Below are 112,705 nucleotides of genomic sequence, written 5' to 3' on the forward strand. Positions count from 1 at the left end.
GAAATGCCTGTCCAGATTCGCGTTTCCTCCCACGCACGCTGTGCGAGCCTTCGGTTCTTTCCACTTCCTCTGCAGTTTTTATCAGACATCGCCGAGTCTCTTCAATGGTTTCATGACAGACATTAGAGTGTAAACTGCCCTCCCTGTTTACCACAGGATCCCTTGGTCCTATGGAAGTAAATATTTACTGTGTAGATAACCCTAGAGCTCTAGTAGAACCTGAGGCCAAGATAAAACGAAGATCTATAGTCTCATCCCCCACCCCTCGAAGAAAGGAAAGGAAACGAAATCTAATGTAGACATTTTGCCTCTCTCCACCGACATTCCCGGACGGCAGCTCTCACCAAGCATCCTCACCAACTACTCTCTTATAACCAGATGTCAGAAATAGACAAAAGTTCAAAACCCCATGAATATGTAAACATTAAGCAACGTGCCCCTAAAGAACCAAACATTTAAAAATGTTTTAAAATCTAAGATAAATGATAATGAAAAGGCTAAAGCTCCCGGGGTGTGGCAAACTCGGTGCTAAGCGGGAAGTTTCTAGAGATGAATATCTACATCTAGAGAGAAAGATGGCCGTGCACACCTGTCATCCCCAAACCTGGGGTCCAGTGGTGTGCCAAATGTTCCCGTTTCTCTTCTAAGTGAGCCAAAAACGCAAAGCCATCTGAACATAATACACACAAAGAAGGCTGACAGATCTGTGAGATACCTTTTACCGGTGTTTGTGACTTTGCTGTTTTTTAATATCTGTACCTGTGGTACGCTCACGCTCCTTATAAGCAGGCTAAAGACCTACCTATACAAAAATCAGGATGGGCAAACAAATCATAAGGAAAGGTGGCAAATACCTTCAAGGGCTCTTTTCCCATTTAAAAAAAAAAAGGAGAATGTTTGAACTAATAGAAAACTTTATATTTGTATGCATCGAGTCTCCTGCTGGGTGAGAAACTATAAAGAAAAACCCAGCGATATTATTTTATAAGACTCTCACATGAACTCAAATGACAAAAGGAGGTTAAAGGGTGAAAATAGCAAAGCTACAGCAGGAAGATACCACACAAGGGAAGCAGGGGGGACACAAAGCCCGTTGACCAAAATAAACAAACACATAAAAAACCAAACAAACAAATAAAATCAATTCTAAAAGGGGAATATGTTAATAAAGGGTAATCACTCAGAAGCTCATAACTTCTGATGCACTTTTACATATAACAGAGCTGTAAATTATAGAAAATGAAAATTACTAGAAACATACACGCACGTACACACACACACACACACACACACACACACACACACTGCTAATCCTCACTTACTCTAACGGCTGTTAATGCACATATTTCTAAACAGTGAAAGCGGAAAGCAATAATAAAGGAGACAAAGACGATGTGAATTCATCAGGAGCCATATTGGCAGGAAACAGCAGTCAGTGAGAGCCTCCTGCCCACTATGTACAAGGTCATGGGTTTGATTCCTAGCTCTGGGAAGAAAAGAAGGGCTTACCCAATCTTCCTATCCGTTTAACCAGCTACAACTACTTTGAGAGCACCAGGTCAACCAGGGGCAATCAAAAATAGAGGAAGACCATACATTGAGGAGAGGTCTAGGAAACATGGTTATCAAAGAGACCAAACCGCCAATCAAGCGTAAAACCCTTTAGCTTTTTGCTCGAGATTCAGGAGCAACATTCTGGGCTTTCGAAAATGAGTCTGCCTTGGGATCTCAGTTCTTGACAGGTTCTTGACAACAAGGACTGAAAAACACGGCCCCAGGAGACATGGCGTGCCAAGGAGGGCTCTTAGGAATCACACAGAAGACCAGTTGTCTGAGCAGAGACAAGTTGAAGAGAGACTGGCCACAAGCATAACCTGCTGCTGAACTATAATCCATGGAATTAGAGGCTAATTAATTCCATCCCTTCTTCCTTCTTCCATTTATTCTTGAGTCCAAGGAAATGTTCACTGAACTTCTAGTAAGAGCTAGTCCTTGTGCTGGATGCCAAGAAAACGGTGAATGAAACAGACAGCAGTGCATCTGAGTACTTCCGGGGGGTCAGCCCCCCTACACATCGGAGTCACTTGGGGGCCTTTTAGAGCATTGCACACCTAAGATCCAGAGCCAGACACTTGGAGACAATGGGTCATCGATGAAACCAAGGACCTCTCTTTTTCTCTTTGAAAGTTCATTAGGTTGTTCTGACGTGTGGGTAGGGCTGAGAAAACCTGTTCAAAGGATGTGGGCTGTAGCAGGCCAAGCAAGGGCTGGGTAACGGTGTAAATAAACCCAGGCACAGGCAACAGGCTCACCACCACCCGAGACACTGAGGACACGTCACTCCTCAGGTCTTCAATTATCCTCTCTTCCCCTCCACGTGTAGATCCCTGGGATGCTCTCCCATTTTCTTTTAGCACTTAGCTCAAATTATCTTTCTAATCCAACCTTTCACGATCTTTCATACACAACTTACACGGTACTGTTGATAACTCTCCCAGAACCTTGGCTACCTTGGTCTCCACAACTCCACAACATTCACTTCCAATCCCCAGCTGCTGAACAGATGGTGTGAATCCAATACCAATCCTTTCAAACACTGCTCCAGACTCCCAGCAAGCTTGGGGCTGAGTGAAGGACCCTCTCCCGCCCACAAATGGGAAGTCGATGCTTGACATCCCAACCTGACAGTCTCAATAAACTGTCTACTGAGACTGTTACATACTATCTAGTACATTATAGGTTCCGCCCCCAGGGAAACTGGCCTTGAAGAATGCCACTTTTGCAGAATAAAAATATCCTGAGCTCAAAGCAGGTAACTTAGGAGTGAACTTTTGAAAAACAACAACAACAACAAAACAACCCACTCTCGTCTTTGACAGTGTCTGTATCTCACATCCTGGCCAGTCCTTGCAAGAGTAGCTGCACCACTTACAAAAGGCAGAGTCGGAAGACAGACACAGTAAGTTCTAGGCTACATTTAAAAAGTCACAAATTAAAGGCCTTCAGCTTGGAAGCATGTTCGTGGTAGCTTTATTTAACTAACATTGGTTTCTGAAGAATACACACTGTCATCGATCAGCTGCTCCCTTTCTGGGGAAAGAGCCAGTTCCTCCTTCCCTTCAACGACACTGGGCTTCAGCCGTTGGTTTTAATATTCCGCAAAGCTACCATGAGAAAAGCCATGCGACACCGAGGGAGCCCACCATCTTTTGACTTGTGAAGGTCACGATCCGGTTTCCAGCTGGTCTCTTTCTTCTTTAAGGCTTCCGAGTGTCAGTCTTGGTGACTTCCTCCTTCTGCTCCCACGACATTCACATAAGGCAATGTTCCTGCCTTTGTTCACTTGATGGGAAGCCCGTAGTGCAAACCATATTTCTTTCCTTTACATTACGAACTCCTGTATTTCTCGAGACAGTAGCCCGTGGAATGACTAGAACATTCTGAAAGTCATTGGGTGGAGATCTTCTGCCAGGAGCAGAGGTGGTGGACACAGGGATCCAGAAAGGTTAGGTATAATGATTGTCTTTTCCCTGTTTATAAATGTGTGGGATGCTTTTGCACAGTACACTAGAATATAGAATATTACAAGAAGCTCTAAGATCACCTGGATGTGATCTTACGTCACTGTAGTAACTACCATTAATATTTGCTGTACTCTTTTTTTTTAAATTCTATAGAAAATATGGTGCCCTGCCCTTAATATAGAGATTTGGAATATTTAGTCTCTTTCCTCTCTTCCCCCTCTCTCTCCACTCATTTCCTTTTTCTTTCCTTTCCTTTTCTTTCTTCCTGTGATCCTGAGTATTTTCTGAATACTCTTCCACATTTGCCTTTGACTTTTCCCTATAAAGTTTCTGAAATTAGAATTTGATAAGCAATCATCAAGTTCCTTTTCAGAAAAATAAAAAAGTCATCAAAATTCTGATGCATTACTAACTTAGTCTAACTACACTCTTGAAGCCCTAATTTATATTTCTATGATTCCCAATTTGGTTAAACTTTGGAAATGTTTATTGGTCTCTGAAAAATCATTAAATTCTCTTGTATCTTTTTTTTAGGCTGTTCCCGTGAGTAAGGTAAAGCTCACAATACTATACTTAAAACTTTATGTTCAGTGGACAAAGGAATTTGTCAGAAGTAAATGAGGCTGAAAGAGTTATGTTTGGGGTTCCCCACACACACATTCGAAACATAGAAAGGAAGGAAGGAAGGAGGAAAAACTAACTTCCCTCAACTGGATTGAATAGCCACTACACATTGCACGTCAGTAAACAATGCTAAAGGGAAGCTTTCCGATACCTGTCAGCAATCAGCAGGCTTTCACAGAAATGCTCTGCCGGGAGGTGTAAGAGACACCAAGAACCAGACAACGTAAGGTCGGCAGAGCACACCCGGCAGAAAACCACATCCACGCTTTAAAGGGATCTAATATCAGTTTGCAACAGAGTTTGGCTTGATTTGCAACAGAGTTTGGCTTGATTTGCAACATAGTTTGGCTTTGGCCTTACCCTGTCTCTTCCTTCCAGCAAACAACCTCCTATCGCTCCCCTCTCAAAGCCAGGCTGATGTTGCCTGCTTAAGATGAATGGTTATCTTTAGACAAAGCAGACTTCCTTCCATTTGCCCACTTTATGTAGTATTTACACATAACCTTAGTGAAGGAGAAAAATGAGGGATTAGGAAAGGCTTCCTCTAGGTAAATATGACAGAGAATGAATACACATCGTTATCTGGGGATTAAAAAGGCAGAGCTGACAGAGTCCATGGGCAAATGTCCAACGTTCAGAGCTACACTTGTGCCACCTATTTAACTACAAGTGACACTTTCTGAGATGCTCTGTTTTCCAAATGATGAGGATATGCCTAGCTATAAAGATAACATTTTAAAATTACACACTAATTGAAAAGCAATAATCTTAGGTCCTTTATGCTAAGCCTAGTAAATTTTAACACTTTAATGAATATATTAAAGATATCACAAAAGCTAGATTTGAGTTGAAATTCATTCTTAATTTATGTCTTTTGACTAGAAACCAGGCCCATTTTGATAAGGTTAAACAACTTCAAGTGGATTATGATTGATGCATTTTTCTCATAATAATTTTACTAGCTGTAAATTTCAGGGCGGAAACAAGATAGTGGTCATTAAAAAGAGAATGTGAAAATATTTTAATCTTCTTCAGTCATTAATCACGTCAACTTTACTAGATCACCCCACTAAGCTATCTGAAACAGATTAAGACATTTTCTAAACCATAGCTTTTCTGGTTTGGATCATTCTATACAAAGCCATCCCACGACTCGCTGGCAAATTCAGATAAAAGATAAATATAGAACCCTTCCGTGTTTTGTTCCACAGACACATGACTCAAATTGTGATATGTCACACGTCATCTAAATCAGAAAAACATAATTAAGAAGAATAATTCTTGAAGAGGAAAATCATAAATCTAGCAGTAAGAAAAGTAAAGTGGAAAAGTGGCTACCAATCGATTTCATGCATGATTCTACTAAATGCTACTAAAGCAAGTCACAAAGTATAACGCATTTAAACAGATCCCTATAGAAATGGCTGGTGCTGGTGTGCACCCCCTAATCCCAGCATGAAGGGCTGAAGCAGGCAGATCTCTGTGAATTCAACGCAGCCTGGTCTACAGAGTGAGTTCCAGGATAGTCAGGCCTACACAGAGAAACCCTGAAACCCTCTAAAAATATACAGATTCCTATAAAAAGAAATCTGAATGGCTACATTTGAATGAAATATTGATGTAACTTTCACATACAGATTTTTCTATTTAAACAACACTAGAAAAAATTAATGCTAAGGAAATGTTATTATAGAAGTAAACTGAAATCTAAAATGTGAGGGGAAAAGCTCTAGACTCCATTTTTTAGTTACCTGCAGAGCCTCAGGTATATTCTTACTGCTATAGCATAAAAGTCAAATCTTTGTATAGATGCTCTGAGCTAGGAAACTCTGCCACTAAGCACCTCTACTGTCACTAAACTCCGCCACTAAGTACCTCTACTGTCACTAAACTCCACCACTAAGCACCTCTACTGCTAGTAAACTCCGCCACTAAGTACCACTACTATTACTAAACTCTGACACTAAACACCTCTACTGTTACTGAGTTTCTGGTTATTGACACTTTTTATCTCCCACCAATCATCCTTCCATTCATAACATGATTTGGATACGAAGTAATTTATAGATACATTGTTTCTTTAAAAAATACTACTTTTGTTAATAATGGTGAATATTCAACATTACTTTGAAAATGGCATAACAGGCTTTATAAAACTCAACACCATTTCAAACCTGACTTCCATCCACTCAACAAACATTACACAGGCCATATTGTGTGAAGATATAATGTGAGTTAATTGTTTACTATATAGTAATTAAATGTTTTCAAATCAATAATAAGATGTTATATGTGTGTGTGTGTGTGTGTGTGTGTGTGTGTGTGTGTCTGTGAAAATTTACAAGATTGGTGATCATCAAGCAAAAATATTGCTCAAAATTCATTCATATTTAGTTCCTACCATCAGAAATTGGGAAATGAATTAAAAAATGAAATATTTTTATAAAAGACTTATTTGTGTCATTTTAAGTTATGTGTCGGGATATGTGTATATGAGTGTGGGTACCCACAGAAGCCAGAATTGGCTATCAGATCCCCTGGAGCTGGTGTTGCGGGCAGTTGCGAGCCTTGGGTGCTGGGAACTGGACTTGGGTTCTCTGTAAGAACAGTAAGCATGAGTAATCATTGAGCCATTTCTCAGCCCCAGAAGAACCTCCTCTAAAATGTTCTTTTCTGTAGTGTAATTGCATAATACAAGAGAAAAGAAGCTATCTATACATAAGACAAGTTTTAAAAGTCTAGCTGAATTGAAAGTTTGGTAACAGAACATTTGCCTGGCATATGCAGGGCCCTCAGAACTCCAGCACAGGGAAGCAAACATCTGTCAGTACAACTGTGTGCCCACACTTGGGAGGCTGAGGCAAGAAGATGGCCAGCTCTAGGCCTTCCTGAGCTGGGGTGAAATCCTGTCTAAAACAAAACAGTATTTTTAAAACACGTATAAGAGTGTTTTTAATATGATAGACAAAAATAATACATAGTGTCATTGATTTACATTTGTTCTTTAATGAGCAGAATCTTTTCATACTAGAACAAGCTGACAGACTCTTAATCCTGGGACCAAGAGACCTGTCCCATCAGAATTTCTAGGTACCGTTGGATGATCTCGCTTATTTCTGCCCAGGAATGAGCAAGATGTGTCAAGGAGAGAAATGGTCCAAGAACATCCTGTGGTGACATATAATGTTGGCATATAAAGTCAACATTACCAAATGATACTGTTATCTACAGGGTTACCCCCAAACTCTTTATGTTCTATACCCCAGAATCTGTAATAAGATCTCAACACCCCTGGACCTTTTCAACAAATTTCTCTAGTTCTGGTGGGTCAGTTTCCTTATTCATCCCCAAAGATACTTACCACTGTTATCTCTGAATCTGGCCCCAGATGGCTATTTAAAATGGTCTCTCTCCTTATTTATATCTACCCCGATTCTTGAAGACCTACCACACCCTAGGTAGTTCCCTTTCTAAAGATTCCCCTTGGATTACATTGTGAGAATCAACCATGTTGATGAATCTATAGACCTCATTAGTTCAACGAGATTACAAGGTCAATGAAAGTAAGAAGTGCTGTATGTCCTCCTTTATGTCTTACATGTGTAAGCAGAAGTTGAAGTAAAAATATCTGCATACTAGTCCAGTGCTTTGGTGGTAGTATTCTGGGTTAGAGTATTGGAAACTAACATGTTAGTAAGTATAACCATGTCGCTGGTAGCAGTAGTTGGGCTTATACTATTCAGCCCTGTTCAGCCATAACTACTAGGACCTACGAATGTCTGCGTGGTCTTAAGGAAGCTGCATAACTTTCTGGGGCCCACTCCCTTCACTGATGAGTATGGCCTAGCAGAACTTATAAAACTTTTTTGTGAGGCTCAAACTTGGTAAGATTTATGAAAATGGTTTGTAATGGTAAAGCGCTATGCAAATATTTTCATGATTATTTACCACAAACGGCACGGCTGGAGTTCGGTTTCCAAATCATGAGAAATAAGAAAAGAACTGACTCCATTTCAAAAAAAGTATGATCGCTCTAACTCAGGACACGTTTTGATAAGGTTTTATAAGGTTGAGCACAGCATGCTCTAATACAGTGGGTAAGTTACAGACTCTGAGCCATCTCCGTTCCTGTACGTGCTCTGCACCTCACCAGAGAAAAGAAAGGGCAATTGCTAGCAGTGAGAGCATTTTCACAAGCATTAACAAGCCCAAGGAAAGAACAAAACTGAAGGTTTTTAAAAAGACTATATAAAACCGTCCAGGACTCGGCTATACCATCAAGGGAAGAAATTCATAGCTTTAAAGGATTTAACTCCAAAAAGGGGGAGGAAAAAGAAAAAATGTGTGATCTAGTAGCAAACATAAAAGCCAAAAAAAAAAAAAAAAAAAAAAAAAAGCAGTTTACATGTTTACATGAGGGCTAGCCTTGGCACTCAGTCCACTCTCTGCTGCCTCCTGCTTACTTCCAGTTGGTTTGTGGAAGACAACCGACTGTGTGCTTGCTTCTCTACAACCTGTAAGGTTGTTAGAGAGGAGACCTGACTTCTCATGCCAGCCTTGAAGAGGGCAAGTCAAGAGACAAGTGCAAACAGCAGCATTTATAAGGATGCACCCCTGTTATGTTCTCAGAGACCTCTCCCGGCAGCCTACAGTGGTGCCACAGCACTCCTTCCTGAGATGCTGGCACCAATGGACTAGCCTTGTAAAGGCTGAGTGGGAATCCCTTATGGGTTGAGCAATGTAAAGAGAAGTGTATTTGTGTAAACTTAAAACACATTGGCTGGTGCTTGAACAGCAAGAGCTTCTTAAACTCACCGTCCGGATGTAAGGTGAGCCTTTGTTAGTCCTACTTTGCTAAACACAGAGAAATCAATGGAAATTCATATAATGAACCAAGTTCTGTAAGAAGCAATCGTGTCTAGTGGTGTTCCCAGCTATGAACTCAACATCTGGCATACAGCACGCCCAATAAATACACGTTGAATGAAAGAACTGTTCAATGGCCAGTGTCTTTCTTATTTCTATTGAATGGTGTCCAGGTATGGATGGCCACACTCTCATGGAGAGAATCGTACGCTCTCTCTTTTCTTCCCTTGTCGTCATTAAAATAAGAAATTTAAATCACAAAATGGTAAGGCTAAACTGTATTGTCAGTCTAGAGAAGCGAGGGTGGGAAATATTTTCCTCATGGGCGTTTCTTGAGAAGGGCAAGCTGCCTTGTTTGTGAGAAGTTTAAAACCCCAGCCCTGCTCTGCTCTGACTCTCCATCTTGTTTGGCTTATTACCTCTCATAACACTCTACCCTGCACCTCCGTGCCTTTCGGCATCAACAGAGTCTGTCCTTTGATTTCCTCACCACAGCGCGGAGATCCCTTTCAACTAAAGAGCCTAACGGCGACACTAGATGCTTTTTATTCCTTGGATTTTTCTCTCTCCACCCTCTGGGATAATTCTATTCTGCCGTGCCTCTTTACATGGTGTTGTTTAGGACCTCCTAACCTTCTCCGCTCGGGCTTTATTTAAGAGCGCAAGTGCTCCCGCCTCTACTCTCCGCACCAGCCCTTGCTCATTAGGTCTCTTAATCCCCCATAATTTGCTTTCATGAAATCCTATACCTTTGAGATGCTGTGTTCTGTGAGCCCGTTTCCTTAGGAGAGCTACTCCAAGCATTGCAGAAGCAATGCGCTTCCTGTAGAAAACTTTGAGTGTTTGTGGGCCATGGAACTATACCTTTCAGCTTGGTTTTTTCACTTTTCGCTCAAACATTGCCTGAGATGTTTCAAGCGACAGCGTACAGCTACAGGCAGTCTTATACAGATAGTTATTAACTTGTAACCATCGGAATATTAGAAAAATCACAATATCCTATTGCATTATTGACTAGTAAGTTCAAACTACGTCTTTGCATTACACCTAGAATTTAGAAGAGAATAAGACCCACACTTTTTTTTTTTTTTTTTTTTTATTCCACAAGGACGTGAACGGCACGCCAAGTGTTCTTCAACCTCACTGAAGACCTGGGTCTTTTCAACTCCTCCTCAACCTAGTTTTCCCCCGTTCTATTCATTGGCACTTCTGCTAAGGAGCATATTCAGAACAGACAAAAGAGCACATGTTTTCCATTCCATTTCTAGCTTTCTAGAAGCCTTTGTTAAAAATTGTTTTGGTTTGTGGGCTGAAAGAGTTAATGAATTTTCCAAAGGTGCCACGCTTTTCTCCAGCAAAGTTCACACTCCCAGCTCTGTGCACGCTAGCATGGGACCCCCGTCCGGATGACAGAGAGCAAAGCCAGAGTTCCTTATTTAACTGGTCTGCATCCACGCCCTGACCTCCAGGGCTCTGTTTATATAGTTTATCATGCAATAGACTCCACAGCTCTCCGCCTTCAAAAGCGCGTCTCTCCTGAGATTTGATATACAGCTTTCATGTTTGATCACCGCATCAAACCCGACGCTCTGCTTCCTCCAGCATCAACTGGCTTCCTGCTTGGGTGGTGGGCTGAAGAGCACGGCCTCTTGCTAATGCTGAACATGAAAGGAAGTCTGTTTTGCTCCCTTAATAAAGTCACTGACTCCACGAGCTCTTAGGCAAGAAGAAACACGCACTAGGACCTCACGCTAACACAGAAACTTTCAAGTTTCTGTAGAAAGAAGGCCAGCTCATCTGTTCTTGTCTGACAAAGCCAAACCTCAGGTTGCACGAATCAATGGAACACATATGTAAATGTGGAATTCAAGGCAGAACTCAGTACACAGAAATCACAGAGAAACAGGAGCTCGGGGCCCATCCACAGTCATCATGTGGGTGGGGCGTTTCCGTGATTCTTAGGTCAGAGTGGACGCAGTGCCTCCGCCTTGGCTGCAGGATTTCCTAAGTGGATGACTTTTCAAGTGTGAACACAGAAGTATCACAATCCTCCAACTCATAGTCTGTGTGTGCCCTAAACTTTTACGACAGGTAAAAACCCTGAAAACTTAATTGGCCCTGATTCGGTAGGTCAGAACAATCCGTAATTGTCAGGTTTTAAGTAAACCACATAAAATGTAAAATATTATGAGAAAAAGGCAAGACTTTGACACAGCGTTAATAAGAGTAAATTTTAATTGATAGTGATGTAGCGCTCACTGATAGCTACTCTCCCTACATTTAAAGTATGATTGAAATTTTCTGCATAAAAGTCTTAATTTCAGGGGCTGAAGAAACAGCTCAGTGGTTAAGAGCGCTCGCTGCTCTTGTGAAGAACCCGGGTTTGGTTCCTCCCACCTATGTAGCAGCTCTCAACCCCCTGTAACTCAAGTTCTAGATCCAACACCCTCTTCTGACCTCCGTGGGCACTGCACACATATGCTCTACACAAACTCATGCAGGCACCCATGCACATAACACATTCTCATTCTTTAATTTTAAAAACTTGAGGAGATCTAAGAAGATGGCTCCATCAGTAGAGTGCTTGTCTTGCAAACGTGAAGACTTGATTTTGATCCCCAGAACCCACATGTTAAAAAAAAGAAAAAGGCGGGACATCATGCTGTAATCATACCACAGGAGTCCAGGGACAAAGAGAGTAGGTCCCTTGAACTGCTGGTCATCAATCTGGCCTACTTAGCCAGCTCTCTGCCAGAGAAATAGAGTCAGACATGATGGTACACGCCTTTAGTCCAGCAAAGATTATCCCCTGGCCACCATACTCACATATATGTGTATATCACACACACACACACACACACACACACACACACACACACACTTAAAATATAGCAGAAGATTGTCTGTTGGCTTCTGTTTATTAAAAAAAAAAGTAATAATCAAGCCTTTATGTTATTTTCTTGGTTGATAATTTAGGGTGTACTCAACAACTGATTTTCTTTTTAAACTATGTGATGGTAGTGAAAGCCTTCCTTCTACCTCAGCCTGAAACTCATCTGTACAAACTACAAATGTTGTTCATAAACTGGTTACTTCCCTTAACAAACCCATGCACGCACACACACACACACACACACACACACACACACACACACACACACACACATATATATATGCAAGCACATACACACACATAGAAAAATGTCACAATCCTGGGCTTTGCTAGTCATTGATCATCATTTTAATATGGTGCCAGTCTTCAGACAAAGACCTGGCTTTGCCAATCCGTGTGCGGCCCCAAACAGAGCTGTACTTCATGAGCAGTAAAGAAACTGAACCTAGTAGAGTCAGACATTTAATTGTCCCAGTGTCACCTCGTTCATAGCCAAAATCTGCCTGATAGAAAACACCAAAGAACAAATGCTGTTTCCTTCCTCTGAGTCCTCATCAATGATAAGCTTAGAGCTCAGAGCTCAGAAGGGGAAAAAGTGACTTACTTCTTAATTTTAAAACATCTAAATTTTCTCCATAGTTCGATGCAAAGATCAAAGTACAGATAAACTTTTAACTTTTATTTCCCATAAGACTCTAGACATCTCTAATTGTAGTTTTCAAAGATAAGTGGATGTTGTCTAACAGACATTCGAAAAACCGAAATTGAAGAAAAGAGGTGTGGGCAAAAATCTTAGGCCAAAGGAGCGAAAAGCAAGCCTATAGAGACATTGTAACTATTTCCCCAATAAACACTAGCCTCTGTACACGACTTTAGCAGCACACTTTAATTTGGATTAAAAATCGCAACGTAAATTATTTGACTTTGACAGTAGCAGCCTCACATTTCAGTTTTGTGCTTTATTCACAGCTTTCTTTCAAACTGACCTACTGGGCGTGCTTATTTTTTTAAAGCCTCATTCCAGGTCGTGGACCTCAAAACCAACTTCTCATCTGATTTTTAAAGAACAGAATTATATAATCAATAAACAACAGTTGTTACCTTATTATTTGGTGATGGGCAGGTTTTCTAAAGCATGTAGTCTTGCTGTAATTTTAATCTCCATCAATTTACTTATTACTGTGCTTAGAGATTTCAACTATTAAAGGTGTATTCTGGTGCGGTTTCATGGGGCCAGTGGTCAATCAGTAGCTTCAATGTCATTTCATCTTTAGATGTCTATTGCTAACACTTTGTGTCTGACTTCTGTTTATCTTGCTGCAACAGTGGCACACTCGTGACTTAGGAGTCCCAGAACATTCTGACTAGAAAGGGTCAGCCCAGCGTTTAAATTAGGTGAACTTATTAGGTCGAATCTATAGACTTCGCTGGCTAAGACTAGTCCCTCTAAACTAGAGAAACTCGTACAACTGTAGTGCACAAGGGCGATCAGGCTCATGAGAAGGAAAGCAAGGGAGCTCAGTGATGCCACTCTGGAAAGGAAGTTACAGCCACTCTGCAAGCTAAGGCACTTTAGGCAAAGATATAGTGAAACACATGACTCTAAGTGTGACTCTTAAATCCAACAAGGCATGTACTTTCCACCTGCAAATTATTACCCATTAGGATTGAAAACTAATGTCGATGTATCAAAATCCATCAAAGGGCCACAGCTCCTTGGCTCCCAACATGAGGCAAAATAGTAAACGGCACTGGGAACTCTGCTGTGCCCAGATCTCAGCAGGAGGTGAAGGACACAGGACCACATCCATGCTTAATGACAAGAGAGCATCCAACATGACTGAGAGTACTGCCGTGTATCTGTCTGTCTCCGTAGATACAAAGCAACAGCTTGAGGTGATTGTAATTTTCTATTATTCCCCCAATAAAACATTGAAACATCTATGCCATAGATGAATTTCCAACTCTACAATAGGAAACCCTTTGTTCTTTGCTGGATTAAAATGTGTCTCCCCACCCCAAATCACTTGCAAACGCTCTTCAAACATTCAAATATTTAAGGTGCTTTGTCTATCTACAAAGTAGTGTTCCGTTGTGAGCAGTGACGGTGTGCAGCAGACACACCTGCTTTAAAGGGACTCAGAGGGCAATTAGCACTTGTTTCAAAAATATTAAAGGTCCCAAAATGAACATCTCCAATTATGGTCTGAAGCATCCTGAGGTGGGGCTCATATTTCAAGAAGAGAGTGCTCAGTCTGTTTTAAATCAAAATGGTTCTGGATGTCCTAAATTACTTTCCAAAGCATCATGTAAAATATATGTATGTACTCAGAATAACATTATTAGTGTAAACATACCTGAACCAGAGTCAAACTTTGTTTCTGACCTGTAAAACAATAAAAAAAGAAAAATTAATATAAAAATTACAAAAAAAATCTGGGGTGGGAGGTACAGTAATTATATATATATATTATATATAAAAAAGGACAAAAAAGGACATCATTTCCTTAAATGTAAACATATATTTTCTTTTCAACCATTTCGATTGAATGCACATAGTAATTCGGGTCACACCATAAGAAAAAAAATAATAATTTCTCGAAATTTGCTTTCCATAGAAGAGATTTTTGCTTTCCAAAATCTCCAACCTTTCTTTACAGATAAACTTACTTCAATTGTATTATAGAGCAATAAACAAATCCAGTCCATCGTTATTATCAAAGATTTTCAGTTACTTAGCACCAAGCAATTTCCCGGCAGGTTCTTAGCACACAGCGCGTGAACTTAGTCACCCCATAGGCTTAATAAGGAGGAAGAGAGAGGATTCCTTGTGGGAACACTGCGTCTCAGATACAGGGTAATGCTGGCTGTAAACGCAGAAGTCTTTGAAGCCTGTGGTCCGGCTGTGGGAAACTGCTGTTGGGTAATTACTCTCAAGATGCTGCTGAGTGCTTTCAAGCAGAATTAACCCTGTGACTGGGCCTATCCACACAGGCCGCTATGAGACAGCATTGTCTGTATCGAGCTCTCGACCCAATTAGTGGGCATGCTCAGTCGGATTTATATCGCACATTCACAGGCCACCGTATGTATGTTCACAGCTGCCACAGCAAGATACAAGAACGGAGCAGCAGGAGTCCTGTTAGGGACGTCCTGCTGGCAGAGAGGACTTTCCCCTCTGTGGAAGTGCAGTTAACTAACTGGGGAAAGGAGATCTCTTTGAAACTATGCCAGAGGACTGAAGCGCACTGGACGTGGTGGCTCTCCTCACCCAAATTAGCTTAGAGAGAACTCATCAAAGTACAAATGAGAAAAGTTAAGGGTTTTCTGTGGTCACAAAAATCTGTTTTCTCAAGCATCCTCAAAGCTCACCTTATCTTTGAACAATATCAACATTTTTTTCATTTACATACTATATGTAACTATCTACATAGTTATATCTGCATACATAGAAGTATGTAGGTATTGACCACTGGTTTCGTTTTGCAGGGGTTTTCTCTGTGTTATGCTTGGAATTGAACCTAGGGGCTCACACATGCTAGGCAGGCACTCGGCCCTTCAGCTCTGCCTCCGTTCCAACCAATCAGTTTGCAGCACCTACTTCTGTAACGCAGACCCCACATCCTCCCCAAATCAGTCCTCATGTCTGTCCTTCTCGCCTATGCCCTTCCCACTTCCAGTGCAAATTCGTTTCACCCTACAAGATCTGTGATTCTGTAACGCCTTGCTTCAGGACTAACTACACCATCCTGATGACAACTCAGGGCCTCTTATGGGTTACCCGATTGGCTTTCCTACCTACGTCCTCCCTAGACCTCAGCCATGCCTCAGTAACCTTTGCAGCCACAGCATCTAACCACGCCTGGGGCGTGTGCTCCGACGCCTGCCAAGGGAAACCACAGGGACAGAGGTCTTAATAAAATATATATTTTGAGATATGAGAAATGAAGTCAAGAGAACCTTACATGGTCCTGAGACACCTGGCCAGGGTGTAATGTACCCACAAAATGAACACAAGATCACAAACAAATCGGTGCCCCCCCTCCGCCCCGGGGCATCAATTAAAAAGTAGAAAACATTTCCAGAATCCTCAGACATAGTATTTAACATTTTTTAAAAAAGAATACATTGCTCATCATGAAAACATGATCGTAAAATTAATGCAGTCCGATGCGCAGTTAGGGGAACCTGGTCCTATGACCTAAGTGCGTTGAATTTTCTGTGGTATCAGACACACTCGCATAAGCAAAGACACCAAGTCCGCTGTGTCATGGTGCGGCACAGTGTCTGTCGTGACAACCTCCGTTCATGAATGCTCTTTGAGGAAGTGAGTAAAACCTGGGCGAGAATGGGTGGGAACGCAGACGAGTGTGGTAGAAGGTCACGGGCATCCCATCCATTCCGAGGGTACCCCTGGCAAGCTTAGCTCTCCTGGTTGCTCTAGGAGCTGCCGGGATAGGAGAAGGCACAAGGGAGGCCACGGAATGGTTAAGTTCGGAATATCCCCTATACGATATACTCATGCATTGGAGGGCAGAATTATTCAATGGGCTCCTTTGGTAATCACCAAGAGGAATCATTTGGCTATAACTGCTATTCCGACATACCTTAATCCCTTTTTATTTTTTCAAAGTTTTAAGGAGGCACGGAGCTGCACAGGTGAGATAATGTGTCTGCACTGTTTAGCACCTCTCTTGTGGCTCGTTGTGACCATGTGACCTAATTATCTTGCACCAGGCCCCACCTCTTAAAGATCCAGCACCTGAACACCGTCGCACTGGGGACCCATGTCCCAGCTCGTGAACTTTGGAAAGTCACGCTGTATCCACGGCCAAATCTCAGACAGGCTCACACTAAAACTCACTAATGCCTCGATGTGGAAACAAAGGGCTTATGCACTTTTAACCAGAATTGGTCGACACTAGGAAACCCAACGATCATTCACATTATCAAAATAATTTAAGACTGCGACATACACATTTTTTTTTCTTTTTTTTCGGAGCTGGGGACCGAACCCAGGGCCTTGCGCTTGCTAGGCAAGCACTCTACCACTGAGCCAAATCCCCAACCTGACATACACATTCTTTTTTTTTTTTTTTAATTTTTTTTTTTATTAACTTGAGTATTTCTTATTTACATAGTGAAGTGGAAGGTTCTCGGGAGAAGGCAGATTTAGTCACTGGTTAGAGTTGCGCACCCCTGGAGAAAATGAAAGGAACTTCCGTTTTCTATTTCCGCCAAACATTCCACATATGTCAAAGTAAAAAGACTTGAGGCTGAGGATGTAGCCTGGCTGCTAGCGTCCCTGCCTGGCGTGCAGTAAGGCCTGGATTGATTCCTAACAGTTTTTGAGACGGTTGTGGTGGCACGGAACCTGGGAGGTTGAAGCAAGAGGGTCAGGAAAGGAAAGCCTTCCTCAGCCACATAGTAAGTTCTAGGCCACCCTGAGCTGCTCGGAACTCTGACAGTGCAGAGTAACAGGAGTGGGGAAGGGCAGAGGCAGGGAAGGGGAAGGAAATTATCAGGAGTTATAATATTCCAGGGCAAAAATTATAACATTTGAGGGCCACACTAACTAGTCTCAGAATTTCTTTCTACCCCCCAGGCAAAGGTCTTTCTCTCAGACAGAACAGTAAATAAGAGTAGTGGACATTCACATGTCTTCTCCGGGACCATAATAAGTACAGTGTGCCTCTCTCCTTGGGATGCTCCCAACCTCTCTGCCACCTACCCTCAGGAATGTCCTGCACGTATCAGCTTCATAGTCTTCTGAAGAAAAATGACCAGGCTTGGCTAACTCACTGCTCCAGACCATTGGGCACCTTCCTGTGGAATGCTCATCAGAGTTGTAATTCTGTAACATACTTGTTTCTGTGAGGTTTTCTTCTATTGTCTCTTGGTGGTTTTATTAGATACGTATTAATTACATGTTAATTGTGTGTAACTAGTATGCTTCCCTGGGACGTTCTCACACGTGTGCACACCGTTATGTGCTGAGACCTAGAGTTCAACAGTGGTGGCACCCACGATTTGTTGCCTACCTGACAACTAGTCTCTCGGTCCCTCAGGAGCAGAACTGCAGTTTCTGGAAAGTGCCGAGACATGCCCACTTGAGCAATGACTTTTGTGCGTGCATTGAAAACCGGTTCAAGGCTAAGCCCTTGGCCTGGCTGAGTCCTATGAGGTAAAACCTGTTGATGACTGTTCTGGGAAAGGTTGGCAGAGGGAAGACCTTTCTCAGACTATGCTTCCCTGCATTCAAAGTCTCCATATGAAGATGCTGGCTCAGGGCTGCCACAGTAGCTTGTGACCCCAAGGAACAGAGACATGCATAACCTGTCCAGGGCTGCTTTGCTACCCATAGAATGGGGGGTGGGGAGGTAAGAAGCTGACTTTTAAGAGCTTTTAATGTAGGTTGAAAAGACCCCAAAAGAGCCTGGGTCAGGTCTTGGTATTTATTAAAAACCAAGTAAAAGTTTCTAAGTAATACTGACAAGGAGCTCAATCAGCAATGTTTCAGCTAAATAAGAACAGTGTTGTATTATTTAAAAAAAAAAAAAAGAACTATTGATCTGGCTAAGATCTTACACGTGTGAGGTGTGAAATGGCACAGGAGAAACAAACAAACAAAAGAACAGCAATGAAAACAACTGGAAAAAATGGAGCTTTAAGCAGATAGAAAGAATGACTCCCTGTTGTCTGGTTTTCTTGTTTCTAACCAGTACTTGACAGAGGCATCCCTAGGGAGGAAATGGTTACTTCCGCTCACTCTTTGGGAGATAAGTCCATAAAGGAGGCTGGGACCACGTTTCCCGTATCAGTGGGAGCTTTTGATAGGACTCTTCACATCTTAGCAGATCAGGAAGATAATTAGAGCTGAAAACCGGTGTTAGCCTATCCCCAGCAGCCTACAGGAGTCACCTAGGTCCTACCTCTCAAAGCCCCACAAGGTCCTCAAACAACACTGTCAACTGAAGACCAAGAGCTCAAACATGGGAGCCCACGAAGGACATTTTATATTTAAATTAGAACATTCTGCTCCAATCCCTGGAGGCCATCTCATAATGTAAAATGTATCTAGTACAACTTTTCTACCTTTAACAGTCCAAACACTCTTTAGGGCCCCAAAGTCTGTTGTCTGTTCTGAAACTACAGGCCAAGAGCTGAGAGTCCCTGTAAAATGATAAGATTTAAAGTTACATATTTCTAATACCCAGTGGCACATTCCCACCCCTAAACAGAAGACTTTGGTATGGTGAGGAACACTGGGCCATACAGAGAGTGAAACTCAGAAGGACAAAAACTAAACTCTGTAGTTCCAGGCTCAGCACCCAGGGTGATGTCATTTGGGCGCTAGTAGGTTAGGGTAGCCTTGGCTCTTCAGCTCTGCCATTTGCAACACACATGGCCTGTCTGGTGAGCCTGGGGCTTTCCTTGGCAAATTCTGTGTGTTCTTGGCATCTCCAGCATCCTGGGATCTCCAATGCAACTTTACAGCATCACCAAACCAGCTCAGGTGCCCCACAGAGAGAATTCAACCTTGCTTCACACTGTGTGGACGCAGAGTTTCTGTAATCCTTATGACAAGGTCCCAGGAACCTGACAATGCTGTATTCTAAATGCCTGCAAAGCCAGTGCCCTGTAGGTGACACCAGGTCCTGCTGCCAGCTCAATGTAATGGCGCTCTTGACCCCACTGCTGCAGCGATCTCTGAGTGTCTATGTGGCTGAACCTGGGGAAACACTCCGAGCTGGCTCTGTAGAAGCTGAGCACCCTGGTTCTCTCTTTCCAAATAAAACGTCTCCCTCAGGCTGGCCTGAAGAGCATTCTCCTTATTGGTGGTTGTTCTGGGAGTGAAAGGAAGAGATGGAATGTTTCTCCACCATCCTTCTAAGACGCAGGCTAGCACTGCACCAAAGGTTCCAAAGGCCTGCATCCGTGGTCCCGAAGACATAAGGTTCTCCAGGTCATATCAAGCCTTCGAAAAGCAGACAGAGTTGAGAAAACGCCTGCTTTTAAGTTCTCTTAGCCTGAGCTCTTGTAACTGAGCTGGCATTCCTCTAACATGGAAAAAACCTCTCCCATTAACCATTGCAAAGCTGCTCACCTCTCTCCATATTCCAACTTGTTTATATTACTCACTTTCAAAGTAACATTTTGCCCAATCAGAAAATAAAGAAGATTCCCCTCGAACTATATGAAATTTCGCCTGGAAAATATTTTTTCCATATCACTGTAATAAAGTTATCTTTCTGGGAAATACTGAAATAAACAATAAGCAAGTAGAAATCTGTTGGAAAAGACCTAGTCCCTGGGGATGGAGATATATACATATATATATATATATATATATATATATATATATATATATATATGTATATATATCTCCACTGAAAACCAGATAATATATTTATATGCATACATAATTTATATATATCAAGTTATATAGAGAGAAGATACATATCCTTGTGAACATATTAAAACTATGGTTTAATTGTATAGCTAAAGCAAACCACTGAACTGAGAACAGGACCCCCGTTGAAGGAATCAGAGAAAGGACTGAAAGAGCTTGAAGGGGTTCGAGACCCCATATGAACAACAATGCCAACCAACCAGAGCTTCCAGGGACTAAGCCACTACCCAAAGACTATACATGGACTGACCCTGGGCCAACCTCATAGGTAGCAATGAATATCCTAGTAAGAGCACCAGTGGAAGGGGGAAGCCCTTGGTCCTGCCAAGACTGAACCCCAGTGAACGTAATTGTTGGGGGGGGCGGTAATGGGGGGAGGATGGGGAGGAACACCCATATAGAAGGGAGGGAGGGCTTGGGGATGTTGGCCTGGAAACCGGAAAGAAAATAACACTTTTCAAAATGTAAATAAAAATACTCAAGTTAATAAAAAAAAGTCTCTGAGACTATGAGTCACACAATATCGCGTCAGAGTGCAAAGATCTGGACTGGTGAGCAAACCACCTAGAATGACTTATCACTAGAAAGGCAAGTCTCATGAAGTCAATAAAATTATACTCCATCAAAGTCCCAAGCAAAACACATATGAAAGATACCATTCCAGAAGACTTCCCGCCAATCTGGAAACCGGACAGAGAAGTTCATGGGGAGGTCAAAACACACATTAAGTCGTCGTTGAGAGCATTTATGGAGTGCTTACTATGTACAAAGCACTCTGTTTGAAAGAGGAGGTCTTCTATAAAGTCGCCATAATTCAACCCGTAAAAGCCCTTTATAGTTTAAGATCAATAGCTTGAACCTCCTTGAAGAGCAAACGGGTAGCTGGTACTGAAGGAGACAGGTGTAATTGGTCAGTCAGCGGCATGTGATGTCTCAACTGAAGAAGTCTTTGCAATCTACACAAATTCCACATTCTGGGTGGTCTTTCGGAACATTCTCAAGGCACACCAGAGGTAGCCGAGTTAATTTATGGTTATGTGGAGTACGAATCATGGGACTGCCATTAACACTATACACTTAACTACATGCGTGGAAGTGAAACCTGCAAATTCCTAGCGGTGTAATACCAATTTTCCTGACGGCAGAAAACCTTGCAACTAGATGCCACTGAAAACCAAATCCATCTATGAATTTTGAAAAGTGTATTTTGTTTCTGGTATGGTGTAAGCAAGTTAAGATACTAGCAGCATAAGGAACAAGCCCCTTTCCAGCTCCTTCATGATCATGAAATACGAGGCTGATGAAGCAGACAGCAACCTGGCTTGATGTTGCGGTCTATTCCTTCTCTGGTGTATGAAGCAGCCGACACAATGGCAACATAGTAAGAGCTGCCCTGTACCAAGTGCTACTTTAGGGCAACATTTCTATACAGCGCGGAAACTAGACAATAGAGAAAAAACTAAAGCAACTTGAAGCTCAGCTTGGGGGTGGACAACTATTCACCTAAGAAGATGCTACTCCCAGAAGAAAAACCAATCTTCATTCCTAAAGCGTGTCCTGCTGTCTTCCGGCCTCGGTGTATCTCTCTGTAAGGCGTTCCCTTGAACCTGCCTTCCCCGCCACTGTGAGGGATGGGTCTTGCCTTCCTATCTTTACCCTCTTGACCCAGTCATGACTGTTGCGTCTTCTGAGCTAATCCTTCACAATATCTCCACTTAATGTGTATGGCTTGAAACTTGGATCATTCCCCAATCTCTTTGCCACCCACTTCTAAAGCCCCTTCTGAAGTATTTTCCTAATACTGACAAACCAAGTAACTGGTGCCTATTCTTCTGCATCTCCACAGTGTTTCCGAACTTTCTTTTGTACCCATACCTCTAGCACTAACCTTTGTTGTAAACCTACACATCCTTGTCTACTCTGGCATCTCATGGTTCACAATACCAAAATATGCCAGCCTCAAAATATGGTTTTCAAATATCAGACTGATTCAGTGGCTACAAGATGTTTGAAAACAATAGTCACTGTATTCTACTCTGAACACTATTAGTTCAGTAAGCAATTTATCCCTAAATACAAAGCACATTTTTTTTCTTTTGCACAGAACACAATATTTCATCAGCCTAGAACTGTGCAAAAATATTCACAAATATCTAAGAGAACACATTTTTGCAGGAACCCTGATATGAATTAATGTATATGTATTTGTATATATATACACGTGTGTATATACATGTGTGTATATATGTGTATATACATGTATGTATATATGTGTATATATACATGCATGTATGTTTATATGTACATATATACATATACATACACATTTTTGGTTATAACTTCAAGTTTATCAGACTTTCAAAACTGCATTCATTATCTTCCCTCTCATTCAAGGTGTTAAAAATCAAATTAATCATTAATAAGACCTTTTGCTCCAATTTCACAAGCAGCTGATAGCCAGTCTCCTCTCTCCATGAGTGCTTTGGCAGCATGTGTTAAATTGCTATTGATGCCATTCAAATCAGATCTCCTCAGAACTCATTCACACCGATGGACGAGCACACTCAGAAAACAGAGAGTAACTTTTTAGAGCACAGAGCAGGCTCTGGGGTCTACAACCACTTCAGTAAGTAAGAGCTCTGCCAGGGTAAGATACAGAATCTGTAGCTCTCTAGGGCATCTATATTTGCAAGTTGCTGTATGAAGCTTGGCATAGGGGCCATGACTACCCTCCTCAAGTTCCCCATCTCTCTCACTACCCTCTATCACTTCTTCAGTGTGGTGTGGTTTGAAGTGTCCTAGTGATCAGTTGGGCTCTTTCTGAACTAGCCGCTGTGCCCACTAACTTTCAAATGAATGTCTTGTACCAAACCATAGATACCTCAGATATAGGTTAGCCAGTTTCTGAAAGAGCACACTTTATTACTTCCTGGGTTTACCTAGACTCTCTTGGTTTTGGACAAGCAAACCCACCTCCCTATCACTTATCCCCTACAGCAAATGACTACCTCTTCATCACCAACCTGACTATGAAATTAGCCTCTCAATGAACAGAGAAAGCTTCCCACAATTCTTAAGCAGCATTTGACTCCGCCCCAGCCTTTGCTCCAAGCACAGTGCCTCCCCTTTCACCAAGGCACACTGTGACAGCTAATCCTTCAAGTACTTAATGTGAACATTTCATGATCATAGTGATCTTTTTCTACTCCTTAGATATTGTTTACTTCATCTCTAAAGTCCTTGTAAGGTGGGCGGCATCCTTTCCTCACAAACAGGAAAGTGCTAGCTGTGAGAGGTTACAACATGTCAGTCAGCTACCTCAGTAGTGTGGGGGAAGTTGTGGATTTCACCTCACTCCTTTACACCTTAATCACAGCTTTCTTTGCCTTAACATCCAAATATAGCTACTTGGCCATCATCAGAAAATTAGCACCAATTAACGCTGTTGCCAGAACGGCCAGATGGTGACTTGCCAAGTAAAAAGGCTAATCAGTCAAAATGTAGGGCAGCATTGTATTATAGGAGGGCAGGAGAAAGGGCCTGGGAGCTGTTGGACCCAAGCGTGGTCCTAACTCTCAATGTTTCCTGAACTACACAGTCTGTGTGGCTTTTGGGTTTTGTTATTAAAGAATAGGGTATTTTTGTTAAGTTATTAGTATACAGTTTATCACATAGTAACTTCCTAACTTGTTTTAAAATCTAGTCTATTCGAGCATGATAAACAGTTTATAAAATCAGTCTTTTAAAAAAAATGAATATAAATCTTCTCGCTATGGTGCTTCCTCAAACAATTTCCCCTGGGTTTCTCAGAACAGGACTCAGGAATGCCATGAGGAGATGGAAATGTCCCAAGGAAAGAGGACCTTTTGAAATAGTAACTAAAATAGAGGCCAAGAGAAGAGAAGTCAGACTAAAGTCTAAGTAGTTTAACTTCCTCCTGGCCATTGACAGGAGAGGCATAAGAAAAGAAGCACCATGTACAAAGCTTAAGTTCAAGCGGATCAAGGACCTCCACATCAAACAGATACACTCAAACTAATAGAAGAAAAAGTGGGGAAGAGTCTCAAACACATGGGTACTGGGGAAATTTTCCTGAACAAAACACCAATGGCTTATGCTCTAAGATCAAGAATCGACAAATGGGATCTCATAAAACTACAAAGCTTCTGTAAGGCAAAAGACACTGTCATTAGGACAAAATGGTAACCAACAGATTGGGAAAAGATCTTACCAACCCTACATCTGACAGAGGGCTAATATACAAAATATACAAAGAACTCGAGACGTTAGACTCCAGAGAGCCAAATAACCATATTGAAAATAGGGTACAGAGCTAAACAAAACATTCTTAGCTGAGAATTATCGAGTGGCCAAAAAGCACCTAAAGAAATGTTCAACATCCTTTGTCATCAGAGAAATGCAAATCAAAACAACCCCGAGATTCTACCTCACACCAGTCAGAATGGCTAAGATAAAAAAAAACTCAGGTGACAGCAGATGCTGGCGAGGATGCGGAGAAAGAGGAACACTCCTCCATTGTTGGTAGGATTGCAAACTGGTACAACTTCTCTGGAAAACAGTCTGGAGGTTCCTCAGAAAATTGGACATTCCACTACCTGAGGACCCAGCTATACCTCTCTTGGGCATATACCCAAAAGATGCTCCAACATACAACAAAGACACATGCTCTACTATGTTCATAGCAGCCTTATTTATAATAGCCAGAAGCTGGAAAGAACCCAGATGCCCTTCAACAGAGGAATGAATACAGAAAATGTGGTACATCTACACAATGGAGTACTACTCAGTTATCAAAAACAACTTTGTGAAATTCATAGGCAAATGGAATGAACTAGAAAATATCCTGAGTGAGGTTACTCAATAACAGAAAAACACACTTGGTATTCACTCATTGTTAAGTGGATATTAGCCGAAAAGCTCGAATTACCCAAGATACAATCCACAGACCACAGGAAGCTCACAAAGAAGGATGACCAAAATGTGGATGCTCCCATTCCTTCTTAAAAGGGGAAAAAAATATCCATAGGAGAGGATATGGAGGCAAAGTTTAGAGCAGCGACTCAAGGAATGGCCATTCAGAGCCTGATCCACATGTGGCCCATATATATACAGCCACCAAAACTAGGTAATATTGATGAAGCTAAAAAATGCATGCTGAAAGGGACCGGATATTGACCTTTCCTGGGAGACACATCCAGAGCATGTCCAATACAGAGGTCAATACTAACAGCAAACCACCCAACTGAGAACAGGACCCCCTTGGGGGGAATCAGAGGAAGCATTGAAAGAGGTGAAGGAGCTTGCAACCCCATAAAAACAACAATGCCAACCAACCAGAGCTTCCAGGGACTAAACCACTACCGAAAGACTATACATGGACTGACCCAGGGCTCCAACTGCATATGTAGCAGAGAATAGACTTGCTGGGGCACCAGGGGAAGGGGAAGCCATTGGTCCTGCCAAGGTTGGACTCCCAGTGCAGGGGAATATGGGGCATGGGGAGGCAATAAAGGGGATGCATGGGGAATACCTGTATGGGGAGGGGGGAAGGGGAGGAATGGGGACTTATGGACAGGAAACCGGAAAGGGGAATAACGTTTGAACTGTAAGTAAAGAAATATATTTAATAAAAGATTTTAAGAAAAGAAAAGAAGCACTGTGCCTTTAAAGGGATGCAGCTCTGCAGGAACAGACGCCAAAGGACAAGAAATCCATTTGATGCCAGAGAAGAATTAAAATAATGACCATAAGGAAGCTCAGCAAGACACTCAAAACATCATGGGACAGTTCAGCAAACAATTCATGATATGAATAGGAGTAAGAAATTCAGCCAGGAGATGATTTTAAAAACACAAACAAACAAACAACAAGGGCTAGAGAGATGGCTCAGTCAGTAATGTATCTGCCCTGCAAGTGCAGGGTCTGAGTTTGTTCCCTAGAGCCCACATAAATTAGCTGGGCGTGGTGCTGCGTACTCGTAAGGGAAGCACTAGGGAAGCAGAGACAGGCGGATCTCTTGGGCCTGCTGGCCAGCAAGCATAGTGTGAGATGGGTGACCCCAAGCCGGTCCCTGTCTCATAAAATAAGGTACCTGAAGAATGACACCTGAAGTTAACCTCTGGCCTACACACACACACACACACACACACACACACACACACACACACACACACACACACACACACACACACACACACACACACACACACACACACACACACACACACACACACACACACACACACACACACACATAGAGGGGGGGGGGGAGAGGGAAGGAGAAAGAGAGCTAAAGGGAAGGAACACACAGGAAATGGGGGACACCTTGGAAAAAACAAACTTTCAAGCCATAGGCATATATGACAAAGAAGAAACCAAAGTCAATGGCACACATCAAATATCTAACAAGATCAAAGAAGAAAACTTCCCCAAACTAAGGAAAGATACATTCACATAGAACACAAAGAATACCAGATAGACAAGACCAGAAAAGAAAATCCCCATGGCACCATGGCATTTAATAGTTAAAACAATAAGTATACATCACGAAGAAAGTATATTGAAAGCTGTAGGAGGAAAAATATTATATATATGTGTGTGTGTGTGTGTGTGTGTGTGTGTGTGTGTGTATTCAAAATAACAGCTGACTTCTAAATGGAAATGTTGAATGCTAGAGCCTGGAGCAATATATTCCAAGCCCTAAAGGACTATGACAGCAAGCTTGGATAATATACCCAGCAAAACTACCTGCAATAATTGAAGGAGAAAGAAAAACTTTCTATATTATAAACAATGTAAAAAAAATTATATCCAGCAAACAAACCTAAAGAAAATACAGGAAGCGATATCTCAGGGCTGAGTAGAGGACTGCATATCAGAGACCATGGAAGGGAATAGGAAGTCATCATTGAACACAGACAACACCAAAGATCAGCAAAGCAATGACTACATTTCAATAAAGCCTTTAAATATCAGAGGCCTCAACTTCCCATTCAAAAAACACAGGCTGGTGGAACAGATAAAGAAAATCCAGGGGTTGGGGGTTTAGCTCAGCGGTAGAGCGCTTGCCTAGCGAGCGCAAGGCCCTGAGTTCGGTCCCCAGCTCCGAAAAAAAGAAAAAAGAAAAAAAAAAAAAAAAGAAAATCCATCCACCTTATCTGGGTAAGAAACAGACCTGAGTTTTAGAGATGGGCACTGCCTTCTAGTGAACAGGTGACAAAAATGTTCCAGTCTAATGGAACATGAGACCAGGAAGAAGACGAGTATCACTATTCTAATGTCTCACAAAATGGACTTCAAACTAAAACTAATCAGAAGAGATTAGAGAGACACTTCATTGGAATGGAGGGAACAGTTAACCATTCTCTCTATATATGTATCATATACATATATGTGTGTGTATATATATATGTGTGTGTCCATATATACACATACATATATGTATATATGCATGTGTGTGCATATATACACATACACATGAATGTTATATTCAGCAAACAAATCTAAAGAATATATATGTGTGTATATGTACATATATATACACACAGGCACACGTATAGGTACCAAACTGAAGGCACTAAATTTCAAGAAATGATGTCCTATTGATCAACATCAATAGACAGGTCATCTGGTTAAAAAACAGCAATAGAAACAAGTGACATCGTAAATCAAATGAACTTAACAGACACCAACAGACTGTTCTACTGAGACACCAAAGAATATGCCGTCTACTCAGGAGCACACGAGAGCTTTTCTAAGAAAAAGACTACACCCCTGGACACAAGACAAATCTTTACATGAACTTTAAAAGATTAAACAGCTCCTTGTGTCCAGTCTGACCACAATGCCGTAAAACTTAAAATCAACAACAAACAAATCCCGAGATGAAACGGCGCATTACTGCATGATGAAGGGGTCAAAGGAGAAGTCAAGGAAGAAAAATTTCCCAAAAGTAAATTGCAATGAAAACACAACGACGGCTTGTCTGGTACACACTGAAAGCATCCCCTGTGGGGAGATGGGCAGCTCTGAGCACCGCGCCCTCTCCGCACCAGTCTCGGCACCCGCGTGGAGAGCTGTTTCTCACAGGATGGTTGGAAAGACCACTTGACCAGTTACAAGGTGGCTGTTCCAGAAAGGAATTGTTACTATCTTTTAGACAAAAGGTACTAAGTGGGTGATCCCTGATGCATCTTAAAAATTTTCTATTTTGTGACAGTTTGTATAGCTCTCTTTGTATGTGACAGTCATCTATACCTTTTCCTTGTATCTGGCAGCAAAGCCTACAATAAATATTCAAACAATCCAGACTGGATCAAGAAAAAAAAAAAAGGAAAGAAAAAACCAGCACAAGTAAATGACTTAATGATGCAGTTTAAAAATTTGGGAAAAAAATAGGAACAAACTAAATACAGACCCAGTCAACGGCAAGAAATAATAAAAATCAAGGCAGAAATCAATTAAATAGAAACACAAAACAATACAAAGAACCAATGAATCTAATAGCTGGCTCTTTGAGAAGATTAACCAGACTAACAGCCTGCTGGCCCAATTAACCAAAAGGAAGAAAAGGAAGACCCAGAGGAAGAGACTTAGCAATGAGCATAGAAATATTCCAACAGACCCTGAAGAAATGCAGGATATTTTAAGAGGATACTAAAGAACAAATTTGCATTCCATTAAGCTGGAAACCCAATAGCAATGGCTGAATTTCTAAATCCAAACTGCCAACGTTGAACCAAGAGGTCAAAAAACAAAACAAACACACAATAGATGAAGAGGTCAAAATAGTAATTAAAACCCTCCCAACTGAAGAGTCCAGGACTCGATGGATTCACAACAGAATTCTACCAGACTTCCATAGAACGTCTATAGTCAATCCCTCTTGAACTATTCAGACAGTTAGAAACAGAAAGAACACTGAAACTATTTCCACAAAGCTGCTGCCTCTCTAAAACCAAAACTAGGAGAAGATACAAGAGGAGGGGGGAGGGGGAGAGGGGAGGAAAAGGGGGAGGAAAAGGGCACAAGTAAGCAGGCTATGGGGCCAATATCCCTGGTGATTGTAAACTCCAAAACGCTCAATAAAACATTTGCAAACAGAATACATACATCAAAAAGAATTTCCACTGTGACCAAGCTTGCTTAGTCCCTGAAAGTGCAGAGATGGTCTCAGGGTTTCTATAGCTGGTATCAACACCATGACCAAAAAGCAAGTTGGAAAGAAAGGGGTTTATCTGGCTTACACTTCCACACTGTAGTCCATCACTGAAGGAAGTCAGGACAGGAACTCACACAGGGCAGGAACCTGGAGGCAGGAGCTGATGCAGAGGCCATGGAGGGATGTTACTTACTGGTTTGCTTTCCCAGGGCTTGCTCAGCTTGCTTTCTTATAGAACCCAGGCCTACTGGCCCAGGGATGAATCCACCCACAATGGTCTGGGCCCCTCCCCAATCAATCACTAATTAAGAAAACTCCTTTCAGCTGGAGTTTATGGAGGCATTTTCTCACTTGAGGTTCCCTCCTTCCAAACAACCCTAGTTTGTTTGCTTTTTTTGTTTTCTTTGTCTTCTTTTTTAACTCTAGTTTGTTTTAAGTTGACATAGAACCAGCCAGTATGTGGTTCAACATCCATAAGTCAATAAATGTATTAAACCACATAAATGGCTATGATCAACGCAACAGATGAAGAAAGAAAAAGCCTTTCATGAACCCCAACTTGTATTGATGATAAAAGTCCCAGAGACCGTAAGGCTAGAGGGAACATACCTTAAATGTGATAAAAGCTATATATGAGAAACCCATAGCCAACGTCATGCTAAATGACAACAGGCTTTTATTAGTCCCATTAAAGTTGGGAACACGACAGGGATGAACACTGTCACCTATGCTTTTAAATACTGTGCTCTGAGCACTAGCTGGAGCAATAAGTCGAGAGAAAGAAATTAAAGGGATTCAAATAGTGAAAGAAGTCAAGCTATCCGCATTGCAGATAACAAAATACTACGCATTCAATATCCCAAACATTCTACTAGAATGTCTAGAGGTGATGAACAAACTTAACCCTTTGTTTATCAGGAGGATATAGAATCAACTTGCACAAATCAATAGCCCTTCTACACCACCACCAAACATACAGGGTGGTATCTCACAGACACTGTATGACAGCCTCAAAGGGGAAAAATATACCTGAAATAAACCTAACTGAGGAAATAAAGGACCTTTACAATTAAAACTTTAAACCTCTGAAAAGGAGAAGAAAAAAAAAAGACACTAGAAATTAGAAAGACAATCCATAATCACTGATCAAATCAATATTGTGAAAATGACTGCTTTATCAAAAGCCCATTAACAAATTCAGTGTAACCCCAATCACAATATCTATCTTATCCTTAACAGAAATAGAAAAGAAACTATAGTAAAATCCATCCCATAAGCAACCACAAAGGGCTGCAGATAGCTGAAATAATCCTGAACAAAATAACAATGATGGCAGAACTGCTCTTCCAGATCTAACTCCATGTTACAGAGCCATAGACACATAGGACAAAACAGCGACCAACAGACTGGGAAAAGTACTACTCAGCTATTAAAAACAATGACTACAAGAAATTCTTAGGCAAATGGATGGAACTAGAAAATATCATCCTGAGTGAGGTAACCCAATCGCAAAAGAACACAAATGGTATGCACTCACTGATAAGTGGATATTATCCCAAAAGCTTGGAATACCTAAGAAAAATTCACAGATCATATGAAGCCCAAGAAAAAGGAAGACCAAAATGTGGATGCTTCATTCCTTCTTAGAACAGAGAACAAAATACTCATGGGAGGAAATACAGAGACAAAGAATAGAGCAGAGACTGAAGAAAAGGTCATCCAGAGACTGCCCCACCTGGGGATCCATTCCATATGCAGCAACCAAACAAAGTCACTACTGCTGATGTCAAGAAGTGCTTGCTGACAGGAACCTGATTTGAATGTCTCCTGAGAGGCTCTGCCAGAGCCCTACTGATACAGATGAGGATGACTGCATCTAACTATCGGACTAAAAAAAGGGACCCCAAATGGAGGATCTGAAAGGGTTTGCAACACTCTAGGAAGATCAATAATATCAACCAACCAGACCCCACCAGAGCTCCCAGAAGCTAAAACCACCAACCAATGAGCACAATGGCATGGAGGGACCCATGTCACAAATGTAGCAGAAGATGGCCTTGTCCAGCATCAATAGGAGGAAAATCCCTTGGTCCTGTGAAGGGACCAATGTAGGGTAATGCCATGTGTTGAGGTTGGAGTGGGTGGGTAGGAGTGAGTGGGAGCATCTTCATAGAAGCAGGGGGAGAGGGAGTGGGTATGGGAGAGGAGGAAAGGGGATAACATTGGAAATGTAAATATATAAATTATCCAAGAAAAATTAAAAAAAAAACTAAGCTAGATAAAGTTACTATGTAACAAATTCTATTTTTAAAGGTAACACAACTCAGCAAACCACTGAACTGAGAATAGGACCTCCGTTGAAGGAATCAGAGAAAGAACTGGAAGAGCTTGAAGGGGCTTGAGACCCCATATGTACAACAATGCCAAGCAACCAGAGCTTCCAGGGACTAAGCCACTACCTAAAGACTATACATGGACTGACCTTGGACTCTGACCTCATAGGTAGCAATGAATATCCTAGTAAGAGCACCAGTGGAAGGGGAAGCCCTGGGTCCTGCTAATACTGAACCCCCAGTCAACTAGACTGTCGGGGAGGGCGGCAATGGGGGAGGTGGGGAGGGAACACCCATAAGGAAGGGGGGGGGAAGGGATGTTTGCCCGAAACCGGAAAGGAATAACACTCGAAAATGTATATAAGAAATATTCAAGTTAATAAAAAAAAAAAAAAAAAAAAAAGGTAACACAACTCATCATTTCCCAAGTATTTAATTAGACATAACTTACTTATGTTTGTTATTTGCAACATATATAGAAATGCTGTAGCAGAAACATGACTTAGATGTGAGATGGCTAATCTTGCCTGCCAAACTGATTACCTCTGAACCTAACTAGAACCCAGCAGCAGGAACCGCCTGTGAGGGAGTTGTCTTGGTTGGGTTATGGGAGGTTGGAGACTCACTCCAAATCCAGATCCTGTGAGGTCAGAAAGCTAGACCTTCTGGTAGAGTCCACATAAGAGGATGTGGAAGAAGGAAGCTTTTGCTCTTTGTCTGCTTGTCCTCACTCTTGCTAGCAAGTCCATCTACCCCTCGCTTGCATTAGAACCTCCTCCTTTCTGGACTCCAGCATGGACTGAAACCCTGATGGTCTCTAGGACCTCCGTGGAACTACTGCCACATCCATCTCCTGGACTGACCAACTGCTAAGTCCTTGGACTACTTGGACCACAGCCTGTTAGCCACCCTCATAAACCCCTGTGTGTGTGTGTTTGTGTGTGTGCGTGTGCGTGTGCACATGTGAGTGTGCGTGTGTGTGTGCGTGCATGTGTGTGTGTGTTAAGATGGGGGGTGCCCTGACTACTAACATGGTGTTACTACATCTCTCTTTCCACTTCCCATCTCCACACTCAGTGGTGTCACATTTGTGCTTGAAACAGCCCATGCTGGGAACATGTCCACTATAAAAATTACTGAACAGGACACAGTCAAGCTCAAAGCTATTGTTTTGTTGATTGATCAGATCAGCCGTTTTCAACTGGAGATAATTTTGCCCTTGATGGGAAAGACTGTTGCTGGTTGTAAGAGGGGAGATGCAGTGGCCATCTAACATGACGTAAAGGCTGCTTTTACCTGCCCCACTGCACATGTAAGATATGCAGCTCAAACCCTTGTCTTTTGAGACATCTTCCTGGGTGGCCCTGTAGGGACTGTCCACTGTCTTCGCCACTCCTCCATGTGACTAGAAACATCAAGTGCCTTGCAGAAGGCCAGCATTTTATCTCCATGTGGTTTGCTGTAGTCCTCTTGTGATTTGGTTTTTGCTGTTTTCGTTGTTTAGCATATTGATCTCAATATGCATTACGGTTATTATCTTTTTTAAGTAAAAACTGGTTTTTACATTTCTTTTAATAGAGCTCTAAATGTCTGGTCCTTGTCTGTGACTTTCTGCTCCATTCAATGCTTTCCTGTAAGAACGTGCCAAGCTCCACCACTGTCATCTTCCCCTCTGTGGTAGGAGTTCACTTTTGCGGGTGTCAATGGAGCTGTGTACACAGTAAGCGTCTACTAAAAGTAAGTTCTGTGTGACCTACCTTTCCAAAATTCACTTTGGGAAACGTGGTAAGGGAGAATAACTGAGAATGTTTGCAACCAAGAATTTGCAAGCAAGAACTGCATGTCTCTCCTCTTGGTGTCTGATTGAAGCACCTAATTCTGTTTAATTAAATATGCAAAACCCCAATGCCTTTCACCTGCAGGCCCAGGAATTACAAAGCTCCTAGATCATAGCCTACTCTCAAGAAGTTGATGGACTTGTTAGGAAGAGAGATTTAAAAATAACCAAAGCCTTGTACAGTTATTTCTTTAAAAACATGACTCAAGAAATTTAGAATCCACACTAATTTTTATGTCTCTCATAAGAGACAAAGTATTTCGGATGAGCTGAGTCATCGGGTCAAATACTATACCATGAAACACCAAGTCATTGCACAGTCCTGCTGACCTGACTGTGGCAGCGAGAGAAAGAGAAAAAAAAAGAACACAGACACACAAAAAGCTGTGGTCGGGAGGTCTACGCTCTTAGATGGGAAACCTTGGCACCCTGGAAGCTCAATGTCTTTACTATACAGAGTTGAATGAACAGCAAGGCAGGGCTCCTGCATCAACCAAGAAAGATCAAAGTTACTATACACACAGAGAAAAAGGAAATAGAGTCATTATACACAGATAACAAGGAGGCAAGGGTTGTGGTGTACAGTGGGATCAAGGAAACCGGGGTAGCTCATCTGGGTAGGAGCAGTCTCTAGGGGAATGGTCTTTAGGCCATCACCATCCAGGTGGGTTCTGTGGTAAACAGTTTCTGCACACACTATCAACATCCACACTTGGACCAGGAAGAAAGATTTTGTTATTTCCCTAACCAACACTAGGCCTGCCAAACTGACTACCTCTTTCCCATGGGTCTGAGGCTATCGAGTTCTTGGCATGACTGTGTTCACATCAACAACACACATTCAATACTCAGGACTGCACTCGGGGCTTCCTACAAGAAAACATGCAGTTTTAGTGCTGATAACGGAATAAAAAACAAATGGTCTGACTTAATTTTGAGAGCTCCAGATTTGCCTGCTGCTCACTGTTTGTCATATAAAGTTGAAGTTGCATTTTTACAAACCCCACTGTGTTTAACAACATGTCTGTGTAATTCCTGCATTTGACACATGATGTTAGAGAGAGAAAAACTGTTGCTGTCCAACCATTTCATAGATGGAGAAGATGAGAGGGCTGTTTCCTTGTTAGTGGCTTTGCAGCCGATCTGTACTGGGACAATACAAGGCTGAGTCCAGCTGGTGCTAGTCAGGACCTCCCGGGACTGTGTCACCTCACAGGTCACTCACCCAAGTAGAAGTCACCCTAGGCATGTACCTGGATGAGACTTTCTGCAGTTCTTGCTACCTACTCTCTGATAATTTTATATAAAAATAGAACTGTTCATTTCAAGAACAGTGGCTTTGTGGATCACCTCACAAGTACTTGCTTAAGCCTGTACACTGTCTTCATGAACTCTCTGATTTCAACCCCATGCCAAAGCGGAGTCCTAAGTATTAACTGCCTGGTGCCTGCTTATCTGAGGTAGACCTACGTTTGCATTGTTTCCCAGTTTATCCTAAACACTGTAGTTTGCTGAGGCAAATAAAAGCCCCTCCCACCTACATGCAGAAATCCATATTATGATTTTGTTGATCATACAAGGGAAAATGGCTTTCTCCACATCTCTCTTTCTGCATGCACATGGGCACACAGTGCAGTATCTTGGCGTTTCGTGCATACTGTTGTTTCAAGACTTTTTTGTATGTATATGGACATAACTTCTAAAAAGAAAACTATACTAACATTTATGTCACCGCACCTTCAATTACGTCTCACTACATAGTTTTGTGAAACAGTTTTACCATGCAGTAGGAATTATACGCTACCTTTCACCTCCTGAATGCTGTGCTCTCCCTGCGGGAAATGGTTTAGATGTATCGTATCAGTGGCGGATTTTCCTCCTTATCCCTCCTAATAGCCTAAGAAAGTCATTTTTCTCCCAGACCATCTACGGTCTTATCCTAAGCTTTTTTTTTTTTTTTTTTTTTTTTCTCGGAGCTGGGGACTGAACCCAGGGCCTTGCGCTTGCTAGGCAAGCGCTCTACCACTGAGCTAAATCCCCAACCCCTATCCTAAGCTTTCTAATTAGGCAAAGATTAAATAATTCCTACTACAAACACCTCTCCTGCAGGCACAGTGTGTGAGGAGACAAGAAAGGGTGGAGAGATTCAGGAAGTCAAATCTACATTCTCTTCAAAAACACACAACCGGTTCAGTTCAACAAAAGTTTATGTAAAGCCACCACTCAGAAACTGCTTCATCTCAGAGCAGTCTCACTATGCCGCAGAGCTTTATGGGATTTAGATCACGGCAATGGGCGAGGTAATTACTAAAACTTCAAAGTTAAACGCTCTTCAGGAACGATTAGCGCCTTTCTGAAATTAGAACCATTTCCAGCAGAATCCCCTGAAGAAGTAATCCTGAAGATAAGTCACATTGCCCCGGAATTCTACTGTAGCTTCAGGAATAGTGCTAACGGTGTCGGGGAAGCGAGATCTCATAGAGAACAACGGGCAACTCCATCTTCCCACTCACCCCATCTTCCCTGCCACACAGGCACTCCGCTGTGTCGGAGGGCAAAGGGTTCATGTTGAAAGTTTCCTGTAACGCTGAATGGAAGAACGTGAGGGAGCAGCGGAGGTGAGTAAGCTGTGTGTGGCATTGGACTGGAATTCTCTTAATGAAAGAGCTTATGTTCTCAAAGAGCTGAAAAACAGCTCCAATTTTCTGGTGGCCTAGAATAAAATAGCAAGGGGTTGGGGGGGGGAGGGTCACATGAAATATAGAGTGTGCGCACAACTCTGCAGCATGGGGGAGGAGGTGCTCGCCTGAACTATGGCGCATGCGCAGCAGAGTTCGACTTGACCGGCGCAGCACAGTTTGAAGCAGTAATTCAGTCACACCAGCATCTACTCTTAACAGACAGACCCGCCCGGACAAGCTCTGCTTGGTCACATTTCACAGTCCTTTCTAGACAGTTGTGATAGTGTATGTCCCCAAACTTGCTCAAGCCACCTATTTAGCATTGTTTTAATGACCAGCATACCTTTGATGCATCTGTGCATTTAGTTTTTACCCTGTTTTGACTTTGCTTTTTCTAGTTCGCAGAGAACGAATCTGGGCTCTCATACTTGGGCTGGCATTCTACATGTCCTGTGGGCTGCTTTTGGCCAGTCCCTGTCTGGCGACTCGATGAAGGTGGGGATACAGAGAAGACGTTTAGAATTGCTCATGTCCATTGATGTCAGTCTTCTCAGAAATACGGCAAGAAATTTTGAAAGAACTGATAAACATGTAATATACTTGAGATAAAGTGAGACCAGAAATCGGTATGGAAATCACGTGCTTCAATTGCTGCGGTCCTATCTAGTAAGTCCAGCTTTGCTCCTAGGGACTGATGGCTTCCGGGCTCCTGCAAGTTTATTACATCATACTGGGATGGGTCCAAGTGTCTTTCGAGCTGAGTCATTCTAGCAATCGGCCACAACAGAGCCAGCCTTTTCCTGAACAGAAACGATCTCCAATTGTCTATTCAAGTCTGCACATACCGAAACAAGCAGACCACAGAGAATTGACACACGTGTGTGTTCCCTTAGTTCTAGTGATGCTGATTGAAATAGCCATGCCTGATTGGCCGGAATAAAGTAGAAAGCACCAGACCGTAGAACTCCTTTTAAATTAAGCATTACTGTTTAACATAGGCTCACATGCTGGCCGAGATTCTAAGAGGTTTTCCTCACATGCTCTTCTTATATGAAAGGCATATAATTCTTATGCAAGCATTAGCTATCATTTAATAGTAATGTTGTTCTTGCTAATAATGAGTCTAGTCTACAATATGAACTATTCCATGGAAGGTTACTATGCACAAAGCAGTGGGTATTGGGTGTGGGTCTTCAGAGCCACAGACAGATGACTTCACATAGATAGATAATGGTGCAATTCATCAGTGAGACTGCGCATGACTTCCCAATGACTCTATCACTAGCCTGTAGCCCTTTTACTCCCAGAAATCCATTTTATAAATTGTTATGACTGACTTCCCACATTTCTCATGCTAGTCCTTTCCTCAAATCTTCTCCAGAATCTGCACAACTCTAATGAGACATGCATGTGACATAAACATTTGATTATTACATGTCTGGTGCTAAGAGAAAAATATCACTAGAGCATGTTCTTTTCACTGTGAAACTCACTTAGTAGAAGGAAGGCACACACATGCATACACATGCACACACATGTGCACACATATACACATACACATGCACACATGCACATATATACACATATATATGCACACATGTACACACACCTGCACACATATATACACACACATACACACATGCATACACATGCACACACATGTGCACACATATACACATACACACACGCACACATACACATATACACATACACATGCACACATGTACACACACCTACACACATATATACACATACATACACACATACACATGCACACATGTACACACACATGCACACATATATACACATACATACATACATGCACACATGCACACATATATACACATACATACACACATGCACACATACACACATACATACACACATGCACACATATACACACATACATACATACATGCACACACACATACACACATGCACACATATGCACATAGATACACACATATACACACATGCACACATATACACACATACATACATGCACACACACATACACACATGCACACATATGCACATAGATACACACATATACACACATGCACACATATATACACATGCATACACACACACCACACATATGTACACAAGCATGAACAATCCAGAACTAAGTAGAAACTGCAGTGATGGAAGGAACATGCTAAGGAACAGAGATAGAAGGACCATGTTTACTCTGGAAGGAACAAAGAATCTGATGGAGAAAAGATTCTGGGGCTTACATGATGTAAGTAAGGTAAAAGCCTTTTCTTCACTACATCCTACAATGTTCCAGATAGATCTCTCATTGTTCTCAACACAACCAAACTCTCTATTCCTACTGGACCAGTCTCCCATTGTCTTGTCTTAAAAAAACACACCTTTGATCTTATTGACAATGTCTTTTTTCAGAAGACATTCCATCAGGATCCTCCAACAGGGAAAAACCAAACTTGTTCCTTTTCTCTTTCCCATCCCCCTCCCTTCCTTACTCTTCATCCTTCCCTCCTCTACCTCCTCGCCCTCCTCCTCCTCCTCATTCCCACCTAGTAAACAGTGCCCTCAGTCCCATGAACCCTTGCCAACTTGGCACAGCCATATCCTCTAATCACATATGAAAGCGTTTCATCCAGGAGCATAGTGAGTTTATAATTGTCATTTTCTCACATCGTGCCAACCAAACCATAGCTACTTGGAAAAAAAGTATTTTGTAACATTATTTTATTTGGTCCATAGCACTAGCACTGTATCAGCCATAACACAATATAAATGGTCAAAAGAACTTTCTGAAAGGAATTGTTTTACCGATTCTCCCTCTGGTTTATGTGATGTGGAATAAATTTACAAAACTTTAGAAGTTCAAATAACTAGAGGTGAGAACGTTCTTGCTTCCATCGGCAAATTTGCTAACTAGAAGTCAGGAGTACCATAAGAACGATAAACTAGCTGGGTAAACGCTGAATGTGGAAAAACCATGAGCTGTGGGGTAGCTTACACGTCTGGTTTGTAAGAAGGCCGTGAATGAGGTTCTCGTACCTGGGCATCTGTAGGAGGAGCAATGTATTGTTGAAAGAAGGAAAGAGTTTACAAGTTTAGAAATAAAATGGGAGTGATTAAGTAGGCATTTCTGTGAGGAACTGTAGTATTTGTGTGTCAGTCAAGTAAAAGAGGGTTATGGGAAGGGGACAATCTCAGTGGGTACAGGGCTACACAAGTATGAGGACTTTAGAGTCAGATTCCCAGGATCCATGTAAAAGCCAGATGCTGTAGTGCAATGTCTGTGCTCCTGAGAAAAAGGAGGCAGACATAGGAGAGTTCAGGAACTTGTAAGCCACCTAGTCTGGCATACATAGCAGCAAAGAACTAGACTCCTCTCTCTACTGAGATGGAAGATGAGGACCAATACTCAAGGCTGAAGCTGTTCTCCAACCCCCACACGCAAGTAATGGCACGTGCTCTCATTCATATACATCACATACACATACACATACATGTACATGCACACGCACACACATATGTACACACACATGCACATGAATATGCACACACATACACACATACATGAACATGCACACACATGCACAATGTTTTAAAGAGAAGCTTATGCATACACATGCATGTACATGCTGTGCATGCACCAGGTAATGGAACTGAAGGTTTGGTGAGCATTTAGACACGTCCAGGTCCAGTAACTCACCAGTCTCCCTACGACTTTCCTCAGAACATTCCTAGTTAGTCTGTTCTGCTTCTCATCTCTCACCCCCTTCATTCTAACAAAACCACAAACACACATTCACTCACACAACACTATACTCGTATTCAAAACAGGAAGTGAATGGCCTCCAGAGAATCATCCATACTGGTGAGAGGGAATCCCTAGAAAGAATGAAGAGGAAGATACAGATTCATTCATTCCATTTGGTGCCTCTCACTTTAAATCGACATTTCTTGTTTGTGCCAATGAGTTCTTTGAACATTTTTCCTGGTCAGCTAGCACCATGTCATGTTTGCCAGTGGATGACACAGGAGGAAGGCTCAGAAGGAAGATGGCTCCTTTACTGGAGCTCTATGAACGTCTTCTGCTCCAGAAGTTTCCCCAGCTTCTGACACTCCGATCATACAACTCCCTTTCTAGTTCTTGCAACATGGGCAGCTGCTCCAGTGCCAGGCCTTGGATATAGCTTCCCTGTGCCAAGCTCCTTCAGTAGTCAGAGCTTCTCTATTACCTGATTCCTCTAGAGGAAACAGCATCTCCTCACAAGTCTCTCCAGCAAACTCATGTTCCAAGAACTCAGCTGATGCAGAAAGGGTACCTCGTGGGGTGCCCGGCTCCCACAATGCCAGCTGTGTTCAGAGTGCTGTGAGCAGCGGTACTGAGCGGCGGCAGCTTCCCTGACATGCCTCTCGGGTAACTTTGCAGTCAACACCCCCTTTCTGCCAATGGCTTTCCCCAACACTGAAAAGAGTGGCTTTCCAGTAAACTCCAAAGGGCAACTGTCCAGTACATTACAGCACTGTGCACAGCCATGAGTTCTGTGCCACGCAGGAGCTGCAAACACGCCTCTTCCTTCTCTACCCCAGAGAAAGAGCAGGAGCACGACTGAGAAGGAGAAGGAGAACCTTTCTGCCTCTGCCCTAGAGGCCATGACCACCACTCCTGCTGTGGGTACACATGACCAGTCCTGCTGTGTGTGTACACATGACCACTCCTGCTGTGTGTATACACATGACCAGTCCTACTGTGTGTATACACATGACCAGTCCTACTGTGTGTGTACACATGACCACTCCTGCTGTGCGTATACGCATGACCAGTCCTACTGTGTGTGTACACAGGACCACTCCTGCTGTGTATGTACACATGACCAATCCTGCTATGTGTATATACATGACCAGTCCTACTGTGTGTGTACACATGACCGCTCCTGCTGTGTGTATATACATGACCAGTCCTGCTGTGTGTACACAGGACCACTCCTGCTGTGTGTGTACTCATGACCACTTCTGCTGTGTGTGTACATATGGCCAGTCCTACTGTGTGTGTATACATGACCACTGCTGTTGTGTATGTACACATGACCACTCCTGCTGTGTGTACACATGACCACTCCTGCTGTGTGTGTATATGTGACTACTCCTGCTGTGTGTGTACACATGACCACTCCTGCTGTGTGTATACACATGACCAGTCCTACTGTGTGTGTACACAGGACCACTCCTGCTGTGTATGTACACATGACCAATCCTGCTATGTGTATACACATGACCAGTCCTACTGTGTGTGTACACATGACCGCTCCTGCTGTGTGTATATACATGACCAGTCCTGCTGTGTGTACACAGGACCACTCCTGCTGTGTGTGTACTCATGACCACTTCTGCTGTGTGTGTACATATGGCCAGTCCTACTGTGTGTGTATACATGACCACTGCTGTTGTGTATGTACACATGACCACTCCTGCTATGTGTACACATGATCACTCCTGCTGTGTGTACACATGACCAATCCTGCTGTGTGTGTATACATGACCACTGCTGTTGTGTATGTACACATGACCACTCCTGCTATGTGTACACAAGACCACTTCTGCTGTGTGTACACATGACCATTCCTGCTGTGTGTATACACATGACCACTCCTGCTGTGTGTGTACACATGACCACTCCTGCTGTGTGTGTACACATGACCACTCCTGCTGTGTGTGTACACATGACCACTCCTGCTGTGTGTGTACACATGACCACTCCTGCTGTGTGTGTACACATGAACACTTCTGCTGTGTGTACACATGACCATTCCTGCTGTGTGTGTACACATGACCACTCCTGCTGTGTGTGTACACATGACCACTCCTGCTGTATGTGTACTCATGACCACTCCTTCTGTGTGTGTACACATGACCACTCCTGCTGTGTGTACACATGACCATTCCTGCTGTGTGTATACACATGACCAGTACACATGACCACTCCTTCTGTGTGTATACACATGACCACTCCTGCTGTGTGTATACACATGACCAGTCCTACTGTGTGTGTATACATGACTACTCCTGCTGTGTCTGTACACATGACCACTCCTGCTATCTGTACACATGACCACTCCTGCTGTGTGTGTGTGTACACATGACCACTCCTGCTGTCTGTACACATGACCACTCCTGCTGTGTGTATACATATGACCAGTCCTACTGTGTGTATACATGACCACTCCTGCTGTGTATGTATACATGACCACTCCTGCTGTGTGTGTATACATGACTACTCCTGCTGTGTGTGTACACATGACCACCCCTGCTGTGTCTGTATTCTTTCTAACTTCCTTTCACTTCTTACTAGCAAACCTTTTCTTATCCTAACCTTCTCCTATAATTTGAAAACTTTTAAACTTTCTTGTTCAAACAACTATGTGGATTCTAAACTTGTACCTGCTGATTGATAACTTCCCCCTTGTGTGCTTTTAAAACTTATCAGAAATGTAAATAACTGAGTTGTTTCGTATTCTGCATACCTGCTTAAAGTGCCTGTGTCCAGCCCTCAGGCTTCCATATTTCCATCACTCATATGTAGAAAAGTCATCCCATGCTCTTATTTGCAAACTCAGTCTTCATCAATATCAATCAAATCTTGTTTTCCCCCAAAACAACTATGAAACCCCAGAAACTTTCATTTTCTATGATTTGCATAAACTTGCTGATGCGTGTTTTCACGGCAACCCATTTAAGTCCCTGGTTGGAAAGCAGGTACACAGACAGCGAAAGGTCTTCAAAATTAATACATCCTTGAACTATCACTTTGCTTGTCCCTGAAGACGGTAACTAGGGACCATAAACCAACAATATCTGGGACAGATGAAAGGCATACCACACCCCAAGTGAAGAGAGAGGAAAACCACAGGAGAGGTTGGATGGAAGGAGCCACCGACCACTGACCCCTGAGAATGCATAGTTTTGGCAAAACGTGCACAAAGAAAGAAAGGATGGGGAAAACCCGAGTCTCTCAAAACTGCGCATGCCCTGTGGCCCCTGCATCTCCATGGGCACCCAGGTTCACATTTTGAACAGGAAGACAACCATACAAGGCCAATAAAGTACTCCATCTCCAGCAGCGGAAGGAGCAGGGGTGCTTTCCACCAAAGTAGATGAGAAATCAAGAGAGAGTGGTGAACGATGAAAACCAGCAAAAGTATGAGTGAAAAATTAAATCCTATTTCTCAGAAGTTTAGAAAATGGAGGCTGACAGGAACGCTGGGGGGATGACACAAAGTCACTGTGAGTATCACCCGGAAGGTCACCACAAAGGAGAAAACGACTCTCACAAGCATGCGAGTTAGTCTAAGAGTCTTGCTTTCAGGGTTTGTGATTCAAAGCTCACAAGGGTTAAGTTCTCCATTCACAGTTGGCTCTGTTTCTTATTTAAAACAGTAAGGTTTTCTTCAGTGAAATCACATGATTGGGAAAGAGGTGGGGCGTCTCAAACAAAAAGCCTAGGGATGTGGGCAGCTTTGACCGTTTGGGGCATTAAGCAGTTTAGCATGGCTCAGCAGCTACCTTAAGTGTTATGTCAACTATTATGACATAAGCTAAAGGTGTTGAAATATGAGGATGTGTGTTTTCTGACAGGGAACGGGTGACAATTTGAAGGGTCGGTTTTTTAACATGGAAAAAAAATAAGTAAGAATTCAGAACAGATTGTCAACCAACAGGAACGTGCAAAAGGGTTTAAGTAATTGGGGAAAAGTTGGAACTCTTAAAAAATTTTTAAGGAAACTACCATTTTCCTGTTGTTTCAGAAATATCTGTAATGCTAGTATCTTAAAGGAGAAACGTGAGGCAAACTAAAGTGTGTTTTCCATTCTTCTTTTGCTATTTGTCTCTGACACTTCCTAATCCTGTCTCAGATAAAGGACGCTCGCTCCTGAGTAAGGTCTCTGCTTTCACTCCCCCAGGGCAGCAACTCTACAGGACAGAACAGGGATCCCGAGATTTTACACACCCAGATAAAATGTCTTTGGTAAAGGTTGTCCTTCCTTGCTAAGATTATCCTATCCAGACCAAGAATTATCTGTCTTGGTCAAAAAGTCTGTGTGGTGCCTGCATTACTGTGAACTGTTGGGATCTTTTTAAAAAGAGGATTTTAGGCCAATATAAAAATAATGTTAACCTCAGATATACGATATTGTTACATGCTTACTTTGTGTATATCCCTTCATTGTAGAAGTAAAGACTTCTCGATGGATGCATTTTAATCTGAGGGATGTGCATGAATGCTTTGCAAAATGGCCCATAAATGGATTTCAGGGCATCGCTTGAAGGTAGACGAGTCAGTAAATGCATAAGCACCTCTCTGTTCACCAAGATTGTCTTCATACCTCTGCTAAGGACAATGGTTACTGAGGTAGAACAAAGTTAACATTTTAAATGTCTGAACAGTACAAAGTTACCCAGTCTGTCACACTAGTAAGTTAGCCATATAAGTCTGTAATCATTCTTGTTTTCAGGGAGTGGACAAAAATATAAAAGGATAGAATCAAATTCAGCAAAAGGAAGGATTCACAGGTAACTGAGCAGCAAGGACCGTGGGGTCACGTGACCCAGCCACACCCACTGGCTTTCAGGACACTTACTTGAACAGCGGAGTTCCACAGACAACACATTTATATATCCCAGGATCTTTGTGATGGGTGTATTCTCCTTCAAAGGCACTGATAAACAATAAACAGATCGTCAAAAAATATTAACAATGCTAGTATTACTTCTTATAGAACACATTGGTTTAAAATATATTTCTCCAAAAAAGCTTTCCAGGGGTTTTTGGTCCTAAGATGAGAACAGACCAAACATGGAAACCGGAACAATAGTAATATACTTTATGTGTGTATGTGATGTGTGTGTGTGTGTGTGTGTGTGTGTGTGTGTGTGTGTGTATGGCATATAACTACCCCAAACTAGTAGGTTAAGTAAAAATATCAAGCCATCCAGTAAGTTAATACTTAGAATATTTTTCAAATTAAAAAAAAAAAAGCCCATTGTTTGAGTCACATAAAGAACATTATTATCTGAGATTTCTGCTACCCCACACCATGCAAGAGGGGACCAGAAAATGTAGCAGGTTCTGAGTCTTCAAGTGGAAGGAGTCTCACTTTTTTTGGTTTGAAAGGGAATATTGCAGCTTTAAGGGAATATTTTTCTCCGTTAACAATCTTAAAGGCGAGGAGGTCAGTCGGTTAATGCAGATCAGCTGTGCGGGCCAACAAAAAGTCTATGTGCTTCGCAGCCTGTTCTTATTATCGTTTTGCCCTCTTTACGAGGTCCAATTTTTTTTTATAAACAGAATTTTTAAGAATGACCTAATCTCTGGTTGTTTGTGTGCATTAAATCATTTTTGCTAGCCTCGCGCACAACACCGGCGGGCGGGCGGGCGGGCAGGCGGGCGGGCAGGAGTCCCGTACGCTGTGATCTAGCCCACCGCTGGTAGAAGGAAGGCACACCTTGTTAGAGCCTCGGCGTTTAGTAAACTCAGTACACAGTGGGCTCTGTGACAGTGGTGTCGAGGAACAAGGATCCCCTGTGTGGGAAAGAGCTCTTTCAGCTCATGAATGGAAGCACAACGTTACATCATTAATAAATCTGGATCAGAGCTACATTTACAGCCCCATGCCAAGCTCCACGGTATAAATCAGACAACAAAATCATTGGGCCCTGGCAAGGTACCTTTTAGCTGAAATCAGCTGAGAGAGATTTTATTCTATTCACTAAAAACAGTCTTGGAAGTGAACGGACTTTTTTTTTTTCCCACCCCTTCCAGGATGTAGGGCGAACTTCCAAGGACCAAAGCCGTGCGAGGGTAGTTATTGAAAATTTTTGACATTCCAACCACAAATGAGCCAATAAATACTTTCTCCACATGTGCTTCAAAAAGAAATCGGAGCGGGGTGGAAAGGAACTAAATTATGCTACCTTCTTTTTGCAGCCAAAACGTCTATGCTTTACAATGACCACCTTCAAAATGCCAGCCTCCTGGCGGAGCTCCACGTCCCTCACGGTTTTCCTTGCTGTGATGTCGTCCAAGGAAGAAGAAAAAAAAGTATCCAAATCGCTATTCCTTCCACACATTTCGTTGTAAACTAAAAACAGGCCCTCAGCAAAAGTCCCATGGCTTTATAGAGATAGCACGTTCCGAGTGGGGGGTAAAGCAGAAACAAAACCGAGCCTTAACCCTAGGCAGTGCCATCTCCAGTCTTTTCAGAGACAAGTCGTTTGCAGGCCTCAGCCAGTGTGTATAGTTTCTTTAAAAACAATCAACAGGGAAGAAGACTCCGAGGGGGAGAAAGTGGTGCTTGCCTGCCTATTTTATCCCAGCACACATTACCTTTCTGTTCCTTTCTCCTGAGTGACGTGGTACTGTAGGGGTGTCAGCCGCTTCCTCAGTTCCTGCTGGGAAAAGGCCACCTTACAGTTCTTCTTATCCCTACTTGACCCTGGAAAGAGAGGATATGGGAGAAAGAGCCATTTTAGCCTGAATCCTAAATACTTGCTTTGGCTGGCCGCCACAGCCCAGCCTCTACAGTCGCTTGTCAATGACCAGAGAGTCCCTAACGGACTACAAAATCTTACCTGAGCTACGGCTGGTCTCCAAGTTCAAACAGAACGCACCTAAAAGAGCCAACTGACTCCTCTGGAGCAGCAAGAATGGGCCACAGCCAGGGCTTCCAGCAGGAGATACTGGAAACTCACTGGGCGTTTGCATTTGTTTACAGGACTGGGGCACATCCTTTATGCTACCTGATACCTTGAAACCCCCTTTTAGAAGGTGAATCCAACAGCAGGCACGTATTTGCAAGTATGCGGTGACACGGGCATATAAAGATCCATTCCATAACTTTGCAACTTGGTAGATGAGCCTGAGGCCGTCATCAAACCACTGTCGTCCAAGATGGCCGCCTACCATCCTAGTTATTTTTCAGAGGAACCTAAACGTATCTTTTGTGTGTGTGTGTTTCTACAGTAGGAACTACTGTTTTCTATGAGTCTATCAGATACTTAACTGGGTTCTGCGTGGTCTTTAGAAATGCATGGTTTTCTAAAGCCTGTATCTTACCAGGCTATCAAGAAACTGTCAGGAGACTTCAGGAGAAGATATGTACTTAATATAAAGTGAGATTCAAGAATTCCAGAGAGAGAGAGAGAGAGAGAGAGAGAGAGAGAGAGAGAGAGAGACAGAGACAGAGACAGAGACAGAGACAGACAGATAGAGACAGACAGAGACAGAACAGAGAGAGAGACAGAGGGGAGAACAGACAGAGACAGAGGGCAGAAGAGACAGAGAGAGACAGAGGGCAGAAGAGACAGAGAGAGACAGAGGGCAGAAGAGACAGAGAGAGACAGAGGGCAGAAGAGACAGAGAAACAAAGGCAGAGACATAGAGAGAAACAGAGACAGAGAGACAGAGAGAGGCAGGAAGAAGACGCACAAACAGAAGTTGGGTATGGTCTGACTTCAGGGCTTGTGCTCTCCAGACACAGCTCAGAAGGGAGGATTTCCCCACTTAGCGTCTGAATGTTGAAGTGGTTCTAATGTGACTGACAGCCCAGGCCGTTTTATTTCAATATACACAGACTGCAGTGAGATGTTCAGACGACACCTGTTTGTGTGCACTGTTTTTATTTTACCTAGCAAGTGAGCGGAAGAAACATGACCGAGGCAGGACAGCCATGACTCACTGCACTAACCCGCCTTTCCATGGCCATCCATCAGAGTAGCAAAGCAGCTTGCAAATGGCCCTCCACACAGAGATTTCCTACTACGTCTTGAACTTAGTCTTGGTATCCTGAGTATTAAATTCAACTTCTTCTGACTCAGCAGGAGAAACCCTTCCCGAGGTTTGCTTTTAAGGCACCTACCATAGAATCCGAGATTACTGAAGTTAAGCTCGGCAAGAATTAACTAATCAGCCATCCTGATTGTGGGACTGAAGAAAGGCTATCAGCTTCCAGAACTGGGGCCACCTAGACAGATGGCTGATTCTCCACCAGAAAACAGGGAGCCAGGGAGAGGGCAAACCAGAGCCAACGGAAGACAACCTTGGTCAGGTAGGGAGTCACAGTGACCTCTGCCAGCCTCCCTATCTTTTGTTGGTCTAGAAAGGAACCCAGGAACAACTGGCATTTCAGCAGTAGCCCTGAGGACCTCCCACCTCACTGAACCTCAGTTAACACCAGGCTCATCCTGATGTGAGAAACCCTGCTTACTGCTGTCCAAGGCATAGACAGAAATGTCTCCCGACAATTGCCTGTTTAGCCGGCATGAAGAAGGGCTCTTTCTCAAACAACAGGCACCCTGGGTTTGGGTGGGTTTCTGTTTACCTCCCTCACAGACTTCTTAAATTTTATTTTGTTCTTACTGATTGTTAGAAGGGTGCCTGCTAATTTTGTCACAAAGTTCATTAATTACAACCTTAATCTGACAAATTATCATGGTTGAAATTATTGGTTCCAACAGGCTTGATAATTAAGATCTGGACAATTAGAGTTAAGCAAATCTGTCGAAAATATTTTGGGTTTAATATACGTTCATTCATACAAAAAGGCCAATTGTGTTCCCAACGTTTCAAGAGCTTAGCCACCCATCTGTATGTCATTTGGTACAGGAGAAGCAACCGCCGGTTTAAATTACATGGTATTGGATTGCAATTCCCTAACATTGGATGCTTTTCTGCTCTTTTACCTTGAGTCATTTTACTAAGGGGTGCTCATGAAAAGTAGCTTCGAGCACAGATGCTCACAAACCACTCAGGCAAAGATGTTTCTCTCTCTTTCATTCTCTCTCTCTTTCTCAAAAAATTAAAATCTCTTTTCTGAAGGAAAAGAATAAGACTGTTGGTCAGTATTGATGAACCCTGTCATGTATTTGCGGGGTGGGGGGGAGTAAAATTGAAAACATCTGATTGAAGTAAATAATACAAACATAAAAGCTTGACTGGTGAATGAAGGGTATGGAAGAGTCCTTATTTCATAGATTAGAAATTACTTTTGATCTAAACATTCTTAAAAACAGATTGTTTTCCGCTATGAGCCCAGCTCATTAGCTGTGCTGTGCAGAACGCGTTTTAATGGTGAACTTTGAAAGGGACCCGCTCTGTTCCTTTGTTAGTCCCCATCTTGTGTGGAAAGGGGGAAAAGCTTTCGTTTCAGCTTTCTTTGTTTGTCTTTCGAGAACCACGAAAGCAGCATTCACACAGATTCTGGAGGAATGCGCCCTATGTCACAGCCTACAAATTATTTGGTTTTGGTGCACTTAAAGGTCATCTTCCAAATTAGTGAAATTTTCCTACATCCTGGCTTTTCAACCTTAAATATAAATGTTGTTTCCCAACTGTAAGTGAGGTTTGTTCTCTGAGAAAGGCTGGTGATTATGTGAAGTGGTCAAACTTCATACATTTCTTTTATTCTTTGGTCATACTGTGTTCACCAAGTAATTAGGCATTTAAAGTATACCTAGTAGCGAAAGGAAGGGCATGCACATTAGAAACAGTTACTGTGATTTTTGTACTAAGCAACTCCAGTACGAAGTTTGTCAGATTGTAACAGAAGTCTGGCCACACCGTGCAATAGCAATGATAAACTTCTTGGACAATTGAATGCTGTGCTGATTCATTAATTCTGAGAGAAGAACCAACACTGGCATGTACAAAGAGAAGCTCCGTGCTGGTCTCGGTCCTCTGCTCCCTACCAGACTGACTTGGCTAAAGGCTCACGGTGCCAGGGTTGATTCTGAAGACATCATTTCATTTTGAAATCTGAGCGTCATTCATTGGGTGTCTGGTTTCCCTTTACTATCTTCACTTAGGTACCGTAATTTTCTCATTACACAGGGTAATTTAACATTAGCGTTCTACGACATCTGTTCAATGACTTCTAAATTGGCCTAGAAGTACGTCAGGGAGAGAGGGATCCCTTTCTTGAAATGTTTAATAGCACACTTTGAAGGCACAAGTCGGCGCGCACACACACACACGTGCAACACAGTACGTCTAGAGGAATAGATATTATCCCTGTATATCTAACCATAACCCATTCCCTACAGTGTAATTGTTACATGGATCAGATCTATCCTAAACCCAACCCAGACGTATTTAAATACAGAAATATGCCCAGGGTATTTTTCTTTATACCAAGACAGCTTCCATGTCACTGCTGAAGGGGAGAACAGTGTAGAAACTCCAGTAGCCACACAGATGCAGGAGATTATACCTGTAATCCCACACAGCAAGGCTTTATCACACAGACACACACACACACACACACAGACACACACACACACAAAAAGACACACAGACATACACACACACACACACACACAGAGACACACACACACAGAGACACACACACACACAGACACACACACACACACAGAGACACACACACACACACAGACACACACACACACACAGACACACACACACAGAGAGACAAACAGACACACACACAGACAGACACACACACACAGACATACAAACACAGACACACACACACAGAGACACACAGACACACAGACACAGCATGAGCATACACACACACCACACACACCACACAGAGACACACAGACACACACACACACACACAGACACACACACAGACATACACACACAGACATACACACACACAAAGACACACAGACAAACACACACACACACAGACACACACACACAGACACACACAGACATACACACACACACAAGACACACAGACACACACACACACACACACACACACACACACACACACTTCTAAAACGGAGTCTGCATTCTGGTTCTACCTGCTTCAAACTGTGACCGTAGCTGAGTGTTCACCACATCTGCCACTGTACGGGTGACAACAGCCCAGACTTAGCAGGCCCCCGGTGAAGAATTGCAGAGGATCGATCACGTCCATTTTACAAACAGAACCTAGGCTCATAGGATTGGTTATAATATAACTTTTTTTTTTTTTTGGTTCTTTTTTTCGGAGCCGGGGACCGAACCCAGGGCCTTGCACTTCCTAGGCAAGCGCTCTACCACTGAGCTAAATCCCCAACCCCATAATATAACTTTTTACGGAAGTGTAGCAACTCAAACATGCAGTTCTTGAACAATATGGCAATTTCTGTGAGTATGAAAATTAGACAAAACTTTCTTCTCAAATTATGCAGTAAATTACAACAACAACAACAATAATAATAATAATCCTGCACTAATGAGTTAAGACAGCAGTGTAGGAAGGTCATGGCCATGGCAGGACACGCAGAGAGTGACAATGTCCGCCCTTAGCCCGTGCCGGCTGTCCCTACATTCTTCAGCATCAGTGGCAAGCCCATGCAAGCCTCTCACCACATCTACAATGCCGAGAGGACTTTCTACTTCCTGTCCGGACCAGATCGGTCACCTAAATGCTTAGAGCACTCTCAAACCATACATTTTATATTTCAGTGTGGAAAAATATTGACTATTTCCCCATGATAATAAGCATGAGATGTGTATCTTGTTCTGATTTAACTTCACTAAGATAGTAAAGCTAACGTAGGAATATCCTGCTGCTGTATTGACAGACGGTGTAAAATTAAAGCATATGTTAATTTCTACTGTGAGCTTCCATGTCCAAGTTCGCACTAGTCTATCATGTTGGAAAACTATTTTATTTCAGGCTTAGGGGGTGTTAGAATCTGTAAGTGGGAGATTATAAACTAAATCTAGCTGACTTTTAGAATAAATGTGCACCACAAACACCAACTGCTGTTGGTTTTCTTCTGTTTCACAACTCCAGCCACGCGCTAAAGGCCTTGAGAACAAAACAGCACAGTTACAGAGGGGGAGGTGTTATGGGGGCATCTTCAGTTCAGACCCTCCCCTCAGAGTAAATATGTACTAGGAAAACATCTCTGGGACCTCGCACAACTCAAGGTGTCAGGACACAGCTTCAGGCCCTGGCTTCCACAAACCAGGGCTGCTCTGCTCACCTTGAGAACACTGAATCAAGACTACTTACTTTTCTAAGTCTAAGCTGTTGTCAGCTACCGAGCATACGTGAAGGACTGCTTTAACCATCGTGCTGGGTCCGCTCATGGCTTCCGCTATTGTTTGGAGGACACAGAGCACAGAGCTGAAAACAAGGTGAGACCTTCTGCCGTAGAGCTCCGTTAGGGCAGAGGTAAGATACACAGAACACAGGAGAAGCAAGGTGGTCTAGTATAAGGTCTTTTAGAAGTTGGTAACTACATAAGTGTGGAAAGGCAAGCAAGGAGCAGGGCTAGGGTGCCCAGGCTACCGGAGGACGGCTGTCTCATGGAGTAGGTAGGGGGCTCTCATTACAGTGATATTTGGGCAGAGTCCTGAAGAAGGAGAGGTAGCTGATAGTGAGGATGTCTCAAGAACTTTCCAAATGCATAGAGGGGATGGCCAGGAGGGGAAGACACTGTACAGCTCATACATGAGTGGCAGAGACGGGCAACTTGAACATGGCCAGAAAGCCCGAGTGGGGGCAGGGTAAACACTGGACACAGTGGGCAAAGGACACTGGGCAAAGGGCAGGCCTTGTTTCTAACAAAGTTGACTGCTCTGTGTGTATGGTAACTCTCAGGGGCCTCCTTTCAGACTGTGTCTACCCAACATGTCTCTGAGAATGTTGTCACCTGGCTGGATTATACTGGCGTTGCGTCTAACTTGCTTGCTGGCTTAATGTCATATTACCTAAAGCCAGACTATCATCCCCAACCTCAAGCTCCACATGAAGGGTGTCAGTAGAGGGTTCTTTGGAGATCAGTGATGCATGAGCATAGAGAACAAAACCCTTTGGCCATTTTAAACAAGGCTTGTAATCTGGGAAGCTCGGGCACCTCTCCCACATTGGGGTAGTCCTGTAGGTAATGGTAGGGAACATCCGTAAGGAAAGAATGCATAGAATTAATGCCTCAGCTGAGCTTTAAAAGAGCAGCCTTAATTTTTACACCAAACTGTTTAATTGCATCTGTGCTCCAAGCCCTAAAGACACATAAAGAATCATTACATTTCTTGAATTAAATAATGCCATGTATTTTACAGGCACTGCACCAAAAGATGAAACTGGCCTCTGGCTTCTATACTGACAGAGAGAACAGACCAGGTCACAAGACATTTCTGGCCAGTTTTCCTTCCCACTCTATGCACCCAGGTGGCTTCACCTCTGCCAGCCTTCAGGGATAGCTTGTTTGCTCTGCAGAGCAGAGCATCACCCTGGGCAAATACTGTGTGGTCCAACTTCATGTGGACGTCGCCTAGAAACATTGTAACTTCTTCAAGATACAAACTTCTGGACTTAATATTGATGCATTGTCTCTACAGCCATTTATTAAATATCTTCGGTGAGTTAAGACTTGAGTCCGCTGGGGAGTTGAGGACAGATCAAGGAAAGCCCCTGCCTCCTAAGGAGCTCACAGACGAGCAGGAATGGTAAGAGGTCAGCACAAACCTAAGTCTTTAGGGAAGGCATGTGCAGAACTCTGCATAAAGGGAGTTAACACTGAGGGCATTTGTACTCTAAACTTTTCCCATCCAGATTGACGATGTCTGGCTGTCCCAGCATAGGATACCCGTAGAAATCAAATGTCTACAATCAGAGTGCCAGGAAATGTCCAAATAGGGAAGAAAGCTCCTCCTAGGAGGCTGACTGACAGACAGGGTGGGATTACATGTGTATAAGCCAAGGCTAGAATCGTCCACCCTGCAGAAAGCTATGCAGATGGAGGATTTGGAGCCATATCGGCTAATTTTATGAAGCTGCCAATTCTCCAAACAGGAAAAGGTGTAGGTTCAGATTCAAAAGAGAAAAACTTTGGGATCTGAGAAGTGAAGTAATTTTAAAGCCAAGGAGGGAAATGTGAGAGTGTTTTTTGTTTTTCCTATTGTGAGCCGACAGGAGAACATGAACTGTGAGAGGCCAGCATCAACTCTGTGGTATCTCAGGCTAATTAGGATGACTAGAACTTCTCGCCGTAGTAGTAAAGCCTCGTTTATGAAGCTGCATGACTTTTCTGACCAGAGACAACAGAGAGATTCGTTCACCCTGATATAACAGCCATTAAAAACATTGAACGGCCGGGAGACAGAAGCCATCTTCTACACGTCTATATTTACTTGCACACTATAAACTTTTAATTGTGCAACCCTTATACCGTCATCATTTCATCAGCATCTGCTAAGTTCCCAAGAGAACTAGAAACTACTTTATCAACCCCTCAAAACTTAACGCAAACCCTGGGAGCAATGATGTTCGTGTTAATGTGGACCATGAAGTTTAGGGTTTAGAGAAATATTTAAGGCATGTCTTGATCCTGAAAGCATTTTCTTGCTGGCGAAGCGTATGACTAAAAAGGAATTTCTGAAGCACTCCCACCATCTAGGGACAGCAGTGGAAGAGAGAGTCACTTCATGTCAACTCTATCTGATTGCTTGTGGGACTTCTGAGAAACCTGCAGTTCCCTGGTTTTAATTTTTTTTTTTTAAAGCATGGGTCTTCCCTTGAACATCACAGCCCATAGAGAAAAAAATTAAAACCAGCAGGCTCAGTTCAATTCTACATTTTACATGCAATCAAAAAAGATTTGTATACATGCATGTGCGAGCACACACATATACACACGCACGCGCGCGCACACACACACACGCATGCACACATTCGTGCACGCACAAGCAATATCCTCTCTATCCGTCTTTGGTCCCTTGGTTTCCCCCTCGGAGATCACAGTCTGCTTAAGAGACAAGAGGTAACCACCTGCTGAAACAAGCCCTCTCTTTGATTATCATGCAGAATTTTATTTTGAATAATACTTCACTAGAAAGAAAATATGCTGCCTAAAAGCTCAATTTTTTTTCAAGTTTCCATAATTAACTCATGGCATACATCACACTTGAGTCTAAATTTAAGGACAATGACAAAAAACCAAGTCTGCAACTTCTGCCAGAGGAATAGCTAACTGATTAGCCCAGAGGAATCTAAGATATTCTGGAGGAAAGGATACAATTTAACGTTTTCCCTTTTCACACAGAAAACTCAAGAAAAGGCACATGGCTTCTACTGAAGTTTTCAAGGGCCGCTCAGAGGAGCGTGCTTGCATATTTACTAGCTATCTTTGCATTCCCTGTACCAGAAACTGTGTCGGTGCGAGACAAGTGCTCATCTAAAATGGTTTGCTTACTTAAGCCCCCATCTCAGGGGCTTCTGTTTAACTCTTCCCCCAAGATGTCTTCTCGTTACCTGTGCCCATGCTTCTTAGATCTCGGTTTCAAACATACGGGGACATCTGTTTAGTGCATCAGTGTGATAAAAATGGTGCCTGATGATAGAGTAAAACAACTTTTCCTTTGAAAGTACCTGATTCTTTATCACTTCTCTTGAGGTCCACGTCCAAGTCTTCACCATGACTAAGGAACCACTGGCATAAAATGTCTCAAGGTTCTTCAGATGGAAGGGTGTGAGGATGCTTGGTCCAGCACGGGACAGGAAGTATTTTAAAACACTGACTCTCAAAAGAAATGCTAACCTGTTGTTCCTCTTGAAAGTGAAAGAGTTTCCATAGTCAAATCAGGTTAGGAGAATCTACCTGCTGGTGTGATCCATCTCAGAAAGTCTCTTATATTACTATACGTTTTTAGATGTGGTACATTATCTATGGTCCACTAGAGAAGGGGAAAGAACACTGCCAAGCTATCATATATCCTTATCCATATGCTATGTTTGTCCTCAAGATTTATTTATTTTTATTTCATGTATATGAATGTTTGGTCTGAATGTATGTGTACTGTGCCTGTAGTGCCAGCAGAGGCCAGAAGAGGGCGGTGGATCCCCTGGAACTGGAGTTACTAAAAGGTTGGGATCTGCCACGTGGGTGCTAGGATTCCCCCCTGGTCCTCTGCAAGAGCAGCCAGTGTTCTTAACACCTGAGCCACATCTCCAGCCCCCATCACAGTGGTTTATAAGGTGAGTCCTCACTATGAAAACAGTAAAGTGGAAAAGGCTAAGTATTCAAATTAGTGAAAGACAGCAATATGCAGTATCATCTGATAATTTACAGGGTAAATAACAGAACTAATATTCCTCATATTGTAGACTGAAAATTGACACACGTCTAGACTAAAACCTTCAAGAAGCAGTTAATGCCCAAAGAAGTTACTTGATGTGGTCGCACGCCTGTTTAACATGAGCCGGGTCCTAGAGACTGGACCCTGACTCATTCTCTACGCTCCCTCCTCAGCCCGTGCTCCGTGATACCTTACTATGCCGTCTACCGCTAACTCTTGCTCCCCAAGCACATGGTCATCTCCTGCCGGCTCCACTCCCCCACTAAGGACAGCTAGCTAGTCCTTCCGCACCTTTCACTGTCCTGTGAGAAATCTGGTCCCAGGAAGCTATCTATCCTGCACCAAGAAACTTCTCACCCTGCTCCTGCCTCCATGGTTAAACAAAGAGAGAGTGTCTACATGGACTCGTAAAAGCATCAGTACAGTACTTTCTTTCACCCTAGAGTTAATAAAGCTTGCACCCCAGTGGCCATTTTTTTTTTGTGGCACCGTCTTGATGCTTAAGATGATGTTACTTGTTCGCCGACATTCATCTGGTCCACAAACATGCATCGGGTGCCCCTTATGGGACAGACACGGTTCTAGTCTGAATGGAGCAGTGAGTCAAACAGTCAGAAATTTCAGTCTTTCTGGTGCATTACAGGATCCAAGCATTCATTTCCTGTAACAAGAAATTCCTAGCCTGGCCAACCCATCATCCTCTCCTGGCTGTAACAGATTGCTCCCCGGATTCTTTCTCTTTCTTCTCTTTGATAGTAAGAGATTGAGGTTCTATACTAAAAAGGTTTTGGAAATTATCAGCTAATGTAACACTTGAGAATTCTAATTGTAAAAGAGCAGTAATGATAACAATAACTGTTACTCTCAGTTTACAGTTGAAAACATGGAATGAAAGATAGAAAAGGAAACTTCTGGGGGCCCAAAAGCAAACTGGTAATAAAAACAAACCAGTAAGGAATAACATAATTTGTTTCCTCATCAATGCCAAAACTATAGCAAAGGGCTCTGAAACGTAATATTAAGTTATATAAAATCACACGAGTGATAGTAAAATATTAATCAAGTGGGATGAGTCATCCTGAGATAATATGTATTCTGGCAATAAAATAAAATGTTATAAAATTACAGCCATAGAGATATTTACAGTGGTAGATTTTCCTGGCTTGCCTAAAACTCAAATAATCTATTGATTTAAAATAATATCCCATTCTCTGTAAGTACATGGCTGAAAATAATCATCATGAGTAGCATAGAAGGAAGTATTTATCATAAAAGTTATTATGTGTAAGTGTGCAAATATATAATTTATTAAACCATTAAATACCTAATAAATAATTTTGTAACATTTTAAAATAAGTGATACACGAGTGAGCATATTAAATACAGATAAAGGGGGAAATTAAGGAACTTCTAACAAATATTAAGCTCTCCAATAAATGGTTGCTTTCAAATGTGAAGGCACAAAATGTCTACATACACTTTTATCATTTTATCACTGTATCTCAATAATGCAGTTTAAATAACTTTAAATTAAAATGTATCCAGCAAAAGGAATCATGAAAAATTTGATCACTAAATAAAATGTTTCAGTTGAAACTATAAATTTGGAAAGACTGACAATGAAAACCAACAGGTGTGATCAGGTATGATCTGCAGTTACCTCTGACCACAGGTGTGATCAGGTATGTTCTGCAGTTACCTCTGCCCGCAGGTGTGATCAGGTATGTTCTGCAGTTACCTCTGCTCACTTCTTTGTCATGCCCATCAGTTGAGGTAAAATGCCTTTTAGTTCATTCATTTCTCCCTGATCTTTTTTATAGCATCACTGTGAGCATGCTTAAATACAGAAACAGCCTATCTATGCAATTTCTCCAAATTCATCTTGTCTTGACTTTCTAGTCTTGTAGAATTGTTGGAGGCAGTAATGTTTTATATCTTTCACAGTCATTGTAATACTTAATTTTCAAAAGAGATGATGAGATGGGTTTCAGATATTCCCATGCCTGCCTTGATATTCTACTGTGCTACTAATATATTTGCCATTTAACCAGGTTTAGTAAGGCATATGCCCAATACCTTATATTTATACATGTACGTTATTTTGTGACAAATTGACCTTGACAAAATATGCGTTCTCTACAAAGTTTTTAAAACACATAAACGACATATCAAGCTTTCAGTATTAATTGAAGCCTCACTATCATTATAAAGCTACTAATTCTTGTTTCAAAAACACTCCTCATTAATCAACTCATTAATAAACATTTAAAATATAATTTTTCTAGTTTCCTAAAATATTTCATTTATGCAAAAACTGGTCCATGCTTGACGTTCAACATGTTTAACTAATAACGTCTCAGGATTCTATAAAAATCCAAAACATGGCAAAACAAAATGTATAGTTTTCTTTAGTTCTTGGGTGGCCCGCTGCAGGAAGTTTGGCTACATGTAAAAGCTATGAATTACTGCTAAATCAGCTATTTGGTAAAAGATAAGTTAGTTTACAAAAACTTGTTTTACTTTGTAGAAGGTCTACATATGAAAGACATTTCCAAGAAACGTCCAAGCAAAGGGAGCGGGAGCCCTATTGAAAACGGAAAGGGTTCACTCTACACACACTGCTGGAACATGTATGGGCAAGAAAAGTGTGGTTTGTAAATCCATATGCTCCTAACTGGGTATTCCTCACATACTTTGAGATTTTTACAATGCACCTATGTGTTCAATGCTAACACTGCAGGGCAAGCCAAGCAAGAATGTACAGCTAGTGCCACCTACTGGACGGCGGGGGGAGCAGCCAGTCAACTGACCTCTAATGCTGTTGTAAACTATGCTGAAAATTGCCTCTGGTTTTAAAGTTATTTCTCTTTTAAAAAAAACAAACAAAACAAACAAACCACCTGGCTTGTTAGTGTACATAGCATGTATGAGGCCCCACATCAAGCCTGTAGAACTGTATACACATGTGCACGCACACACATTCACACACATGCTCACATATGTATCACACACACCATACATGTCTGTGTTTCTGAGTGTGTATTCTTCAAAAATGCTAGTATAATTAAAAAGCTAGATGAGACGAAAACGTAAAAATGGTGAGCACACAAGACAGAACTCTGCTCGTGACACCAACAGAGAACCAAGGACTACTGAATCCTGATCCCAGTCATAGTGGTTTTGTGTCTGAGAACAGGCTCTGCACTCCACTCACAGAGCTGAAGAGTTTTAGCACAAGAACAATAGAAAACTTGAAACTACTAAAATATTGTGTTCACAAAACTGTTTTTTTGGAGGGTTTGGTTTGTTTGTTCATTTTTCTAGAAGACCATTGTTTCTATCAAAGGCCCATGGAGGTGGTCCAGATTTGAACAGCACTAACGTAGAAAGTGTACTTATTCCAGTGGGTAAGCTGATTGTTTTTAAAGTAGAAGTAACACCAGTTGCTACTAATGAACTACTGTCAGTTTTAATTGAAAATAGTGCTTTTTACTTTACAGAGATGCTCTTGTGTGCATCTGTAGTAAACTTTAAGGTGGCAAAAGTACAAACACACTAATTTGCTTCACAGATGTAAACAAACGAGTCAGAGTTCTTAATTCTCATAGTAAATATAAGATATATGTGTACAGTTCAGGCAGTTAATAAACTAACAAACTCATATTATTTTAGAGAAAAAGGCAAAGACATTCTAGATGATATATATGTGTGTGGTATCTATATATGTGTGTGTGCATATGTATGTGTTTATATATGTCGTGTATATACATGTGTGTATATATGTGTATGTGTGTGTATATGTGTGTATATATATGTGTGTATATATGTGTGTATATGTTGTTGTGTGTATATATGTGTGTGTATGTGTATATGTATTTATGTATATATATGCATGTATATATATGTATGTGTATATGTATATGTGTGTATGTATATATATGCATGTGTACTACATATATATATGTATATATATATGGAGTTTATCTGTGCTGTCACTTTTGTTATTTAACTAAAAATACTATGGTCCATATCTAAGACATCCACTATATTATAAAAATATAATAAAGTGAGAATAAATTGCCTTTTGAAAATAAATTTTAAAGGCACATAAGCTATAAACTTCCCTTTTAATCTTCCCATATAAAGTAATCTCAAATGAGTTCCTACTCTTTGTTATAGTTATGACCTCATATACATATAAACTTTCCAGATGTTTATTATTAGTTTAAGAAATACTTACTAACCAGCAGACACTGTGTCATGTTCCGGGGTCACAAACCCCTGGTTCATAGAGCTCTACTGTCACAGAGGATGGTCTGTGTATTCCAAACCCTACTTTTCAGAATGTGCCTTTGAGAGTTTTAATTTATTCACTAGAACACTACATTATATCTTCTTCACAAACAGCCTAATAGTCGCAGGCTGGCTTATTAAACATGTGGATGAAGTGACATCAAAGTCTCAACTGCTTATTGTGTGACTTATCACCATAATTGGACCTATCTAGACAGGCACCTCTAGTTGGCTAAAACTACCATGATATCTGATCTAAGCTACCACAACACTTAATTTTCTCCAGCATTAAAACCATGGACCAAATTTTGCTGCACAATCCCTCTTCAGATAATCCTTTCATCTTGATTTAGCACTACCTAGCAGACTTTCCTATAAATCTTGAGTAATAATTAATACTGAAGTTTGAGATATAATTCACCTCGAGCCAAAAATTAAAACTGTGCTAAGAAGAAAAAAACCCACAGGATTTCATAATGGAACAGATTATCTAATGTTTCTTCTTCATTTTTAAAGAAAAAGAGAATAAAATCCGGGCAGGTTCACAGATGTGCCCAAGGTCATGCACAAGCCAATGACAGAACTGTGGTCTAAGTTTCTGCTCCTGTCCCGGAGTGCTTTGTAATACTTACCGGAAGCTGTTGTAGGAAATTACCAAGAAACTCTGAGTGAGAAAAATGATCTTTAATGACAGACACGAGTGAGCCGTGACTCAGATGAACCTAATAAGCTCTAAGTTAAAATTATGCGTTATTAGAAAAATAAGGAGAAAGGCCAGCCAGAGCCGAAGTGATAAATCACTTCCGAGATACGGCCTCGATGCCCGCCGCCCAGCTACGACCAGTCTCGGGAGCCTGTTTCCACTGTTACTTTCTTTTAGCAATAGAGTTACTCCGCGTTGAATTATTATTCAAAATCAATTATAACTCAATGTTTAATAATTATTCAAAATTAATTTGTTACTCAATATCGAATTATTATCGAGTACTCAGATTTAATGGGGATAAGGAACCCAAGTCTTTCTGATTTACAGAGATCTCTGCCATAATGGGTTTGGGCCAAGGAACAGTGATTTAAAGCAAGGAATAAAATTTTCATCTCAATTTCCTAGGCCTCCCACTACCCTCTTTTCCTCTCTGTACCAAGTGATCAAGGTTAGGGCTGTCGTCTCGGTGACGTCTTAAAATTTAAAAGTTCCAACTAGTTTGTATCACTGTCGCTAAATCTAACAAACTCTTCGGCACGCCTGCCTCTCAAAGAGGAATAGATCACAAGTTCATCACGCTTCAAACACCAGTGACCCTTGAAAGTTAGGGAAATTCTAACCAATTCATTTGCCAGCTAAAATGTGTCTATAAGTCCCCGGGAAGAAAGATATAGGATTTCTCTGTGTTTTTTGTCAATATGGGGTGGTAAGAAGGGAAGAAACATATATTTACAGAATGTCACATCTGGCGCTGGACAACATTCACAGAGAACGAACACATCAAACACAGGTCGGGGGACCGGCAAGATGGCTCGGTAGGTAAAGGCACGTGCAGTCAAGCAATCTGAGTTTAGTCCCCCGGAACAACACCCAGAGGTTGTCACCTGACTGCCAGAGATGCACAAAGGTAGCACACATACACACACACACACACATACACACACACATACATACACACACACACACACACACACACACACACACAACATCAGTGTTCAAAAGAAATAATAGATTGATAGGTTATATATCTCAAGCCACATGCATTTGTGGTTCTTATTAAATTAAAAGTGGTTATAAACGGAAATTTATTTATACACGCTTAAGTGTTTTAAAAGTCTGTTTTCATGGAAAAATATAAACCCAAAAGGATATAAACGTAGGAGTTTTTGTAATGAACCTAGTGAAAATATGTATGGTGCTTACTCTGGGTCGGGAAGTGTCCTAAGCTTTTTTACATGCTAATCTATTTAATTCTCACAGCAATCATTTTGGGCAGGATCTATCATTGTCTTTCTTGTGAAAATATGGGAACTAAGATGTCCAGACAGTAAGAGTCGAAGCCAGATTCCAATTTCCACCAGTCTGGATCCAGAATTGCTTACCGAGCTCTGGTGCTGGAATGGTTTGCTCCTTACCCGGTTTTGTTGAATTTATCTCTGAATTTATTTTGTTATCAAAAGTGAAAGCTATTTGTATTTCAACTCAACAGTTTCATTATGGAATACTTTACTAGCCCTGTTATATTTTAAGGAACACACTGCTCTTTGAAAGTTACTTCTGTAAACTCTTAAGCCTCCGCTATGGATAGCAAACCCGCCCTACAAAACTATGTGCAGGGCTTTTCCCCATGGAGGCATTTACAAGGGGAAAATAGGCACGGACCTTAGCTGAACGCTTGTGGCTCTGTCACTGCACGAGTCTATAGCGATGGGAAACTGCCCTGTGGTAGGAAGACTGCAGCGAATGAGTTTTTCCTTGTGCGCAGACACAATGCAATGGGTGAGCCTAGCCAGGTCTACTGCCGGCCTCTCCTGTCGTCCACCCTTATCTTGTCCCATCTGCTCTCATTACCATCTTCAAGACTCGACTCCCGAGAACACCACACAGCCTCAAATCCATCTACTCTACTACACGGGGGCAGCGCAGGACTCGCAGGGCCGGAAGAACAGTGCCAAAAGTGGTTGGGGGCGGGGCCCCATGCATTACGCTGCATTTACTCGTGAGTTGTCGTAGATCAACAACATAAAATCTACTTTTTACAAGTGCCGTCTCTGACACCTGAAATCAAGTTGCCATCTCAGGCCCTATCAAAGCTATGCAGGAAAACCAGCGCCGGCCCTCCCCACGCTGCGACAGCTGGGTGTATAGAATGCCCATGACAACTTCAGCCCTCTTGAGCGCACCATTCCCAGCACCTCCTGATGTGCCCAGATTTCCTTACTTCCTCGCTACTTCCACTTGCCCTTGTCTTCCCCCGCGATCCCCATAGACCACGTGTTTCCTGCCACACATCCCTCATTTCTATCTTCATGTCTTGCTCGCGCTACTTCATGTTCTGAAATTATCCCCACTCCAGGCCACGCAGTTAACCGCTGCTCAAGCTCTGTGATCACCCATCTCCCTTGTGGAACCTAAGCTCCAGAGTCCCAGATCACTGTGCTCTGGTTCCCTACTCTGCCCAAGGCAGTCATGTCCAGTCTAGCCGTAGCGTAATAAGGTCAGCAAGCCTCATATGGTTTTATTTATCTCTACTTGTTGAAAAAAAAAACAATCAACTGAGCTGGAGAGATGGCTCAGAGGTTAAGAGCACTGTCTGCTCTTCCAGAGGTCCTGGGTTTAATTCCCAGCAACCACATGGTGGCTCACAACCATCTGTAATGGGATCTGGCGCCCTCTTCTGGTGTGGCTGAAAACGACAGTGTACTCACACATAAAATAAATAAATTTTAAAAAAAAAATTCAAAAAACTAAAGAGGACCAGCAAAAAGAAAGAAAAACCAGTCAACTGAGTCTTGTTTATCATTGTATCCTTACTACTCACGACGTATATTCATGCATTTGATTCTTAGTGTTTAATTTTAAATTCTCTACCCAATATATGGATAAAGATGTATACAGTAATGGGACTATATTAACTTAGATGGTATGGACACACAGTGAAAGTTTGAATTTTCCTCTTCCCTTTAAGTGCTTAAAAATCACATTTTTAAAAAAGCATAGTGTTTCTAACTTATCTTATAAAAACTATTTATTTTATGTTTGAGAGTACACTGTAGCTGTCTTCAGACACACCAGAAGAGGGCATCAGATCCCATTACAGATGGTTGTGAGCCACCATGTGGTTGCTGGGAATTGAACTCAGGACCTCTGGAAGAGCAGTCAGTGCTCTTATCCACTGAGCCATCTCTCCAGCCCCAGTGGTTCTAATTTCAGAACCAGTTTGAAACATGCTATATTCGTTCTGTTTATTTGGTTCTTGTTAATTGGAAACCTTTCTTCTTAGCTGCAGTCTAAGTGACACACTTGCCTTAAAGTTCTCATTTTCACTTTTCCCCTAAAGGACAGACACATGTGCCGTGAGAAGCTTGGCATTCCCTTAACAAGCTGAATGTTCTGCCCCGTGTGCGCTGACTTGCAGATGTGTACAGGATGTGCTGGAGAACAAGACACCAGGAAATACCAGTGACAAGTGCATGCTGGGCAGGGAAACTGGGCGGTGTCTCTAATTCAGAGTAGAGTGAGGGTTTGTAACCAGCTTCCATCTTTAAATTAGGGTCCAACTAAAAGAGCTGAAGTTTAGTAAAACATGCTGGTGTACCATTTCCCGCAGCAGAAATACCCACTCAGCCCGGCCCCCTACAAAGGACAGTATAACAGTCAGCAACCTGAGGGGAGCCCACAGGCTCTCAGGGCCACGGGCTGACTCTTCGTCACCAAGTGCAGCAGGTTGAAGGCGGACATCGCTGTGGTATCCTCAGCAACACACCCGGAGGCAAAGGCAGCAGCAACAGCTGAGTAGGAGAGAGAAAACAAAAAACAACAGATTAAAACCTCGAGACCGTTAGGCGCGCTCATCGAACAACTAATGGTTTGTGTTTATCTAGGGTGAGCACATGCACCATCGATAATAAGCCACGGTGCGTCGGTTTCAGACGCACAGCTGACTCGCGGTCATCAAGAGTTCCTGCACTACGCCAAGGAGCCTGGTTGTATCCCCAATACGTATGTGAGTGAAATTGAGGCTCAGAGATCCAAGAGCACAGAGCAAACACAGGGTGGGAATGCTCGCTTGACAGCAGAGCCAGAATGTGTCCTTGCGGAGAGACTTGTCCTTTAAGACAAGGAAAAAACAAAAAAACTTAAGGACAGCTATGAGTCTTCACAAACTGTCAATTTTGAATAAGACGCAGGGAACGCGCCCTTTTGTTCAATTTTATGATTTATACCTTCTACATAAAATTCCGTGAGTAGAACTCATGACCCAACATTGAAAGGGGTATATATATATATATATATATATATATATATATATATATATATATATGTGTGTGTATATATGTGTGTGTGTGTGTGTGTGTGTGTGTCTTACTGAAGTCTTTGGAAATGAGTCATGTAGAAGAATCCCCAACTTATACGATATCAGGACTTCAGACAAAAATCCCAGCTTGTGGGATGTGCATTAGCAACACAGGGCCCTGGTTGGTGCGTAAACATCTCACCCAGGCCCTGACTGGTGTGGACTAACTTCGGATGAATGTGGAGAAGACTCAGTGATTATCAATCTCTCGTGTTTTATTCAAAAATCACCACGTTAAGGAACTTCAACCGCCAAATGTCCAAAGACGGGATGAAACTAACGTCCCGCTCATTTCCTCACCACCACCTCCTCCATTCCCCACCCCAAAATAAAAGTCTTTTCCTGGACTCTCCTGACCCCCTTGAAGAGCAAATCTGTAATAAACAGTAATATATTTGACCAAATCACTCTGGAGTATATCTGACCGAAATCTGCTTGTATTAACGTGCCTGAACTCTGACTCCCCCAAACTAAACTCACTACAGAACTAAAACGTTTCTGTGCTCCTAACTGGAGGTAAGGGGGTGGGGGTGGGGTGCTTAAGAATCACAATGCACAGCCTGAGAGAACCGTTAGACATAAATAAAGATGTCATTTTCACGAGTGACTGCGGAGCAGGCAAAGACTGCATGCCTTTGTAGCAGACTACTGACTAATAAAAGATCAAAGGTCTATACCTCACAACGCCATAAATAAAAATGTAGGGTTTTTTTTTTCTTTTTTCCATGAGACCCTTCCCCGTGAGGGATAAAGTATGTGCGGTAAATGTAATTACTTAGCAAAGCTGCGGCCTCTCTGTGCTCCCGCAGCTGACCATAAAACGTCTTCCTATTCTGTTTCATCAACCGCTGTACCAGGCTCCCTGGGCGCCTACGGATCACTGTGGCCATCTGGCTTGTGTCAAAGCCAGCACACAGGAAGAAAGGCGGTGACGTCACCCCGCAGGTCAGGCAAAGAACAAAGATGCCGTCTACAATTAAAAGCCAAGGACTGCAAATACCAGAGGCTCAAAGTGACTGTGATTTAATAGTCCGTCCTCGCTGCCTTTTTCCTACCCATATAGCCAGAGCGCCATCTAGTGGCAAATTGGTTTTGCCCGGTTTGGGGGCGTTTAAGCTGCTTTGTTTCCATTTTGGTGTTTAAAGTCGACTCTACAAGTGCCATACTAGGGTCCACACGGTAAAGCAACGGACGTTATTACTGCCACAGCCACCTTGTCTTTTCAGATGCCGAACGACAGAGCACAACCTGTCGTGGTGTGAGCCACCCGCAAATCTCGCCTTTTATAGGCTGGGAACTGATAAGCCCTCAATTATGTTAACGCTCACAAGTATGTTAGAAAAGGCAGGCAAGTTTACAGAATGCTTGCACAGTGTGCGTACCCTGAGAATGTGTGTCTGAGCCACAGACCGAGGGGCAGAGCTAAAGATTGCTGCCACCCGTGTCTGCGTGCCCTGCAGCTCCATCAGACAGAAGCGCTGGGGAATGTGCCTTTAGTGTGTGCCATCCAGGGACAAGACCATGGTCACAATATTTGGGGGGGGGGCTGAGGTTTTGAGGGAAGAGAGAAAGAGCATGTGTATTTTTCTCACACTTGCAATAAAGTGCGGACGCGGATGACAGACATAAAATACACAGCCCATTTCCAGGAAGATGGCCATCACTGGGGATGTGGGCAAGCTTTGTTGCTGAACTGGCTGGTTGGACCCTGGCTAGTATCTGTAACTCCTTGTATGTATGACCTTGGACAAGTCACTTACCTTTGCTTCCCCAACTCTAAAGTGACCATTAAATAGAGCAATTAGTTAAAAGGAGCCCTAACAACTCCTAGTATGTGGCATGTGTTCAGAAAAAGTTAGCTGTCAAATATTTGCCATGTTTAACATTACATGAATTGGAAAGTTACGTTTATGAAAAAATAAAATTTCCAACGGCACATTCTGATCCTGGCTTCCCCTCGCCCACCTCTTCCCAGCTCCTCCCCACCTCCCCACCCATCCAACTCCATGCCTTCTTCTTGTGTTTCTCACCATATCTTATCCCACCCCATGGTCCTGCTGGACCCACCGCCCATCACCCCCCCCCCATCCCGGAACAAGCCGACTGTTCCTACTAATTCCAGGTCTCTCTTTCGAGTCTGTGCTCGCCGATACCTTTTCCCACCGCCGGGAATCACAGCATAGCTTTTCCAGCGCTCACCCTACAGAGCACCGGATGATGAGCTATCCTACAGCAATGTCCAGGATACTGGTGAGTTTTCATCTTTACCTCTTCTAAATTAACACTGCAGGGAAGGGAGGGGATTTTTTTTTTCATTTTTGTACCCCACTACCCAACACATGACAACCAAGTACTCATTCACTTACTAAGTAGAAGACTCAATGCCAACAATTAACCCACAAAACCAGCTGTTCAGGGCATCTCATTTCCAATGTTGTCTCTGCCAGTTGCCTTGCTAACGGTGCTTACAGGAATTAAAATCTGTTATAGTGCACGCTTGCCAGCCAGGGCTAGAACAGGTTGGGAGGCTGAAGAGCATCCCCACTTAAAACTCAAAGATAACTCAACTGACCTATGATTTTCAAAAGTTCTACTTTCCTGCTAATACCCCTACTACCTCAGAATTCTAACGTCCAGATCATGACTGAACTCAGTTTGCTGGTGGTTTTGGTTTGGATCCTCCCTGACTCCCTCTTTTCCTCTGTGTCTGAAGTTGAACAAAGTACTAGCCAGAGAGAGAGAGCATTACCAGGGAATGCAGAGAATTCGCCAAGCTGATAATTAGTTCCAGATAGAGCTGACTGTACCCATGGACTTGAAGTGTCAGCCCCGAAGGTCGGATCCCTCGCCAACAAACGCAAAGAATTGTGCACATGAGCGGTTTTCACGAGCTGGTAAAAACGCTCTCCCCGCCAAATGACAAAAGCCAATGACAAATTAGAATGTTGTCAAGGACAATTTTTAAAAACATAACTCTCAAATATCACCACAATCTTCTTCCTCTCCAGAAGGAAAAGGTGTGCAGAGAGTGAGAACCAGGAAAGGAATCTTAAAACAAAGACCATTGTTGACAGAAAATGCTCCACTGATGGGTACAGTCTCGAACCACCACTTTCCCCATTTCCTTTAGTAGAAAAGTTACCATGGGTCCGGAACCTCTAACTATAAAGTTCTATTGGACACATTGTTCTCATTGGCACTGGGCCTGACACGCACTTTATGTTCAACTGTTATTGGCTGAATGGACGGGCATCTCCTTTAGCTGCTGCCTCATGAAGTCAGCAGCTGGATAGGTCGCGGTGGTGCCACCACTGCCAAGCAGAGTCTACTGGGATGCACAGAAGCCTGGGTTTTAAGAACGCCCCAGCCCTCCAAACCATTTCCAAATTAAAATTAGGGAAGTTGAGACCCGATGCTTTAAAATGTACCACAGTGCAAAACCTATGCATTGTTCTAAGGGGGCCATTGGTGTCACAGTTTATACCTTCTATTTCACATATGTATTTCAGCTACATGTTTTTCCTTTCTCTTCACATGGGTTTTAGAGATCTGAGCTCAGATAGCCTGCTATTTTTCTTCATATATAAAAAGCATTGGCAAGACAGAAAAAAAAAACCCACATAAAGCAGTTTAATTCTTATGTAAATGAAAATACTTCAGAGGGTGGACGGCTGGAGACTGAATCTAGCTAGGGCCCTGGCCCTCGTAGGCAATCGTTCTGTCACCACGCTTCATCCCAGACATTCCTGTCGCTTTTTATGTGAAACGGGGTCTCTCTGGCCTTTAACAGAGTCTGTAGCCGTGGCAGGACTCGACCTCGTGCCCCTCAGCCTCCCCGGGGAGCAGTTCAGTTCCGGTTTTTCAGTTATTTCTTTTTTGCTGTTTGGGTTTTCCTTTTCGAGTCCTGAGATCACACTAAGACCCTCACTGACCTCTACATTTCAGTGAGGAGTTTTACCCTGAGGTTTGCAAGCCCCCTCTGCAACCACGGAACTTGTGATGTCAGCCATTAGAGGAGCACACAGCGCCTCTGAATACTACAGACCCCAGGGAACAGAGGCACAGCGCCTCCTGGCGGCATTTCCTATGGCTGATGATCACTTTCTTTCTCCCTTTGCAGAACCAGTGTCTTTATCTCTTACACCATTTCCTTTTATTCCCAAAGTAATTACACTCCCAGTCTGGTCCTTCTGTTCCCTCTAGGTTTCCGACCTGCATACTCTCTCCGATACAGACCCACCTTGCATACATACTCTCCACCTTCCAGATGCTTGCAACGTATAAAGCTCTAGAGCTGACCTTCCTCAAAGCCTCCAACACCTTGTTTTCTAAAGATTTCTAGATAACAGTGGTATCAGTTTGTGTATGCACTGTGTGCTTTTCCTTCGCAGGGACCTCCCTACAGTTTTATAACCTCATAAGCTAGTCTACTTCGTGTTGTTTAAATATTTGCACGTGTGCATTTCGTGTCGCTATGAATAGGAACCGGATTCAAGTGCCTGAACTCGGTGAGTCTGAACGTGTGATCCTGAGGTAACTTACTCCTACTGCTTGCTATTCTGCGGCTATTTCTGGCTCTCCACTTCCCACGCTGGGAGTGCAGTGCCTCCTGCTGCCCCCTGGTGGTGGAGAGACCACATGACATGTTCCAATCAACACATTAGCAGCAGAGATGGTAAAAGTGGTGCTCCCGAGCCTCTTGGCTGTTGGTGTGAACCCACCGTACAGCACTTGCTTTTCTTCTGGAACAATCCCACCTCTACAGCTAATCCAGAGCAGCTCTGTTAAAGCGTGACTCCGGAGTAAGGAAACAAGGAATAGACTTTCCATCGGGCCCACAGAGAGTATGAAGTACAAACAAGAACGAAGCCTTCAGCATGTGCAGCCCTTGGTACCGGCGATCGTTTGTTCAGATCAGAACGCCTTTTGACGTGCCCGGGAAGCAAGCGATGGAGCCATAATAAAGTTTATTTTAATCACCTCTACTAAATTAAATTTTCCTTTGGGTTGGAGAGAGCCCCGCAGTTAAGAGGGAACATTGCTCTTCTAGGAGACACAAATTAGTTCCCAGCAGTGGCGTCACATCTTCTTGTAACAGCAGCTTCTCCTCCATGGCGATCACATACCCCTGGCCTCCATGAGCACCTGCATTCATGCGTATCTACTCACAGACACATAATTTAAAATAATAAATATATGTTTAATCCTCAAGGACAGGAATTCTGGTGCTAAAGATTACTGTACCCGTTTCAGAAAATGCATTCTAGAAACATGAGAAATCTGACACCAAGGTCATGGAGACATCAACAGAAAGCCTACAGCGCTCACCCATTAGTCACCTCATTAGTAACTGTCCCAAAGCTCCCCTTATGGTCGGAAGAGAGAACTCTCCTCTTAGAAAAAGACACCGAAGACCACACGATTGCTGCTTAACCCGACCACACAGAATTAACTGTCCCAGTCCTCCAGAAAGTGAAGTGTTCAGTCACTCCATGGCAAAGTCAAGTAACTTGTAGTGAGAGCTGAATGAATGAATGGGTGAATGAATGAATGAATGAATGAATGAATGAGTGAAATCCTTTATCCCAATGTGACTGCTGCTCCCTGGGCACTAACCACATTCTCGGCAGCTTCTTACTGACTCAACGAGTGGGAAGCCTAAACACAAGTACACACAGACGCGATGCTCTCACTGTAGTCAATCAACAATACAAGGAAAAAACAATCTATTTGCCATGATGCTCCCAAAAGACTTTACTTACTCCAGCCCTAAGGTTAAGCAATCCTAGAAACAGCTTGATTTTCTCAACCTAAAGGTAAGCAGCAACAACAATGGCGATAACAACACACACAGTGCCATGCACAGACACGAACTCATACACATACCACACACACACATACACATTCACACACCATACACACACATACTCATATGTAAACACACACATACCACACAGCCCACACAGACATGTCATGACACACACACATGTCATGACAATATAAGCTTTAAAAAAAAACAACCCGTGGACAGATACTTGGCTGTTTCGGAATGTACTGCAAACACTGGCAGCTTCGTACACGGGAACGAAAAGGATCTAGCAAAGGAAGGCAGAAGGGAAATCAGGAGAAAGTCTGAAGGCACCAGGCTCTTCGTCTTGTGAAACAGAGAAGAGGCATCAACTCAACCATAAAATGGCTCCCTAAAACTCCATCTTCCCTGAATAACAGACTCCCCTGGAATGCGGGCTCAGCATAAGTCACAGGTCTTGGCCTCCCAGCAACGGGATGGGAGCACGAAAGTGAACTGTGGGAAAGGGAGCGTAAGTCTGTGGACCTTGTGATCTGTCAGAGGAACTTTAAAGGCGAGGTCATGTGGTTTCAGCTTCTTCCTCCCTCCTGAGACATGGTTAGCAGTTCGTAAGCCCCAAAACAGACGTTGCTGGATGAAGAAGACCACGCCATGAAGCCAAGCAAAGATGGTTGTCATCTTTGACCTGGTGCATGAAAGCAAAGTAAGTTTCTGTATTTTCTGAGTCCCTTTGCTGCATCTCTGTCTGCCACGGCGAGCCTCCGGGCTATCACAGGCTAAGCAGTAAATATAGCGGTGCTGTAAAGTGAACGACAGACCGATCACAGCACCAGGAGTGAACGGTGCAAAATACTGAAGCAGTGCGAGAGGAGCCCTTAGCTTTCACGTCTGGATGTCATCCGAGTTTGACAAGCCAATCGGTGTTGCTATGACTGTATCAAAAGTATAGAAGTAAGTTTAAAAAAAAACAATGATTTGAAGTTGTTTCAGGGGAGTGAGACAGAGAGAGGTAAAGTCGGAAGGTATTAGTGCTTGTGCACTAAGAACCATTTGCAGATTTTCTTTATAAAAATAAAATTAACATGAAAAACATGCTGTGTTCCAGATGACTCTTTCATCTAAAAAGAAAAAAAAAAAAGACCACTTCTGAACGTCGCCTGAGTCTATATTCTAGGCCTGGGAGTCTACGTTAAAGTATCTATGTCCACGATTGGTATCACTTTTGAGGCAAGGTCTCACTATATAGCCCATGCTAGCCTCAAATTTGTGAGGATTACTGAGGCAGGAGGATTGTTTCGTGCAAGGCCAGCCCAGGCTACATGAGTACCTGGCCAGCCTGGTATACAGGGTAAGATCCTGTCTCAAAACAAAACTCAGCTCATGTTCCTTCCCTCCCTCCCTCCCTGCCTCCCTCCCTCCCTCCCTCCCTTCCTTTCTTCCTTCTTCACAATTTATTCTTATTTCTATATTTCTGATTTTGTTCCAAAATATTCCCAACTACCCATCACCAAAATTGCAAACATGATTTCCTAGTTCTACTTTTAGCCACTGGCTACCCAGGCGACACTAACTGACCGCAACTCTATTTCCATTCCGTTCCCTAAACGTATCCTCCTCTTCTCACCTAAGATGGGGAACAAACTGCTGCTCCACGTCGTTCACTTCTGATCCGGTCCCCTTCACATCTGCCCTGCTGTCCCCTGCACACAGCCTGTACACTGGTTTTGCTCACACACACAGGACTTAACATGCTCCAGGACTCATCGCCATCTCCAGAGAAAGGTTCGACCAATCTGCCCCACCTTCACGGCCTGTCAGAGTCATTTCTTTTGCTCTTGCAGTTCTTCAGCCTTTAGCATTCTCTGGTCCACACCACCCTCCACTGACCCTTGTGTCCTTTGTTATTTCGTGCCTCCCTCCATACCTAGCTCTTAGAAGACAGCCAATGTATGCCACTTGAATAAATAAATAAATATTACGTTCTGATTCTGACCCACTGTTCAGTTCCTTCCTAAAATCTCCCATTTAGTGGAAATTTCTACAGATCCTCAGCTTCCTTATCTGTAAAATATGGGTTATAATAACAGTTATTTCATTAGAGTTCACATTAAATGAAATTTTTTATAATACTATATAGCACAACGCAGTGAATTTTAATATTCCCTATCCAGAAGGAAAACAAAAGGAGGAAGAAGAAAGAAGTATAGAGATGAGGGGGAGGAGTATGGAGATGAGGGGGAGGAGTATGGAGATGAGGGGGAGGATTGTGGAGATGAGGGGGAGGGGTATGGAGATGAGGGGGAGGGGTATGGAGATGAGGGGGAGGATTGTGGAGATGAGGGGAGGGGTATGGAGATGAGGGGAGGGGTATGGAGATGAGGGGGAGGATATGGAGATGGGGAGGATATGGAGATGAGGGGGAGGGGTATGGAGATGAGGGGGAGGGGTATGGAGATGAGGGGGAGGGGTATGGAGATGAGGGGGAGATGTATGGAGATGAGGGGAGGAGTATGGAGATGAGGGGGTATGGAGATGGGGGGTATGGAGATGAGGGGTATGGAGATGGGGGGTATGGAGATGAGGGGGAGGGGTATGGAGATGAGGGGGTATGGAGATGGGGGGTATGGAGATGAGGGGAGGGTATGGAGATGAGGGGAGGGTATAGAGATGAGGGGGGAGGGGTATGGAGATGAGGGGAGGGTATAGAGATGAGGGGGGAGGGGTATGGAGATGAGGGGGAGGAGTATGGAGATGATGGAGAGGAGTATGGAGATGGGGGAGCAGTAGGGAGATGAAGGGGGAGAGAAAGGGGAGAGAGCTACATGATTACAGAATTTAATTAACTTAGTTTGGAATACATAAAGATTGGACCGTTAAACACATAACTTCACAAGAATTTTTTTTCCACCTCAGGAATTACCGTTAATTTCACGTTCATGAAAAAAATATATATTTTTTACTTTGACGAAAATTAAAATTTCAAATTTTGCAACCAATTGTTTCAGACAACTCAGAGTGACCCAGCTTTGTGCAAAAAAAAAAAATCAAAGGGCTGAGGCCGCTCTTACGAACTCCAGCAGAAGTTATAGATTACAATCGCAATGTTACTGCCACGAAAGATGAAGTACTCAAGGACTTAAAACTAATTCTGCACACGACCCTGAGAATTAGTCCTAGCACCTGAGAACTTGGATTCCCAGCACTTACAACCTGTGACTGATATAGCAATCTCCCATGAAAATGCCAGTAAATTCCACTGTCCTAGGCACCTCTTTTGCACAAAATGCTAGTGACTTTTTATATGTTCCACCATATATTACCACTTGCAGTCAGCTTACCCAACAAGAATGTTCCAACCTCTTATGATGCCTTTTGACAATCTTTTGAATCAAATGCTTTTTAAGGGATATGATAGTTTTTAATTGAGTTACCTCAGGCCTAGGAAATAAATATATCTTTTCTTGTTTAAAAAAAAATGTATCAGCTCAAGGACAGACTCCAGGTTATGAATGATCTATAAATCAAAATATCATTAATGAATTTAAGGTTGATAGAATTTAAAATATATGCTGGTGTGGTGGTTTCAGTAAGAATGACCCCTGCCCCCAGGCTCATAGCCTTGAATGCTTGGTCCCCAGGGAGTGGGGTACAGCCTTGTTAGAGTAGGTGTGGCCTGATTGGAGGAAGTGTGACATTGGAGGTGGCTTTGGGATGTCAAATACTCAAATCAGGCCCAGTGTCTCTCCCTGTCCTGCTGTCTGTGAATCCAGGTACCTCTCCAGCACCATGTCCGCCTGCGTGTCGCCAAGCTGACAATGGACTGACCCTCTAAGTGTGTGAGGCAGCCCAGTGAAATGTTGTCCTTAATAAGAGTTGCCTTGACAATGACGTCGCTTCCCAGCAATAGGACACTGAGACCTGTGGTAATCAGTAGATACCATAAATGTCACATGATTAGATGAAAATAACCCTTAAAGGGAGATTGTGGCATGAAGGCCACGATGCAAAAATAACCACTTTCCACTACAGGCTCCACCTTAACTAATAGAAACAAGACAGAAAAAAAGTTCCTAAATTCCCCCCATAATGAAGAGTAAAGGTGGAGGCACTTTTAATGTCCTGGTTAGACTGGGTACCATTTTCTGCAACCACAGAGACTAAAATAGCCCCAATAAAAGATGAAGGCAAGTACAACACCCTACAAGAAATGAGCGCTGGAGAAGAAAAACGCAAAAGCCTGAACTAACAGAAGAAAGGCTCATCCGCTATGTCCATGGCATAAAATAAAAATGGTCTGTATGCGCTTATTAAAAAGAGTGACTCACACAACATTGCAAAATAAAGAAATGGCAAGGAAGGGTTTAAAAGGGGATGAGGGAGAAAAGGTGCTTCCTTTCATCCGGTAAACACAGGCACCAATACAAGGGAAGCAATACTTTTCGAAAGAGCTCACTCCCAGTCAGATTCATCACTCCCATGAAAGCGGAGGACAGAATATAAAAACAGGAAAGACTGCATCCGCCCTGAAAACATAACACAAATAAGGTTCTTCTACGAAGCTTCTGCTGGATGAAGTGCAGAGGGAAAGTACAGAAGAAAAGGTCAAATCCCCACTCACACCCCAGCGACCCCTGAGCCCAGCACATTCCCACTGGGTTCTCGGGAGGCAGAAGAAAAACCCAGAGTGCAGCTAAGCCACCAGGTACAGAAAGTGTCAACTGGACATGCCACTGTCTAAATCCAGTGGGTAACTCTGGCAGGGCCTGACACAGGCTATCACCTCACAAAGGACTGAGGAAGCGCCTGTGTGCTGACTCTTGAAAGAGACAGGCAAATCTGGGAGATGCTGAGCCCCCCAACCAGCCCCATCTGGAAAATTCTGGATAGTGCTCCAATCAAATCAAGACACCCACAGCACACCCACCCCTCCTTTCCAGAGCCCGCTTCAGATGCTGCCCCCCTCCTCTCTATTTACAGTCCGTGTCTTTGAAAGCTCTGTTCTCCTCTTTTGTAGGCTTGAAAGATAACACGCACCAAACTCAGAAGTGCTCTCATTCTCAGGCTGGGCAGACCGGCCATTGCCTCTGCTCCTCAGTCTACGTGACAGATGCTGAAAGTAAAACCGGACACCATAGCGACTGGCAGCTAACATGTCAGGAAAGCGAGAGCTAAGGTTACTAATCTTGTTAACAACCACACAGAGGCAGAAGGGGAAAACACAGACCCACACATACAAAAGGTAAAATAAATACTGTCTGGTGGCCAGGGGTGTGGGTGAAAGGAAGCATGCTCATCGAATGCACATAAACGCCCTGGGTTGCATCCCCACCCTGCAAAAAAGAAAAGAAGAATGGGGGGAGGAGGAGGAAGAGGAAAAAGAAAGAACAGGAGAAAGAAGGAGAGGAGAAAGAAGAGAAGGAGAAGGAAAAGGATAAAGAGGAGGAAGAGGAAAGGGAAGAGGAAGAGAAGAAATAGGAGGGAGGAGGAGAAAGAGGAAAAAAGAAAGAAGAGAAAGAAGAAGAGGAGAAAGAAGAGGAGGAGGCGGAAGAGAAAAGGGAAGAGGAAGGAGGAGGAGAAGAAAGGGAAGAAGTAGAAGAAGGAGGAGGAGGAGAAGGAGAAAGAGAAGAAGGAAAAAAGAAAAAGAAAAAGAAGAAGAAAGTGTTCCAAACAGTGATCTGGAGCTAAGAGTAAATGTCACCCACCTCACCCCACCCACCCCCCACCCCACCCCAACCCCACCCCACCCCCACCACTGGTGATGAAGGAAGAGTATGTGCTGAGGCTGACATCTGTGAGGATGAAGTCCGACAAGAGAGAATCATGGAAGCCACTGCAGGGATTTGTAAAGAAGAGACACTGAAGAGAGCGTTACTATCAGATAGGCAGGTTTAAATTCTAACGAGACAAGAGTGAAAATGGCAGGACTCACTCGGGACCGAAGGGAGACACTGATCTCTAGAGCTACAGCCTAGGCTCAGGTCTGCTGTCTGTTAGGGTGAGAGGTGAGTCCCAGCGCACAGCTGTGGCTGAAGCGGCAGTGAAAACGGCAGCAGCGGTTACTAATCTGGGAGGTGAGGAGGCCAAAGTTGAGGTAGAAAAAGAAGTTCTGTCAGGGTGCCCTAGGCAAGGTTATGCAGTCAATTATGACACAAAAGGAAGGGAGGGCGGGAGAACTGGGCTGATGGGGGGATAAGACCTAAATACAATCAGAACTGAGGCCATGAAGTAAGATGATTGAAGGAGACGCACCTACCAGGTGAAAAAGGCGGGTGAACTGTAGCTCAGCTCAAGGCGGGTTACCCTGAAGAGGGTCTAGAAGAGAGTCGTGAGTCAAGGGGAGAGGTCAAAGGTGTTGTCCCAGAATGGCAGAGATGACCGTGCCTGTAACACCACTGATGTTGCTACAGTAACACTTACTGTGAAGCCGCTGTGAGAGGAACAGGCAGGGACAGTGCAGGAGCAGAGGCTGAGAGACAATGGGACTGCTGTGGGCTTTTGAGACCTCATAGTCTGTCCCCAGGGGCACATCTTCTCCAGCAATGACACACCTCTTAATCCTTCCCAAATCATTCTACCCACTGGGGACCAAGCATTCAAATACATGAGACTATAGTAACACTCATACTCAAAAGACCACGGTCTTTCACTTCATGATTAAAACAGTCCATGAGCAATAGATACAATAGCGCCTCCATTTTTCAAGTGAAAGAACTGAGATATCGTTTTAATTAATTAAGCCAGAAACCAAGACAAAGGCTGGTTCTAGGATGGAGTGACTACACCAAACAACCTAGTTGGGAAGAGAAGGATCCTACAGAATCCACTGGGATTGGCGGGAACACCATTAGTTCCGCCAGAGCAGCTCACTCCAAGGAAATAGTACCAGCAAGATTTCACTTCTGAGACCTCCTCCCCCAATTCTAACCAGCATCAGTCCCTCTATGAACCAGGGACATGGCCCTAAATGCTGTACCTACTGCTGTTCTCAGTGTCCACAATCTATTCCCCAGACAGCAAGCAGCCAGAACGCCCACTTAGAAATGAAGTTTGGGCCTCCTCACTGCCTACCTAACATCCCCTCAGTATGGCCATGTTCAGCACATCTCGACTCTCATAATCCTCTAAGCACTCGGTAGGTAAATGGCCGGGGAGATCCTCAGAAGTGTTAGCCCCCAAGTCTGACAACTTGAGTTCCATCTCCAGACCCATAATGGTGGAAGGAAAGAACCAACTACCAAAAGCTGTCTTCTGATCTCCGCATACCTACCACATGTGTGCACGTCTGCAGTAGTTAGATGACGGGCAGACGATTGCCCTCCTTTGATCCTCACTCTAACTGCTCTCTCCTGCTCCTACCACAGGACGGCCTTGCTTTTTCTGCAACAGGTCGTGGCAGTTTCAAACCAAGAGGGAAAACCTGAGAAAGAGGCCTGTGTGTCCAGTTCACACTATATCCAAACATGAGACACACTAATTAGTGCCTCACGAGTAAGAAGAGTCCATTTGTATTTCAGAGGCCTGAAAAAGAGAGCTGGAAAGGAGGTGAGGAATTTGTAAGCTAGTTTGAAGAATAAATGGAGAACAATGGGACAAGAAGAGTTGGGCGGAGTCGGGGTGAGAGGGCACGGCAGAGGGAATACTGGGAAGGACATCTAAGTCTAAAGGCCTTTGAAAGGTCATATGGAAACCTACGACTATGGAAGCTTCCTAATATAGATGCATATGTATATATATATATATATATATGTGTGTGTGTGTATTATATATGTGTATGTATATACATACACACGTATATATACATATGCACACACACACACACACACACACACACACACACACATCCTATAATGGGAGTACAATGTCACTCCCAGACACCACAGCCTGTCCAATAAAAAGCCCAGTGGCAGGCGGGAGTTTGATGGTCAATGGGATCCCATAGGCCCCAGCATCCAAATAGTCATTTCCAGTGCTGCTGGTATTCTTATTGGTAAGACCCTGTTCCTAAAGACTTCATATATTCGAGTCACAGGACATGGAAAAATCAAACTGGCACTCACTGGGAAGCCTCCTCTCTACAGGTGCCGGAAGATGCTATGCGGGTGAAGCTACTAAGGGGATAGAGCACTCGGCTGTGTCCCTCAGCTCTGAGTCCACAAGAGTGAGTTCCTAGAAAGACCCACCAACCAATGCCAGAGTGTGCAAATGCTATGACAGCCACCAACCACCCTCTGGTTGGATTTAAGGCCCACTCTACAAAGGGGAACTCAGTCTAGCATCTTTAGTAACACCAAGAGCCTCTGACTGGGTGGACGGTAGGCCCTGAGGGAGAACCAACTATTATTATGCTAAATGAACACAGAATTAAACAGCCTCCTAAGGTCTGTCTCTGTATCTGGAGATTACTTCTCCTCTCACTCAACCCTCACCTGCGGCTTCTTTCTGTTACAGGTGACGATTAACACAGAGAGCACAACTCACCCAAAAGAAACATCCAGCTAGCAGGCCCTCCTCCCATGGCTCCAGGGTCATCACCAAAGAGGAAACAGGGCTGCAGGAGTCAGAAGTCAGGGAGGATTGCAGCAAAGCAGTGCGGCCCAGGCGAGGCAGGAGAGAGCTGCACACCTCCATTCACAGCCGTTATTACCACATACCCAAAACTGCACAAGACCAAGCCAGACAAAAATCCTAGTGTGGACAGGAGAAGGAGGCACAAAGTCCCACCCCAGCTAGGAGCCATTGAAAAGTGATGGCTCCTGGGAGAGATCCAGTCCCTGAGAGCCTGGCCAGGCTCCAGCAGAAGGACCTATGCCCGTGCACACAAAGGCAACACCTAGCAAACTTAGCTGGTTTGAACACAGGGCACATAAAACTGGGAGGAGGACAAAGGAGGGGCTGTTTATATAAGGATTTCAAACAGGAAAATTGAAAAAAAAAGTGGAATAGCCCCTCCCCCAACCAAAAACTAAGTTAAATCTCAGGGGATGCTGGGATAGATGGGCTTTCCATTTTGTGGGAGAAATCTAAGCATGTTTAAATGAGAGGTATTAGGAAGATTTTCCCAGAGCTTGGAAAAACTGGAGGTTATTTTTAAAAATCATATGAAAAGGTCTTAATTTCTTATTTCTAATTTTAATCTTAAAAAAATGAACTTTGTAAAATAGTGAGTATTTTTAGGGCCTTTGATCCTTATGCTAACACACTTCTGTAATTAGGAGTTAGCGGAAAACCAGTTGTTTCCAGCCCCATCCAGAACTTTATTTTTTTCCCTTTTGGTCATTTCATGCCAACGAAGTTCTTATTAACAGTTATACATGCCCCACAGATAAAGTATCACTTGGCAGACAAAAGTTATCTGAAAAATCCTAGTATGTTAACTGCTTCATGTAAGACCATAAAATTTCCCTTTGGAAAAAAAAACAAAAACAAAAAACAAAAAAACACTATTTGGAGCTAGCAAGGTGGCATATCAGGTAGAGGGGCTTGCCACCAAGTCTCACAAGCAGAGTTTGATCCCTCAAATACACGGAAGGGGAAAACCGACTCTCTCAAGTTGCTTTCTAGCCTAGCCTTCACAAATGCACCACAGTGTGTGTGTGTGTGTGTGTGTGTGTGTGTGTGTGTGTGTGTGTGTGTGTGTGTGTGTAACTTCACACAGATGGTTTTAGCACTCCATCTTGAAGCTGGGTAGGGGCACTCAGACTTTTAAAATAAGGTCTGTATATTTTGTATAGGTGACTGACTCTATATGGGTGAAATAATTTTGAATAAAGTACAAAGCTTATTAATAAACTGAGGTGAGTGCTCACATGCCATATAAGCAAAGCATTTTTCCTTTTACCGGTTGTAAGAGCACAATCTACTTTTAGCATGGCCAAAGGCAAATTTGGCTGGTTATCCATACCTTTGAAAAAAGGCTTTCCACTTGGAGACACGCTCCTAAGGATGAGTGAGCAACCCCTGGCTGCTACACTTTACAAAAGGAAAAGGCATCATTTCTAGTGCTTAATGCTGTTACCTCAGATAGGGCAAATGATACTTCTAATACACTGTAATCTATCTTTCAAATAAGCACTAAATCTTTAAAAGGGTTATGTAACTTTAGCTATAGATCCAATTACTGGGCACACTAGGATACAAAGTTCAAAAATAAGATCTTAGACAATGCAGATAGTTCAACAAATCAGTGGAACTTAAAGCATTACAAGGAAAACATAATTCTATACAATTCATTTTCCATGATATTTCCATTAAAAGTTATGGAAGCTCCTGGGAGATTTTCCCACAGACTACAGATGCTTAAAAGCAACATCAGGGGTTGGCAGTTAAACCTACTAATTCTGCAGATAGAGAAACAGAGGCATAAGAAAGTTAAATGGTTTGAACACAAACAAGCTAGGAGAACATAGTCTCCTAACTGCCACCCACCCTTCCTCTCAGACCGCTGCAGGACTCTCTTGCAGCTCTACTGGGTAATTATGCAAATGAGCTTGCAATGTTTCAAACCGCTCTTAGGGGTGAGCAACCTCTGCATTCAAACCATTCTCTTCCCCTCCCACTAAGACAGTCTGACATGTTCACATTACACGTTCCCATTAAGAAATCAGAAATAGGGACTGGAGAAATGGTTCATGAGTTAAGAGCACTGGCTGCTCTTCTGGAGGACCCAAGTTCAATTCCTGGCACCTGCACAGCAACTTGCATGTGTACCTCCAGTTGCAGGGATTCACTGCCCTCTTCTGACTTCCATGGTCACTGTGTCTACATATGATGACATATACGTAGGCAAAATGCCCATACAGATATAATTAAAATAAAAAAAATTTAAAACCTAACAGTTTTTGAAAAAGAAATCAGAAGCAAAGTTGACAGTGAACTTTCAATTTTCAACTCTCCCTTTCATTATCGTGAAACTAGAATTCCAAGAGTACTTGTGGTCACTCGCCCCCAGTACCTTGTTCAATCTGGACTAGGTCCCAGGAGATGTAGCCACACTTTCCTTAGTAATGCACTACTAATCTAAAATAAGGAAAGCCTCTACCTAACACACGTTACAATTCTCTCCAACTCCGACCAAGCCCAGAGTCTGTAGCCACCAAACACAATAGGAACAAAAGAATAAACACGCAAATATAAGATGGATTTATTCTTATTAATGATTTAAACTTGACACAGGTTCTGAAGTACTTTTCTTGTTCATTAAGTAAAGAAACTGTAAGAGCTTATTCCATCGTGTATAGCAATGACAGACAGTTAAGACCAAAACAATGAGTGCTATAAACGGGTTATACAAATGTCACCTTAAAAATCACATTATAGGCCTAGGAATGATGCCTGAAAATGGAGTTTTTGGAGTATACCATTTATGTCTCCTCATCCTGGAGACTATTTAATAGCGCAGTCTCAGCTAGTCTATCTCCAGGCCAGGAAAAAAAAAAAAAAAAACAACCTTTAAAAATTAAAAGTAAATAAAAAAAAACAGGAGGCAACTGCTGTGACAGGATTTTGAGGCAGTTCCTCAAACTTTTGAAAGTTTGTGAAAACTTTCAGTTATGGCTTAAGTTTAAAAAAAAAAAAAAGCTAAAGAGAGAGAGTGACCCGGGGACTCCGAACCAGGAATGTCCCAGAGAATACCTGCAAAGCGGGAAAGCAAGTGCAGTCTGCAAATTTTGTAGGTCATTATTTCCACACGCGTACTCAGCGAGCTTTTATCTTCGAAGTTGACTTCCAGACGATCACAGTAGCTTCCTGCTGTACAGCATCTCCTCACTCAGCAGCTGCTACAATGCGTAGCTATGGAGGCGCTGGCATTCTATTTTATTTTGAGAGGAAGAAATAATTCTTCATACTCTGCTCTGTACATAAACCTGTCTATGTACATGTGAGGACCAGGGCACTGTCCTTAGAAAGTCCAAATCGGGGTATACTGTAAGCTGGTCCCCGAGAACACAGTTTCTAGGCCCCAGTTCTCTCGGGTTTGCCTTCAACCAGCTCCAGGTGTCATCAATCTCCTCAAGCCACGGAAATAAAGCCTCACCAGAAAGGCTTTCTCTCGACTTTCCTTCAGCCGTCAATGCATTGGATACTCTGAGCTGACGTCAGAGAGCCACGCCTCTCCATAGTACAGTGGCCAGGGTGGCTAGCCCGGGGGTGCTGGAGCTATGCAGGTGACAACTGCTAGCACAAGACATTCAGGGTGCGGGTGTGTGTGTGTGTGTGTGTGTGTGTGTGTGTGTGTGTGTGTGTGTGTGTGTGTGTGTGTGTGTTAGTACAAAATGGTGTGCTTCGATAGTCGGCTTCATATATTTTAGACTAAGAAAATGTCAAAAATTATTAAAGGCCACCTGACCATTGCGACAGAAAGTGCCCCTAAGACAGGCAGAGAATTCCAAGTACTACTCCCTTACGGTCCTCACAGCCTGCCCATTCTTGCCCCCAGGAGGGCTTTGAGACAGAATGTGTCCAGAACTTGAAAGTTTTGTTATGTTGATGATGGTGGGGAAGGAGCAGCCCCACCCTGCAGGTTAAGGGCATCCTAGACGCGGTGCCTGCCGTATTTCCTATGTATTTGATGTCAATCCTTCCACACAGCAACTCGCAGACAGAATGCCAGGTGCCGAGTGGATCGCTTTTGAAGCCCTATCAGGTTCTGTCTTCTTTAGGATACTTTTCTTGCGTCCCTCCTCTGACTGGAGGCAACCCGGTTCTAGTCTTACCTATCTCTCCAGCCCTCCTCACTCATAGAGGTTTCGTTTCCAGTCATGCTCGCTCTCCCTCCACACCCCGCCACACACGGTTCCGCTACCCACTTCCACGGCCACCCAGGAGCCAGCCACTCGCTTCCACCGGAATATTCTAGGGGCGCCTAAAGCAGGAGATCTGCAGCTGATACTTTGTCTCATTTACAAAGCTGTTCTGAGCAAACATTCTTTCAGTCACCCCGGCTTAACATTTCGGCAACACCCTTCACCCATCCCTTTCTTTCCTAGTACCTTAATGATCTCAGCCCCATTCTCCCTCCCCCAAGGGTTCCCCCACCCCACTGCCGCTCCCTAGTTTAGGTCTTCATTTCTTGAAAAACCTGGGTTGCTTGTTAATACTTTCTTTGCCAACTCCACTCGTCCTGTGAGCTGTTAGACATACCACCTGCAATTCAACTCTGATTGCGACATTCCAGGGATCAAGAAACTCCCAATTTCATAGCTAATGAGGCCAGTCCTAATCTCCGGGCCTTTAGCATTAAGAGTCTTGCATGCCCTGAGCCCAACCCAATTCTCTACCTCTTCATTTTCACAGTTCTCCGGTTTATATCCGTTCTGTCTGTGCCTTCTGCATTTGCTGTGTCTGACATAATAGCATGTGGCCAAGCAAGGCCATTCCCTCCCTGCCCTCCCGTGCCTCTTCAGTTGACAGGAAAACTTCCTGTCTTTTACATATTCAATCTTCACACAGGAAATTGGAATGTTCATGGAAAAGCTTATAAAAATCTATGAGACAAACAGTGCCCCTGTGCTCCAAGGTCAAGGAGGAAGGTGGTGGTGGGCCTGAGGATTTCAGAATGTGGAAAGTCAGAAAGTAACATAGCTGTGCCCCTGTTGGAGGGCTAAGAGCCTTCTCAGAACTAGAAGTGAACCGCTAGTCTGCTGCACAGTGAATACATACAGTGTTGAGTGGCACGAGCTTTTGGAGAAGCTAAAGGAAGTTATACACACGATTAGATATGGAAGGCTTCACAGGGTCTCACGAGAGGATGTATCAACCACTATTAATAAAAAACTAAAAAAAAAAAAGGGCCGGAATCATGAGCCAAGCCTCATGAACTCACGCTCCCTAGATTCTTTCTATTTTGAACGACTCTATCATTTCCACACTCTTCATGAACTTACATAGAGAGCTACTTGGACTCAACTCCTCGTTAGTGGGTTCCTGAACATTCAGGAGACTGAAAACATGCAGGGGACGGACTACAGAATGGATTGACGGTTACTACCCAGGACTTTCACAACTCCGTCCCATGCTGAGCTCATAATTCCATGCTGCGTGCGACATGCACTCGGTTGACTTCCCGTAGGGCCCCCCCCCCCCGCCCAGCATTCTTGCAGAGGGAACTGCATGCTGTCTAGTGACCGCAGGCGATGTCACCGCTTCAACATGCCATGCAATCAAGAAGAAATCATGCAGTGTAAAGACTAAATATCCCCAAAATCTAACACATGAAAAGGCCGACCCAAGCACTCCACAGAGCTATACACTACATGATACTAGAAGTCAGAGACTTTGGGGGAAACCTAGACCAACCACATGCCCCACACTGTGTGTTATCAGGTTCCTCGTCTGAGATATACTCGAGCAACTTTGTACTGTGGTCAAGGGACACAGAAGTACACTGAGAGCTACTGAGCTGCAAAGTCTAACTGCAAACCACAAAGGACACAAGAATAGAAACAAAAACAGCCAGAGACAAGGGAAGCATATGAAGGCAAAGACTAGAGGCATAGAATGTTCCAGGCTTTCATTGTCGATCATAACCCTGGGCCCTAATAAGGTCCGTCTGTGCTTGGCTTCCAATGGTCTCCCAGAGCATCCCTTTACTCCTTCCTCCCTTCCTTTTGACTAAAAGCTCAAAACTCCTAGTTTGGTTTATTTCTCCTTCAGGTTTATTTCCATCTCTTGAAACAAATGGTAATCAAAACCTTCCACAAAGTCAGCTGACTCATAGCTGTTCTAGTTTTTTCTCCTACATTCTCTTAAAGGCTTCAAAAGGAGATTTCAGACTGTTGGGCAATGGGATATACTAACGGGGATCAAGGGCCATAGGGGAGAACATCTTACAAGAATGAATTGCGCCCAAGAAAGAGAAGATAAAGGGCATTCAGGGTAAAGTCATGAGATCTGTGTCAGCCATAAGAGACTCTAATGAAGCACCAATTAAATAGCTGTTCACGCTCCTATCCAAAGGCGAGCTAACTGTAAAGACATCGACTGGGAGATGGGACCGAGTCTTCCCAGAGGCAGGATTCTTTGGAAGGTTCCCCAGGCTTTGAGAGCAGGAAGTCCTGAGCGAACTCTGATATCTCCCCAGACCCAAATACCAAAACCACGTTATCGGACGGTGTCAGAGGCTTCAGTTTACCTACAAAGGCGCAGGCGGACATTTGCCAGTGGCAGAGCAGCGCTCTCTGAAAGCACAGGCCTGGATTTTAAATGCGCTCCATTCAGGTCTGTACTTTCTGTGAGACAATTCTGAGGCAGATGGCTCCCCGAGGCTGAAGCCACGCCCACTGGACCCAACTACCTGGAGACCAGTTTAACACGTGGAGCGAGTCAAAGATGACTGAAGGAATGAAGTGGGCGGCTCTGCGGGGTAACGCAAACAGAAGCTGTACTAGAGAAGCCAGCGGTTGGAAGGTATTTACAGAATAAGCAGCCAAACTTTGGAATCAAATTCATCAGCCAAATCCCCAGCCACAATGTATATATATATGCATGTATATATATGTGTGTGTGTATATATGTGTGTATATATATGTATATATGTATATCTATATATGTATATCTATATATATGTATATCTATATATTTGTATATATGATTCAAAAATAAAAGGACTCTGACTAGATTATGATGGAACTCAAAAGCATTTACTAACTGTTTTCTGATGGCTTAAAATAATCTGTGTTTGCTTGCAAAGTGAAAAATAACCAGAAAAACTGATGGGTCCTAATTTGGGATAGGTTTTAGTTGTCTTTTTCTTTTTTCTGACAGTCTGACAACCAAACCTCAGCTGGCCTGGAACTTTCGAACTTGCTATCCAAATGAGACTGACCTCAGTCTCACAGAAATCTGCTGGCCTCTGTTTTCTGTGTGCTGCGATGGAAGGATGTCCCACCATGCTCCCTGTCTTATCACCTTAGTGAAAGAACATGGACTTCTGACCAGATAGTTCCAACATTGTAGTCGGACTACTGGAATGAGTGACTTTAAAAGTGCTTTGATTGGAAACTAAATGACGCTGTGTGCTGCAACCTTGGCAGACAGGCAGTTTAGGCACTGTGACAAAAATCTAGATGGCAAAGAGCTACTGAGTTCCATACAAAAAATTCCAGATGGCCACATAGGGAACTATTAAAAGCATCAGAAGTTCGACTACCAGGTAGGAACAGAGTTTTAGAACTATGTTTAAGGAGTCCAAATATAAACTTGGTGTTTGAACTTACTGGCGAGAGGCCATGGCACCGTTGATTTTGGTCTTCAAAGGCTGCTTGACCACAGACATCAAGTAAGTCCATCTCTCTCTCTCTCTCTCTCTCTCTCTCTCTCTCTCTCTCTCTCTCTCTCACACACACACACACACACACACACACACACACACACACAAATAATCATTCATGTGCTCCCTTCAGCACAATCTGTTCCTTAGCATCCCGCCCAGCAGGTTTGAGAAATCCATTGATAAACTGTTTAGTCAGAATCTGTTGATTCCCAAGAAGGAGAGTTACAAAGCAGCTCCAGGATTAGGAGTCTCTTTAAAGGAGGGTTCTTTCCCAAGAACAAGGTTCAGGTACAAACATAAAACTGCTGTCACTGCTAATGTGAGCACTTATGCCCACTGTGTACATTTAACTATGTACCATTGGTTCCGAGAAACCACTTCGGAAACTTTAACCCTGACACTCTTTCCTGGGTAACATTCTCTACATTAAAGTACCTTTAAAACCTTCTTTGTCTTTCATGCTGCACAGTGTGTAGTCAACTGTCAATTAACATGTCAGTCCTGACTAGCCAAACCTCATCTCGACAGTTCAGTCTATGGATGGGCATCGACCACTTAACACCTCTCACGTAATCCCAGTTTCTGATGATTATAACGTTTCTGCCTTGCCAGACAAAATGAATCAAGCCTTGATTAGTTTACGCTGTCCAAAATCAGGAGCCCCTGCCACTTAATATTTTCCTTAAAAGTCTCCCCTCTGTACTTGAAATAATTGGTTTTTTGACACTCAATGGAAAAAGGAGAAAGAAAGAAAGAAAAAAAAAAACCCTCCCTAATACTTTCCATATGATTCAAAGAAAATTCTTTTAAATCCTTATTGTTCCCACTTCAGAATTACCACACTTATCGCATAACCTACAAAAGCAGGAACAGTACTTTTTATTGATAGTTTGACTTGAAATAGGCCAGTGGAAAAGTTTAAGGGAAAAAAAAGCAAGACGGGGGAGGGGGTTCTCATGCTTGTTTCCACTAGAAAAGAAAAGAAAACCGGTACCTGCTCCCTGGGGTTCTGCTGGTACCTGTCTGGGCCTATGAGCAGCCAGCCCGGTTCCGGGTGCACCCCTGTCCCCGGGCCTGGCGACGCCTTCCCGGTTCCCACGCCTCGGTCCGTTATCCCCCGGCCGCAGCTGCGGAGAGGTCCGAGAGGGACGCGCCCTCGGAGTTGCAGTCCGCGCCCCCACCCCGGCCCCGCCACCCTGCTGAGCCTCCCCCGGGACTCGCTCCGGGACCGCGGCTCAGGTTCGCGGCGGGGACGGGTAAGGTGTCAGCGCAGCAGGGTACGAGCTCTTTCGCTTGACCTCGTTCTGAGCTGTCCCTCGTTGGTGCGGCGCGTCTCTGGGGTCCGCCCGAGATCTACGGCCGGGGAATGACGCTCGAGGCTGAGGGGCAGCACGGGCGCTCCCGGGACGGGGGTGGGGGTGGGGGCACATTCGGGTCCCAAGCTGACTTGGAGGGTTGGAGGGCGGGATGGGGCGAGGCGGAGACTCACCGCGCGGCGTAGTGGCCGCGACCGCAGCTAGGCAGAGGCCGAGGCAGAGCGCGATTGGGCGCGGGAGGGTCCACCGCGCACTCCGGGGAAGAGGAGCCACCGCTGTCCGATCCCTCCTCCCTCCCGGCTCTGGGCGACAGACGGGGCGGCGGGAGGCATGACGGGAAATTCCTGGGCACGGGCGGCCGAGTCCAAATATGAGCATAGCAGACAAGCGAGGGAGGACGGCGGAGCGCGCTGGCTGCGGACGGGGCCCGCTGCCCGGGACGCCAAGGCCGCCAACTCCCGCCTCCGGCGCCGCCTCCACCGCCCCGGGCCAGCCCTGAGGGGACAGCGCTTCCGCGCGTGGGCACCCAGGGCAGAACCTCCTCGCAGCATCCACCCGAAACCCCTACTGTAGGGTCAGGACGCCAGAGCAGAGGACCTAAGGGATGATATGTTGGGGTGGTGGCGCGATGAAAAGTCCGGGCCTGTACCCAAGAGCCTGAGGAGTGCCAGTTAAGGTGTGACATGGGCGCTCCCGGTGCCCATAATATAGAGGACCACCGCGCCTGTGTCTTAGGGGTCGCACCTCAGGGGGTCCCCACCACACCCACTGTGTGTCCAGGTGAGAATGTTCCTATCACACACACACACACACCCCTACTTTGTGGGCGTGGGGTGTGTGTGTGTGTGTGTGTGTGTGTGTGTGTGTGTGTGTGTGTGTGTGTGTGTTGTAGTGAGATCCACGAAAAGGGCAGCCCCTGAACTTTTCCTTGAACACCATATATGGAGTCAAAGCAGGCTGATTGGAAAAGTTTTCACTCCAGCTAAAACTGCTTTACACCAACAATCCTCCTCACCTTTGCTCAATATTCACTCATACAATCTCTCCCCCACTCCTAACCACTCCCCACCACACACACACACACACACACACACACACACACACACACACACACTTTTGTATTTATTGCACACTGTCCAAAGAGGAACTTTGAAATGTACTCTAAGGGCACTACCTCTGACAACCAAAATGTCAGCTCCAGATGTTTAATTACAGGCCAAGGGTGTGCGTACCTGACTTTTCTTTGGCACTAAACTCTACAATTAATCAGATCCAAATGACCCTTCGTCTCTCAAAACAATGAATGTAATTATGTCTTAATTACTATAATACATATCCACACACACCCCCAAACAATTGTTTGACAGGATCTGGCGATGTGGGACGTTATACAATTACTTCTCCACATATTAAGACGCTGCAGAAGTGATTAATTGATGGCAAACATGGAAGGGGGAAATGTCAAACAGATTTAGAGGGTGGACTATCCCAATGTGAACTGGAGGGGGGTAATTTGTCCGTCACACTGTGCTGGAAAATGCTTTATTTGAAAGTTAGTAAACCTCATTTCCAAACAAACGCAATTCTGGCAAAATATGAAGGCCCCCAAGCCAAAACACAGTGCATTTGCAATTGGCTGCTTCTAAGATATCCCGTGAATTACACCCGACAGATGGACAGATTTCACTTCATGGATTAGCAGTGATGGTGGGGCTGCGGGCAAACAGCCTAAGCTGTAGTAGAACAAGGAGCTTTAAAGGCCTATTGCTCTCAGGCTGTCCCTGGGACACACCGTAGACAGACACGGGAAACTTGAGTATCCTCCTCCTCCCTATCCCCCCTCCCCTCCCTGCTGAAGCTTGTATTACATAAGCAGCCATTTCTCTCCTCTCTCCCCAGCAACACCCAGCACAGTTCTTTCTCCATAATCTAAACGTTTGAAACAAAAAATGAGAGAGTGCGGCCATTTATAAACTTTAAGAACCCTACATAAAGGGGGGAAAAGCATGTTTCGAAAGACTGTAACAATTGTGGCTAAGCTTAAAATATTTCTGTGCAGCTGTGGTAAGAGGCAGAGTTGTGACAAAGGCAACACCATCACAAGGCAACTAGTGTTCACGTAAGGGGGGGTGGGTTAGAGGCGGGTGTGCAGGCTTTACCTGTCAACCGTCACTTTAAATGTGTGAATCAAGTACTGTCAAGGCTGGAAGAAGAAGGAATGAACTTAATGTGTATAAAGTAAATGGCAGACATGAGGCTAGGTACTTTACATCCGGTGTCTCATTTGAAACCAGAAAAATACCTGTAAAGTTAGTGTTTCCACCTGACTTGCAGTTATGAAGACATAGGCACAGAGCCCATTACACCGGGAGGAGAGATGGTGTTGGAATTCAAGCCCCAATCCACAGTGCGTATACATGTTTTCACAATGTTAACATGGTCTGTTTACACACACACACACACACACACACACACACACACACACACACACACACCCTCACAAGGAGGCACTTTCAAAGAGGACGTCCCTTGGGTTCTTATGGTTTTAAGTATCTGACGGGCACTCAGGTTACCTCAGGTACAGGAGGTAAAGACTCACATAGAAACTTGACCGGAGGCTTAGCTGGCTTGCCAGATTATCCCTTCTAGGCCTTGCAGGTGTGGTCCATACTCTGATGGTTTTGCAAAGAGGAAAGGTGCTATCCTCAGACCATCCCATGAGATCCGTAACTTGACCGCCGATGTTCAGGTCATATATCCCCACGATGTTTCTCGATGCCTTTTCATCATGGACTTAGTAACAACCATCTTTCTTGTTATTTTAAGCATGCTTGATTTGAAGAACAAAAGTCCTAGTGGGAATAATCACACACACACACACACACACACACACACACACACACACACAGACGTACACTCCCATGTGACAGTGACACACCGGCAAACATTTACGTCAGACCAGGCGTCTGGGGGACCCAACCAGTTGCTTGCATTAGTTTACGCGCCTGCTCTAACTCTACTGAATTCATGTGTGTGAGGTCAGAGTTTGGAAAATATAAAGGAAAATAAGTGACTCTTGGGCAGCAGAGCCAGGCATGGCTGGCTACAGCTCTAATGCCTTGTGTTGTTTCAGAACACAAGACTAACAATTTGCATGACTATAGCTCCCCATCTCTCTGCCTTCCCAGACCTTGCCAGATGCCTCATAATCAAATACCCTACAGGGAGGAGCCTCATCCTTCCACCAGTCTTGCAAGAGTCTATGTCACAGAGCACAGAGTAGCCTACAAGATGCCACCAGAACCAGGCAGCGTCTCTCGGTGGTTTGGCAACGGGTAACCTGAAACGGTCGCGTGTGCTACAGAGCAATGTTGGATGTGCTGAAGAAATTAAGTAGGAAGTGACCGGGCAGCTTGTAATCCCAGCACTCTGGGGACTGAAGCCATAGGTTCAAGGCTGACCTGGGCTAGACAGCAAGAATCCCTTTCCAAAGCAAACAAACCAAATCACATCTAAGAAAGAAATGATGAAAAATAAAACTAACCAAACAACAGCAACAACAAAAACCGCAGGAGAAACTAGAGCCAACATTTCCTATCTTTACACAACATCTAAGCTGCATCCTCGCTAATATGCTATTCTCAACTCCTTAACAAAACCTCCAGCCACTGCCCACTTGTGTGCGCGTGCACGTGTGTGTGTGTGTGTGTGAGTATGTGTGTGTGTCCTACCCCGTGTGTGTGTGTGTGTGTCCCACCCTGTGTGTGTGTGTGTGTGTGTGTGTGTGTGTGTGTCCTACCCCGTGTGTGTGTGTGTGTGTCCCACCCTGTGTGTGTGTCCCACCCTGTGTGTGTGTGTCCCACCCTGTGTGTGTGTGTGTGTCCCACCCCGTGTGTGTGTGTGTGTGTCCCACCCCGTGTGTGTGTGTGTGTGTGTCCCACCCCGTGTGTGTGTGTGTGTGTGTGTGTCCCACCCCATGTGTGTGTGTGTCCCACCCCGTGTGTGTCCCACCCCATGTGTGTGTGTCCCACCCCTGTGTGTGTGTGTGTGTGTGTGTGTCCCACCCCATGTGTGTGTGTGTCCCCACCCCATGTGTGTGTGTCCCACCCTGTGTGTGTGTGTCCCACCCCGTGTGTGTGTGTGTGTGTGTGTGTCCCACCCCATGTGTGTGTGTGTGTGTCCCACCCCATGTGTGTGTGTGTGTCCCACCCCATGTGTGTGTGTGTCCCACCCCATGTGTGTGTGTGTGTGTGTCCCACCCCATGTGTGTGTGTGTGTGTCCCACCCCATGTGTGTGTGTGTGTCCCACCCCATGTGTGTGTGTGTGTCCCACCCCATGTGTCTGTGTCTGTGTGTGTCCCACCCCATGTGTGTGTGTGTGTCCCACCCCATGTGTGTGTGTGTGTGTCCCACCCCATGTGTGTGTGTGTGTCCCACCCCATGTGTGTGTGTGTCCGACCCCATGTGTGTGTGTGTGTGTGTGTCCCACCCCGTGTATGTGTGTGTGTGTGTCCCACCCCGTGTGTGTGTGTGTGTGTGTGTCCCACCCCGTGTGTGTGTGTGTGTCCCACCCTGTGTGTGTGTGTGTGCGTGTGTGTGTGCGCGCTCACGCGTGCGTCCCACCCCATGCCCCAGAGAACTGGATGGAAGCCAACTGTGTTGCACGTGAGGAACAGACACAATAGGATTTGTCCGGGCTTCAACTCAATGGCCTTTCACATACGGCCTTTCACATACGGCCTTTCACATATGGCCTTTCACATACGGCCTTTCACATACGGCCTTTCACATACGGCCTTTCACATACGGCCTTTCACATACGGCCTTTCACATAGGCCTTTCACATATGGCCTTTCACATACGGCCTTTCACATATGGCCTTTCACATATGGCCTTTTACATATGGCCTTTTACACAGGACCAGTTAGTGATCAGCTGGAGAGGAAGAACAATATTTTTAAGAGGATGTAACATTCCAGGGGAAATTTCTCCAGCTTCTCAGATGCTGGGCTCCTACGTCAGGAAAGACTGTGCTGGCTCTCTCTCCTGGTGAAAGCAGAGTTTTATGGAGGCGGAAGTGTGCCTCTTCCCTCAGTGCACTGAGGTGGGGACACGTTGAGCACCGGAGGCAGGCATGGTGCTGGAGAAGGAACTGAGGGGAGAGATCAAGCCACTGGGCCAGGCTTGAAATTCTGAAACCTCAAAGCCCACCCCCAGTGGCACACTTCCTCCAAAAAAGGCCAAACCTATTCCAACAAGGCCACATGTCCTAATCCCTTCAAACGATGCCACTCCCCAGGAGCCTACGAGGGCCGTTTTCATTCACACACCATAAAATGTCAACACAGCATTATTATTATTAATCTTTATCATTTCCTACCAGGCTGCAATCAATACAGAACACACTTCACCTTTAAACCTTATCTGATTGGATTTCCCGTCTAAAGTGACTCAGATTTTTTTTCACAGCTTGAGGCCCTACATGTGTATCTAAAAATGGTCATGTTTAACAATTTTTTAACACATTTTTTAAAGAAGTTTTACTTTTTACAATATATTCAAAATTACTAACAATGACTCCTTTGAACTGTTTTAACTTCTTCGAAGTAATCAGAAGCCTGCAGTCATGTTGTTGTAAAATTAAGAAAAATAAAACTGTCTTTTAGCCCCACTAGGTCCAGCGCCACAGTGCCCCATGACATCTGGCAGACATCTTCATCTCAGTCAGCAAAGCCTCTCACCCCATATCTGCTCCATCCCAGGTCACACTGCTGATGGCCTCTCTCTGAGCCTGGCAACAATCTCTCTACCCATCCAGTTCCCAAGGCAGGCTGCCACCATGCCAGACACACACATCCCAACTCCGTGGCGGCCCAGTGTCTCTGCCACCGCACAATCTCTTAAACTCAAATCGTCACAAGAAAGAACACACAGCACAGTAACCTCTGACCCAATTGAAAAGCTATAACTGCCCACCTAGACACACAAAGCCCTGTACACATCCATTCCTTAAGAACACTCATAACAACCTGTAAATACACAGAGTGGAATCTTAACATCAGCCTCCATGTTCTCTCTTCCTCCTGTTTCCTTCTGTTCCAGTCTCCTCCTCCTCTCTCGAACTTTTCTTCCGCCCATCCTTCCTTCTCACCCAATGACAGACCTCGCTCTGTCTTGTACCTGCCTCACCTGTGTAATGACATCATCCCACACAGTCATGTTTGAATATTCAAGCTAGTTTGTAATGATTGCTTGTCATCAAAACATATGGTTAAAAAAAAAAAACTCCAAAAGAAATGTCCTCTTCCAGTCATCTGCTTATATTTGCTGAATGCTCCCTGATGTACAAAATATACCATAAAAGTAATAAATTGGTCAAATGTTTAGTATGTTAAATAAGAAAAATAAGGCAGGGGAGGCTTGCTAAAAGCATTCGGGAAGGAGGGTTGAAAGGCCCCCAAGAAGTAAGGAATCAAGCTAGGAAATACTGAGAGAGGGGCTGCCAACCACGGGGCTGCCATGGGCCACCTCAGAAGCACATGCAGACAAGCTGCTTTGCGGTGGGAGGTGGACAGAAAGGTGTGTATGGTAGTGAGGTTCTGGGCGGCTGGCTTTAGGGTCTGAGCAACAGTGTAAAGGCAGTGGACGTGGAGATTAAGCTTGTCCTAAGGGTGGGTAGCTATTCCTACGGACCGGTAGTATAATATATAGAGAGTATGTGGTGTACATTTCTCCTTCACAGAAGAATATACTGGGATGTGTGGAGATCACCCGTCCAGCCCAGGGTCCTTTCAGCAGCCAGATGTGGCTAATGGAGGAGTTACGTCCGCAGTAGCAGCCTTGAGTGTGTAGAACCCGAGAGTCATCTGCAAGGGCAGCAAAAAGTGGGACCATTCTGCCCAGGCCCCTAGCCAGGCACAGCGGTGCAGGCTGACCCACTGAGCCCACTGGAGGAGGGGAGTAACAGCCCCACAGCAGTGCCCCAAGATGAGGAAACAGGGTGGCTCATGAGGGACGACTGTAGATTAAGGAAGGCTCGATGGGTATTGTCCCATATCCGTGCCACCGTTCCCAACACTGATCTGTGTGGGAAAAAATGATATTAGCTAATTCTTTTTTAAAATCTCCTCAGCTCCTGAACTCCAAGGCCAATTGGCACTTGTTTGGAGTGTATGGTAGTAGGCCTTCAGAGACTGTGCAAACTCTGCTTTTTTTTTTTTTTTTAAGTTTCATTATTTAATACTGTTGCATGAAAAAATTCCTAATACCAGAAGAAGGTCACCTTCCTGTAAGGTGCTGGCCAGGGAGGAGCTTCGGGTCTGTCACATAACAGAAGTTATTACCACACACCAGAAGTGCGCGCTAAGTCCCTCCTGCTGGAGACACCACATGCTTCTGTGTCAGGCCGGGAATGAAATGGAGGTTCCATCCCTCACTGCTGGCCTCTGTGGTGTCAGGAGGTGCCAGGCAGGCTGATGGGGAAGGGTTGTCACTGACGGGCCTGCTGCCCGAATCAGTTACTTCTCTGTGGCTGTGGTAAAATACCGCGCCCAAAGCAATAGAAGAAAAAGGTCATTTTGGACTCACATTTCCAGAAGGTCCGTGATGGCTGAGCAGTGGCAGTCGACAGTCGGTGGTGGGAACAACAGGTGGGGGCTCACATAACCAACTCTAAGGAGGGAAACAAGAGACCCAACTTGAAATGGCACAAAGCCTTTTGAAATCTCAAAGCCTGTTCCCAGTGATGTACTTCCCAGCTGGGGATCAAGCATTCAAATGTCAGACTCCTGGGGAACATCGCATCCAAGCCAGAACTATCGACATACCAGGCAAGATGTGCCTGCCGCAATAGTGGCACAGCTGCTGAGGGCACAACCAGCTGCTTTCTCACTGGAAGACGGCGCACTCTAGGAGGGGGACTCATGTCCGGTACTGTAAGTCAGGGCAACTATTTGAAGCGGGGGACCTAAAAGGCTCCAGGGGGGAAAAGCAACTGCTATTGCTTTGCTGAACACATATGACATGCTTGCCAAATTGCCTTCTGTGTTTATGGATATTGGTGTTATGCCCACAGTTCACTGCAGCTGTCAGCCCAGGTCGTGGAGGCAAGGCCTCTTGCTTTTAGTAGGTAGTGGCTATCATTGCAACACAACTTGTCACATTCCCTGTTAAGTATCTTGTAGGATAACAGCTCAGTGTTCACCCATAACTAAATAAATACATGGTGTGTGTGTGTGTGTGTGTGTGTGTGTGTGTGTGTGTGTGTGTGTGTGTTAGCCACCAATACTCAATACTCAGGGATCATCATGGAAGACCGGGCAGGGAGAACGTTAAGAGCCACAGGAGGATGGAATGGTGCCCTGTTCCCTATTTCTTCCTGAAGACTTTGGAGACTCATTGAGCTGTTGGATCTTTGTCTCATACAGCCTAAGCTGGCCTGGAATTTGCTATGCCCCTGAGGATGGCTTCAAACTCCTGATTCTCCTGCCTCTGGCTCCCAACCGTAGGGATACTGACATGTTTTTTTAAACATGTGCGTGCGTGTGCATGTACGTGTGAGTGCACGCGTGCATGAGTGCTGGTGCCTGTGGTTGCCAGAAACAAGCCTCATACCCCTAGAGCCACAGTCTCCGATGACGCTAAGCCTCCTGACGTGGGAGCTGGGAACTGAACCCTGGTCCTCTGTAAGAACACCAAGTGATCACCGAGCCACACATGAACATTACGCTGTTGCCGGGGAAGAGGACACTCTCTAGCAGAGCTCCCTGCAGGGTGTGCAGGACCACAGATGTCACTACTGAGTCTGCAGGTCTGCACCCATTCACTCTAGGCTCTGCTTTTCTGAAGTGTGGCTGCCTTGGAGTCATCCACGTTCCTGTTAACCTCAACAAACTCCTTTGCTCACCAAACTCAATGCAGGAAGAAAAATTCCTTTGGTCTGTCAGTGCTTTATCTGGGATAAGTAGACATTTATTCATGTCTCCCCCAGAAAAGTCAAGTGCACCCTGTTTGTCATCTCAGGCTGTCAGGAAAGTTGAGCAATGACCTTGTAAGTGGCAGCATTCTGTTCAAGCTCCCCGGCATGTGACGGTCACGTATGACTTTGCAATGCACTGTACTTTACTGGGATTTCATTTGTGTCTTAATTAATACCTGTCCCTTCTGCTCTGTAAGATGCTGGAGGCAAAGTTAAAGAAGAGGACTTTGAAACTACTTATCCCTGAAGAAATCATGGCTGAGGCTGGTTGTGTTTTCCTAAATCGACCTTTTCTTTGAATAAGCCAATGTTCTTTATATATCTTGAAGATGCTTCTGTAAGAGTTTGATACAGGGGCTGGAGAGATGGCTCAGCGGTTAAGAGCACTGACTGCTCTTCCAGAGGTCCTGAGTTTAATTCCCAGCAACCACATGGTGGCTCACAGCCATCCGTAATGGGATCTGATGCTTCTGGTGTGTCTGAAGACAGCTACAGTGTACTCAACACACATAAAATAAATTTTAAAAAATCTTTAAACGATTATTATTATAAAGTCTGATTCAGATTAAGTTAGATCCCTGTGCATATGTGGGTTATAAAAGACAGGATGCCTAATGATCAGAAGTCACTCTGTGGCTGCAGGTGTGGCTCAGTCAGTAAAATGCCTGTTGTGCAAGCACAAAGGTGAGAGTTCAGATCCCCGGCACCCACATCAGAGCCACATGCAGAGGCAGGCAATTGTAACCCTCATGCTGCAGGTAGGAGGGTGGACAGACAGTAAATCTCAAGCTCACAGGGCAGCAAGTCTGGGTGAATCAAGTTTTAAGATCTCGAGGCCCCGTATCAAAAGTAAGGTGGCTACTGATCATGGTTGACAACTGACACTGACTTCTGACCTCTACATATTACACACACACACACACACACACACACACACACACACACACACACACACACAGAGAGGGGGGGGTGATCATACTGTTTGTGGGAGGGAAACGTAAAGAAAAAGGCTTCTAAGAAGCTGGAAAGCCCTGCAGGCAGTGGGGTGATAAGGAGTGTTGGGAAGGCTGCCCGGGTAGGTGATGAAGAAACCAGAGCCTAAAATGTATCAGTGGGGCTAAAAGAACAATAGGAGATACAAAACTATACTTAGCAGATATCATGTAGAATATGCAAATATGTTTGGATCTTAGATACAGCAAGTCATTTTGAGCGTGCACATGTCTGCAGTATTGTATGGACAATACTTAAACATCCATGGCTTATCTGAAAGCACCCTTAGGTACCCTTTGTTCTTGCTCGGGTGTCTGCAGTCGTTGAGATTCTCAGTAACTGCACTCCCACACCCCTGTCTGTGTTTCTATCGGGTGCAGTCATTGTTCTCTAAGGACCCATCTATTCTCCAGTCAAGTATATGATTCAGTAATATTATGGCTGTATTCCTTGAGACAGGGTCTTATTATGCCAGATTGGTCTGGAATCATAGGAGTAGCCTTGCCTCAGCTCCCCAGTTCTGGGGCTATGGCTTGGTTCTACTGAAAACCATTTTGATACTGTACTATATGGTCTATGAGGATGTGTGCGTTTGTGTGTATGCGTGCGTGTGTTTGTGTGTGTGTGTGTGTGCATGTGCACACTCAGTGTAATGGTTAACTAGCAAGGGAATGACTGACCCAATTTGCACGGAGACACCGACTGGGAAACAAGGATCTGAAGGCCTACAGTCTTCCCCATCACCCTTCACTCACACACAGGAAGGTACACAGCGTGAGCCATGACAGGAGGCTCTCTCTTCCTGACCCGAGTCTGAGCAGCCTCAGCCCCCGACTACACACTGTATGGGATATGCAAAAGGTCCAGACTATGAGGCCTTTTCAGTGCTGCTGCTGGTGGTGGTGGTGAAGGAAGAGGAGGAGGAAGGGGAGGAGGAGGGGGGAGGGGAAGAGCTGCCACTGAAATCCGAGGGAATCCATTCCATGTGGCAACGTGAACATGCGGGTAGAGCCGACAATAGCAGGGACCTTCAGAAGGCTGACTCTATTTAAAAGCTAGGGACCATGAAAATCTTAAGGGGCACAGGGAAACCCAAACTACAGGTGTAGAACCCGAATTCCTACCTCTCCTGCTTTATAATTCCACTCTGAAATAAGGTGCAAGACTTGCCAGGACTTGGATGCCGAATGACTCATTAGCAACAGAGAAACTTGGAAACCAACCTAAAGCCTTCCCCATTTTGCGACTCCTCGAAGTACAATCGATGTGTTAAAAAGTGTGCTGGCATTTCAAGTGGGGTTGGCATGATTATACAGGCTCAAAACTCACAGAGAAAACAGAGCAGAAGAAAGCCATTAACCACTTACCTTCATACAGACAGGAAGGCACAATGAAAACAACTGGAAATACGATCTACTCCCAGTGAGGAGTCTCAAGAACACGTGTAATTGGTTCACAGTGATGGGAACCTGTGTCAGAACCAAAGCTCTAACGCATCCCAAGACGTTCAGGAGAAAGAACCCTTAGAGAGGCTTCTGTAATGCTCTAGCTTGAGAGAAAACATCAAAATAACAAAGAGAGAAAGAAAAAGAAAGAGAGAAAGAGAAAGAAAGAAAGAAGAAAGAGAAAGAAAGGGAAAAGAAAGGAAGGAAGAAAGGAAGGAAGGAAGAAAGAAAGAAAATGTCTGTCACATGAGTAAGGTATGCCCAGCTAATTTCATGTTACTTCATGTTAATAAAAAGGAAAAACTATCTATCAGGTATGGATGCCATCAATACAATGAAACAGCAATCTCTGAACAACGTCCAACTTGGCCTTGACCATTCCCTCTACAGAGCACCATTTTATGTCCTGCTCTTGTACTGTGGGAAGTAGAGCATCTATTTCAACCTTGCCCCTCCTCCTGCATCAGCATTCACAGAACAAACTGTTTGGGGATGATCTGGTTAACTCTAAGTTGATGTCTCGCAGTCAGATCCTGATACTGTCTGAAAGGCAGAATGATCTGGACACATTAATATTCTGGGCTCTTTAACAGACAAAGTGACTCAGTTCCCAGCAATTACCCCAGACGACAGACAACGAGCAGTCCACGAAGAATTCTCCTAAAACTCTGGCTTAGATTTACAGCAGTAGTTGCTGCCATTACAGGGGTTCATCATTACATCCAGCTATAAGGATTGATTTTCAATGTCTAGGCATTCATCATTACATCCAGCTCTGAGGGTTGATTTTCAATGTCTTATTTCCAATTGAGAATTTGGGAAGGGGTAAGCTTTGCTCTCTCCTTTCTTTTTCTTTCTTTCTTTCTTTTTTTAACGCATTGGTTTCAGATTTTTGTTTGTCTTTTTTCTTTGTTTTAAAGATTTATTTAACGTATATGAGCACACTGTAGCTGTCTTCAGACACACAGAAGAGGGCATCAGATCCCATTACAGATGGCTGTGAGCCACCATGTTGTTGCTGGGATTTGAACTCAGGACCTCTGGAAGAGCAGTCAATGCTCTTAACCATTGAGCCATCTCTCCAGCACCACTCTCTCCTCTCGATATAATGCTCACAACAGAGCTGGGAAGGATTAATGAAGAAAAACACATCAAAATCTAAGACTTGACTTTCCTAGCCTTTCTAAGACACACAACTCACTTAGAATCCAAATAGTGAAGTCAAAACGGAAACTCCCATCTCAGTTGTTAGTTAGAGCCATGAGCTGGGCTCTGCAGCAGACTGTTAGTACACTGAGCTCTACCTGCGCTGAATGCTAGGATTACCAGAGTCTTCAGAAGGTAGTCATTTTCTTTAAGGTTGTGTCAAATCTTAGATAACTAGGATATCAAATTTATCAGAATACACTTTTACTATTCCACGTAGTCAGGAACTTATGAATCTGATCTCAGAGTGTGGTGCAAATTTACTATATGAAGAGCTGGGACCTGGAAGGGTTTAGCAGTTCAGAGCACTCACTGCTTTTTCTAGCACCCAATCAGGCGGCTTCCGAACACCTGTGGCTCCCACCCCACGCCCTCCTTTGGCCTGCATGAGCGCCCACACCCATGTAGCAGAAACACACACAAACATACCAAACACGCAACTTTAATAAGAGCATTCCAGAACCTATGTTATCCTGAAATAATAAAAATACACAAATGTCTGTAAACATGTTAATTATTTATGCAGTATTTCTCCCATGAATATCTATAAGTGAGAAGGCTTGATCTTATGACAAGTATATATTGAACTAACGTTAGGGAAAACCAAGAAAAGAAGTTTTGGACATTTCATGTAACTAAGGAAGAGCAGAAAAAGCAAATGGACTTATTCATTACCAGGTTACAGGCCGTCCCTGCCTAGTCACTGCCGGGGTCTCTCACGGCCAATACTCTTTGTTGTCTCCTGGGAGCCAACAGCACACAACTTAGCCACCGAGTCACAAGGTACGCATCCTGTGAAGTGAACTTAAGACTGCTTGATGAAAAGATTATGCCAGCACTGTGTTCAGAACAACTTGCCAATAACACAGAACCGACTACACACCACGTTCAAGATGTTATGTTTCCCACCAGCATGTACAACCGGAGGTCCACTATTGTGGGGCCAGATCCCTTCTAAATACTGATGCTGCCCTAGTTCACTGCCTGTAATTCTTGAAAACCGCTGTACTTGGCTTCTGATCGAGATGTTGTTATACTGGGGAGGGAATTTAAATTTTGATTGTTGTACCTTTTTTTTTGAGGTTTTAGATATTTTAGAGAAAACAGTAAAATGAAGAAACAATAGAAAAGTATAGTGTTCCAAAGCTAAATAAAATAATCTACAAGTAACAGAGGTGGGTCAGGAGCCTTGATGTTCTCCCAGAGGACCGGGAGGGGATAGACATAAATAAAAATATTTTTAAAAATTTTAAAGGGTCCTTTAAAAGAGAATACATTAATTAAAGAAAAAAAACCATGACGATGGCTTTCCAGGTGTTTTTTGTTTGTTTGTTTGTTGTTGTTTTCTGGACACAGGTTAAAAGGTATCTGTGGAGAGGGACCTCAACTGAGAAAATGCCTTCACCTGATTGATTCTGGGAGAGCCCATGGGGTCATTTTCTTAATTAATGACTGAGGAGAAAGGGGCCCACTTATTTCACGCCAGTAAACAACCCTCCGTGGTCTAAGCTTCAATGTCCTGTCCTGACCTTCCTTCCTGATGGGCTACAACCCTGAGCTATATGATGAAGACAAACCCTTTCCTCCCCAAGTTGCTTTTGGTCATTTTTGTTTTATCACAGCTATAGAAAACAAACCAAGACAGTGCCAAGAAGGTGATGAAAACGTCTTCTTTTTTCTTTTTAAGCTTTGGGAAAAAAATTTGGAGCATTCAAATTTTTAGTAAGCCCCTTAGGACTAAAATAGAAACCCACAAGGTCTTTTGCAATAACGTTTGTGTCTCCCAGTAGACTCCCTCCATTAATAAGAATTCTAGTGTGCGTCACTTTTGGGGAAAGAATGCATGTATGGTGACTGTCACCAGATACATGGGGACCAGTCATGCTATTGCTTTGTCAAACTTGATGAATTAGTATCAAAGCAAAGTGACTCTGTTGTGCTCACGGATTAACGTGACTTGGATGTGACATGTAATTTGTGCTATGTATGTAATTTGATGAATTAGTAATGTGAACCCTTGGCTCCTGGGCTGACCTGTAGACGGCACATTTCTGAATTCATTCACTGATCAATGCGCTTTGCTTCTGACACCTGTGTTTCCGTTGGGTCAGCCTGCCTTGCAACTGTTCCCTTTCTAACTACTGCTTCCTAGTCAGGAAATACCCTTCTTCTTCTCTGCAACTGAAGTTTCATTTCAAAATGAGGCACTGACGAGCTGATACATTTGAAAGCTTCTCTCCTGTGTGAACAATATGAAGGACTACAATGAAAAAAATTTAAAATAACTCCTATTACCAAGGAGCCTCAGCTTTGAAACAGTAACAGGATTACTCTGCAGTGGGTGATTTTCAAAACTCTTTTATTGTCTTGTCAACAGTACAAACAACTAACACTGTTTAACTTGCCTAAAGTCACAGATGAAGCCACAGATCGCTTTGGGTCAGAGCTGAAGTAGAAACACTCTTTTAACTCCACAGGCCACGCCCTCCATTGTCTCCCCTCTTTCCAAACAGGGATCTGGGGAGTGTTGGAAGACTTTTCATATACCTGCTAACACTACCAGCTAATGCCAAAATAAACGGAGCCCTTTCCCAGTGTGCTGAGATGATTAAACTCTAGATGTCTGCGCTTCATTACCGAAGATTGGCAGGGATTCAAAATAAACTGAGACCAATTGGAACAAAGGGGGGAGGCAATTACAGCAATGAACATATGAACGCACGAAGGTTTGTAAATAAACATGTAACTCAACAGACCGCTTTCCACAGCTAATTTTGAAATATTTCCTGCCCAGTGTTATACGAATATGCCATTCATTCTTGACAGCTTCTCACTTTTTAACAACTGTGATAGAGAATTACACAGGGAAGTCAACAGTGTTGTCAGTAACAAAAAATAAACTGCTGGTGCCTATGTGAAGGCTACGTTGGCCAGCATCCTGACGCTTTCTTCTTCCGGAGAACAACCAGCTTCATGTGACGCAAACTCCCTCGCCTGGAGGCCTCTGCAGAACACTGGTAGTGGGAACTGGAACATAACCCAGTGAGGGCCAGCTCCTTGTTCTCCCCTCCTAGACTAAGATCTAGCACTCATTTACTCTGACAAAGCCTGCCTAGCTTTGTCAGGCAGTGTCTTCTCTGAGATGTCACACCCTGGGTATCATTCTGATCTTCTTTTCTAAGTATCAGAGAAAATAATGGAACCACTTCCAACTGATTGTGTCCTACAGGACATGTTTTTGAGACAATGTGAATACAACGTTAAGTATGACATATGACATGATTTTTCCACTTCTTAAATACTCTTCAAAACATTTCCACGATCTTCCAATCATTTGATAATCTCTTAAAATCCCCCGACTGCTGGAGAGATGGATCAGTGGTTAAGGGCACTTGCTGCTATTTCAGTCTTCTCAAATGACTCCATAGAAAACACTAAGACAGTGATGAAAATGTCTTTTTTTTTTTTTTAAAGAAGCTTTAGAAAAAATTCAGAGCATTCAAAGTTTTAGTAAGCCCCATAGAGCTAAACTAGAATACAGGGGATCCTGAGATGACAACAGAGAGTAGAAATAATTCTCTACTTCTGAAATGCATTGATTAGAACAAATGATCACTGATTGATAGCAATGGTTCCACGACTTAACTCTGTAAACCTAAAACCCTTCTTACTGGTTGTGATATCAAACCAGTTTAAAAAAAAAATCAACACTTCAGGGACTAGAGAGATTGTTTAGTGGTTAATAGCACACATTCCTCCTTATGGCACCTTATAACACCTGCATGGTAGCCCACAACCTTCTAAGAACAGTTTCAGGGAGATGATGCCCTCTCCTGGACAATTCAGGAACAAGGCATGTGCCTGGTGCACAGACATACATGTAAGCAAAACACTCCTACATGTAAAATTAACCAGGCAGTTCCCAATGACCTGCAACTCCAGCTCCTAGGGATGCTACGCCCTCTTCTGGCTGTCTTGAAAGCTGCACGCATTTGGCATATACTCACAGTGATATACTTGCTTACATACATTTTTTAAATTATAGATAAGCTACTGTTAAGACACACCGTGGGACTTAGGTGTATCCACTCTGAGAACCTACTAATGCCTATGCTTAAATTTTTAAAACCTTTCAATACACTCCAATTCTTTATACGGCTCATATTCTGAAATTCTTCTTTCCCTCACGGTCAAGAACGTTGGCTTCACTGAATAGAAGTCTGAGGCCTCATTAGGCGGTGGCAGGCAGCAGTGTAGAGCTGTGTCTCTGGCTCCCTCCCATTGCTACTGACAACTCACACACCTTAGAGGCATCGTGTTACTAACATCATCTATGTTACAACAAACTCTAGGGTCTGAGCCATCTCTAAACAGACACTTTCAGGAGACATGGGCCCGGAAACAATAATACCACAGCTCCAACATAAGGCCTTGTTTTTGATTTTTTGAAATAAAAACTTCAAATGAAATAAAAACCACCTTTCTCACTGGTTTTGTAAGACAGCAACATATATAGAATTCTTCTATACCAGAATGTCCTTAAGATATAAATGTTTATCAGCTATACCACCTCAGCTAATTGATTAATACATTATACACAAAGCTGTTTTTCAGAAAGTCAGCAGATATTCTCTATTTCATAGTGCCTACCATTTACCCATTGGTAAAATGTGCTTTCCAGTCTCTTGCAAATTGTCACTTAACAATATAATGCAGTGAAGACACTCTATAAAAAGGACTTCCAAGCCTCTCAAGATGGTTAAGATCTCAGGAAATCAATAAAACCTTCTCCAATCACAAGCATGGCCAGAGACTATGGCTGGGTTAGTCCAGTCAGGAAAGAGGAGCTCACAAGGACAAGGGTGGTGCTGGAGACCATGACAGGCACGCCTAGAGACAGCCTCGTACAAGACCAGATACCGTCTGGGATAATTCTTCAAAATGACACTGATTTTGGAGAAGGAATCAAATACTTGGAGATCAAAAACATATGTTTATAATTGCTTCTGTTAGAAAAAAAATAGAGAGGATTCTGGAAGTTAACATAATTACAATCTAACATAATATTGTGTGTGTGTGTGTGTGTGTGTGTGTGTGTGTGTGTGTGTGTGTGTGTGTAGTCTTGGTAATTTGAGTAAAGCACTTTAAGTACAGCTTTAATGACTACATTAGGAAAATCTGGTCTCTGGTTAGAGTGGATTTACTGACATACTTCGTGTGTCAGTAAAGCTAAAATGAGGATCAGCTCCAATGAAGGCATTAGTCCTTCCCCTTTATCTGCTGTATGTTTTCACTAACGGTTTAACATATTTAAATAGCTCTACTATCTCATAGAGGCAATCTACTATTATTAATCATATTTTAAGTTAAAAATATTATGTTTCTCCTTCTTTCTTCCAGTTGATATTCTTGATTTATATTTAAAATCCCTAGACACTAGTCCGTGTCCCTGGGGGCGTTCCTAGAAGTATTGACCCTTGTAAAGGAAGAATTAGTTCACTTGTTATATTCACTCTATCAAGGAAAATCTGTTTTCCTTGAGAACCCTCAGAAAAGCTTCCCACACAGCACTCTACATTTCTTGTTGGATCTATCTTTCCCCAGGATGCAGATCTGTTTACCAAATCGCCATCTAAACTATTAACACCCCTGATGAACATGTGGGCACTAACACTGAGAACACAATACTAGTTCCTTAAAGGCAGAGAATGTATCTTGACTATGGGGAACATGAGAAACAGTTTAACAATTTATTTCCAGGGACATAACAACATAGAACACCATGAATAAATCTCTCCCAAAACTACATTAAACATAAAATAATGACTTTTTACACGAGTTGCTAATCTAATAAAGGACATCCTGAGGTTAGAGAAGCAAAGGGCCCATCAGTGACACGGTTGGTCAGGAGCCAGAGCAGCCAAAGGCATCAGCAGCGGTCTGGTGACCCGGAGGCTTCGCCAGCAGCACAATCTTCCTGTGCGTACGGGGACTGCTCTCCAAAAAAGGCCATATGTTATGTCACAAACAACCCTCAGTACATTTCAAAAGGTTGAAGTAACACAAAATATGTCCTTTAAAGCACGTGGCTAAAGTCAGTTAAAACTGATTATGAAATCTGGAGAATTCACCTCTAAGCAAGCAATGGGAGAGAGGGAAGCTGAAATGCTCTGAAATGAATGACAAGGGAGCTACAGTGTCCAAAACTCACAGAAGGCAGCTAAAACAAGGTTTGGAAAGAAACGCATAGCCTTAAACGTTTGTTAAAATAGTAAGACTTCAGATCAATAATCGAAGCATATACCTGAAGACATGAGAACACAGTAACAACAAACCCTACAGCAGGCAGAGCAATTGACTAGGGTCAAAATTAATGATAAAAAAATAGAAACATAAAATATAACAAAAAACGGGCTTTTGGGAGGCTCAACAAACTAGACTGGCAAGGGGAAGAAACTGAAGACTCAAATTATGAAAATGATGTTAGGGGCCGTTACAGAAGTGGAGCAATAGGGGAACATGTGGACACTCCACATACATCAACTGGATGTGCAGGGAATGGGAAATCCTAGTAGGAGACAACTTACTGAATCTGACTAAGAAGAAACATCTGAGCTAACTGGACAAATAAGAAAACGATTTAGTAATGATAATAAACCCACAAATTCTCTGATCCTGATGTCCATGGTGGTAAGCCCTACCAAACTTCACAGCTAGTTCAAAAAGATGGAAAGAGGATTTATTTAACTCGTTCTGTGAAAGTCTTATCCCAGTTCTAGAACCAGATGAGACTTCAAAAGAAAACTACAGTCTGTTATGAATGCAGATGCTAGAGTCCTCAACTAATACTCTCAGACCAAATCCAGCAACTTAACAAAAAGACTACAATCCGTACTCTTCATTTTCAATGGATTAAAAAACAAAAGTCACATCAGCTTGACAAAGGGAAACATCTGATAACATCCAAAATAAGAGTCCTGGTAAAAAAAAAACTGACAAACTCTAATTAGAAAACATAAGATACACACACACACACACACACACACACACACACACACACACACACAAACACACGTGCTGCTGACATCATTGTTGATGAGACACAAGTACAAGAAGGACTCCAACCTTTGGTGGGTGGAGCCGACTAAGAGGACCTTTCACTGGGGTTAAGATGATGGCAAGACACTGGCTTTCTCTCTTCTAGTTCTTAATATTGTTTCCTGGCTCCTACTTCCAGCAGCTTGACGTGTAGTGAACCCCACCATCATGCACCATTCTTGCCAAAGGTTCATGGTTGAGACCACTCCATCTTGGACCTGAACCTCTAGGGTCATGAATTAAAGCAAACCTATGCGAAGTGCATTAGGTATTGTTAGGGTTGCAGGAAGACAGCACAGACACATGCTCAGTAATGGCGTATCTGCGGATTACAGGGCACTGCTCCTCCTCCTATTGTTCTCCACAATGGTAAGGACGGTGACCATGCCTATCAAGTGTGCAGGGTTCCATCTCTCTGCACCCTTGGCAGTACTTGTTCCTTTCAACAGGCTCAGCCAATGTTACTGACTTTAGTTTGCATGTCCCTGATGGCTATTCTTTTCAACATAATGGTTGGCCATTTGAGAAGTATCTATTCCTATTTTACCTCGGTTCTTCATCAGGATTTGTGTTTGTTAGCTTTTATGTGAGTTCCTTTTATATTTTAGGTATTAACTCCTTACATAAAATTTAAGGTTTGAGCCGAGCGTGTTATACACCTTTACGTCCGGGCATTCGGGAGGCTGAGATCAAAGGACTGTCAGTCTGGGGCTATTCTCGATTACACAGTGCATTTCTGGGCTACAGAATATTTGTTTACCCTAGAGTGCATAGAAACAAATCAGATTAATGTTCCAAGCATGCACGCTCCCCATTTATTCTGCAGCTTTCTCCTAGCACACGCTGCTGACTACTGTGCTTTTACAGGATTCTCACACCAGGTGGCTCCTGTTTCAGTCTGTTTCCTTCAGACTGTCTCAGCCATTCAAGTAAAACTGTCATTTAAATATGGACAAAAAAACTACTGAGACAGACACAGTGATGCACACCTGTGATCCCAGTGCTGGGAAAGGAGGGAAGAGGGCTTAAGTTCAAGGTTATCTTGAGCTTCAAAAAACAAAACAAAACCCAAAGGAACAAACAAAGGCTGTGCTGACTCTAAATAACTCTGGCTAGTGTGGATGGATATGTTAGCAGTATTTATTCTCCCATCATTTTTACTTACTGTGCAAGTTTTTAAGTTTCTTTTACCAGTGTTTTTTAAAAATTCTCAATTACATATTTTTCAGTTCCCTTATAATATATTCCTAAGTATTTTATTTTTGTTAGTTACCATGGATTAAACTGCCATCTTGACTTCTTTTTCAAACAGCTCTAGTGCATAAAATTACCACCATTTTTTGAACATTAACTTTTTTATCCTGTAACTTAACTAATTCATTAGTTTATTTCTGTATTTTTAGTCAGAGTTGGGGTTTATTAAAGATATTCTGATATAGATTTTAAGGACAAGGTAAGAGAGGCAACTGCAAAGAGAAATACCTGACAGTGAGTCACATCACATCACATGCACAAAACAGGAAGAGAGGAAGGGGAAAGACAAAAGGACAGTATTCTACAGGTTCTAGATATGAAGCAGTAAAATTTGAATTATAAGTAGATTGTGATAAATTTGTGATGTATATTATAAACTTTAGTGAAACAAACAAAACCAAAAAGGTCAGAAAGGAGCTAAAATACAATCAAAATGTACCTGATAAAAACCAATGGGGTGGGGTTGGGGATTTGGCTCAGTGGTAGAGCACTTGCCTAGCGGGCGCAAGGCCCAGCTCCAAAAAAAAAGAAAAGAAAAGAAAAAAAAAAAAAACAATGGGATGCATGCTGGTGCCCCCCCTCCCTCCCCCCCTCCCCCTCACACACACACATACACATATAAGTTTTCATATTTATATATATATATATATATATATATATATATATATATATATATAGAGAACAAAGAATGGAGGCAAATTTTAGAAAAAGAAACACAAAAGGCACATCTAACCAAATCAATAGTCACTTTAAATACCATGCATCTAATCCAACTGCAAGTCCGACTAGATGAGAAGTGTGCGGAAACGTAAGCTGAAACCTGAACACGGAGGTCACGTAAAGATAAAGGCCCACAGCAGGAGGTCACCAAGTATGCCGATCTTAACACTGGAGGAATACTGTGAGGATACAAGGAAAACCAATGTGCCGACAGAGATAAAAACTAGTCAAGCTGGAGTCAAACAAGACGCTTGCTTTGCTGCTCCTGCATGTTCAAACTGAAGCACAGGTAGCACACGTGACACTGGACTGTACTACAAAGGTATATCTTGGTAAAGATTCACATTGCAGTCATTATTCTGAGTACTTAAGCTTCGCTAGTAGAGTTGAAACACTAAAAATTCAAATTAATTTTAATTTACTTAACACTATTTCAACTATAGACCCAGACTTCAAAATATAGAGTATTATTTCTACTTTGGTTTTCTATTATAAGTTATCACTGGCTGGGGACAAAGTTTATCACTGAGAGTCTATCTCTGCTAAGAAACAAAGTATTACATTTATGACGTATTGCTGGCCTGTTTTTTCTACAGTAGAAAATCAAACACCAGTTTCTTCCTTGTTATCTAATTAATCATTAAATCTTTTCCATTTCATCTCGTCCTTCAAATCCTTTATTCTAACAAATCATTAAATTGCTCATCCGAACTCTCTAAGTCAGTGTTCAAATTTTGTGTCACACCAGATATCCCAACAGCCTGAACATTGCCTGAACAGAGCCTTGTCTATTTCCTACAATTACCTCAAACTCAGTGACTCATGAACAATGGCTGGAGGGAGGGAGGGAAGGAGGGAGGAAGGGAGGGAGGGAGAGCGAGCTAGCACGCATGCACGCATGCACCTGTGTGCATGTGTTTGAGTGTATGGGCGCCCGAGCTTGCAAGTGTGTGACAGACAGTTACCAGTATGGGGTTGGGGTCATTAGTTTGTTTCTTGTTACTTTTCTTTTCCAAGTTTGGGAGCCTGTGAAGTTCTCTGATGTCTATTCAAAGAGAAGAAAAAGCAAATCTGAATATATAGGCTCTATTGGTTTCTAATCAACAAAATGTGTCTATCATGCCGCCCATGGAGTTTCCTTCACAGGGATTCGAGGCCAAAGATGAGCATCCAGGATAGCCAGTTTCTTTAAATCACAAGTCCCAGTTAGTTCCTAACTATCCCCAACTCTTCAATACCTGCTTATGAGCATCTCTCCCAAGAGAATAGCTGTCAACATTCTGCTGACATGACTCAGAGAGCTAGTCTAGGAGAAAAGGGTGAAGAACCCATGTATGTGACCTATGATTTTCGTGGCCCTGAAGGCTGGGGGTGAAACTGCAAGGGGAATCTCATGACATGTTACACACATAAAGACATGTTACACACAGCGGTTCTAAATTCTGCTCACCTAGAAACTACTTCCTATACACACTGCAAATACAATATAAGGGAAAGCCAAGGAGCCCAAGATGACGGTTGGACACTCAGAATGCAAGCAAGAGTGTATGAAGCCAATGAGCTCCATGACATGGCTGCCACATACCAACTCTATGAGCCTAGCTCAAGGACAGATGCTCTCTCCAGAGAAAGCACAGGGCCAGGACTTTTATCACTGTGACAGTAACAGATGCTAGCCTGTCTTACCCCACGCCTTACCTGGCTGGCATCCAAGTTTCTCTGCATCTCAGAACCCTGCCTGGTTCCCTTTCACATTATTACTATAATGCTTTATTCACAGTGTCTTTACCTTACTATATTATATTCTCTTCCTGCAGATGGGGCTT

At 43.4% G+C, this 112,705-nt stretch overlaps 1 protein-coding gene across 1 annotated transcript; it reads right to left on the reverse strand.

Annotated features, from left to right (window-relative positions):
• Window positions 1-36,121: 36,121 nt before the first annotated feature.
• On the reverse strand, window positions 36,122-98,053 carry Msrb3 (methionine sulfoxide reductase B3). The gene is made up of 9 exons (XM_032884391.1): window positions 97,913-98,053; window positions 96,774-96,857; window positions 89,360-89,681; window positions 65,100-65,225; window positions 46,719-46,827; window positions 44,974-45,051; window positions 40,044-40,116; window positions 39,342-39,390; window positions 36,122-36,258 (listed from the first exon to the last, which is right to left on the reverse strand). Exons 1-9 carry the CDS (start codon window positions 98,051-98,053, stop codon window positions 36,122-36,124), a joined length of 1,119 nt encoding a protein of 372 aa, XP_032740282.1.
• Between the last annotated feature and the right edge of the window lie 14,652 nt (window positions 98,054-112,705).

The sequence above is a fragment of the Rattus rattus genome, chromosome 1, assembly GCF_011064425.1.
Source record: "Rattus rattus isolate New Zealand chromosome 1, Rrattus_CSIRO_v1, whole genome shotgun sequence".
Classification (NCBI taxonomy): Eukaryota; Metazoa; Chordata; class Mammalia; order Rodentia; family Muridae; genus Rattus; species Rattus rattus.

Bases quoted from the DNA above. Each gene is read 5' to 3' on its own strand.
- Msrb3 (XM_032884391.1), bottom strand. From the start codon at position 98,053: ATGACTCCAAGGCAGCCACACTTCAGAAAAGCAGAGCCTAGAGTGAAT. The intron at 46,828-65,099 runs GTTGCTGACTGT...CTCTCTTTCCAG, and splicing joins AGCCTGTGGGCTCCCCTCAG to GGTCAAGTAGGGATAAGAAG. The intron at 40,117-44,973 runs GTAAGTGTCCTG...TGGTTTTGTTAG, and splicing joins TGTGGAACTCCGCTGTTCAA to AATGAAGGGGGTGAGAGATG.